This window comes from Saccoglossus kowalevskii, chromosome 5, assembly GCF_978046115.1.
Source record: "Saccoglossus kowalevskii chromosome 5, keSacKowa6.1, whole genome shotgun sequence".
NCBI lineage: Eukaryota > Metazoa > Hemichordata > Enteropneusta > Harrimaniidae > Saccoglossus > Saccoglossus kowalevskii.
The window spans coordinates 7,858,682-8,002,860 of NC_140645.1; the positions used below are offsets into that span (position 1 = coordinate 7,858,682).

The 144,179-nt window shown below is 34.5% G+C and overlaps 2 protein-coding genes and 1 non-coding gene across 3 annotated transcripts; 1 reads left to right on the forward strand and 2 right to left on the reverse strand.

Moving 5' to 3' along the window:
- The first annotated feature begins 4,423 nt into the window (after window positions 1-4,423).
- Window positions 4,424-105,722, forward strand: LOC102802603 (serine/threonine-protein kinase SIK3-like). Its single transcript, XM_085499110.1, has 14 exons — window positions 4,424-4,536; window positions 10,176-10,354; window positions 78,178-78,358; window positions 79,370-79,531; window positions 80,689-80,813; window positions 83,180-83,303; window positions 85,228-85,460; window positions 86,216-86,446; window positions 88,163-88,456; window positions 88,955-89,131; window positions 90,314-90,426; window positions 90,926-91,307; window positions 92,386-93,535; window positions 99,862-105,722. The coding sequence occupies exons 2-14, from the start codon at window positions 10,205-10,207 to the stop codon at window positions 100,467-100,469; spliced, it is 3,930 nt and encodes a 1,309-aa protein (XP_085355236.1). The 5' UTR covers window positions 4,424-4,536; window positions 10,176-10,204; the 3' UTR covers window positions 100,470-105,722.
- Window positions 105,723-113,009: 7,287 nt separating this feature from the next.
- LOC144344786 (large ribosomal subunit protein mL41-like) lies at window positions 113,010-124,985 on the reverse strand. Its single transcript, XM_085499511.1, has 4 exons — window positions 124,737-124,985; window positions 121,089-121,121; window positions 118,055-118,119; window positions 113,010-113,248 (listed from the first exon to the last, which is right to left on the reverse strand). Exons 1-4 carry the CDS (start codon window positions 124,831-124,833, stop codon window positions 113,090-113,092), a joined length of 354 nt encoding a protein of 117 aa, XP_085355637.1. The 5' UTR covers window positions 124,834-124,985; the 3' UTR covers window positions 113,010-113,089.
- Window positions 124,986-125,186: 201 nt separating this feature from the next.
- On the reverse strand, window positions 125,187-125,258 carry TRNAP-UGG (transfer RNA proline (anticodon UGG)). The gene has a single exon. It is a non-coding gene; the product is annotated as a tRNA-Pro (tRNA).
- Between the last annotated feature and the right edge of the window lie 18,921 nt (window positions 125,259-144,179).

The following is a 144,179-nucleotide window of genomic DNA, read 5'->3' on the forward strand; positions in this document are numbered from 1 at the left end:
CTCTTTAGGCCATTTCAATTTACCTAAATTTGCAGGCAATTAATGTTCGGTAATGTTCCTAAATTGATATCGTTTGCACTTGTATCTTTCGTAATTTGACCTATGACCTACATATGTTTTGGGAGACATTACCAGCTTTGCAATCACTTTGCGCAACTTTGCACGCTTAGAGCCGTTACGAGCCGACGGCAAAAAAAAAGTAGTATTTGGAAATACGTGGAAATTTAATTTTTTTTATAAACTATAAAATATTAAATAATTTCCACGTCGTTTTAAATATTTTATATCATGTTCAAAAATAATACGCAACAAATCGCTTAAGGTTTTTCCATGTGTGTGACAAAAAAGAAAACAAAATAGTTTCACCACTGGTTTGCTCAGGTTGTCTCCCATGCAAGCACTAGTCCCGGCCGATTGAGCTTAACTTTAGGCATTGATTGATCACCTAATCGCACTGGTGTTAAATCCATTTCAATTTACATGGATTTGCAGCTAATTAATGACCTATGACCTCTACATGTTTCGGAAGACATTACGATAAAACAACGACCATTTACGAGATATTTATTCACTTGTTCGAACTTTTATCTGTTGACAATGACAATATAACAACACAGAAGACTTTTCCAAGTTAATCTGCCAACTTTGCAATCACTTATAACAACTTTGTGAGCAGTTTGCTTATCATTTACGATTGGCTAGTGAGATATTCTGCTAATTTTAGAGGCTTTCTCTAGACTTTTAGTTAATTTTATTGTAAATTTAACCGCGGGATCGATTTGACACAAACTTAGGACAAATATACAAGCAAATCACTAACTTTTCAATCGATTTCACAAATTTGTACACTGTTTTTTAAAACATTTTACGGCTGGCTCATATGTCAATCTGCTAATATAGAGGCCTTCAACATGGCTTTTATTCATTTTTATATACAAGCAAGTCCACCAATTTTGCAATCGCTTTGCACAACTTCACACGCTGTCTCAACAGCTTAGAACTATTATTAGCCGGTCAACAAAACAATTAATATTTGGAGATACGAGGAAATTTTAAAATTTCGCATGAACATTAAAATTTTAAATAGTTTGCACGTCGGTTTACTGCAAAAAATGGTTAAGGGCTTCTCATGTGAGACTAAACAGAAACAAAAAATAGCTTCACCTGCTAGTTTGCTCAGGTTGTCTCCCATGCAAGTACTACTGGGCCCACGACCGATTGAGCTTAACTTTAGACATCGTTCACCTAACCGCACTGCAATGTAAGTGTATTTCAATTTACTCAGAATTGGCAATTAATGTTTGGAAGTGTTTCTAAATTGACATCGTTTGCACTTGTATTTTTAGTAAGTTGACTTACGACCTCTACATGCCACGGGAGATATTACGATAATTCAACGGCTATTTACGAGATATTTGTTCACTTTTTCGAATTTTTACCTGTCGATTGTGACAATATAACAACACAGGAGAATTTTCCAAGTAAATCTGCCAACTTTGCACTTTTAACAACTTTGTAAGCAGTTTGTTTATCATTTTACGGTTGGCTAGTGGGATAACCTCAGCTAATTTTGGGGGAATGACTTAGAACAAATATACATGAGTCCACCAACTTTTCAATCGATTTCACCGCGTTGCACGCTGTTTTTCTTAACATTTTACGGTCGGCTCATATGTCAATCTGCTAATACAGTGGGCGAAGGCCAATATGACAACAACTTAGGTCAAAGAGTCGTGGTTTCACATATTCGGATGCCATTTTGACGGCATACTACGTAGTCCCACATTCCTGTAGTTTCTCACATAATCGTGTTTTCACATATTCAGGGTGCCATTATCATGATGACATACTGCAAAGTACAATATTCCAGTTTCTCAACACTAGTAGTTTCGTGGATACATACACGTATTGTGAAGGGTTCAAACAAATGACAAAGATGCTTTTCTTAGAAGGGGCAAGGGGGTAGCTGGTACAGTTTTACGGGAAATAAAAAGGACTTTTTACAATTTACAAGGAAAAAAAGACGTTTTTACAGTTTACAGTGAAAATTGAATTTTGCCGTGAATTGTGTCATCTAGTCGTTTTACCGTGTAATTTCCCTGGATTATTGTTTACGACTTTTTTTATTTGGATGTAAATTCTTGTACGTACCGAGAAAAATGACACATTTTTACACTGTACGAAAAAATATCTGATTGATTACGTTGTACGTCTAGCCTGTGATTACAGAATTACGGAATTTATTTTTTCAATTTACGTTGTACGAACAAAAAAATATTGCAATTACGTTGAACGAAAATAACCTTTGCCCCCCCCCCCTCTTTTCTTGGCCTCCTTTCACCGATGTGAACTTAAATTTAAGGTCGCCCTCTACGCCACGATTAGTATTGAAATGGCCGTCACCAGGATTCGTATCATTCAGCCACGCTGGCCCCCGGCTCCCCCTGCGAATGGCAAATGGGAAGCAGGTAACTGGTAATCGCCAGATTGTCCACTGGGCCGGGATTCCGGCCAAAAGGCATGTGACTGAGTGACGTAATTTGAAAATATTCCAAGTTCCGTTCTGCGTAAATGTGTCTGTAATACTAGTACTGCAATAAAGCCATGTTCATTCATGATTCCACCTGCTTAGGTCTTCTATTTGAGATGGTTTTAACATGTCTCACTTTTTTTTTTGTAAAGTTTCCCGTAATTCGAAGTTTGGTCAACTGTTAATTAAAGATCGAGTTACTAATTGTGGATGTATATTGCCGGTAATTCAAAGTTTTGTTAACTGTTAATTGAACATCGATTTACAATTTGGACGTTGTTTTACAAAAATATGCGTGGTTTCAAAAATATGAGCGTGGTAATTTCTGTAACTCAATGTCCGTAACTCGAACAATTCAGCATCTCCTCAATAACACGATCTTTGTTTCCCTTGATGAACGACTACTTTACAAAACAATGTCGATACGTTGAACAGACTTCGACACTAGAGGGCGCGGTGTAAGGTAAAGGTGTATTTAAGGTCTCATGCCACTAACTACTGAACCAATGGCTGCTCAATTTAAATGCCTAGCAAGAACCAATGAAATTTTTTAAATATTTTTTTTCTCAGGTGCTCTCTGTTTGAGGGCGTAATCACCTGGGTCAGAGGTGAGACCAACATGTGGTCTTTTGTTTACTACTTAGCGGCTGTGTACCTGTGGGTTTATTCTGTGTGTATTTGGATGTTCTAATCTTGGTGTTTTTCCAGTGATTTCTCTTGGTGCAATCCAAATACAGTAGGTGTGTCTTGTTTACCTGAGATTTGCAAGAGTTTGAGCTGGCCAACATGTTAGTTTTTTTCATATGGTTGATTACTGGCATATTGATTTCCCATTTTTGAGCCATATTTTCAACTTTCTTCGTCATTTTCATATAGCAATCTCGTCATATGTTAACATTGTCGTCTATGGAAATTCAATTAGTGGTATGAGCCCTGAACTTCTAAGTGATACTATTTGCCTGAACATATTTTGCTTAATCATAGACCTTAGTTTACTGTTTTTTGTAAAATATTTTATTATTATTATTAATAATACTGAGCTAAATGAATTGTGTAGTGCCAAATAAACATGTCTATTGCCTTTTTCACGTAATATTACAACGTATTGTGTCACATTGCTTTGTTTGAGGTAATATTACAACGTAAAATTTAATATGTCACATGGGCTTGTTTGACGTAATATTACAACGTATTGTGTCACATTGCTTTGTTTAAGGTATTATTACAACGTAAAATGTAATATGTCACATGGACTTGTTTGACGTAATATTACGACAACGTATTGTATCACAAGGGTCTGCGTTTCGTAATATCTCGACAACGTCAAAGTGACTTGATACATAGGCCCATTTGATGTCTTGTTACAATGCAACAATATAACGAATCACAAGGACTTGTTTGACGTAATGTGACGTAAAGCTTGAAAACGGCGGAGATTTGAAGATAACTGCAATATATATACATGAAACACGTTTACCATAAATTTATTTTAAAAAAATAATTCATTCGTGACACAGTTTCATTTAAACTAGGACAGCGTTTCCGAATAGTATGCATACACAATGAAACACACTACGGGAACAACGACACTAGCAATTTTATAATCAAGACATCGGTAATAAATTTAAATGCTCAAATTGCAGTTATTTATCACGGCATTGATCAGCGCAAAAAAACATTGCCTTGGAATTTAGGGTGCGTGAGTAAGCAATGCATCTATCAGTCGCTTTAGCTATCGTAGTTATCAGCGAAGATATAATAGAACATACGACAGCACAGCAGACTGAGTGACATTAGAATCGCTCCCAGCAGACCACGTGGGACGAGTTAAGGAGGTGTATGACGTCATAATGACGTCATAGGCTATCCAAAGGGTTTCAAATGTGCGTAGTTATCGCTTTTTAATGGTGGGTGAATCATTAGACCCTGGATATGAGAAGACGGATCGGTATGTGCTTGTTTATCGACGTTTCTACGTACACGGCCCTCGACATATCCGTTGTCAGGTACACATTTTTTCGATACGAAATTATGCTTGATATTTATCATGCTTTTCAATAGAAGTTTATGGAAATAGTACTAATTTATATATTCCAATATAACGTGTTTTCACAATAACTCTGTTTAACAAATGTGAGGAGAACGTGTTCGCATTTTGTTTATGTATGTCAAAACGGTTCCTGTGACACCAAATGAATACAAGAAGAAATATTGAGGCTCGGTAAACACTTCGAAATACATGTAATTTCATTAAGCTCCCGACATGATTTGAACATGGGTCACGTGACCTTCTATATAAACGTAATTAATTTTGTTTGCAAATTTCTCCTGACGGCCGTATAGGAAACATAATCGGAGTCAGCATGACTTGAGGAAGCTGTGTACTAAACGCACCCGATGTTGGTGGATTTTTTTCAATTTACCGCTAAAACTGTGTTAATTTCATTTCTGGATAGTTTTCTCACGTGTGTGTGGTCACCACTGATCTATTTATGCATGCTTATTGTTTCTTTTAAACGCTGCGAATATTAAAGTACATAGTTACAATTGACTCCGCCTCGGCAAGAGATCGGTTTGAGCTATATTATTCGTTTGTGGCCGTGGAAGCAAATGATTGTTTGTTACGTTATTAGCAAATTAAAGAAAATGCCAGGCATAACGAAAAAGCACAGTAATCAATGGAAGCGAGGCAATTCACTTATTTGTGACCTTAACCGGAATACAAAATACGTGGAACGGTGGAACTGTCATAAAAACCGTAGATCTCTTCTGATGGTCTATAATGGTAAAACTCTTATGTCTCTTACACTGGGCAAACTTATTTCACAAATTTCAAATTCTTTCATAAAAAAAAAATCGAATTGTGATGGCTGGATTAGTAATTGTAAAGTAAATACAATCAATATCAATAATTAATTTTCAACATATTTAACATTATTGTAATGTATTTACGAACACCCGACTAAAAATGTCCTTTCGTACAGGTGTTCCCAACAAAATGTTTGCAATTTCAATTTCAAGAAAATACCGGGCGTCCCAATAGCTTTGAGAGTAAAGTTGGGGATTTCACAATTAAATTTTCTGTAAGACGCTCAAACAAACAGAGCATGCGCACAACCCTCTTTAATTATGCAAACAAATATGCCGTATAACGTGTCAAACATTCAATAAAATTGGGGTTAAATTGTTTGTTCTGCTGACCTGCTGTTGAACTTGGAAATATTGATATTCCATTATTAGTATTGATCTAGATTCTCTCATGATTCAAACTCATAGTTTGTGCCTGACTCTCATACTCTTTATAACACGATGTCCCGTGTAAGGCTCTCATCAATCATGGCCAGCTTACACCTCCGTGTTTCGTTCAAGGCTCGCAGATCATGGCCAGGCTGCACCACGGTGTTTCGTGCAAGGCTCATATCATATCATGACCGGCCTGTGAGTCTACTCTATGATACAGTTGCATGCACGACTCAGATCATGGCTACTGACGGTGTTTCACGCAAGGCTCCCAGATCATGACGCACCCAAACAAAAACGGTCTTTTCGGTTGAGCCGGTATACGTATCAGACAATTGAAACATTAGTTGCGACATTTTTTTTCCTTTTAATGTCTAAGATATTTCCCTACACCAGATATATTTGCTGCTCAACTCTGTGTATGCTTTTAAATCTGATTTTGAAGTGCAGTGGTCGTCGTGTCGCGTCCTGTTCAGTATGGGACTCATAGCGACGTACACAGCGTGTGAAAATTCAAATACGCGTTGCGCGATGACCACCGCTCTTTAATTAAAGGGCGATAGTCGTCACGCCACGTATGCGCGAGATTTATGGGTCTCATAATATAAACAAATATGGTGACTTTGGCTGTTGCGCAGATCAACGAGTACAAATTGAGATGTTACCAAGCTTTATTTAGGTATGTTTTAGGTGGTTGGAAGGTATCGAAGGAGTCACCGGCGGTAATTAGTGCAAGTCACATCCAGGTCAAAGCTCATAGTTGTGATTTCCATTAGAAGAGCGCATTGGATTGTGGGAAAATCAATGTTTATCAACACAAATGTCGCACATGCGTAGCGCGACGACCACCGCCCTTTAAATTGGTGTGTTTCAACGTCTTGTTGTTCATTTCGTGAAGTAAACAGATAAATAAAACTAAATTATTTCTGAGAAGAATAAGTTTAACGTTAATTTCCGAGAAAGCAATTCGACCCATATCGTATTCAGTTCGGATTTGCTCCTTTACATAACCATAATTTACACCCACGTAACAGAACACATGCGTAAACACAATACACCGGGGTTAGAGGATTTCAGATGTCGGAGTCAAACACTATTGCTAGGGGGTATCAGCGCCGGTACAACTATTACATAACACTTACGCCGCCATTAAAACATAATGTGTCTCACCATTACCATAAGTGTTCGGGCACTAAATTGCAACGTAGACTGGCAACGTAGACTGGCCCAGCCGTGGCAATTTTATAATTTTCTTTCTCAAATCGTGGTCCGACGCGAAATTACCACGTCTGGTCGATTCTACAGCATATTCACTGCTATTACTTATTCATGATATATCGTTATGGAACCCTGGAGTAGAACACTTCCAAACGGGGAAAGTATGCGTGCGCTTGCGTAAAAGATTCTACGCGTCGAGCCACGTGTGCGTTATAGTTGCATATATAATATAGAGGGGTGTAACGTAAACTTGCATGTGTGATATTGTGATTCTGAGTGTACCAATCGACGTCACAAAAATGAAATTCCCTTCTATCGACTATCCGCTGTACTGTCTTCGTGCATACTTTTTCAGTATCCTCGTAATAACCTCATATTACGTGAAAGACATAAATAAATGAAAATGTACAAAAAATACAGAAATACAAGGTGTAATGCAGAAATATGTGGTCAATCGAAACATTGTCTATAAGTGGTGGCTACTATATTTACGCTAGCATGCGGAACTTTTTCTATCAAGAAAATGGTACATGTTCATCGGTAAGATACTCTAAGGAATTTTCACCGCCCGGCAATCATCAAGGCGAAAAAAAAGGCCGAAAACTCTCAGAAAACGGTACTTTGGGATAGTTGTTGAGACTCTCCATAAACAGTGTAACAAGATCACCCCTACGTGTGTAACATATATAAATTTGGTTGCTCGGGATTACTTCAACGTTGAATTTGAGCTGTTGTCTGTTTTCACCTGCCCTTTCGATGGTGTTCCACGACAACTCGCACAGAACCCGTAGAACTACATTGGTACGCGCCTAGCAACGTAGAACGTTCTGTGACGTAGCCTCGCCCACGAGAATACCCATCTTCTCTGTTACACGCACATCCCACCATCAATCTTCTCACAATTCTCAGATTAATCTTTTGGGAATGATTTTTTTATAATCACTATATCGTTCGTGACGTAAGACATTTTAACGACCTTTACAGCGTTGATATGTTTTGTTCATCTGTGGGCGTGCGTCGACCAAAAATACTGTTTTAGAAATGTGCTATTATATTGTAAACGGGGGAGGGGGCTACTGTACATAACTGAGCAGAGTTGTCTGTTCATACTTCGCTTACATCCACTACATCACAGAGTTTTTCGTCACGAAATTGCGTCGTCGCGACATACAAAAAAGTGGTACTTAGAAATTCAACTGTAAGTACGTACCATGTTGGACTCAATTATATGCAAAAATGGCGCATATATTGAGCGTTCCCGGTTCCCGGTCCCGGTCTGTGTTATAAAAGCATCTGTATTCAATCCGAGCTTGAATTTCGTTTAGAAATGTGCAAAATAAAAGTAGGTTTTTGAATGCATGTTAGTGTTTATACCCCTACACAACGTTGAAAAGGTATATATCTAGTTGCCTCCATCGTGTTCACATCGTGTTCACTTCTCTTACTGATAGACGTATAACACTTTGCTGAAATACACAAAATACCTTAGAAATAAGTTATCGCCGATATCTCGTTGTAAGCATCACACCTACGAAACGTTTTTGCCACTCAAATACTGTTTCTTTCTCTTCCGTCATCGCGTTCCCCATTCTTCTGAATTATGTAACTATGGTATTTGAAACACGATATTTGATGGCGGGGCGAAATAGAGCAATATTTGTGAAGAAAAAGCAAGTCTCGTGGGTCTATGGCTCTCAACGAGATGTTGGCGGCCATTTTCTACCATTGCTTTATTGAGCCTACTGAACACACAAATTAGAACACACGTCACACTTTCATTACTATGGCAAAACTTTTATTGAGAGTACATAACCAGGCTTACAATGGAGGACAACTCAAAATGTATGACGATAATTCGGATTTCATTGGGATGGTACGGGAATGATGTTGTACCTATGTTATGATCCAATGCCTTCAATCTCCGACAAACTTGAAAACGACAAGTCGCTGCTACTGTGATTCGGGCACCAATATCTTAACAAGTCACTTCTAGTTCAACATTTAGTTAAACACACACAACAAAAACACATTTATTTGATTGGGCCAAGGTGAATAATTTTTAATATACTGTAAAAATACAATATCTGATGTGCTTTTTAATTGTCACATTTGATTCCCCTTTACTGTACATATCGATTTAAATATATATATATATATATATAACAATATGCAGATTAACTAATTAGTATGCATACCATGATATCTACGAAATCGGACTTGAACGCTCAATGGTAACGTAACAGTATGGCAATTCGACCGAGTTACCCGTAGAATTAACTGACGCATTGGTTTTGTGCCAACATATCTTGTGTTTATTTGATACGAGTATTTTGGGAGTATGATACCAGTCGTTATCTAATGTTGGCGGAATCATGTCGCTCGTTTGTCCTCCGCGCACGTGAGTTCCAATAAAGGACTAAAACCACACAGATGCTGTAAAAAAACACTGACACTCGACAATGGATATGAATAAACATGCCTCGTTGTATAGTTTGGGGGGGGGGGGCGAGGAGTCGGGAGGAGTGGTCGTATATTCTATTCAAAGTAACCGTTTGTTGGAGAAAGCTTGCCATTCACCTTTCTTTGAGTTATTTACTACAAGATCGTACTTGAGGTCGTTGACCTGGGGATTGTTGTGGTGCAGCGTTGATGTGCCATCAATCATGTTCACATCTGATTAGTTTTTAGTGCGAAAGGACACGATATGTCATAATATAATACATCGTGGCGAGGCCATCCATTGAACCGTACGTACTAGTAATTCCATCTGATGACGTAATGTCAATGTTTTTAATTTCCTGTGTGTTATGTTCACAGCTGTATGCGAGGTATATGCAATGGTTCGATCACAGTCCCTCGGACTGTGGTTCGATTCAGTACGACACGGCCCTTTAATTGATGAACTGGGAGCACGGTTACCGTGGAACTAGGCACATTCAATATAATCTTAGAAAGTGTCTCGAAGTTTATTGTCAATTATTCTGTCTCGTGAAAACTTAAGTTAGATTGGTGTCAAATTTCAACAAGCTGAGATAGTCATGAAGAATGGCATATGGTGCTCTTTTTTGTCCTCTTCCAAATTATTCACAGTAAATGTCCTTGTTTGGGGATGATTGCCCGGCCCTGACCTGAATTGACCGGAAGAGAAACAACAAAGTGACTAACTTATTTGCATATTTCCACGCAGACGCAGATCGCAAACAATCAACATTCAACATGGCGGACCAGAAAGCACGGCCGCTTAGTTCAGGAATTGGAGGCGGCTCTCAGCCGATACGGGTGGGGTGTTACGAAATCGAGAGAACGATAGGAAAAGGAAATTTCGCGGTTGTGAAACTAGCCACACATGACATCACTAAAACAAAGGTGAGTGAGCAATTTTGTCGAATGAACTGAGCCGTGTACCTTCACCTTGATTCGATCGCTTGTTTTCGAATCAGAAACGCATCTTTTCGGAGGTGTTGTAGCTCATGACAGTCGTCGCTATGACGGTGTCAACAGCCTGTCTGCTCGCTCAAACTCCAAAACCCCATCATTATCAAGCGACGATCTTCTGTGCATTGTATGCGCGTGTTGTTATTGCGCCAACAGCCGATTTCCACGGACAACGAGCTGCACTGTAAGTGAGTTGGATCAGCCCAAGAGGATGGTATACAGATTCGACGTCGATTATAATACTGTATATGGCGATGTGTGATAATAAAACAAGGCGCGAGTATAATCACTTACGTCAATTTTGATGACACGACAACGTGACAACAGTATGCCAATACACACAATGTCGTTTACACCAAGTGCAACCATATGAACTTATTATTTTCGCGAAATGTATTCTCACACACGCGTGTCAATCAACTGGAGTTGCGTTGTAAATACAAACCGTTTATTTACTCGCATAATAAACTCTTTACACTCAATTCTGACAATGCATATTTATACTATATTTTTTCCACATATATTTTGATGGAATAAATATATTTGTATATAATTTAATTCATGTTTATCATGAAAAAAAAAATGCATGCAACCTTACTTACCTTACCTTGACTGAATGCAATTACAAACTAAGTAATATACATGGCGGTAGGGCTAGTTAAAATATGGTTAAGTATTTTGCAGCTGTAATCTACTTTTGGATGGTCCTCTCATTTCATTAATACTTTTACTTTAGGGGTTGACCATTAGAAACTCTGTGGTGGGGCAATGGCAGAATTGAAAATAATCTGCACAGAAAAAAAATCACTAACAAAAAAAAATCTGCATGGCTAAATCTTTGAAAAAAAAATTCCACATACTATAGTGTAAAAAAATTCATCATGGAATAAGGAATTATCACAAAACTATGTGAAGAAAACACAAAATTTGCACAGTTTTTATGCTTTTGCCCCTTCCAGAGTTCTTTCTTAATTGTCCAGCCCTTAGGAAATTGAAAGTGACAGGCAGTGCTTTTTTTCTTCTGCTGCAACCTCTAACACTGAAGTATAAGTTTCTATCACCTCTGTTTGATTCTGTGACATTTAAACTTCGTATCGCCGATCTACTTAGTAAACAGTCAATACAGTATATGCGATATTTGTTTTAGCAAATCATCCAAGTGTTGTCATTTTTTTGTTGCTGGTATCAGTGGTGCAAAGGAGCGTAATCCGACGATGGTAAAGTTCAATTGAGTGGTGTGTAAATTGTCCACACAGCTGATGTTCGGCTTAACTGACACATCATGCTGTAATTATTCATGTGTGCTTCCATCATCATTAACATGTGCAATTGTACTTTAAATTACACCCTTGTCACCCAGGGTACTGTTTAAAGCTAGTGTGAGGTTGTGCACCCATTATTTACGCTGGAAATCACTATTGATGCAGAATCTGCATAAACATATGACGTGTTCCTCTGTAACTGATATCTTCTCAGAATTAAAATAATACATTGCTGATCTTGAAATTGTGTAGCTTAAAAAGAACTCTCATGTCCTGCTATTTAATTTTGTTGTCCACTTGTATTATTAACTGTTATTTGACCTTCTTAAGGCAATTTCTTTTTCCCAAATAAGTGATTTTTTGCATGCAACTACAAAGTGAGTTCTCAAGTTTAATTGTTTACTTATTGTGTTTAATTTTTATCACAATACGAATTCCTTGATTTATATCTTTTTATTTTTTATTTATGAATATTTGTTCACATTTTAATTCCTAAAGTGCTAGTTTGACCTGTGCTTTTAAAACTTGCATCCATCCATGCATGTATATGTCTTTAAGATTATCTTAAAAACGTAATTTTACTAAAATGGAACATTCTTGCGCTTCCTAAGAGGATATATTTCCACTGTAGTTCAATACTATTGATCGGCTCAGCTTCCGTTAATGACAAAAAGGTTACAATGGATCGGAACATTCGATTAGTAAATCTAATGAAATGCACCATTAATTTGGATAATTTGACAGCCTTTCTTTTCCCTCCCGGCTGTAATCCCCCCCCCCCAAACTACTGTATCTCATTGGATTGGACTATTTTTCTTGATTGCATAGTATAAACGAGATCATTAATTACTGCTTGTGACTTGTACATGTATGTCTTCCCTGAAAATTAAAACTTGTTTTTTTTTATTCGAAGTGGTGGTCTAGCAATCTTTTAAAGTAAATCTGGGTTTTCATTGAAATCTGAAATCACCAAAATGATGGACCAAGTGATTGGTTAATTAAATTATCTCAGAATCAGATTGTCAAGCTTAAAGGATACCACGATGTGCTGTGTACAGAAATAGGGAGATGTGGATTTATAATTTATAATGTCTACTACAGCCCTCGGTGATGATACAGTGGTTACAGTGTCTGCCTCTTACTAAAGATATTCAGGGATTGATTCGCGGAGTCTACTGTTTAATGAAAGTCCCTATCTAAAAAAATAATATTTTCTAGTCATTTGTTGATTATTTATCGAGGAAACACAAGTGAGTACCGGTAATAACTTAAAATTCATTATGTCATCAGTGCTATCCTGTTTATAATTGTAAATTGCAAAAATTGCTGTTTTTTTATCTCCATGCAAGCAGTGATATATGAACATGTATGTTTCTTACATGTAGATCCTTCATCAGAGATATTATTTTTATTTTGTTGTTAATTTTTGTTAAAACTGTTTCTATAAAAAAAACTTGTATATGTATATGGCAGTTTGTCAGCTTTTTTTGTTGTTGAGCCATTGGACATTTTTCTAGAACATTTTTAATGAACGCTGCAATAAATGTTGCCATTTCTTGGTAATTGACAAAAAGTAGTAATAAGATGGTAACAATGAATTTGTGATTTACTGCATAGTGTTAAACTGATATGACAATGATGAAAACACCGCATCAGCAAGGTTTTAGGTTTAATTTCTGTAGCCAACTGTTTACTCAGCTGTATAAAGCATGTGGTGTTTGGGCACTAGTGTGCACACATGCACTGAGAATCATCATCTAAGACAAAAAAGTCAGGAAAGACAGCAGTCATTTCAATAATCTGGAAATGTTTCCTGGAACAAAAAATATTAAAAAAAAACAAACAACTGGGCTAAATATTTAATTTATTTTACTTTATCATGTAAATTATCCATGTTCCATCCACATGAAGTACGGAGTAGTGATGTCCTCCATACATATGAAGTACTGAGTAGTGATGTCATCCATACACATGAAGTACTGAGTAGTGATGTCATCCATACACATGAAGTAGAGTAGTGATGTCATCCATACACATGAAGTACTGATTAGTGATGTCATCCATACACATGAAGTAGAGTAGTGATGTCATCCATACATATGAAGTACTGAGTAGTGATGTCATCCATACACATGAAGTACTGATTAGTGATGTCATCCATACACATGAAGTAGAGTAGTGATGTCATCCATACATATGAAGTACTGATTAGTGATGTCATCCATACACATGAAGTACTGATTAGTGATGTCATCCATACACATGAAGTACTGATTAGTGATGTCATCCATACATATGAAGTACTGAGTAGTGATGTCATCTTTACACATGAAGTACTGAGTAGTGATGTCATCCATACACATGAAGTACTGATTAGTGATGTCATCCATACACATGAAGTACTGATTAGTGATGTCCTCCATACATATGAAGTACTGAGTAGTGATGTCATTCATACACATGAAGTACTGAGTAGTGATGTCATCCATACATATGAAGTACTGAGTAGTGATGTCATCTTTACACATGAAGTACTGAGTAGTGATGTCATCCATACACATGAAGTACTGATTAGTGATGTCATCCATACATATGAATTACTGATTAGTGATGTCATCCTTACACATGAAGTACTGATTAGTGATGTCATCTTTACACATGAAGTATTGAGAAGTGATGTCATCCTTACATATGAAGTACTGTGTAGTGATGTCATCCATACACATGAAGTACTGAGTAGTGATGTCATCCATACATATGACGTACTGAGCAGTGATGTCATCCATACATATGAAGTACTGAGTAGTGATGTCATCCATACATATGAAGTACTGATTAGTGATGTCATCTTTACACATGAAGTACTGAGTAGTGATGTCATCCATACATATGAATTACTGATTAGTGATGTCATCCATACATATGAAGTACTGAGTAGTGATGTCATCTTTACACATGAAGTACTGATTAGTGATGTCATCCGTACACATGAAGTACTGATTAGTGATGTCATCCATACACATGAAGTACTGATTAGTGATGTCATCCATACACATGAAGTACTGATTAGTGATGTCATCCATGCACATGAAGTACTGAGTAGTGATGTCATCCATACATATGACGTACTGAGCAGTGATGTCATCCATACATATGAAGTACTGAGTAGTGATGTCATCCATACATATGAAGTACTGAGTAGTGATGTCATCTTTACACATGAAGTACTGAGTAGTGATGTCATCCATACATATGAAGTACTGAGTAGTGATGTCATCTTTACACATGAAGTACTGAGTAGTGATGTCATCCATACATATGAAGTACTGTGTAGTGATGTCATCCATACATATGAAGTACTGATTAGTGATGTCATCCATACATATGAAGTACTGAGTAGTGATGTCATCCATACACATGAAGTACTGAGTAGTGATGTCATCTTTACACATGAAGTACTGAGTAGTGATGTCATCCATACATATGAAGTACTGTGTAGTGATGTCATCTTTACACATGAAGTACTGAGTAGTGATGTCATCCATACATATGAAGTACTGTGTAGTGATGTCATCCATACATATGAAGTACTGATTAGTGATGTCATCCTTACATATGAAGTACTGTGTAGTGATGTCATCCATACACATGAAGTACTGAGTAGTGATGTCATCCATACATATGACGTACTGAGCAGTGATGTCATCCATACATATGAAGTACTGAGTAGTGATGTCCTCCATACATATGAAGGTATTGAGTAGTGATGTTATCCATACATATGAAGTATTGAGAAGTGATGTCATCCTTACATATGAAGTACTGTGTAGTGATGTCATCCATACACATGAAGTACTGAGTAGTGATGTCATCCATACATATGAAGTACTGAGTAGTGATGTCATCCATACATATGACGTACTGAGCAGTGATGTCATCCATACATATGAAGTACTGAGTAGTGATGTCATCCATACATATGAAGTACTGAGTAGTGATGTCATCCATACATATGAAGTACTGAGTAGTGATGTCATAAGATCTATATTTATGAAGTAATTAGTGATTCTTATCTGTACCACTGTTCTGTCTGTATCCCTGGTATCATTGTCACTCACACACATTCTCATTTTTTGTGAACAGTGTATTTAGGTTATACACACATTGTAATGTCATATAGCACCCTATTAAACATGCAGCCGTTGGATGTGGTGTTTTTGTGATTTGAACAACGATAACCCATTAATAAAATTATCAATCATTTGAACTTAATAATTTGAGCATCAACATTTTTTTTTAGGAATAATCAATTTTCTGTGAAACATTTATGTTTTAGTATTGTATCAAGAAACTTTCAATATATTCCAGTATTGCTGAAAGTTGCTGTCATCATTTAAATGAATAAATCATTTTGGGATGAATGTTATGAGTGACTATTGTCAATCAATCAAGTCATAGGAATTAACCTTATATGGTTAGAAAAAGGCTTGCTGAAAGTGAGGACAAATACACTGTAAACTAAATAATGTGTTTCCAGTAACATTCCTGATTTATTTAATTTTTATGCAAATAAGTCCAGAATGATTTATTTCTATGCAAATTAGTTATGGTCATTCAACCAATGTTGTAATTTTTGATTTAATTTACTTTCTTTTATGCTGTGATTGATACAAATATAGCATTCAGTTATATTAACCATTACAGCACCGTTTTTATGTACTTTTCTATAAATTTTTGATATTTTTTGGTCCGGATGTCAATAATAATTTTGTTCTTATCAAAATTAAAAAAATATATATGAAAAAGTTACTTGAGTTTAGAATTTGTGAACAGTGTCAAAAGTTGACTTTGATGCTCAAAGAAAATAATATCATAAAACCTAACTTATTTTTAACTTTGGTAGTTCAATTGTGATTATTTTCTAGTAATAACCTAAGAGTTACAACCTACAACTGATTAGGGAAAGAAAATCACATAAAAAAACATTCATCATCACAAAGTGTTCAGTAACTTTTAGAAGAAAGCTTGACCAGTGCCGTACATACATCAATATTTCACATTTTGAAAATGTTTTCTTCTTGGTAATTTCTTTTTTTAATTGTTGACTTAGAACTGCGTATTTGCACTAAGGTTGTTAGCTCATGTGTGCGATATGTTTACTTTAGCATGTAAGGTATGCTTAAAGCCATACTGAGATTACGTTTATGTTTTAACCATTTCCAGAAAATTTTTCTCCATTTAAGAAAAATAAGTATAGGGATGGTAACATTTTTAGACTTGAAATGATGTAATAATTACATAATTTGAATTAAGTTTTAAAATTTTCATTTGAAATTGTTAAAGAGTGTTTAACAAGTTTTTCATGATTCAGTATTTAAGATTTTCATTTGCAGTTTTTGATAATACAAGTCCATTTTTATCCAAAAATTCACATAATAGATGAATCTTGCACTTTACAGTTGCTAGGTAACCAAGCTTGCGAAATTGTTGACTTTTTCAGTGTTAAGGGACTGAGTGGTAGTTTTTTTTACATAGAGCCAAATTACAACAACAGTACAGTTGCATGTACATTTTTTCCAAGTTGAATACATTAGCCCCTGGGGCTTGTTTTCCCCTTGAGAAATGCTATTGAAAATATCTGGATACCATTACAGCTGCTACAGTTTTCTTTGACATTGCACGTAGGTATTGCATTGTCACTGAAGCACTGAAATTCTTGCGACTATAACAGCTGAATCGAATTCATTCTCCTATTTATGGCTTTCACTACTAATACTCCTAGCCAATTGGATAAAATGATTATGATCCGGACTGTTATTTATTGCTGCATGTGATTTCCCAAACCATAGTGGTGTATGGTTACTTGTTACTTTACTACCATTGAACAAACGTATTTTGCCGTTTTCAGACCTTTACTTTTAGGATGAGCGGAAATAAAGCTTGCATCATTTTTAGTCCCTGTTTAGATGCATTCTGAAAATGGGGACTTATAGATTAGCCTCTGTGTGTTTGTGCAATCGGATCTATTTCTTAGACATGCCTCTATCGATTACATTTAAACTTCACGCATACATCATACATGATATTATACATGTAGGCTAATATGCTCATTAATTTGTTTCACAATCTTATTCAAGATGGCTGAATGGCAGCCATTTTTGTGCTGAAAAATCATCAAAAACTGGATCTCAGTCTTTTATGGATGGATTTTCTTTTAAACTTGGTAAATACATAAGACATTATAAGATTTTACCAAATAAAATATTACTTGTGGCCAACATTCGTTAAACATTTAGCACAAAATTGTGACTTGTGTGCATGTTTTATTATTTTGTGACTTATTTTACATAATCTTATAATCTAATCATCTGTGAAATAGAGATTATCTCCAATCAAGGAAACATTCTCCCAATATTAAGTATCGATTACAGTGTTTTTTTTGACAAATCTGCATGTAGCAATAAATTTGCTTGGAGTACATCTCACAATCAGGAAACTTAAACTTTATTTTCTCCGTATGAAAACAAAATAAAGGTGATTTCTTTTATTAATATAGGTAACTCACCTAAAATAAGTTGGGTTGTCAAAAAATATCATCGTTTTTGGGCAAGTGTTTTCCAGTCTTGTGAATTCTTTCGATTTGAAAAAAATCTGTTTTTGGAGGAAAAGTGTCTTGCTGTCTCCGCCTCTGCTACTTGCTACATCGTGCGTTTGTCATATACATGTAAAGTCACCCGCAGACTGTGAATTGTACATGAATGACGTCAGTACCACTCTGCTTGGAACATGAGGAGAGGTAACCTTTATATAACAATAGAGTCGTACTGGAATTGAATGTTGAGAATCTTATTCTCCATGTGAAGACATCATGCAATATGTCACGTCATGTCACTAGACCAAACATTCATGTTGGGCGGAGGGCAAGGTATCGTTTTAAACGTTGCAATAATGTTGACCATCCTGTGCTATCGCATGAGTGGCAGTCAACTGTGTGTACTCATAAACGTCCATTCATGGCACAGCTTGTATCGTCTTGTTTCTTGCCGATTGTCCGGAGTATAACCTCTATTGAACTCTATCACTATCTAATGCCCTATGCTATGTGCTAATGCTCAACTATTTTTTAAGAGTTTGTATGATGACAAGTCAGTGTCCATCAAAATCCTCCAAAATACGAAATTGTGTAACCAGGGCTTGAAATTGTGTAACCAGGGCTTGAAATTGTGTAACCAGGGCTTGAAATTGTGTAACCAGGGCTTGAAATTGTGTAACCAAGGCTTGAAATTGAAGTACCGTAATGTGCACAGACTACCAAATCTTGTCCTGGGGCTACCAGTATCAACAGTTTACAAAATATAAATACGTTTTTCAAAGTAACCAATTGGTCTTTAAAACTACATGAATAGATATCCTGCACAAACTGCGCAAAATAAAGCTGCAAGTACCTACTAAACCTGATAGACTATCCAATATTACAATGTGACTTCCAGCTTTTAAAAACTTTCAGCCCAGTAGACTTCCGAGAAATGTTGTTCATTTCGAACCCTGGTAACGTTTAGTGAAATTGCTTTCTTCCGATGACTGACAGACTAAGCATGCATGCTCCATCTCTTATGAAGGTTTTAATTTGGAATAATTTTATAAATTAATAATTGTTTTTGTAATTTTGTTGCCTTGACATCATCATAGTGACTATGAAAATTACGACTGTTTACGACCCTTGTTTTTAAAAAAAAAAAAAGTACTTCTTAACCTTTTCACCACCAGTTCCTTGTTTTCATCACAAATTAAAAAAAATAGTCCTGATTCAGACAAAAAAAGACGAATTTTTTGAGTAAAAACTGATAATTGACTCAAATTTTGTCTGTTGGCTCCAAAATTAGGGTTCATTTCCAGAAATATTGAAAAATATAAAAACAAAGTGCAGAAATTGGGCGAGAACGTCTGGTGGTGAAAAGGTTGATCGTTATTTTCACCTTTGTGTGAAATAATTTGTTAAATTAGCTATACTGCTCTCATATCATTTCATTTTTTTCATACACTTAACTGTGATTTGTGAATATATAGACATTTTGTCTCATGTGGCTTTGAAATGCTGTATAAATACAATGTGATGGTTCTCATTAGGGTGGACCATTAATTGGGGGTTGGGGGTTGGAACTAATTTTTGTAGGAAAACATCTTGCAGGGATCATTCACCAATAACAACATTGCAATTTTGATAATTACAGTAACTTCAAGAAAAACAAATTTAGCACAAAACTGAGTGAAGGAAAAAATTCACAAAGTCTAATCTGCACTTTCGTTCAAAAGAATGAAACGAAAAGTGCCATATTTTTTTTTAAACCAAAAATTGACTCAAATTATCACTGTTGGTTCTGAAATTAACATTTATTTCTAGAAATATTAAAGAATTTAAGAAAAAAGTGCAGACAAATTTGGGCAAGAAAGTCTGGTGGTGAAAAGGGTTAAACACTTAAAAATAACTGAAAAATAACTGAAAAAAAGTGCAGACAAATTTGGGTAAGAAAGTCTGGTGGTGAAATGGGTTAAACACTTAAAAATAACTGAGCGTAGGATTACATTTTAATAACGTATTTTGCCTTATTCTGTTAAGGCATGTTTAGTTGATCCAACTGCAATTTTACTTGTTTCCGCCTGTAGGACTACCTTTATTATTCTTTATTTTTTATTATTTATTATTTATCTTTATTCTTTATTAGTCTTGGTTAAATATTTTGACATTTTCGATTTCTTTTAGTTTTTGTTTTTTGCATTCAGAACAAAATTCTCAAAGTAATTTGGAAATATTGTTTTTCTTTCTCTTTTGTCAGTTGACACGATGATGTTGAACACTATTTTCTAACATTCTGATTAGTTTTGAGATACTGTACAAAACTTTATTTTAGCTGGAATTATTTTTCGCTGAAAAAACTATTTGGATATTTTGTGTGGAATTTATTTTCACTGATTTTTGATGAGTTGAATGTGTAAAATATAGGAACAACGATTTATTTGTTGGATTGTATCTTCACTGAATCATTCTTTTAGCGAAAATTAATTCTAAGCGAAAATAAAGTATTCTACTTTATTATACATTACTATGAATAGTTCAAATTAAAATTTCAAGACTGCAAACTTTTGTGGCAATGTGTATGTGATTCTTGTTGTTGCTGAAGGCACTGTGACTGTCACAACATTTAGTCATCACAAATTCCCCTAATGAAATTTCATGGTTTAACATATTTACTGGTTGATAAAATTAATTAAATACAAAATTAATGTAATAAAAAATAAATCATTTTTGGAACTTTGTTATTATTTTTGTGGAAGACATCACTAATTTTAATGTCATTACAGGTATTACTGTTCTGAGCCAATCATGTAATAGCATTTGTACATAGTCTAAATATGAATCATTTATAACTTTATAAGGCATATGTAGTGCTGTGCATTTTATACAATTAAACAAACATTGGGGTTGGAGTTTCACAATTTGGATACATGTAATTAGATGCATTTTCTTCTCAGTGTTTACTCCCAGGTTGGTTTGAATATAGCGTGTTTGAACACTCAAATTAGAGTTTTGTCACATTTCACAAAACATATGCAGATTTTATATTTTTGGAACAAACAAGATCAAAAGCCAATGAAAAATTTGGTCAAAAATTTACAAAGAATTATAAAAATATATGTAAAAAAATTGTGTTCATGGACATGGCAGGACAGATTATGCTTTTCAAAGCAATAAGCAGCCTTTCTAAAATTTTCAAAAATGTTGAAACATTGTGGATTTTGTTGTATAAACAACACTTGCTGAAAAGTGTTTTTTTTTATCAAAAATGTTTCCCGGTAAAAAATTGACAGTAGTAATCAGAAAACCAATTTTATATTTCCCTGTGCTCATGAAAGTTCCATAGAATATGATTCCCTAAATCACCAGAACACCTGTGAAAATACTCATGAATATTTATTACTTTTGTGAAAAATGCAAGACTGACGTATTAATTACAGTTCTATACTCCAGGGGTGCATGGCCACCTGTGATGTATAATGCCTATAGTCATACCATTCAAACAGATGTGAATGCCCTAATACAGGTGCTAACAGGTTAATAAAGTTAACAATTTATAAAGTAGGCATTAATAATTAAATGCCCTCTTATTGTAATAACATAGGACTTTGAACTTCACGTATGCTTTGATGTCCTAAGAGTTTGCTTGGTGCTTTTAAAAACAAATACTGATATTCCACTATGCCATGTATGAGTCAAACTTGAAATTATATTTGTCTTACTCTCATTATGAGTTCATGCCATCATGGCATTTAAAAGAAAAAGAAATATGGTCACAAAACAATTTAGCGAGATATAAGAGTCAGAAATGTCATGAAAAAATGTGTGCACTGGTTTTTAAGGTTAGACTCTTTCTTTTAGATTTCAAAATTTTGCTCGATGACATAAGTTGAAAAGTTTTATTTTATTAGAACATTCAAATAAATACATTTTAATAGTTTTCTGGTTTATACAATGGGAAGTCTTCTCCCATAATGCATTGCATAAATGTGCAGTAACTATATGGTTACAAGAAAATTTCTAACTTGTATTTACATTGTATAATATCATGTACATGTATGTCAAATCTGAGAATGGAATATTATGAGTCTGATGGACTGAATATTTCCAGACCAGCAGATTCCTAGACATGTGAATAAGAATATTTGCTTTTTAGCATTCCATTGCAAATTAGATTTTTTTATATTGATAACATCAAAAAATATGTATACTGTCAATTTGTTTGTCAATGTCAGCAAAACTAATTGACTTACAGATGTCTGACATACATATTGTACATGTAATGAGTGGTGAATTATAGTGAAACTTATGACAGTAATGATGTAAGACTCGGGGTAGGCCACTTTTTGGAACCTCCTGTACAAGTGTAAAACTCTTTTTTCATCATCGTCGTCATCTTAAGATTTATTTGTTGGGTCAGTCTCTGAAAATAGAAGTAATTTCCAATTTTTTGTTTATTTTTTCAAGAATTCACTCAAATGGAAGTACTGTATTTGCTCTATTAGAAGTGCATCTTCTAATATAGCAAATATGCTGATTCATATACTACATATTACAGTTTTTAGAGAAAGTCAATCGCTGGTAAAATTTATCTTTGTTCCATTCTGTTCATATTGCTACTAGGTGTCTCACTGCAGAGTTTGAGTTTGGTTTCAAAAGATTACACTCATTATAAGACTTCTAACAACTGAATGCCTCTGAAAACAGTTTTCTATTTTCATTCCGTGTTCAGTTTAAACAGATTTCATTGTAAGACCTCTATATTGAATGTCTCTGAAAACCATACAATTTTCTTAAACCTATGCAAGTTCAGTTTAGAAAGGTTATACTGTTGACTTTTAAAAACTGTATGCCTTTGAAAAATGAAAGATTTTTTTTTTTCTCGTTCCGTTTAGACAGGTTCACTGTATTAAAGTCCTCTACATTGTATAAACTGAATGATTCTGATAACTGAACATTTTTTTTTCAATCTTTTTGGTGTTCAGTTTACATAGGTTTCATTGTAAGACCTTTATACTGAACGCCTGGAGCAAACTGAACAATTTTCTCTTTTCCTTTGGTGTTCAGTTTAGATAGGTTCACTGTAAGAACTCTATACTGAATGTCTCAGAAAATACTCAATATTCTCAAACCGTATTTTTGTAAAGATTAGCAGAACAGTAATCCCTGTTCATTTAAGGCTCACTATAGGGTATTAACAATGAGAAATGAGATTACAACTGTAATGATAATGTCTTGGCTGTAATATGCCCAGCTGTTGGCTGTAGGTAGAGTAATCACAATCGTGAGTGAACTAGCCTCTACAATTCAAATTTAGTTTTTCCAACAAATTTTATTTATTCAATGCAAATATTCACAGAAAATTAACAATGAATTTTGATACTTTTTCTGTTGCTTTTTGTCATGGGTTAGTACTACATTGTGATATACTCTGTGATATGGTGTATGTTGCAATACTGTGCGATATATTATGTTGAGATATTGTGTGATATATTATGTTGAGATATTGTGTGATATATTATGTTGAGATACTGTGCGATATATTATGTTGAGATACTGTGCGATATATTTATGTTGAGATATTGTGTGATATATTATGTTGAGATATTGTGTGATTTATTATGTTGAGATATTGTGTGATATATTATGTTGAGATATTGTGCGATATATTATGTTGAGATATTGTGCGATATACTATGTTGAAATATTGTGCGATATATTATGTTGAGATATTGTGCGATATATTATGTTGAGATATTGTGCGATATATTATGCTGAGATATTGTGCGATATATTATGTTGAGATATTGTGCGATGTAGTATGTTGCAATATTGTGCGATATATTATGTTGAGATATTGTGCAATATATTATGTTGAGATATTGTGCAATATATTATGTTGAGATACTGTGCGATATATTTATGTTGAGATATTGTGCGATATATTATGTTGAGATATTGTGTGATTTATTATGTTGAGATATTGTGCGATATATTATGTTGAGATATTGTGCGATATATTATGTTGAGATATTGTGCGATATATTATGTTGAGATATTGTGCGATATATTATGTTGAGATATTGTGCGATATATTATGTTGAGATATTGTGCGATGTAGTATGTTGCGATATTGTGCGATGTAGTATGTTGCGATATTGTGCAATATATTATGTTGAGATATTGTGCGATGTAGTATATTGCGATATTGTGCGATGTAGTATGTTGTGATATTGTGCAATGTAGTATGCTGTGATGCTATGTATGTTATGTTATACACTTTTTTTTTATTAATGTCTTTTACTGGTCAAATAATATTATAAAAATAATAATAGAAAGACACAAAGACGGACAGACAGAAAGACAAACAGAGAAAGAGATAGGTTTGTTGCACATATACAATGTATATATATACTCCAGCATAAATCAAATTTAATGTTCCTTATTTTCTTGGAACATTTTTTTTGATTGATTGCATCCTGGCCTCGAACTAATGCTTCTGATTTGATCATCAGCTAATCAGGTTGTTGAACTGTACACATAATGCCAGTATTTCTCATTTCCTTGTCTTTAACATCTACAACATTTCTACAGAAGGCTGGTCACATAGTCAGCATATCTCAGAAATATAATGTGACAAAAGACCCAGTAATCAACAAATCATATTTACGGGGGAGACTGTCCTAAACTTTTGGAATAGTATACAGATCCCGCAGAGTTCCACAGAGTTCCACATTCGTCATTCAAACCTCATTCAAGCCTCATTCTGCTTAATATTTTGGCATCAGTTCATCTTGAAACTACTAATACTATTAGTACCCATGGGGAACACTAGTATGCCCTTTAACTTGACTGTCAAAATGAAATGGAATCCCCAAATCGGCCTTCAAGAAAAAAAATTATACAAAAATGTATGTGACTGTTATAAATAACTTGAGGCACAATTCAAAATGTTGTTGCTCCAAATTTCCTTTGTTTGGCACTTTTTTTTGTTTATAAATGTGAGTTTGATTTTACCAAATTACAAACTCCATAACTATAGTAGTCCACTTTTTGAGATCAGTATATCAAAGTACAATTTTCTGTTGTATTAATGACACACAGTGAATTAATTAACATATAACTACTTGTGTCACATTGAATCTTAATATATCATCAGTTGTGTGTCATATCAGTTGTGTGTCATATCAGTTGAGAGAACACACTGGTTAATCTTTTCACCACCAGTTCCTACTTTTCATTACAAATTCACAAAATTCCAGTTTATAGTCATTTCCAGAAATATATTGAAGAATATGAGAAAAAGTGCAGAAAAATTTGGCCGAGAAAGTCTGGTGGTTAATATTTCCTGCTGAAAGCCTTATTTGAGATACTAAAATTAATAAGGGGAAAAAGGGCGTCAACAGTCAATGTGAATTTTATCTCTATTAGTCAATCTAAATTAACATTAAAATTATAGACAAATAGATTAAAATGTGCTAAATTTAGGCAGGGAAATTAGGGGGATTCAAAAGTTAAGACAGTGGACTGAACTGACCATCGTGAAATGTTCCTGCGAATGCCATCAGATTTTCATATCACGAAAATTGCTAACTAGAAAATTAACTGATCTGTAGATTGGAAAAAAAGGAATTTTTTGCTGATTTTTTTCATTCACAGTAAAAAATAAAAAAAATAATTGAAAATAAGCTTTGTACAGTATCTTGAGCTTCGTACCAATTCATGAAAAGATGTAATCCATTGATGGCATCGGATTGGGGCATTCTGCTGGTTCTAAATTTCTTTTTTCTGTTTTATTTGTCACAACGTTGATTATTTCCTCTTTGGAAATTGTCTCTGAACTGATGTTGTTGTCACTACTGATCCTTTCATCGATTTTGATGTCACCTGACATTTCCTCATATGTTCTGTGAACATATACAAAATGGATTAAAAATAACATGTTTTGTTTGTTTCAACGCCTTTCACTATTGTTTCTTAAGATATACTAGTATGTCAATATCAAAAAATTTTGGTTGGTGACATATGGTGAAAAATATTATATCCAGTTCTAGCATTGTATTCGTTCTCGTCTTGAAGTATTACATAATTTATATTATTTTCTTTCAATTACAAAATGTATTGTGATCTATGGAAATCGTTGCTGAATTGTCATTTTATGCGAATTATTTGACAGTTTTCTCACCAATTGACAGTGAATTAATAAAGTCCACCTTACTGTTGATTAATACTAAAACTCTTAATTATATTTTGTCACTAATTATTGTCACTGCTACATGTATATGTGATAATATATTCACACATGTCAAAAAAGAAAGGAAGCATATTCTACCATAATAGCCTTTTCGTTCCAGTTACTACGGTTAAATCTGTATTAGAAGCCGCATCCCTAATAAAAGTCGCACCCATTCTTTTTAAACAAATGAGAACCAAAAATTCACCATTTCTCATATGTGTAGATGCTCTAATAGAAACTATATTCCCTCTGTTGCATTGTAGCATTTTAATAGAAGCCCCTGTTTATAATACACATTGTACAGTACTGGCAGGATGTAATTACCCGTGTTGTTTGCACTTTGATGTTGTCTTTATGGCTATGGATTTTGAGACTTCAAAGTCGTTTAAAATCATGATTATTTTGCACAATTAAAACTTTGTTTAGGGAAGTGCGGACATAATCCAGACTTGAAAATTCCTTAGCTGAGCTTCAGCAATAATGCGAAACCATTTCTACGTTCTTGTTCTTTTAAAGTACATTTCCCATGTAATAGTTCTGTCAGCATGTATATGCATGTAATTGTGAAATCTTCTAATATCACCAAATACTCTGCATGTTAGCAATCTGACGGCATGCATCCTTTCCATATCATAGTAACCAGTAATTCCTTCAAATTGTGTACACTCTAAGTGACATTTTATATTATTTTTTGGATTTTTATTATCCTTATATGGAAACATTTTACAAGACAGCGTTGCATGTCTCACAAAACACAGGTATTTTTTAAGTATGTTTTTTAAGTATTTTTCAAGTACCAATACATTTTTATGTACATTTTAAGATACTTCTCCTGAAATTACAACATTCTTTCTCATTCATTTGAGTTGTCTTTGGATTTATAATAATCAAGACTATTGTGTGCAGATAGCTTATCTCTTACTTTGAGTGTGAGACATGCATAGTAGTCTGGCAAAATGTTTCCAAATAGGTAATTGCTTTATCAGTAGCATATACAGTGACTTATTTAAATTACAGATGTGTTCTATGGTCAAAATGATTTTATTTTAATAATTTGAGGTTATTGTGATGATACTGCAAAGTATACATGAAGACAGTAGATGCGACCACATACTGTCTGAGTGCATACTTTTCGGTATCCTCGTAATAACATTATTGTTATGCATCTTTTCCTCTCAGGAATACATCATGGAAATGTCGAAATTCAAAATGCTTAGAGCAGATTTAGCCAGTCAAACCCTGGTGGCAGCCATGTTTGTTTTTAATATTACAGACACTTATGCACTTAATCAGTCCATATTTGGAATTTGCATTTCCTAATATGCTGGATGAAAATACCCAGTGCAATACCGCAAAATTACGGCACGCTGTAACTTATGGCGTTACGGTGACAGATATATAATAATAGTATATAGTGCATATATGTGATTTTTTATTTGTATGCAATTCTGTAAATGTGCTTCTATAGCATAAATACAGTACAGTTCTCGCGGAAGCTTTGGCTTTTGTGGCATCATTGTCGCCTACGCATGGCTTCATTGTCGCCTCAGCATCGCATCATTGTGGCATCAGCTTCGCGTCATTGAAAATTGAAGCTGTGTTCGCCTCGCTATTTTGTGGCATCATCGTGGCCTCAGCTTCGCAGTCTCATGGCATCAACATGGCATCAGCTTCAACTTACTGTGACATGAGTATGACCTCATTATTTGCATGCAGAAGGGCAGTAGACAAAAACATGTACAGAAGTTCGATATGTAATCGATTTGAAATTCAAGGCGAATAAAATAATATGATCAAGAGTAAAATGACATTTTAAAAAGATATCTTGTTTAATTATTTTAGTGTTGCGAGTATTGGGCACCAAAAACTTTGCGAAGTACATTACAATCGGCAAGGTGACGAGTTTCATATTGACTGGAAGGAAAATCGTGATACTAGTAAATTCAAATCACCTCGTTCTGATACACAATTTGCTGTATACGAAGTGAAACTGTTCTTGTTATAAAATTACCCTTTTTTCGCTCATTTTATTTGCTGCTAGAAGAGCAGATTCAGATTCCTCATTTCGGTGGTATTTTTCTGTGTTTCGTTTAGTTTTAGCCGAGTCCGACCCCCATGCCCGGACTACTAAAACATGCAATACACATTGTCGCCATAATGAGGCCACAATGAAGCGAATCGATAATCGCCTAACTTGTTAATGTCGCGACATTGATGCGACGATGAAGCCATAACAATGCCATAACGATGCAATGCTGAAGCAAAGCTGACGCTGAAGTGAAGCCAAAGCTTCCGTGAGAACTGTACTGTATCGTATTGGCAAGAAATTCACTTGGACTTACCGATACGACTAGTAGTTGGCTATTAATTGGAATTTGTCGTATCAGTTATTTGATTTTTGTGAAGGCCAGTGTTTTGTCACGCAGTGTCTTTGATGTGTCCTACATATGCATGTGACGTATGTGAGTGAAATATATCATTTATTTATGAGGTACTAAAGTAACAGTCTTTCCTTTACATTCTTTCACTACCTTTGTCGACTTATATCAGCTCTGTTGTGTGTAACAAGCCAGACATTTATAAGGAGATTTCTAATTGGTTATACAATATGGTGTTTAAGTTTCATAGCCAATAAATGACAGTCTTATTAAACACATTGCTTGGATATATCACTTTCATCACATACTGTGTAATATGGAAATGTCAATTTATGACGTTGATCATAACACTGGGAATACATTAGGTTTCAGTTGTCGTAAACTTTGGCTTATATTTGCATATTTATTCCATTCGTGTTGGTTCGATTTGCGTCATCAAAGACAGCTGTATTCCCCAATGTGACACCGGCTTCCTGAAAACATAATAATGTTAAGTATATTTTCACATTCTTTGAATTTTTTTAAATTTGTAAGTTGAAGGGTTGAGTATTAGAAACTAGGGGAGGATGCATAGTAGATTTTGAAAGCAAAATCTGCACAGATGAAATAGGGAAAATTTTGTTGTAAAAGCAATTATTTTTGTCAACACAAGTACCTGGAAAATAATCATGAAGTGAAAAAAAAAAACAGTTTGCGGAGTTTTTCTAATTTTCAAACTGTCATAAAAGGGTGATGACTGATCTTGTTTTTGAAAAAAACTTGTGTTTATTAACAAAGTTTATCAATTATTATACTTTTTAAGGATCTGCCCTGAATTATTTCACAGTAACACATTGCCTGTTGCTATTCATATTGGCTCTCCTTAGATACTTTCAGCAGCCAATGTGTTGACACAACCTCCTATTTTCGGGATTGTTGCATACTGGACTCTCTCTTGTATTACTTGTATCTGAAGACTCTTCTGGCAAAGACCATATTATAGTGCATTGTGGGATTGTTAGTGCAGGCCCACTTTGTGATTGGTGGATTAGTGTTTGATCACGATCTGGCCACAATGCACTATAATGCACTACAATTTGCAATTGTGATATGGCTTATGTAGGATAGTATCCATCCAAAGGACACATAAAACTGTCAGTGTGCATGTGGCAATCATGTATATAATGATTGTAATTCACCATTGAATAATTCAAATCTCTGATGATGCATAACAATTTCTTATTGATCTTGTAAAAATACGACATTACTACATATATCTGTTTATCAACCAATTATTAAAAAAAAAAGATGAATTCCCCTTACAGTGTTGTGGTTGATATATTCTCGAGGGTAGAACTATGTCACATTATGTTCTACGTTGCTAAGACACACACCACTGTACCGTCTGTACCATATATTTCTATTGGCTCTGTGAGCTGCTGTGGAACGCCGGTCAAAGAGCTGGTGAAAACAGCTAAAGTCGAGGAAACACCACAAACTCAACTTTGAAGTAATCCTGAACAACCAAATTTATAATTGTTACACATGCAGGGGTAATCTTGTTGCACTGTTCGGGAGATTCAACTATCCCAAAGTACAGTCTTCTGAAAGTCTTTGGTTTTTGTTTTCACTGTGCCTAGATGTCTGTCCCCGAGAATAGATAGATTCTATACGAGTCTGTGTATGAAAGTCACTGGTGACTGTACTATTGAGAACATAATCCTATTGGAATCTTGTATTTATTTATAAGTTATTCATGACTCTATTTTAATAATTACTAAGCCCCCTATCCATCTATGTATTTTTTCTCTGATTTTCTTTCCAACTTGTGTGTAATGTGTATTAAAAGTACAATGTCCTAAATCAAATGTTTATTTTTTTTTACCATACATGTTTTTGATCTGTACTCGTAATTCATGTTTAATAGCTAATTGTTTTGAATTCAGGCATGTAGCAGTGAATGTTTCATTGGAATCTTTAGACAGTAAGTTACTATGGCAACTGTATTTTCTGTATTAGCAGCACATGAAATTACATGAATACAAGTTCTTCATGTATTAACCTTTTCATCACCAGACTTTCTAGCTTAAAATGTTCTGAATATTTCTTTTTATACTCTTCAATATTTCTGGAAATGAACCCTAATTTTGGAGCCAACAGACAACATTTTAGGTAATTTTTAGATTTCACTATCAAAAAATTTTGCTATTTTTGTTTTAATCTTCTGAAGGGAAGTGCAGACTATAAACGGGACTGTTTTGTGAATTTTTAATGAAAAGAGGGAACTGGTGGTGAAATAGATAAAAAAGCTGGTATATTTCTATTCAACAGTACTATACCATTTCCCACCTTCTAAAGTGTGATAATAATATCGACAATTCGTATTTATGGCATTATGTTTGTCTAATTCAGGATTCATGTGGGATTTAATGTAAGTGCTTTTTTCTATATACATGTTATGTATAAATTTGCGTCAATTATTTCACTTGTGTTGGTTGGATTTGCGTCATCCTGGACAGGTGTTTTCCCCAATGTGACACAGACTTCCTGAAAACATAATAATATACATTCACATAATATACATTCTTGATTTTTTGTGCTTATGTAATAAACAGATGTACATGTATGGTCCTATTTTTATGATCATCTAGTGCACACTATATATAATTTTATGTCCACTTCTATTGGTAACTGGGTACATTAAAGTCTGGGCGTAACTTAACTTCCAAGCTGGCTTTGCTTTTTCATAAAAATGTATAATAAAGTATCCTTGTCTTTAATAATCCCAGCTTTGTAGTATTTACCTAAGTTACTAATGTGAGACTATTTATAGGCAGATTACTCTACATAATACAGATATGTGTTATCTGTTTTGAAATCAAGCTAAGTTACTTACCCTTTTCATTACCAGTTCCCTCTTTTCATCAAAAATTCACAAAATACTCAGAAGAGTGGGACAAAAATAGCCAAATTCTTTGGTAAAAACTGAAAATTGACTCAAATTTTCTCTGTTGGCTCCAAAATTAGGGTTCGTTTTCAGAAATATTGAAGAATTCAAGAAAAAAGTGTAGACAAATTTTGGCGAGAAAAAGTCTGGTGGTGAAAATGTTAAACCCGCTTAATGTTAAAGTTATGCTTGAATAGTACTGTATTTTCTTGAACCTTTCTAATACTTCAAAAGATAACATATTTTTGTTTTGTTTTTTTTTGTTTTCAACTAAAATGATTTTACTACAGTAACGGAGCAGTCTATCGTCTACTCACTACTCACGCTAGAGAACAAGTATTTCGTTTTCAGTGAAAGGTCTTGTCATAATGTGTGATCGTTATACACACTGCTGTCAATTTTCTCATGCACATAGCAAGTTGTGGTTAAGATTTTTTTTTCAGTCCCAAAAATTATGAGTTCAATACGTTTTGTTGAGTAAATAAGTTGAAGTGATGGTGAGTTGAAACAAAAAATAGACAAATAAGTTGAAGTGATGGTCAGTTGAAACAAAAAATAGACAAATAAGTTGAAGTGATGGTGAGTTGAAACAAAAAATAGACAAATAAGTTGAAGTGATGGTGAGTTGAAACAAAAAATAGACAAATAAGTTGAAGTGATGGTGAGTTGAAACAAAAAATAGACAAATAAGTTGAAGTGATGGTGAGTTGAAACAAAAAATAGACAAATAAGTTGAAGTGATGGTGAGTTGAAACAAAAAATAGACAAATAAGTTGAAGTGATGGTGGGTTGAAACAAAAAATAGACAAATAAGTTGAAGTGATGGTCAGTTGAAACAAAAAATAGACAAATAAGTTGAAGTGATGGTGAGTTGAAACAAAAAATAGGCAAATAAGTTGAAGTGATGGTCAGTTGAAACAAAAAATAGACAAATAAGTTGAAGTGATGGTGAGTTGAAACAAAAAATAGACAAATAAGTTGAAGTGATGGTCAGTTGAAACAAAAAATAGACAAATAAGTTGAAGTGATGGTGGGTTGAAACAAAAAATAGACAAATAAGTTGAAGTGATGGTGAGTTGAAACAAAAAATAGACAAATAAGTTGAAGTGATGGTCAGTTAAAACAAAAAATAGACAAATAAGTTGAAGTGATGGTGGGTTGAAACAAAAAATAGACAAATAAGTTGAAGTGATGGTGGGTTGAAACAAAAAATAGACAAATAAGTTGAAGTGATGGTCAGTTGAAACAAAAAATAGACAAATAAGTTGAAGTGATGGTGGGTTGAAACAAAAAATAGACAAATAAGTTGAAGTGATGGTCAGTTGAAACAAAAAATAGACAAATAAGTTGAAGTGATGGTGAGTTGAAACAAAAAATAGACAAATAAGTTGAAGTGATGGTCAGTTGAAACAAAAAATAGACAAATAAGTTGAAGTGATGGTCAGTTGAAACAAAAAATAGACAAATAAGTTGAAGTGATGGTGAGTTGAAACAAAAAATAGACAAATAAGTTGAAGTGATGGTCAGTTGAAACAAAAAATAGACAAATAAGTTGAAGTGATGGTCAGTTGAAACAAAAAATAGACAAATAAGTTGAAGTGATGGTCAGTTGAAACAAAAAATAGACAAATAAGTTGAAGTGATGGTCAGTTGAAACAAAAAATAGACAAATAAGTTGAAGTGATGGTGAGTTGAAACAAAAAATAGACAAATAAGTTGAAGTGATGGTGGGTTGAAACAAAAAATAGACAAATAAGTTGAAGTGATGGTGAGTTGAAACAAAAAATAGACAAATAAGTTGAAGTGATGGTGAGTTGAAACAAAAAATAGACAAATAAGTTGAAGTGATGGTCAGTTGAAACAAAAAATAGACAAATAAGTTGAAGTGATGGTCAGTTGAAACAAAAAATAGACAAATAAGTTGAAGTGATGGTCAGTTGAAACAAAAAATAGACAAATAAGTTGAAGTGATGGTGAGTTGAAACAAAAAATAGACAAATAAGTTGAAGTGATGGTGGGTTGAAACAAAAAATAGACAAATAAGTTGAAGTGATGGTGAGTTGAAACAAAAAATAGACAAATAAGTTGAAGTGATGGTGAGTTGAAACAAAAAATAGACAAATAAGTTGAAGTGATGGCGAGTTGAAACAAAAAATAGACAAATAAGTTGAAGTGATGGTGAGTTGAAACAAAAAATAGACAAATAAGTTGAAGTGATGGTGAGTTGAAACAAAAAATAGACAAATAAGTTGAAGTGATGGTCAGTTGAAACAAAAAATAGACAAATAAGTTGAAGTGATGGTGAGTTGAAACAAAAAATAGACAAATAAGTTGAAGTGATGGTCAGTTGAAACAAAAAATAGACAAATAAGTTGAAGTGATGGTGAGTTGAAACAAAAAATAGACAAATAAGTTGAAGTGATGGCGAGTTGAAACAAAAAATAGACAAATAAGTTGAAGTGATGGTCAGTTGAAACAAAAAATAGACAAATAAGTTGAAGTGATGGTGAGTTGAAACAAAAAATAAGCAATGGTGATGAGGCTTGAAACAAAATATTTAAGGTAAGCCTAATCTCACAACAAATTTACTTTCTGGATTAAAATTACAATGGATAACAAAAGATAGATCAACATTGTAAACAACATAAACAATAGTGTCCCATGATTCTTTGGTGCAATCCTTGGGATTGAGCGATTGAGCGGTTCCCCTTTAAGTATATGATAAAAATCCAGTGGAAAATAAACATGGGCGGAGCAGATAAATCAAATTTTGTTCAAATATTGTGACAGAAAAAGTCACTAAATCCAGATAGAATGTCATCTTCTATTCTCTCATGTTATCTTCCATGATGGAAATGATACAGTACAGTTACTTGCTGTGTATGAACACTGTGTAGTCCAAGCATACATACCTATAAAGTCACTTGAGATTAAACAGTGAATGGATTTTAAGAGTAAATCTAAGATAAGATTAGATCAAATTCCTCTTAGTTACTTTGCTTATGTGTTTATGAATTGCATAACAGAACCCCTATACTGTAGGGTACTGTAAAACTGTTTAATTTTTGGCAATAGAAGTATTTCTAATTCACAAAAATAACCAACGCTCATACAAATTTTCATTCTTTCATTTACTTTTTGTTTTTATTATTCATGAAAAATCTTCAGAAATTGCAATAAATGATCTCTCACATAGTTACATTGCTCCAATGGATTTTTACCTTTCTGCTCATCCAGTAAAAATATCAAGAAAATCAGTGATAGATAAAATATTTTGCGGTATTTTGAGAGGGAAGTGAAATCAGCTGAACATACATTGTACTTTTGGGGTGGGAAAAAAATGTCAAATTTTACCTTACATTTGCATTATTATGCTTCTCTGTAGACTGGCAGTACATGTGAACACTTTCAAAGTAACCTTAATAATCAGGAGCATCTATCACAATTCTGTTCACGTCTATGTCTAAGACAAAGCTATATTATATGTAGCTCCTCTGTGGACTTTGTTGAACAGAGCTTATCATAAGAGTGCTTGTCCCTCGTCCACGTCAACCTTTTACTTTTTTGACTTCTTCTTGAAAACTCTTTTGTGGTTAAAAGTGATATTTTTGACTTTTTGTTAAAAACAGATGAGCAAGTCTAATCACTTTGATGTTTTATATATGTGTATAGGTACCTCAGGTGGACCTCTCTCAGATTTTTTCATTTTGTGATAATATCTATAATTCTCTTATTCAAATGTGCATTGCAAACAGCAAAGTTATTCTAACCGACAGGCTGCTTGCTTATATCTTCAAACTTATTCAAATAGTAGCTAATTTTTGAAACATATAGTGGCGTTCACATTAGAAATCTGGGCATGTGCTGAGAGTCGGGACCGAGTTGGGATGTGTCGAAACTTGTGTATGAATGGCCGGGACTGAGTCAGCACATGTGAAAAAAAATAATCAATCTCAGTTCTGATAGATGCTTGGGACCGAAACTCAGCACGAGCCGAAATCACGCCCTCGGTTGTAAATTAAATAGGATACATGTTTATTTATACTAGTATGACATAGCGATGCAGGGAAAATGCAGCCAGATATGTTCAGATACTGTATAATGAATTAAATGAATGCAATGCTATGTACAAAACTTTGAACACTGTCAAACATGGTGTGAAACCTTGAATTTGTTCTACTAGTGAATAAGCTATTAGATGGAACGTTGGTTTGAATAAAACAAGGTGATTAAATTTTTATCTTCATGTTTTCAATATAAGTTGTTTGTCGTCATCATCAACATGCCGAACAATTGGTTGTGTATCGAAGGCAAACAATTGAGCTATTCTGTCACTGAAGTATACAATTGTTTTCAAATAAATCAGTTACTTAAGAGAATCAGTGACCAGTGACGCCACATAGAAATTTATTTTAAGAGAAGAACCATTTGAACAACATACTTTGTAGGTATTTTTTCTGTATTTCTTCAAATTTACTGAATGATACCAATCAAGATTTAACAAAAAAAAAAAAAAAAAAATTATATTATTATAATTATTTTTCATTTCAAGAATAAATCAACACATAGAGCCACTTGGCAAATAACAAAAATGAACTAGTTTTAAAGGTTGTATTCAATTGCTGTATATATTCTCATAACTATTGACAAGTGATAATGTTTTACAGTGATGTAAGCGTAGTGTAACTTGATTTATGTCTAAAGATCAAAGGTCAAATTAAACCCCCCAAGGAATGGTACATCAGTTCTGTATGTACTTTTATCAAAGACGCTTGAAAAAAAAAGGGGGCAGACAACTGTTGTTGTTTTGTTTGATGTAATTTCTCTTGGGATTAAAATGTTCAAAATCCAAGAAAATATTAATTAATATATGTTTTGATGGATGAATCTTCAAACTAAAACATGACTACGTAACTCATTTTAAACAGTAAAACATAAACTAGCAGGTTTGGAACTAATTTGATTGATCATGTTTTTCCAAAAACAGGTTAGAAGTTAAAATATTTTTGGGACTTATTCATCGTAACTTGACGTAATACAAAATATTTCTTTGTCAATTTTCAAACAAAAAATGTTATTTGCACAGAAATACCCGTAAACGAGTTAGTCTGTTGTAAACGTATTGGAGCGTGTTTTAAAAGTCGGTTACATAAACTACTAGAAAAGTGTGATATGGTGATTATAGATTTGACGCACAGACCCAGATGCTTATGAAATGGAGCATAGCGCACCGAGAGACGATGCATTCTATTCCCTTTGATATTTACCGCAATCGTCTGTCCTTGTATTCTCTAGTGAGACACCTCTAGTCAAGAAAGAATTGTGAAACAAATGCATTCTGGGAATTTGTTGGCAGTTGTTAATCTGTGAATGAAAAAGTGCCTCACAGCAAATTTTTTTTTCTAATATTTCTGAAATTTCAGTATTTTATTTAATTTTGACTCATAGAAAAGTCAGTTGAGATATAATTATTTCTCTAATTTGTGTAATAACTTTGTTATTAGGGGAATTTCCGTCACAAGATTTATAGAACACTACACCATTAATTTTCTAGGTTCGTCGATAAAATCCATAAAATTCGCTTTGTGTCACTTTATTGCGTTGCGAGGTGTAACTTTTTTCACGCTTCGTAAATTGTACTAAATAGCATTCTACCTAAATGTAATACTGTGTTTGTTTCTTTGTGATTAAGCTCTCATCGGAAGATTGCTGCCCATTGACGTCTTGTTCCATGATTTTATCACTTTTATTGTACATTTCTCAAGAATCAAATAAAATGTATACTATTATCTAAGCTCTTAAATCATGGTATATCATGTTTTTTTTAATTTTTTTTATAATGCTGAAGATCTTTTCATGTGATTTTATCTCCTCACGCCAATGTGATCTTTGGACACCTTTTACAAAATAGACATTAGCTGGTGTCCCTGAAAGTTGTTATAAAGACTACCCAAAATGATAATAATGTCATTTACTTATTTTTAGCTCCGCTGTCGTCGAGCGGAGCTTATCATATGAGTGATTGTCCGATGTCCGTCGTCCGTCGTCCGTGTCAATGTTTTACTTTTTCGAATTCTTCTTGAAAACTACAAGCCTGAATGCTTGATACTTGGTGTATATTTACCTTGGGTAGACCTCTCTCAGATTTGTTCATTTCATGATGATATCTTCAATTCTCTAATTTTTGTGAATATTTTTGTCATTTTTGGTAAAAAGTGATATTTTCGACTTCTTGTTAAAAAACGCAAGTCCAATTGCTTTGATATTACATACATAGAATGATAGGTACTACATGTGGATCTCTCTCAGATTTGTTCATTTTGTAATGATATCTTCAATTCTCTGATTTTGGTAAATATTTTTGTCATTTTTAGTAAAAAGTGATATTTTCAACTTCTTGTTAAAAACCGCAAGTCCCATTGCTTTGATATTACATATATAGGTACAACATGTGGACCTCTCTCAGATTTGTTCATTTTGTAATGATATCTTTAATTCTCTAATTTTGGTGAATATTTTTGTCATTTTTGGTAAAAAGTGATATTTTCGACTTCTTGTAAAAACGACAAGTCTAATTGATTTGATATTACATATATAGATACTACATATGGACCACTCTCAAATATGTTCATCTCATGATGATATCTTCAATTCTCTAATTTTGATGAATATTTTTGTCATTTTTGGTAAAAGGTGATATTTTCTTGTTAAAAACCACAATCATTTATGGTCAAAAATGATATTTTTGAATTCTTGTTGAAAACAGCAAGTCCCATTGCATTGATACTATGCATATTATTCATTTTCTAATGATATCTTCTGTTCTTTAATTGAAATGTGCATTGCTAACAGCGGAGCTATCTCAGCCGATAGGCTGCTTGTTTACAAATGAGATAATCATGTTACAAGGATGAAAATGAATTAAAAAATAGGGTTACTGTAAGTTGCAGTTCAACTGAAATTTATGTATAAAACGGTGAAGATAGTTCAAAACGAGGACTTACGTTTTGGGTTCCATCCGTCATTGTGTCAGTCGTCTCCAATTTTTGCCAAATCACAAAATTCAAACTTGTCATTAATCGTTTCACAGACATACCTTGACCGATTTCATTCAAACTTGGCATTGACATCAGTCATGGTAGGTTACTGATGCACATCCTTTTTATTCGTGATTAGATTTAAAATGGCGCGAACTGGTGGCCATTTTGTTTTTTACGAGTGTTCTGCTCATTTTACAGAGATGATTGTACAGATTTGGGATAAATTTGATACAAAGGCGAAATGTATAGGGTTAAATGTTGTTGTTTTTTCAAAGTTGGTATATCACAAAACATGATGTGAATATCGCTTTGTTTTATTTTGTTGACCTCCAACTGACAGCCATTAATTGTCCCAAAAATCAACATTTGGACATGTCATTAACAGATTCTGGGGCATGCCTTGACTAGTTTCATTCAAACTTTAGTCTTTATACCTGTTTCATGGACATTTGTAGTAATATGCTAAATACTATCCTAATATTTGAACATAATCTGACTATGCTTTTCATTGTTTGACAAAGTGACTAAAAATATGACGGGGACTATGTCATTGAGTTGTTGTACATGTATTTTACTTCTTTTACATTTATGTTATTACCGGTAGCACAGCAGCATGTTCCATAGCTGTATGTCTAGGGTATTATGATCATCCAATCAAAATCTATTCACTGAGAGTCTGAATTATTATGCTTTAGATGTCTTCTCAGGTGAACGTGTTAGAGTCATGTGTCGATTTTGTACTTTTAATGTCAGGTGATACTGTTCTTACAACCAACCTTCATGAAAAGAGGAATTTTAAACCATGAACTTATCAAGTTTAAATAAAGTTCTAATCAAATCCCCGTTTTGAGATGTGCCCTTAATTTTTCCCAAATAACTGTGCATACCAGCTAGACATAAAATTGTTTTAAATTTTAAGATGTGCTTCTGAATTCCTACCAGCCAGATAGGAAATTGTTGTAAACTTTGAGATGTGCTCTTAAATTCTCTCACATAACTGTGCAAACCAGCAACCAGCTAGATACAAAATTCTTGTAAATATTGAAGTGAGCCCTAAATTCTCCCACATAACTGTGCCTACCAACTAGACTTAAAATTGTTGTAAATTCTCATGTGAAACCATTGCTGACCAACCAAATACAATAATAAACAGTATTTTGAGATGTGCCCTGATAGTTTAATTGCTTGTGTGTCCAGGGTGAGAGTGATATGTAAAAGATTCAACCCATGCTAGTTAGTTGTAAATCAATCCTGGATAATAGAAAAAACAAACAAACGACACAAAGCGAAGCCTATCTCATTGTATGAAATGTAATTAGCAAAGGAAAGACCTAGATGATCTCCCCATAGTTTTGGTTGGTGCATTGTTGCCAGGAACGCTGGTATTGTAGTAGAAATGCTGTGCTATGAGCTACACTGTAACTTCGCTTGTTCTTGTATTTTCATCGTACTTTTTGTATTCAAAGCGTTAACAACGTACATGTACATAAGGTTCCAACAATGCTGTCTCTCAAACAATGCAGAAAACATTTATAACAAGTTTTTACACTTTTACAAAGATATGTACATATAGTAATTTTTTTGTATTTACATTTGCAGTGGTCTTTTCAGGAAAATAGCACAGTGCCATAGCTAATTTGTATGACACTGGAATATGTTAAATACTATTTGTGTATTTATTGTTACATGTATACTCAATTAGCTCATTTATTAATCCAACCTCGGGGGGTCCCTACTTAGTAATGATAGAGCCCTGAAGTGAATATTTTCTTTATTTACATGACAGCATTCTATCAAAGCCCAGTACCTAGAGTCAAGTTTGGCTCTAATAAACGGTTGAACTTGGCTAGGATTGGGCCGCACATGGCCCTGATTGTGTAAACACATTAGGCCGAAATTACATCCTCTATTGCCTTCTTCAAATGGTGTCCCATTCAATCATGGCATATTGAAAGTATTGTTTGTAATTTCTGTGTGGAAATTGTAGATGAACAAATTACATTCTCTTGATCACGAAAATAAGCATTGTAAGCAATGTTAGATCCTGTCATAACAGAACATTCAAGAATTGCGATAGTCTATGAGTGACATCGATATCCAGAAGGTGTTGCCGTCTACTTTTAAAACACAAACATGGCATACTGTTCATTATGAACAGTTTTCAAAATGGTTTAATTGTATCTTTAATGATGGTCAGGCAGCCTGTAGTGGTGTTCCAATTTTAAAAGTAGGCTCTGATTGCTTGTATGAAAGCAAAATGGCTAACTGACTAGCAAATTTTCTTGCTACTATACTGTATGAGTGTTCAAACGCTGTATGTGACAGTAGCAAAGGGTAAAAGTCAGTTTTTTTTTGGTGATGCATTTCTTGTTCATGTCTTTTCATGGACGAAATCTCCACACATTTATTTATCATAATTGTCACCTAAAATGACTACTGTAATGTACAGTCACGTGAATCAAATTGGGGTGATGTAGACACCGACCTACGACTTAAATGAAAACAATTTAACCAGTACATGATTAGAGCTGCTTACAACAAGAACTGATTTCTGTTGTAAGTTCATTATACATATATAAACCTTATACAGACATTTAAAGATGAAGTGCTCGTATTTGTTGCTTTTCCTCCTCATGATAAGGTCACCTTATGCAGGGCTTGTACTTCAGACAGGCATTATTGCTTTGGTGCCCAGTGAGTTGGCTTTGGTGCCCTTAAATACTGTAAAATCTGTATTAGAAGCCGCGGCTTCTATTAAAATGGTACAATGCAACAGAGGGGATGCGGCTTCTATTAGAGCATCTACACATATGAGAAATGATGAATTTTTGGTTCTCAATTATTCAAATAGAATGGATGCGACTTCTATTAGGGATGCGGCTTCTAATACAGATTTTACGGTATTCCCTATATTATTCATAGAATTTTTTTTTCTAAGATCACCGATCACATGTTCAATAATATAAGACTAGTTTGACCCTTAAATTGTGTTCCCTCTGAAGTTCAAGTCCTGCTTGTACTTAACTTATTAACCTTTTCACCACCAGACTTTTTCGCCCAAATTTGTCTGCACTGTTTTGCTTATATTCTTCAATATTCTGGAAATTAACAGACAAAATTTTTGAAATTCGATTTTCAGTTTTTATTCAAAACAATCCCAATTTGTCCTAATCTTCTGTAGAAAAATGCAGACTATAATGAGACCATTTTGTAAATTAATGATGAAAAGAGGGAACGGTGGTGTATAGGTTGATATCTGTGTAAGTATGGAATCTAGAAGGATGTCCTTCTGCCTTCCTAGGTGTAAGTTACTGAGTTGAAAGCGAGGACATTCACTTGCTGAATATTGTTTTGATTTTCTGTCAATATAAAATGATTATAACAAATGATTACATAACCAAACTCTGTTTTCATGCATCTATCATTTTAACGACTCATTGTACTTCATTTTGATGTTACATCCTACATACTGTCAATATAAAGACATGTTGTCGATGAGAAAAAAGAAAATGTTTTCAATTTATTCTGTGGAGCTCACAATTACCAATGCTCTACATTGTTATTTTAAGCCAATATCTCCACGGTGTGTGATCTAGTAATTAATGTGCTGTGCCAGGCATAGCTACTCGACCTTTGACTCCATCCCTCTTTATAGACCAAAATGATGTAATTAGTGAAAACCAATGAAGCATTTGCTGCTATTTTCAGATTCTTGTGTCATGCTTTGATCCAGAAATGACCCAGGGTCAGAGTTGAAATAAAAATGACTCCTTTATCACTTAAAGTATGGATGTAGTGACATACTTAAGATACCTGAATACTCTATCACCGTATAATTTAGACACTGGGATACTGCACACACCAAAATACTATGGACACCAGAATTTTCTGAAATTTTGCTAAATTTATTTTCTGAACAAATCAAAAAAAAACTTTTCAAACAAATTTTGACAAGTCATTCACTACTGTACCATCAGTAAGTGCACACTCCCCCAACATGCTCATCAACTGACACTCCACCAACAGTAGCATGTGTAGCATGTAGCTCTGTGACTTGACTTGTTTGTATTATAATGCTGCATATAGTGGCGTTCAGATTAGGAATCTTGGCACGAACGTGTTTGTGAACGCTCAGGATCGAGTCGATACATGCCGAAAAAATCTTGATCCCGGTCCTGATACAGTAAAACCTGTCAAAACCGACCATGACTGGGACTGGGATCTATGGTCGGTTTTCAGAGGGAGTCGGTTTATTCAGGGTGGGCATAACTTCGATTGAAACAACAATTACATGTGCTGTAAACACGGGACAAATGAAAGACACCGGAGTTTGCCTCCGGTGATTATACATGTATTTACATTTATTGTATTGTTTCAATAAAATAATTTACCAAACAAGACAAGAATATTATGGTATGTACATGAAATCAATAAACATTAAAATAACTGTTGGAACAGACCGGGTAAGTATCGCGTATCGTAACTGAAGGCGTCCATTTTGAATGACATCACAACGTAAGTTCACGTGAGCTACATGTAATTATTATAATTTATGCAGACAGTTGATTTTGCTGTTAAGTCAATGAATCAAATTACGATGTAAAAAAATCATCAAGTTTTCACCGCTTTAAAGAACATCTTTTTTCAACGATTTTGTTCGTTCGAATTATGAAATTTTGGATATCTGTCAAGTAGCTGGAGTTTTGTAATCTTGTCAACATGTCTAGCACATCGCCTTGCGTCAAGTCACGGTCATCGTGGGGGTCAATAATTTGACTGTCGTTGTCATCGTTGTCTGTAGATTCATGGTTTTCTTTGTCTGCAATAAAATTCTCAACAATCTGTTGCTCCCACTCGCCGTCATACATTGCTTCTGTCGGTATACGTTCATCAAAGTGGAGGTATTCTACAACGCTACACTGTGTTTGTGGCTCTGCAACATGCTAAATAAGGTTTCCGAATTCTTTGTCATCGTCTGCTTCTTCGTCATCATAAATTTCAATCTTGAAGCCCCCTTTACGGAAACATTCGAAAGCACAAAATTGTCGATCAGAATCGTTATGGAAAGAAGAAAACTCAATGTTTTGATCGTTGAAGAAGTGATAATGCAGTGTGCTTCACCGCAATTGAAGTTGATGACCCCGATCATTTGTTTATACCCGGGGTCATTACACTGTCCAGACATCACGCGATGCGATGGCGTGTGGTGTGAAAAACTTAATCAGTTGCTATTGTTTTACACGGGACGTTACTTGTAGTGTGAGATTTGATATTGTTTCTGTGACGTTCACGGTAAATTCAACACAATGCACACTTTTTAGGTCGGGCAGACCGGATTACTAGACAGCGGACGTGGTGCAACTGGTCGGATGGTCGATGTATTCAGTGTGAATATTGGACTTGGGGCCGGTCAATGCGGTCGGTGTTCGGAGTAGACAGTGGTCGGATTTCACAGGTTGTTTTAACATAGGCGTCTATGGAGAAATTTCGGGACTACATAAATCGGTCGGTTCTGACAGTAGGTCGGTTTATCCAGGGGTCGGTTTTGACAGGTTTTACTGTATATGCTTGGGACCGAAACTCAACACCTGCCCTCAGTGGTGACTTTAAGAGAGCATATACTAATTAATACAATTGTGACATGACGGTCTGTTGTAGTAATGAATGAAATGAATGCAAACAGTTGTCAGCAACGTATATTTATGTACTTCTGCAACCGTTTTTTTTCTTACAATGCTACATCATTGTGAAAAAATAATTGTTTTTCAAATCTTCTTTGCCGTTCATGTGCACGATGACTTGTAATAAATACCACAATAGCAAATGGATATAATTTCAATATAGCAATTATTTTTATCATCATAAGCGTATCGTTATCCATGTTTGGGTCAAATAACAGATCAACAAGTGAAGGCGTGATTTCAGCACGAGCCGAGTGGGTCCCGACTAACGTGAACGCAACTGCTGTAATCCTTCAAAGGATTAAAAATCCAGCACGAGCTGAGATTCTGTAATGTGAACGTGGCAATTGTCTTTAAGTTTGCTGCTGTTATCAGTTTTATTAATTAGTTAATTTACATACTGATTACTGGTCAGTCTGTTTCAATATTGAATATTTCACTCAGAAGTAAACTTTACACATGTATAATTGAGAGTACGGTTGAATATCTGACACTATCTGCGCATATTAATGAACTATTTTCTGTTTTATTTTACATCATGACAACAGTTTGGTCAAATTGAGTCACAGTATATTAGGGTTTCAGTTTAATTAGCTTTACAACATTTTGTCATTAATGTAACTAGTGTCATTGGACATTTCTAATTGTTTGCCATATTTTGGATATAAAATGGTAAATTTGACCAAAAACATTTAGGCCCTTTGTCTGATATGATTAAACGAAATCAGGACATTTTGATAAACTATCAGCAAATTGTTAACGACCATGAGACATCGGAATCACCGGTTAGTTTAAATTTAGTTTTTGACTCCCGTGTGCGAAGCACAAAAGGGAGTCTTTGCAGTTACCCTGTCTGTATGTCTGTATGTCTGTATGTATGTATGTATGTATGTATGTATGTATGTATGTATGTATGTATGTCACTTTTTTTGTTCCACCGTTATCTCAAGAACCACTAATCAAATTTTGGTGAAACTTGGTACATAGATGCTCTGGGATGATGCGCAGAGTTGATTAGGTTTTGGTAAAAATCTATGAATATTAATTACCTAATTTGCATGATAATTAGCTGATTTTTAGCTGTTCCAAGACTGTTCCACTGATATCTGAAGAACCACTCATTGGATTTTGATGAAACTTGGCACATGGATGCTCTGAACCAATACGCAGATTTGATTAGTTTTGGGTAAAAATCTATGAATATTAACTACCTAATTTGAATGATAATTAACTGATTTCAAGCTGTTCCATGACTGTTCCACTGATATTTGAAGAACCACTCATTGGATTTCAATGAAACTTGGCACATGGATGCTCTGAACTAATGCGCAGATTTGATTATTTTTGGGTAAAAATCTGTTAATATTATTAATTACCTAATTTACATAATGATTAATCAAATTTCGGCTTTTCCACTGATATCTCAAGTACTAATCATAACATGTCAATAAAACTTGGGACATAGATGTCATATGACACTGCACAGACCTGATAGTTTTTAGGGTAATATCAGTACATATTAATTACCTAATTTGCATAATTAATTAATTTTCAGCTGTTGATATTTCAAGTAGTAATGATCATGTTTCAATGAAACTTGGTACATAGTTATTTGAGGACTGTGCAGAGACCTAATTAGTTTTTGGGTAAATATTTGTGCATATTAATCACCTTATTAGCATAATTAGTTAATTTTCAGCTTTTCACCTGATATCTCAAGTACTAATCATCACATTTCATTGAGACTTGTTACATAGATATTCTAGGACTGCAGAGACCTGATTAATTTTGGGATAAATAATTGTGCCTATTAATTACCTAATTTGCATAATTAGTTAATTTTTTGCTGTTCTATGGCTGTTGTACTGATGTCTAAAAGCCACTCATTGGATTTCAATGAAACTTTTAAAGAGTACCCATCACATTTCAATGAACATAGGACTATACACCATATTAGTTTTTGGTAAATATTTATGCTTCTTAATCACCTAATTAATATAATTAATTAATACTGATATCTCAAGTATTGATCATCACATTTGAATAAAACTTGGTACATAAGTGCTCTAGGACAATAGACAGCCTGATTAATTTTGGGTTAAAATCTGTTCATATTAATTCTCTAATTAGCATAATAATTAATATTATTTTGGTTCTAATCACATTTCAATGAAACTTGTTACATTGTGCAGACCTTATTAGTTTTACACTTAAATCTGTTCATATTAGTTACCTAATTTGCATAATTAGTTTTCTGCGTTTCTATCAACATCTCAAGTTCAAGTAATTGACTCCCGTGTGCGAAGCACAAAAGGGAGTCTTTGCAGTTACCCTGTCTGTATGTCTGTATGTATGTATGTATGTATGTATGTATGTATGTATGTTACTTTTTTTGTTCCACCGTTATCTCAAGAACCACTAATCAAATTTTGGTGAAACTTGGTACATAGATGCTCTGGGATAATGCTCAGAGTTGATTAGGTTTTGGTAAAAATCTATGAATATTAATTACCTAATTTGCATGATAATTAGCTGATTTTTAGCTGTTCTATGACTGTTCCACTGATTTTTGAAGAACCACTCATTGGATTTCAATGAAACTTGGCACATGGATGCTCTGAACTAATGCGCAGATTTGATTAGTTTTGGGTAAAAATCTGTTAATATTATTAATTACCTAATTTACATAATGATTAATCAATTTTCGGCTTTTCCACTGATATCTCAAGTACTAATCGTAACATTTCAATAAAACTTGGGACACTGCACATACCTGATAGTTTTTAGGGTAATATCAGTACATATTAATTACCTAATTTGCATAATTAATTAATTTTCAGCTTTTGATATTTCGAGTAGTAATGATCACATTTCAATGAAACTTGGTACATAGTTACTTGAGGACTGTGCAGAGACCTAATTAGTTTTTGGGTAAATAATTGTGCATATTAATCACCTTATTAACATAATTAGTTAATTTTCAGCTTTTCACCTGATATCTCAAGTACTAATCATCACATTTCAATGAGACTTGCGACATAGATATTCTAGGACTATGCAGAGACCTGATTAATTTTGGGATAAATAATTGTGCCTATTAATTACCTAATTTGCATAACTAGTTAATTTTTTGCTGTTCTATGATGTCTAAAAACTACTCATTGGATTTCAATGAAACTTTTAAAGAGTACCCATCACATTTCAATGAACCTAAGACTATGCACCATATTAGTTTTTGGTAAATATTTATGCTTCTTAATCACCTAATTAACATAATTAATAAATACTGATATCTCAAGTATTGATCATCACATTTGAATAAAACTTGGTACATAAATGCTCTAGGACAATAGACAGTCTGATTAATTTTGGGTTAAAATCTGTTCATATTAATTCTCTAATTAGTATAATAATTAATATTTTTTTGGTTCTAATCACATTTCAATGAAACTTGGTACATTGTGCAGACCTTATTAGTTTTACACTTAAATCTGTTCATATTAGTTACCTTATTTGCATAATTAGTTTTCGGCTATTCCATCAATATCTCAAGTATAAGTAATTTTGAATTAATTTTTAATGTGTCTCCAAAACTCTCAGCACACGGGAGTTCTTTCTAAGCTTTCTTTGATTTTGAATTAATTTTGAATGTGTCTCCAATACTCTCAGCACACGGGAGTTCTTTCTAAGCTTTCTTTGATTAAGATTTTTTTTATTCTATGACTATATCTTGCCTTATCAAAAGATTAGACCCTCCATCTGGTACCTGGCACCGGTACACAGCTGTGTTCAGTAACTACTGCATATCGACAAAATCAAATCAATATAAAGGTGGCAGTTCCGGTCACCGGGCAATGTTTTTTTTTTAATCAATTGCCCCTAACTGCATCTGACACATTATGTAAGGAATTTGTGTTCATATCTCATTTAATCAACGCCCAATCAGGAGACTTGTTATTGATTATTCATGTGCAAAATAACACAGTGTTATTTTCATAGTTTTTGGTTTTTAAAATGTGGGGAAAATAACATTGAATGTGATATTTGCCAATTATGCGGATATGTGTATTGAGTAACTATTATTACTTTAATTAGCTTCTAACGTAAATGTATGTAGGTTTAGTCAATGCAGAATTAAGTCAACTACCGTGAATTTTTTGCAATGATAGAACACTAGTTGTGGATACTTTAAATCCACTCAATTTTTGCTGCTTGTAATTTTTGTAGTTACCAGTAGATTATGTGTAGAGTGTTTCTCAATACAACACAGAAGAAAATCACTATGAATCTTCAGTTTTATTACTTTGACAGTTTTTTTTAGCTCCACTGTCGACTTTGTTATATGAGCTTATCATATGAGTGATTGTCCATCTTTCGTGTCAATGATTTACTTTTTCGGCTTCTTCTTGAAAACTACAAGCCTGTTTGCTTTGATACATGATGTATATGTACCTTCGGTAGACGTCTCTTAGATTTGTTCATTTCATGATGATATCTTCAATTCTCTAATTTTGGTCATTTTTGGTGAAAAGTGTTATTTTTGAATTGCTTTGATACTATGCATATTGTTCATTTTCTAATGATATCTTCTGTTCTTTAATTGTAATGTGCATTGCTAACAGTGGTGCTATCTCAGTCGATAGGCTACTTGTCTAGAATTCACAGCAACATTACTGTTTGCTCAACTTACCTATTTGCTGGAGTTCAGTCAGCGGTGAAGCGTGTCCATGTAAACAGCTGTAAGTGTCAGTGTTTGGTCATGTGTCGGGTGTCAGCTGGTGCTTATCGGACATATTGTGCATTCACAGATGCATTCACAGAAAGGCAGATACATGTATATGTAGAAGTCCTATTGGTTTAATATCACATGATTGAATGATTAATACTGATTACTGTAAACCTCAGAATTTTTGCTGCTAAGCATTTGAGTAACTTGATGGCATTCATGAAGACAAAATTCCATTATATCTCGTCGTGTTGTATGACACCAGAAAAGTTTTCATTGCCATTTTATTTTGCAATTACAACTGACTCATGAAATTTATGAAAATTTGTTTCACATGAAATTAAAACATTTTAAAATTCCCTCATTGGCGATGTGGGGATTGGGGGGATGTGTGTGTGTGTGTTGGTGGAACATTCATAGATCAGTGTTTCAGAGAATTAGTTTCTGATCACATCGCTTGTTACAGTCCTGTAATATACTGAACAGTCCTTGGATTTGAAACTAAAGTTTCAAAGGTAACAAGAATGTCTAGATTTACAGAATCAACATTTTCGATGAAAACGATGTGAAATTTCTGCTGACCCCCCTCCCAGAATGTACAAATGTATATGCAGTTGCTAAGCAACCAAAGATCCTTGGAACTACCCTACTATACATTGCTTTTAGATTTTTGATTCCACATACACTGTAATACTGTAAATGCAATAATTTTTCGCTGGTCTTCATTTTCGCTATCAAGTAAAATTTGCTAAATAAAATTCATGTGAACATGTAAAACAACAATAGACCTTGTTGTTTCCTTGACAAGTTTATGAATTTAAAATTTAGTGAAATTGCTTGAAACATCAAAATAGTGAAATTAAATAACGGTGAAAATAAATGCTTTTACAGTACAGTTGCCTTTGACAGTGCATTGCCCATGGTCTCAATAATGTGAGTCCATTGTGTCTGGACATGGGCTGCTCTTGATTGGTCAAAATAAAGATAGAATGATTTGATGATTGACGGTCAAACATTGTGCTAGACAAATAATATATAACTAAGAAGATAAATGCTTTTACAGTACAGTTGCCTTTGACAGTGCATTGCCCATGGTCTCAATAATGTGAGTCCATTGTGTCTGAACATGGGCTGCTCTTGATTGGTCAAAATAAAGATAGAATGATTTGATGATTGACGGTCAAACATTGTGCTAGACAAATAAATTAAAGACTGATATCGATTGGTCTTCTTTGTTTGAAGGAAACAGCTGATACTAATATGACCAAATAAAAAATATGTTTGGTTTTGATAACCCTACCCTATCTAAAATGAGTTGCCTACCCTAGGTATTTTTTGACCAGACATGAACTAATAGTGCAAAATCACACAAGATTTCAGTGAGACTTATAAATTTGAGCCCAATTGGAAAAACTTTACTGTAAACATCATATGCATATTGATAAGTGATCAGCAAGCTAGTTCAAAGTAAACAATGTGCAAAGAAGGAAAGTATAAATAAAAATCTGACTCACCTAACCTATTTTTAGTCCCCGTTCGGACGGAGTCCGAAAACGGGGACTTATGTTTTGCCCTGTGTGCGTCCGTGCGTCCGTGCGTCCGTGCGTCCGTGATCACCTGTATCTCGAACATGCATGGACCGATTATGTTCAAACTTCACTCATACATCACACATTATATGGGACATATGCACATGCATTTTTTTCATCATCCGATTAACGATAGCCGAATAGCGGCCATTTTAAGGCCGAAAATGCATCAAAATGGCACATTTTCACCATTCCGGACCCGGATCTCAGTTATGCATGGACGGATTTCGTTCAAATTTGGTACATACATTAAACATAATAGGACCTTGATGCACGTCATTTTTTTTTTCGGATCAAGTTCGAAGTGGCCGACTAGCGGCCATTTTGTTTTAAAGAATTCAGTTCTGGATCCGTATCAGAGACATGTCTGGATTGATCAAGTTCAAACTTCACACACACAAGGTACATCATGTCACAAATATGTATGTGCATTTGTTTCATGATCCCATTAACGATAGCCAAATGGCGGCCGCTTTAAGGCCGAAAATGCATTGAAATCGCACATTTTCACCATTCCGGACCCAGATCTCAGTTATGCATGGACGGATTTCATTCAAATTTGGTACATACATTAAACATAATAGGACCTTGATGCACGTCATTTTTTTTTTCAGATCAAGTTCGAAATGGCCGACTGGCGGCCATTTTGTTTTAAAGAATTCAGTTCTGGATCCGTATCCGAGACATGTCTGGATTGATCAAGTTCAAACTTCACACACACAAGGTACATCATGTCACAAATATGTATGTGCATTTGTTTCATGATCCCATTAACGATAGCCAAATGGCGGCCGCTTTAAGGCCGAAAATGCATTGAAATCGCACATTTTCACCATTCCGGACCCAGATCTCAGTTATGCATGGACGGATTTCATTCAAATTTGGTACATACATTAAACATAATAGGACCTTGATGCACGTCATTTTTTTTTTCAGATCAAGTTCGAAATGGCCGACTGGCGGCCATTTTGTTTTAAAGAATTCAGTTCTGGATTCGTATCCGAGACATGTCTGGATTGATCAAGTTCAAACTTCACACACACAAGGTACATCATGTCACAAATATGTATGTGCATTTGTTTCATGATCCCATTAACGATAGCCAAATGGCGGCCGCTTTAAGGCCAAAAATGCATTGAAATCGCACATTTTCACCATTCCGAACCCGGATCTCAGTTATGCATGGACGGATTTTGTTCAAATTCGGTACTTACATTAAACATAATAGGACCTTGATGCACGTCATTTTTTTTTCCGGATCAAGTTCGAAATGGCCGACTGGCGGCCATTTTCTTAAAGAATTCAGTTCTGGATCCGTATCCAAGACATGTCTGGATTGATCAAGTTCAAACTTCACACACACATGGTGCATCATGTCACAAATAGATATGTGCATTTGTTTCATGATCCGCTTAGCAATAGCGGAATGATGGCCATTTTAAGGCCGAAAATGCATTAAAATCACGTATTTTCACAATTCCAGAACCGGATCTCAGTCATGCATGCATGGATTTTGTTCAGATTTAGTACAATGTGTTGTACATATGCAGGTGCATTTCGGTCATGATCTGCTTTGAATGTATATGTCACTCAAATATGAACGGAACGGGGACGTGTCATTGACAATGACTTGTTGAAGTGCTTGTTATCAGAACTACATAATTTATTTTTTATTGGTCGACCAGAGGACTGATAATACCGGCTGAATGATGTCCACAAGTTTGACATTGTGATGTCTAAACATGCTTTTATTTGAGATAACATGTACTTGTTATGCCACGTTAAAAAAATATCAAAATGGTCTGTGCGAATCCTAAAGTTGCATTCCAACCAGACAATTTTGATCACCATGAAAAATGGTAGAAATCATTTAGTTTGGTGATAAATCCGATAAAAATATCTGGCACTGAAGCTGTACTGATGATTATGTTGTCTAATCACCAAATCAAACATCACTGTTGTAATCATTCAATGCTACTTTATTTTATTTTAGGAGGGACTTCTAAATTTGTGGATTCTGTTAAATTTCTCATGAACTGTATAGAATCAAAAGCCTTTATAATGCTTATAGAAATTACTTGTTTTTGCAAATTATAGAAAATGGGATTCTAGATTTACATATGCACAATTTCAAGAAAAAAAAAATATGTGGGTTTTATTTTTTTAAAGGTGACGACTGTTGACTTGGTTGTCAATAAATGAATATGTGCTTTACTTGTGAGCTACCACACCCACCCTCCACCCACTGATTCACCCCCCCCCCATACTGCCACAACTGACTCCCAAAAATTCACTCTCGGTGAGAATGAACTCTGCTAGTCCATTACCAAGCAAATTTCATCCAGGTTTGCTAAAAGAAAAGAAGAGATGGTTTGGGAGATGGGTTATGGTTTGGAATGCAATGAACGATCAAATTTGAGGTTCCATCCCTGTTTGTCAAATGCCTTCAGCATTGTCAAAAATGAGGGAAATATCTGGACAATGGTATCCAACATATAGTATACTGATGATAACGATGGTTACATCAATTAAAAAAAAAATAATCTAAATTTTGCTAGTTTGCTGATGTTTTCAGAGATCTGGGAAAAAAGGAGACGGCCTCATTTCCATGGAAATTGTATTGTTTTTTACCTTGCCCGTACCATCAAAGATGGAAGGGAAAGGTATATAAAGGGAAACATTTTGTCCGGCATTGTCATTGTTGTTGTCGTCGTCGCCGTCGTCGTTAATAATTGTTATTGTGTGTATAATAACTTTACTAATTCTATTCCAAACTTCATCAAACTTGGTCATCTTATTCATCAGTATAAAGTCTTCCCTGAGTTTGAACAACAGATGTCCTGTATGAAAATATCATGCAAAAAATGAGAAAATCTGATAAAATATTTTGACTGTTTCTACTTGACTCATCACTGGTGATACATATCAAAGGTCACTGATCTCAGTGGAAATATGCATTGTTGTATGTGTTCAATGAAACAAATCATTTATCTTGTAATAATATCTTTGGTAATGTATCCCCCAAATACAAGCCTGAATGCTTTGATACTTGGTGTATATGTACCTTGGGTAGACCTCTCTTAGATTTGTTCATTTCATGATATCTTTAATTCTCTAATTTTGGTGAACATTTTTGTCATTTTTGGTAAGAAGTGATATTTTCCAATATTGTTGAAAACCGCAAGTCTGATTGCTTTGATACGATACATATTGTTCATTTTCTAATGATATCTTCTGTTCTTTAATTGCAATGTGCATTGCTAACAGCGGAGCTATCTCAGCCAAGAGGCTGCTTGTTTACACAGTCTGATACACATTTGCAAACCTACCAATAAAATCTTTACAGAAAACAAGATGTCAGAAAATCAATATAAGCACTCCTATGTACTGGGTGCCAAACTTTGATCCAGATCTGAAGCTAATAGAAAATCTGTTTAGTTCAAAGTTATCAAATCAAAAACAATACATAAAAAATACGTAAAAAGCAAAATTTGCATCCACATTTTGAAAAGAAAATTGTACTAAAATATTTTGTATTTGACAAACAGTTCATTCGACAAATGAAAATTCACAGGAATATGCTTCAGCTATTAGAACAGAATGATAGAGTTTTTATAATACTAGTTTAAAAACGCACTTCAAAAACAAAGATTGCAGTGTTTGAAGATGTAGATTCTCAGGAGGCAACAGTACTGTTGACTTCTCCCTCCACTAGACACCAACTAACTATTTAAGTTGATTTGCATACAAAGCAGAGCTTGCAACATGATAGCTATTCATAAAGGGTGTTTTTTTACTTTTCATATAATACAGTAGTCACACAATGAGGCAGTTCATATTTGTCTCAGTGAATCATTAATTTTTGACAGACACCTGTACAAAATACTTGCACAAAAGCCACGTCTAAATGCAGCACCTTTTTTCTGCGATGAGGCATTTGTTTTTATACTAAAATATCTGAATTACTTTGAATAAAGCTGGAAATTATGTCCCTTAAAATAATTAAACAAATAAGGCACCAATGTTTTTGTAAGATATTTACCGTACTCGACCGCGTTAGCGCCCAGGGGCCTCAACTCAGAAAATCACGATTTTTTAGGGGTGGGCGCTTACCCGAGCACCCCCCTCGAAAAAGAGTGCAAATGAAAAATTTTATTCATCAAGTGACAGATTACGTCTTTGAGGGAAATCCAATTACGAAATTAGTTGAGTCGTCATTGATTTTCACAACGAAGAAACAGAAATGATCGATTACAAAAAATATGCACATTTTATTACAATATTAATTACGTACCACCAGAATTTACGAAATTAAAAACATTTGAGTCTGTTGGAACACAGTCGAAGTCAAAATTGTCATATTATCTCCACTGACGAAGGTGTTGGATTGTACGCAAACTCTCGAACAAAATTACTTTCCGCCATGATGCATTTGCAGATTTCACCTGCAGCGGCGTCCTTTGACCTAATGGGTCAAGTTGGTTATTAACCAATCACAATGCTGTGTTGTACTGACGCAATTCTTCGGAAATTCCCGAAGACTTTCCAGTAACGCAATGCGGAAGTGAAGTATCGATGTCGAAGTACGATCTGTTGGAATTGATTTCAGCGAATAAACGACATGGTTTTTCCAAAAAACTAGTAACTAGCCATTTTTGAGAGGTAAACTGAATATGGCATGAAATATTTACCGCATTTTACTTGTATTAACAGGTCATTGTCGAAGCGTAGTTTACGCACGGTTACCGCGTTCTACGCATTCACAACATGTTCACAGCGATCGATATCCACGCTGTATCATATAAAAACGATTAGCAAGATTCGTTACGCAAGACCAAGTTTTAAATTAGTTGAATTTTGAAGGGGTGGGCGCTTTGCCGAATGTGACCCCAAATATAAAAAATGCGCAAAAGTGGGGGGGTGGGCGCTTGCCCGGGCATGGGCGCTAACGCGGTCGAGTACGGTACATCTTTTAAGGACATTCGGTAGACTGATTCCCCACTGTTGGTTCAACCCCAAAACTTGTTTGTATTCAAAATTAATTATGACAATGCATATTTATATTGAAACAAACTATGATAAAGGGAATTATATTATATAACAAAGGGCAAGGTCACCAGTGTTCAACTATGTTTTTATTCAGCTGTCAATAGTAAACCCTAAACAATAATAACCATCTTGAGTCAATTTTTGGAACTCTTTTTTTTTTTTCTTGAAAAACTTTGAGATATTGAAAGCAAATTACAGAAGATTTGAGGTGTATTTCATACTCTGTTTCCAATGATTTTTTTCTTTGGTCACCATAGTAGCAAGAATATAAACTGATCTCTGGTAGAAGCTCGCGTAAACAAAAAAAGTTTAATTTGCGCTTGATTTTGAAAATATGATTAACCATATTAGCTTTATAGAGGTATTTCCATGGTTACAGTAAGTAGTTATTAGAGGCCATCTCCAATAGAAGCGCAAAAAACAAAAAGATTGTAATAGTTGTGTACTGAATCATTAAATATGTCTAGAAATACAAATGTAATGTTAAAGAGTACACATGTGTCTAATAGAACAAATTTATTATCTGTATTTTCTATTTAATTCTACTTGCAACTATCGCATTTTTTTGCTCCAAACTTAATAATGATCAAAATATATAGCAGAACACCCACCATCTTCCGCCCCCAAAAACAATCAGTCATGAAGAGAAAAGGTTAAATACTGCGATGTAATTAATCACATTTGCCTGAGATTGTAACAATAATTAAATGAAAATATATAGAAAGGGACATTTTAGGTTTCACTGCGTCTTGTCGATGGATGAAATGGTTAATGAGTATTTGAAATGTGATATGACTTTACCTGTGATTTGACCTACAACCTTAACCCAATCATTTTATGATTACTCATTGCAAAGGACCATGAACTGATGGCCTTTTTACTGTTTTTATAATTTCCACTGAACGGAACATAAATTGCCCTTTAAATTAGTTCTTGAGTGAAATCAGAAATTGTCCTTGCTTTAATTTATTGCTCATAAAATAACAAAAACTGGCTATGGATTTGTTATTTACCTGAAAGATTAATAAGGTGTATGATTTAATAATGAGCAGGCAAGAGATTTGTTATTCAACTAAAAGATTAATAAGGTTTATAATTCAATATTTAGCGGACTGCAGATTTGTCATTCAACTAAAAGATTAAGGTTAGTAATAATTAAACATTTAGCTGTCTGCAGGTGTGTTATTAAACTGAAAGATTAATAAGGTTTATAGTTTAACATTTAAATTTAAAGAATTGTTTTTTTACATGTTGTACTTAAGGATTAATAAAGTTTGTCATTTAATATTGATTAAATTTCTGTATTGAGTTGGAAGTTTAGAATTGTTTATTTTTTGTCTTATTTTATTTGCATTTAAGTGAATTTAAAACCAAGTTTTTTGATCTGTGATGTCATCATGTTTAACACTTCAAGCACCTTAAAGCGCGGTGGACGTTGCGCAGCGCGTGTTCAAATTTGATGTAAATAAACAAAGTATTGAGTCCCATATTGAACAGAACGCGGCACGGCGACTGTCATCCTTTAACATTTGGCCCACCAAAATTATGGTTGAATATTTCTCACCTTTTTATGTTTTTTTCTATAAATTTGTTAATTTTGAATTAATTGGACATTTTTTTCAATTCTTCACTTGTCTTAAGATATTGCCTGATGACATCGTTATATGTCATTTATATTGGCTATCTATGGAAGCTATCAGCAGTACAACTACTCATATGTTTCTGCACTTTTTTTTTGTATTCTTCAATATTTCCAGAAATAAACCCTAATTTTGAAGCCAACAGTCAAAATTTGAGTCAATTTTCAGTTTTACTCTAAAAATTTGGCTATTTTTGTTTCAATCTTCTGAAGGAGAGTGCAGACTACAAACAGGACTATTTTTTAAATTTGCGATGAAAGCGGACACTGGTGGTGAAAAGGTTTATCAAAATGTGGATACAATTAGGCAGGTATTAATGTTTTGGGAGAGGCAACAAATGTTGGTCAGGAGATGGTGTGAAGTGGAATGCAACTTTAATAGGTTTATTGATTAATTAGTTAATTTGATGTACTTGGGTCATTGTATGACTTCTTTTTAATTGGTTGTCAGTGAACTGAATGCTGCAATGGTTGATTACACTCAGAACTTAGAATTGAAAGAATTCCAGATCATTAAATTTGATCTCATCTATTTTCTTGTGTGTGCTCATCAAGATTGTGTTGACGTGATCCAAGATTGCGTTGACGTGATCCAAGATTGTGTTGACGTGATCCAAGATTGTGTTGACGTGATCCAAGATTGTGTTGACGTGATCCAACAGAGAAAAATATACATAGTATAGATGTGCAGTAGTTTGAACCAACTTTTTGTGTGGGACAAATTATAGCATTTACCTTATTTGAGTGAAAAATAAAAGGATTTCCTGTCAGCATAGAAGTACAGTAAAAAAATGTTTTAACCCCCCCCCCCCCCACATTAGTCAACTTTTGTCCCCTTTAGCAAGTTAATCATGCAAAATTTATTCATATTTGATAAACACAAATATGATGAAGGAAATTTGTTTATTTGGTATTGTAGAGAACATGAAAATGTTACACCAAAATGTTGATACAGGAGTCAGTTGTAATTCCCTTGAAGCCAAACGACTGAAGATATGAGCAAAATATTTGTGATTACCGATATATACCCAGATTGAACAAAAATTTATAAAAAGAAAATCACATTGTGCATGATATGAAAAAAATTATTTCATCCTAATTTAATAAAAATTGCACATATTTAGAAAATTCCTGCATATTTTTCTTTTCTGACAAGGACATATTGTTTTTTTCTCTCCAGGATTTAGCATCTCTTTTTTCCCCCCAAGCGTAATCGACTCTACAATTACTCCCTCATCAACCTTAAACAGGCTTATCCAATATTGTTTTCAGATCTTAAGCTAGTTGGTTACAAAGAATCATGTTTCATGTTGTTTTTTCCCTCTCGCTTTTGTTAACCCTCTGTGGGGCATACGAAAATGTCAAATGTTCACCAAAGTAGCTGAATTACCAAATACCTTGCAAATTTCCTTCAATTTGGCTGTCTCTACTCCACCAATACGATAGGTATTACAGCAAATGATACTGTGACCTTTTCGAAAGAGAAGCTGTAGCTTGGGGCTTTTTCACTCGGCTCCATTGGAATTCACGTATAAAACACATTAAACTAAAGCTCAAGTAACTAACTCAATGAAAAGTCAGCCTGATGGAAGATCCGTGACATTTTAAAAGTGGATTGATCATCTCGGTGGGAATAGGGGGTTACGAATGTTTGAGTAGACAATGAGTGTTCATTGGTCTTTTTTAATATTTTTAATACTTTATTTGTTATTTTATTTTTTTAATACTTTATTTTTTCCATCTTTTATATTTTGTTAATACTTTAGTTTTTCTGTTTATCATATTTTTAAATTTTATAATAGTTTGAAAAAGGAGATTTTGTTAATTGATTCATTTTTCAGGACATTTTTTTCAAGGGAACTTCTTGTTTCTAATGAATATCAGATTTGAACATTTTATGTTTTGTTAGAATGCATGGCAATATTATTTTTTAAGATTTTTTTATGAGGACATATATTATTTAAAATACACAGATTTTAATAATCAATTTCCAAATAATATTTCCAAAATTGATACACATATTAGATTTTTATTTTGAAATTGTCATAAAAATTGGTTTTTGAAATTGTCATAAAATTTGTAAAAAAAAAAAAAAAGAATTTTGTCATTGTCAGTAAGTATAAAGTTTTCCTGTAGTACATGTACATCAAATTTTGAAGGACAAATTTCTTGATTTTTTTTTCAAAAGGGAAATGTCAAATATATGTGATTATTTTTATTAAAATGTAGATACTTCTCAGAAACCATCGAGAAAGAAGTTTGATAAAATCTAGCCCACCTTGTTCGAAATCATGCAGTTAACAATGCTTCAGCATTTCCTTTTACGGTCATGTCTCTATTTCCTTCTCAGTTGTTGTGAGCTTTCACACTGCTTGTGGGAGACGGTTTCCATAGCAACATGCCATCAAGTGAGGTAGTCTTCTCCACAAGATTCCTCCTTTTAGCAAATGTTGCTTTAAACAATCTGTGCTGTGTCTGTCACCTAATTTCCTTTTAAATTTTTTTTACTTAGTTTTTATTGTGAAGCAGTCGAGGAAGTATAATTGTTTCCCTGTTGAAATAATATAGAGCTGCCTAAGGTGCATGAGTATGTGCCTAAGATTCATAATATATTGTAAGCTAGGGAGCATGTGTATTTGTTATGTGATAAAGAGCAAGTTAGGGAGTCTTGCAATGAGATTGAGAGTTGTTTAACTTTTTCCACAAGTAGATTTGAGTAGTATGGAATTTTGACAAATTGTTGAAAACTTCATATGATGCACTTTTGAACATCTGGATTCAATGCTTAGACCCATGCATACTGTAGTCAGTTTATTACCAAGCCATTGCCGGATATTGCACAATTTGCTAATTTTTCCCTTTATTAATCTTGCTTCCTTTGTTAAATTTGCTCATTTTACTGTCAATTCCACTGAAAGGAACATAAATTGCTCTTCTTATTAGATTAGTTCTTTATCCTTCTTATAGTTCTTGAGTGAAATTCAAAACTCTCTTTATTTTAATTTACTGCTCATAAAATAACGCAGCAATTATAAATAAAAAATGTTAATGTTATCGTGATATGTTGCCTTATGAAAGTATTTTGTGCTCTCTTGACAAAGTACACTTGAAAAACTGTTGCTAAGATTGTCTTAAATAAATTGGGTTTGGAAAAAAAAATTTCTTGCATGTTGTTATTCTGTTTAATGCCGAAGTCACCTTTTTTTTTACAAAATACTTTGAAACCATTTATTTTCACCATTTATTTTGATATTTGGAGTGCATTTACTGCATTTTAATTTCAGGAAGATGCCAGTGAAGCAATACATTCTATTTATTGTACCATAGTTGATTCTACATATCAGTGAATTAAAACACAGTGAAAGATTAATACATTTTCAGTATACATGTATAATGGTTTCTATATTTTTTTTTTCAAAAATATTAATTACATATAGTCAATGGAAATGTTCATTTGACCTAAAATAATATAGAAATATATAAAAATAATACATAAAACTGTAAAAATACTGTATATGAACAAAATTAATTGATTTTCGCTATTTTTGCTGAAGGAATGATTCAATGAAAATGAAATCCAGCGAATATAACTTTTTTTTCTATATTTTACATTCAACTCAAAATGTCTACTGTAAAGGGGTTAATTATTGACTAGGTTTTAATTTAGCTTATTTCGCTGACTGGAAAATGCGCTAAATTAAAACCCAGTGAATATGTAAAATTTAGCATAGGACACATTATCTAAATGACGAAACCGTGAATTTAAAACCCACTGAATATGCCTGAAATGGTAAATCAGTGAAATTTAAACCCAGTGAAAATTAGTCATTTTACAGTATTCAGTGAAAATTAATTCCAGCTAAAATAAATGATTTTACAGTATTTGGATAAATTTGCTGGAAGTATTGTTTAATGTGTATGTCAGTGTGTTAACATCAAATATTCTATGAAGAATGGGAAACAATTAGTATTTTTGTTATGGTCTATTACTTTCAGATCAAATTTACAGCATGTTGTAATACTTCCAACTTTTCAATCAATATCTGCGAAGAAAGAAGCTGATACTTCAGCGATCGATTTCAGAATTCTTCCTGGCATTATTGGCACCAATATTTGTCTGATCAGGAAGTCTACTCAACCTTTGACCTTTTCAAACCCCTCCTCCTTCCTGTGTCTGCTAATGTCTTGACGTCATTGGCTCACATTGATTTTAACCAGTTGCGTAGTAATTAATGGAAATCCCCGCTGAGTTGTTTGACCTGTAGGTGACTTAGGTTTGGGTTATCAGGCAATCCAGGTCTGTTTCGCCGCCGGCATGTGGGACAACTGCAGCTATTTGAAGTATACTTGTGACAAGAATGCCACCCTGCAGGGGCATGACATGCATTCTTTCAAATGATATCGTAATCAGTGTGGACATTATCTCATCCCGATGTCTCTCATAATGTCTTAGCCATGCGCTCTGTAATGAATGCCATGAATCTGTTCTCATTTTCCGGTAATTTGTTGGTTAATTTTAGGACCAGTTTCACGTTGACAGATCCTATTTGTGCTTGACCGGCATTCACCATTTGATTTAAAGTGTGAGAGTCGTTACCTGTGCACGCAGCAGACGGCCGTAGCATGTCCTCGTTTACAAATTAGTGTGTACAGGTGATAGCCCACTGCTTTGAATGTCAAATCAGCATCGTAGACTTTTGTTTCAGGAAAAATAGCATAATTAATTACTTCCACAATTTAGTTTCCAAAATTAAAATAAAAAAATGTTAGTTTTATCCAAAATTACAAGTTGATGCATAGAACTGAGGTGTTAAATGGGATGCAAGTTATATGATAATAGTGTGGATGTGCACTAACTGTGAGAAATATGCATTATTGTTCAATCTTCAACTTCCTGTTTGATTTGCTCATGAATCATTAGTAATCTATTGATCAATTGAGTGCAACTCTATTGTTTGTCCTACAAGTACAATTAACACACTTTTGAGACGAGCATTTCCTGAAACTTCAACGAATTATAAATATGACTGGCTGTTTTAAACCCAAAATTGAGAAAAAAAGAATTGGAGATGTCAAATTAGTTTTGAATTAAAAGTTCAGTTAAACACTATAGGAAAATTGCAAAGTCATTGTTTCCATGGAAACAAGAGCCCCTCCCCCCATTTGTATTCTCTTCTGTCATTTGCTTCTTTGCTCTTTCATTCAGCAAAATATCATGAATTAGTTGCAGTTTTAAATTTTTTCAGTTTTATTCAATTTTGTTTAGAAAGACTAGATAGAAAAACAAAACATGTGAAAACTGTGCAGAGAACACTTATCTTGAGTACTGTAAAATACTTTATTATCACTTGGAATACAGTTTTGCTATTTTTGCTGAAGGAATGATTCAGGGAATATACCTTTTTTTCCATATTTTACATTCAAATCGTCAAAAATCAGTAAAAAATAAATTCTATACAAAACACCCTAAAATGTCTTTTCAGTTTTCAGAAAATCTATCCCAGTTAAAATAAAGTATTTTACAGTAATTCTAGCAGAATTTATTTTTTTGCTGTACAGGTTTTAACATGTGCTGTTATTCTCACAATCAATTCATGTTGATAGCTTTATTGACCATGCTTTATAACCACTAATCGGAGACTAATGTGATCATAAAAACATGGAAATCTTCCATGATTCTCACGCCATATATTAACATGTGTATGTATGGACTTGTATCTGATCCTCTAGCAGTCAACACAACCACCTCAACATGGTCATACTTGAAAATCATGGTGACTGTTTATGCAAATTAATAAGTATTATGCAATTTAGGTATTCATTTGATAAGTTTTCAGATACTGTAAAATACTTTGTCGATTGGAATTAATTTTTACTGAAAGAATGATCCAGAGAATATACTTCCCCCCCCCCCCCCCGTATTTTACATTCAACTTGTAAAAAATCAGTGAAAATAAATTTCATACAAAACACCTTTTCTGTGAAAATAAAAAAAGTCTTTGCAGCAAAAATTAATTCTAGCTAAAATAAAGCATTTTACAGTGTTTAAACTTTCTCCGCAAATGCCAATTTTTGAAATGTTTTTCAACATTTTGCACATTTTCTTGTTTATTTTTCTTTAATATGTTTGTTACTTTAGCATTAGGTACAGTTCTTCTTGACCAATATTTAAAAAAAAAATTATGCTGATTCATTCTGTAAAAGGTAACATAAGTTAAGTTACAAATAACTAAGATGGTTAATCGAATTGATTTACGAATGTGAATATATAGTTTGTTATTGTATTATCACCCACAGGGGTTTTTCTAGAAAAACTGCAAGAAGGAGCACTGCAATTCAGCGGTGCCACCAAGTGGGGGAGATAGGGTTCTCCCTACCAGGGTGTGGAGTTTTTGATAATTCTAAGTTAAAATAGAGCATTCTATGGCTTCCTTGGGGCCAAAATTACTATCAGACAGGTCACAGTTGAAGACTGTCGCCACATATAATCCCCGGGCAATCAGAATTTTATTGTTGCAAAAGGATTTGCTTCCCAGGGAGAGGGGACGCATGGACATGGCATGAGGGCGCTGCGCCCCTGTTTCCTTGTTTAAAAAAATCCCTGACCCAGTTTGGTTCACTAACAATCCTGTTATCATGTCTGATTTATGAATTATTGTTGTATTCCTCATAATGGTGCATCAGGAAAAAAAGAATAAATTTATATTTAGATTAGATAACATCATTTCTACTATCTTAGTTTGAAAGTTAATGCTGTGTTATTACCATCAGACTTTTATCACAGTTATGAAAGTTGTCTGCCCTTATTTTTTCATCTATCTTTTTAGCTCCGCTGTCGACTTTGTCGAGCGGAGCTTATCATATGAGTGATTGTCTGGCATCGCCCGTCGTCGTCGTCCGTCACCGTCAACTACAAGCCTGAATGGTTTGATACTTCGTGTATATGTACCTTGGGTAGACCTCTCTCAGATTTGTTCATTTCATGATGATATCTTCAATTCTCTAATTTTGGTGAATATTTTTGGTAAAAGTGATATTTTCGACTTCTTGTTAAAAACCACAAGTCCAATTGCTTTGATATTACATATACAGGTACTACATGTGTACCTCTCTCAGATTTGTTCATTTTGTGATGATGTCTTCAATTCTCTAATTTTGGTAAATATTTTTGTAATTTTTTGTAAAAAGTGATATTTTCGACTTCTTGTTAAAAACTGTAAGTCTGATTGCTTTGATACTATACATATTGTTCATTTTCTAATGATGTCTTCAGTTCTTTAATTGAAATGTGCACTGCTAACAGCGGTGCTATCTCAGCCAATAGGCTGCTTGTTGGTAATATGTGTTACTATCAGACGGTAACTTCCTTGGAATACCACTTTTACTCAACACATCGTCCACTGATGCCGTACGTTAGATACAATATTGGCTATCCATTGAGACTTTTAGCAGACAATGTATTAATGGCTATTCATGAGCTGCGAAAAAGCTTTTTCTGACAATGTTGTTGCAAAAAATATCTGTGAAAATAAAATATGGAAAGCATCGTTGCAAAGGGTTAGAAATTGTTTTTCTCCTTTCCACAGAATTGTCCGCACATCATTCAAACACCTTTCTGGCCGATAGTATATCAGCGGGTCATACTGTGAAGGGGTTAATTATTCACTGGGTTTAAATTTGCTTATTTCGCTGACTGGAAAATGCACTAAATTAAAACCCAGTAAATATGTAAAATTTAACATAGAACATATTATCTAAATGATTAAAACCGTAAATTTAAAACACACCGAATATGCCTGAAATGATAATTCAGCAAAATTTAAACCCAGTGAAAGTTAGTCATTTTTCAGTATCAAAACACTGACAAGTGACATTTTTGCCTGATGTTGACCATTACCAGTGGTAATTATTTAATTTGCTTTTAATATGTGTGTCCTCTGTGAAATATACTGACAAAAAAAGCTGGTTGTCATTTTTAAATCATTCGAAAATCAAAAACTCTCTGTGAAACATATTTAGAAACAGACAACACTGTACATGTATGTGTAGATCAGTGTTTATTGTTAAACTCGCAACAGTATAAATTCTTGGAAAAAGGTGAAAGGTCAACTTTCACCAAGTACTTGTTATGTCCACATTATTATTTTCAAATATTTCCAAACATTTTCATCAATTTGGTCAAAGGCAATTATATAAAAATCCTGAAACAAATATTGCGTCAATAATTGAAAAAGTATATTATTCATAGGGCGAATAAATCAAATACCGAGTTACAGCTCTGACTGCCTCTCCCCAGCAATTCGTATTTGTTACCTTGGCAACATAGTAGACTGGGATTACTATGCATTTTTATGATTGTTTAATTTTACTCAGATTTTATTCTCTCGGTTATGTAACGTAATAATGTAATCAAATGATGTGACATTCCGGTGTTTTGAATAGTTTGTATATCTACTGGTAGATTTTATGTCGGCGGGAATCAATAGTGCCATCCTATCATATCTTTGGTTAATATTTAAATATGATTATTAAATGTCAGACAGATAAAGGCCATACTTAGTATTTATTGTGCCTAACAGATGCTGTCTGTTTGAAAAAATAAATTAGTGAAGTCTGTTTCTCACCCAAATGTTTTTGGCAATTTTTTCTTATATTCTTCCATATTTCTGGAGATAAGCCCTAATTTTAGAGCCAACAGACAAAATTTGAGTAAATTTTCAAAAAATTGGATATTTTTGTCCCAATCTTCTGAAAGAAAGTACAGACTAAGTATAAACGGGACTATTTTGTTAATTTGTGATAAAAAGAGGGATCTGGTGGTAAAAAGGATAAAGTAATATGCATTTTGAGTAACACAAAGTAGCAATAATTTAGTTGTGTAAGATTACAATGTGTTTCCTGTGAAATGACAATACACCTGACATTTATAACAAATCATGCATTTATCTTTGGATCAACTGAATGAGTAATAAATCTATGATGTCATTGGTGACATTTACGACCAATCAAGGACATACATCATGTGTTGTCTTTCTGTGCAGTGAAAAGAAATCACTATATAAAAGAAAACAAAGTTTGAGATCTAACCGTATGGAGGTCATTTTGGTTATAAATCAATATTGTTAAATTTTCACAATTTTTGGTAAAGATTTGGCTGAAAATACATACAGGTTTAAGATGTGCACAATTTTTTTCTGTGATTCAATCAAACTTATTGGGAGTTGAATGTTTATTCTTGTATAATTGTCGTCTGTGTTGTTAACTTTTCTGCTCTGACTGAGCTGTTGGTGTGGATGATTGTTATTTTTGATTTCTTGAAAACTTGTACTGATTCCAACTTGTACTAACTTTTCAACTTCTTCTTGAAAACTACATTTCTTATTGCTTTGATACTTGGAGTATATGTACCTTGGGCAGAGTCTTCTTAGATTGTTCATTTTGTTATGATATCTTCAATTCTCTAATTTGATGAATATTTTTTGTAAAAAATGGTATTTTTGATTTCTTGTTTAAAATCGCAAGTCCAATTGCTTTGATATTGTACATTTAGGTACTACAGGTGGACCTCTCTCAGATTTGTAAATTTTGTGATGATACATGTATCTTCAGTTCTTTAATTGAAATGTGCATTGCTAACAGCAGAGCTAGCTCAGTCGAGTGGCTGTTTGTTTATCTCAAATACCTCAAATCCTGACATGCAGTGTTTTGATCCTGCATTGGAATAACTGAACACAACAGGTCTAGGAAGTATGAAATGTTCCATCCTGGCTTTGATGCAGTAACAATGGATGAAATAAATAAATTTGTAAAAATTTAGAAAAAAAGGATAGGGCAATTTGAAAAAAGGCTGTTCATTAACAAATTCCCTTGTTTGTTATCAATTTTATGAGTAATTAGGTAGGCCGCATTAGGAGACATCAGTTTTGTGTGTAACTTGTTGATGCCCTAAGCTGCTAAAAATTCTATCACAGCCAAATCTACATAAATGCTTAGTAATATTCACTGTTTGCTAACAATTGTTGTCTAAGATATCTTATAAATACCCTAATTGTTGTAGTTCGTATATGTCACATACTTCTTCATACGCCAAACGTTTTTAATACAGCTTTAATACTTCCAAAACTACTGTTTCAGTGAATCAGTGGCCATGTTGGATTTAAGAAAACCATGAAGTGCTCTTTTTCTCATACTCAGTGATTTAATATTTTTACTGTAGCATTATTGATATTGTACGAATGAATTCAGCAATATAATCTATAGCATGTTATGTGACGTTTCACACCAAAATTATGTGACCAAAAATGACATGAAATGCCTTGAAATTTAGTTTGTATCATGTTCTTTTGCATTTCACTAGAGGGTTTTTTGTATTGAACTGTTCAACTTTTAACATTACTCTTTAAGTTACTGTACATTTTCATTATGGTTTATCACTTCCTTAGAGGGTCATTCACTTTGAACTGTTCAACTTTTAACATTACTCTTTAAGTAACTGTACATTTTCATTATGGTTTATCACTTCCTTAGAGGGTCATTCACTTTGAACTGTTCAACTTTTAACATTACTCTTTAAGTTACTGTACATTTTCATTATGGTTTATCACTTCCTTAGAGGGTCATTCACTTCGAACTGTTCAACTTTTAACATTACTCTTTAAGTTACTGTACATTTTCATTATGGTTTATCACTTCCTTAGAGGGTCATTCACTTTGAACTGTTCAACTTTTAACATTACTCTTTAAGTTACTGTACATTTTCATTATGGTTTATCACTTCCTTAGAGGGTCATTCACTTCGAACTGTTCAACTTTTAACATTACTCTTTAAGTTACTGTACATTTTCATTATGGTTTATCACTTCCTTAGAGGGTCATTCACTTTGAACTGTTCAACTTTTAACATTACTCTTTAAGTTACTGTACATTTTCATTATGGTTTATCACTTCCTTAGAGGGTCATTCACTTTGAACTGTTCAACTTTTAACATTACTCTTTAAGTTACTGTACATTTTCATTATGGTTTATCACTTCCTTAGAGGGTCATTCACTTTGAACTGTTCAACTTTTAACAGTGCTCCTTAACTTACCATACATACATGTATTATTATAATATTTTTAATTCCCGTGAGTTTTCTTTGTATGGAAATGTGTAACTTTCAGTAGTACTCCTTAAGTCACTGCTCAGTTTCATTATTATTATAATTTCCCTAGAGGCTCTTTGCATTTTGAACTGTATTCTTTAACAAGTGTTTTTGACGTGTTTTCTCCTTAACAAATGGCAGCCATGCAACTATGTTACAATGAGAGGGCCATATAGAGTATATCACCTACTCACCTGATATCCTGATCTTTGAGTGGTTAGTCAATAAGGTGTAATAGCAAAGATTGATGCAGACTCAAGTGCTGTTCTAGGCTTCTATGTTTTTGTCTGTCAAGACATATTATGGCTGGCATGTTTGATGTTTATTGGCATTTAACTAGAAAACTTTTTCATGCGATTGTTAGTTCCGTGTGGGCGATCTTTCGGTACTTTATGAAGCTTTAATCTTCTAAATTTTCCCCAGCTAATATTTTAGTGCCATATATTGAATGTTTTTCATTTATTTTTATATAATTTCTTGATTAATTTTTGACTAAATGTTATAATTTATCATTTCAATTAATTTTGAACAAAATGGTTTTGAAAGATGGCTGAAGTTGACTTTGTCGTACAAGGGGTTTTCAAGGTAGATTACAGGTATCAGTGTTCACCCCAGGAATTTAAACCACCAAGACGGTATAAATTTGCATGCTAATTTGCATAACATTTGCATAATTATTCAAAACAGAAGTTGTGGTTAACATACTCATTAAAAGTAGAGATGCAGTTTCGTGGGCACTTGGGAGTGAAATGTTTTTTTCTTTTCTTTTTATTATCCAAACAGTCTTGACTATAGACTGTTAACATTTTGTGGAATTGTGAAAAGTGGAACATACTCAAAAAACGATTTTAAAATATAGATAACAGGTGCAAATATTCTCTCTTTTGAATTAACAAGATTTAGCAAGTATGTACATAAATAGTAAAACAGAAACATGATGAAAAAAAGAAATGACGGGATCTCCATATTATGCACTATATTTAACTTTTAACAAAACAATAATACATTTAAATTTGGAACTGTTACAGCCATTTTAATTATGAGCATTAGCAAACTTCTTACTGAGTGAATTGTTATGCAAATTAGCAATTATCTCAGCTTCTTTTTAGTGCACATCCCAGACGCTTTGACCTTTTGTTTTGAAATTTTCACAAACGATTGACAATGTGTTTATCTTCAAAACGGACATTGTTTTTAGTTGAACAGTGTTACAACAATCGTATAGACAACTATCCTGGGTGTTAATTTATGCATAAACTTGAAGTAGTGAAATTTGAGCTGCTACCCTGCAAAATTGACAACTGGTAGACAGTTTTCAAGACGGCACTTTCTTCATAGTAAACAGATGTACCCATAAATCAATTTTGACAGGAAACAGAAGCATGGGTTAGAAGCTATTTTTTTTTAAATCGCTTTTGACCAAAAAAGCACATTTTTGTGCATATTTCAAAGTACAGTGTCCATAAAAAAAAATACTAACAAAACTTCAAAATTCATACAATAAGCTTTCCGAAAATATATAGTTTTGTGGACAAGGGAGGTCATCTTGGTTTCCTAATTAACTAATTAAAATACCTGTCAGGTAAACTGCATCTCTACCTTAAATACTCAATACATATAATTCACTTACTAAACTTTGTATAACTTATAGATGTTTTTTCAGTTTTCATTAAAATATCAAAGTCAGCAATGGCACAGTGGAAATAAGCCATTTACTAATAAATAAATGACTATGGCAGTGTCTGACAAGTTTGATGGCATTGTGGCAGTAATGCTATGCTGTTGGTATCCTGAAGAAAGAAAGGTGTTTTAAACAATACCCAAGTGTGCTTGTATGACCATGTATTTAATTGTCTTTAGCACTGATATCCTCTCACAGTGGTGTGTGATCAACCATTCTGTATAAGCTCCAATCTAACTTATTCACAACATAATGAAACAGTTTGTACATGAACACATCAAATGAACAAGGTTATTACTCTATTGAAAAACTATTCACTGTAGTACGTGCCATGTGAATACACAAAAAAAAATCGCCCAAAATGAAAACCAACTAGCTCTTTTACATATTTACTCATTTGTATTAGTATTTTCAGTAATGTTTTTTGTTATTTATTCGTATTCGTGCAACTTTCATCATATATCCCCATTTGCATATACCGGTATACCCTTATATATCCTTACTGTAAGATATCATTGACTGTATCGATATAACTTCTCAGTTTCTGAACAAAATTACATCTACTGTAAAACCATTTATTTTCACTAGGATTTAATTTCACTATTTCGACATATTGAGCATGTTCAATGAATTTGTGAGTAAAACAATGAGTTGTAATGTAATTTGACCTTTTCACCTGGATTTAATTTAGCAGAGTTTACTGAGCAAAAATGATGAAATTAAACAGTATACAAGGTTTCATGTACCATTTACTATGATAGTTTTGTAAACAATTATATATTATGTGAATTCCTGTATCTATAATTATATATTATGTGAATTCCTGTATCTATAATTATATATTATGTGAATTCCTGTATCTATAATTATATATTATGTGAATTCCTGTATCTATAATTGTTCGTGAGGGAAATTGAAATGTGGTAGTGTCAAAGTCACAATACAAATAACAGAAAGTGAAAACAAAAATAAAATCTGCTGTTTTTTGCTCCAATGTAAAAAAAAAATCAATTTCTGTTAAATTAGTCTGTGGGCAAGTCTTGTATTGCTTCGTGTAATTTTGATCCAAATTACGCAAAATTTCATATAAGATCTGGTGTGTTGTTGTGACATAGTGTAATATTGGCGTTAATAATAAGATAAAGTAGGAAATTAAAAAAAATTGTAGAAATTGCTTTTTGATTTTACTATAATTATAGAAACACTCATAGTGCTTAACAATTCTTTAGTCACATCTTTCTTATTTTTCACTCCTGTGTGCGAAGACACAATTAGACTCGTGTGTTTTTCACTTGAACTTAATACATAAAAGCAATTCTTCCCTTTGTAAAAAATCTTGAATCAAAATAGAATCCCTCAAAATCAAGTTCAGTAAGTTTGTTGACTGCTGGGGAGATCGGTCTTCAAGAAAAGAAATACAATTGTATGTGGCTGTATGGGTGGCTTGGGATACAAACACAAATATTGTGGCCCCAGCTTTCCTTCATTAACTTATTTTGTTCATAAAATGTGAATTTTTTTTCACCAAATTACAAATTCCATAACTAAAGTAAGATGTTTTTCAAGATCACGATATCAATTTGTAATTTTCTGTTACGTCAATGATGTGCCTGTGAATATACACAATTAGTTAATCTATTTAATCTATGTACGTCAGTGACAAGTTATATTGGCTTAGTCATACGGGCTTGGAGGACATGCTGGCGTTGGGAGATTAGCTGCTGATCTGCTTTGTTTGGAGGTGAAATCCATGCATATAATTATCAAGTTTTTAACCAAATTTATTTCTTTTTTATAATATATATATACATGTATAGTTTTTTTTTTTTTTATTTGTATTAACTTTCATACAGTTGATAAGAATTGCTTTCACAATGTGCATGTCAAAGGTCAGAGCTAAATAAGACAACATGCTTCTTATAATCGTATCGGCTAATCGTGTATTTTAAAGTATATTTCACCAGTATGCCATGCTTGTAAATGCCCGATTGGATGTGTGGTACTTTTAATTTATGCAAGCCGGTGAAATGTGAATACCATGCAATGAGATTAAGTCTTTTTTCCAAATGAAATAAACGTATATATTATTATAAATTATATTATTAAATATTATTTTGTGCACTGGAAATAATTCATAATAAAACAAAATTATGACCATCAGGTACTTTGAGTTCAAAAGAGGAGTATGAGAAAAATAATTTAAGGAATCAGGCACAAATATATTGTTGTTTACAGCTTGCTCGTGAACCAGGATGTTTTGTAGATGTTTGAAATACAATTAGGTGTACAATGCTAATTGACACAAAATTTAAGTCAATTGAGAAGATTTTACATGAATAAACATCACAATCCTGAAATACAGGAGTAATATTTTCATCACTGCTTGATATATCTATGTCTAATGCATGTATCTAGTACAGAGTACATAGTTTTTGATGCCTTACAGTTATTTCTGTGTCTCAAATCACTTTTAATATGAAGTTGGTATAATGTAATCGAAATAACCACCCCAAAGGCGAGGGTGGTTATTCCTTAATTAATTTCAAATCTTTCCTATTTCCATTTTATGCCCTCAGCAAAATGCCCTCAGTTCTTTCTAAGTTTTCATTGATTTATTTCATGTAATGTTAAGTTATTGAACTATTGCATTAAATGAAAAAAACAAGGAGCAAATTATGTTGTATTGGGACAGGGTTTTCATCACAAGACTACCGATAGGTGGCTACATTTTATTCCTGCACACACCATTCATAAAAGTAGTCAGCTAATCATTACATTGAAAGACTAATTAGTCGGCTACTGCTGGCTTCTAAGGAAACCCCTTGGTGCTGATACTTAAAAATTAAATTATTGTCTTAGCTACTCTTTTGAATTTTTGTTTGAATGTTAGTAAATTCAGTAATTGAAAACAGAAATCAAGAAATGGAAAATATTCCCCATATACATTATAATGGATTTGTTACTATTCTCAAGATTTTTAGTAATTTTAGAAAGAAATCTCAGTTCACTGCATTTACATATGACTGAGTAAGCATAAACTAAATGTAACCCTCAATTTGGTTATTTTATCTGTATACCCATGGTTTTTCTTATTTAGCACCACAATTGATACAATATTATATAAATTAGAAAAACAGAAACATAATTTTATTCCTATTCAATATAAAACTCTTTAACAAAGCTGATGCAGTCTACTTTGTACATACAAGAACTGAACAGACCATGTAACATTTATTTGTTTTTGAAAGGTGAAGAATGCTCACCTTCGATCTAGTTTTTGTCCCTGGATACTGTTGCCTAGCAACTATAATAGGTGACTGACGTACATTATAGCTGTGTTTTTAAATGGCTTCTTTGTTACTCAGAGCTTACCTGGATAAATGTAATAATTTAATGGTATCAATGCTCTGCAAATAAAAAAAAAATTATGAACGTAAAATGAAAGTGAATACACATGTCACATTTGATCTATATAACTTTTTCTGCCAATTTTTTGTTTTTAACCTTTTCACCACCAGTCCTCTTTTCATCACAAATTCACAAAATATTAGAACAAAATTAGCAAAATCTTTTGAGTAAAAACTGACTCAAATTTTGTCTGTTGGCTTCCAAATTTGAGCATATAAAGGTTAAGTAATTTCTTATAATTTTTTTTATTTTGTACGGAATGGACATTATTTTCCGTCAGCTGCGTCAACATTTTTGAAAAAAAAAAATGTAACATTTTATTTGGTACATGTACATGCATATGGTGACAAAGGTTAGATTGACACAGAAACACATTCTGGCTATCACGAGTATGCAGTATTTGAGTGACAAGCATACATTTGGGCTGACTGTCTTGTTTCACTAGGAGCTTGGGAGAGCCGAACTGATTGATTCAATTACTGGGTAATATCGATGAAAACATTGATTTCTGAATGATTTCTGAACAACTGTATCTGAGCTTTGCAACCAGTGAAACTAACATCTATTTTCACTATAAGAAATTGTTATAACGTTGTGATTTGTTACGACTTGGTTACATTCACGGTGAATAAATTTCTCGAAAATCATCCTAACTTTTCATGGAAAATAAAAGCAGTGAAAATAAGAGTATTCTATAACAGCTGCAGCAGCCATAGATGTCATTGACCTTTGTGCAGAATTGAGAAATATGGATAACATTATTTTGCCTGTTATTCTGACTGACTATTTGAAGACAGCAGCCAATTAAAAACTGTGTTAACCTCAAAGTCCTTGTGCAATTTGCTTATGTCAACAAATGAAACAAATTACATGTGTTATTGAATATGATCGAGGCATATATTTGCATCCAACATTAACTTTACATTTTCTACTTCTTCCTAAAAACAGCTATATGAGTTTCAAACTCTCTTCAAATGTATTTGGGTGGGGGTGGGGGGTTCTCTCAGATTTGTTCATTTTGTGATAATACCTTCAATTCTAAAATTTTAGTATATAATTTTGTTCTTGAAAATGGGTTGCCCAATAATATTTTATATCTAGGCACTTTGCCTGGATCTCTTTCATTTGTTGATTTCACTTCAATAACTTTAGTTCTCTTATTTTAGTGAATATTTTTAGTAAAAAGGACTAATTCTAATGTCTTTTTGAAGATCACAAGATTGTTTTGATATTTTATATGTTGGATTAACCAAGTTCTCAGATTAATTTGATTCATTTCCCTATCAGATTAATTTATTTAGTTTTAATAATTTTAATTTTCTCATTTTGATGAATAATCTTACTTGTTTCCTTGAAAATGGCTCGACTGATTGATTTGATATTCTTTTCTCAATACACATCAGAAACAGTGAAACTACGTTGTATATGTGTAACAGCTGAGAGACTGCTTGTTGAGAACATGTAAATAAGGTTGATGTAATAGTTCTCACATATTTTTCCTTATTGACACCTCCCTCCCCCCACATATAACATTGCTTCAGACGTTTGAGAGGATTATCGAAATGTGCAATATAATAATAATAATTTATTGAGATAACACCATATCAAGTTATACATCAGTATGATTACTAAATACAACTATCATGGAATAAAAAAAAATTCATACTAAAAATGGAATATAAATAGTTTCCAAAATCTATTATAAGGTTTATATCTGAAACATTTAATAAGTATATAAAGGGTGATAGTCGTCGCGCCATGCATGCGTGTGATATATGGGTCTCATACAAATGAAAATGGCGACTTTGACTGTTGCGGCGCAGATCAACGAGTACAAACTAAGACGTTGCCAAGCTTTAAATAGGTATCTTTAGGTGATTAGAAGATATCGAAGGAGTCTTCGGCGGTAAATAGTGCAAGTCGCACCCAGGTCAAACCTCATACTTGTGATTTCCATTAGAAGAGTGCATTGGATTGTGGGAAAATCAATGTTTATCAACACAAATGTCGCACTGATGCCTTTTAAGTTAAGGAAAGGGAAATCTGAAATCTTTGCACTTGAGCAATTCGTTATGTAATGGTCCTCATTGCCAATTTTATTTTTGTCAAACAACCTAAATATCCTCACATCATGAGGGATATGTTTTTAACATCGCTGGACGATTGGTATATGTATATAGGTCAGTTCAGGGTTGTTTACCAGTGGCCTACTTTGTAAAGTACAAGGTCATCTTTTGTCTCATTGTATAGCTGTGAAAAACTAAGCTCCTTCGATTCCAAGAATCTTACTGAGGAGAGTAATTTGCATATGTATGTGTAAGGGTGCCCTTTTTCTGAAGTAAACAAGTCTACATGGGTTCAGTTGAAAGTGAATTTTTAAAGGTCGTAAGATTGAGGTCGTGTGTTGTTTTGTCTGTCATAACATGTTTTTGATTATCTGCACTATCAACAAAGCCCATCAGGTGAATCATTCCATATTGATTTTTTGTCATCTGTCAACTTTTACAAATTTTAACTTATTCAGTACCTGGTTGGTTTGTTCTCAAAATATATTTTTTTGAACATCTTTTTAAAAACTGTCAACCTAGGCATGGTTTATTATCTTGTATCCTGATTTTCAAATTTTAGTAGCCAGTAATACTTTTTTGAAAATTTTTAAACTTTTCAATCATTATAGCTATCTAGTTTACAAACCATTTCAACACATTTGAATGAAATAATTGTTCCTGCTAAAGTTTTTATGCAAAATGTTTGCACAGATTATGAGGGTATTACGAGGATACCAAAAAGTGTGCATGAAGACAGTACAGTGGGAGTATGCAACGATGTACTGTCTAAATGCATACCTTGCAGTATCCTCATAATAACCTTATTATACATCTTTCCCTCCCAAGGATACATCATGGGAATACCGAAATCCAAAAAATTTAGAATTAACAGAATCAGCGAACTTCTTTGTGTGGAATCTGGTCAAACCATTGTGGCAGCCATGTTTGTTTTTATTATTAGAGGACGCTAACGTGTGTAATCGCTCCATATTTGGAATTCACATTTCCTAATATTTTAGGATGAAAATACTCAGCGCAATACCGCAAAATTACGGCACGTTGTAACTTATGGCGCTATGGTGACAGATGTATAGTATAATAATATATAATACTATTCATGTAATTTCTTTGTTAATTTTGGATTTATTTTTCCATTGCCTATCAGAAATCGTACTTGTTATATTGCAAAAGACTATGAGATCTGATCAAATTTGTTAAAATATTGGAAAAATAATGCTGTTTTATTTTGTGAAACCTATTACATAAAAGTTTAGTACTGTGTAGCAGTCAATAAGTTGAACAGACATTTTAAAACCGACATAAAACAGTTACCGCACTGTACATGTATTGAACCAAAATTCTTAAGTTATCCATAATACGACTTCAAGTGGAGTGTTTTCTTAACACCTGAATACACCTGTGTCTTTCCCACCATATTCCGTAAACTGTCTGCTTGGATTTTTCATGATTTTATCACATTTGTTAAATTTTGTGAAAGTCACTGACACTTGTGTCATTGGACACCAGACAAAATTTGTCCTGCAGCAAAATGTTATCATTTTCACTGATTTGCAAAAAAAAAGCATTTTGCAATATTCCCACTATGTCCTCATTTACTGAATACACAGCCCTGTTTTGTTTCCAAAAATCATTTGTTGTTTGAAAAACAATATCAGGTTTCAGGTTTTGTGCAACACAATATACAAACTGTACTGTACAGCCAAGTATTACAAATTTTGAGACTTGTACCTGCGTACTTGTACATAAGCATATCTGCTACTAATATCACAAGGTATCAATGGTCTGAGATGAACATGAACCAGGTCTTCCACAAACTTAGTAATTTGCATAAGTATTTCTAGATAAGTAGGTTTGTCTCAGAATTTGCATATCTTCTTCAATTTGCATATCTTCTTCAATTTGCATATCTTCTTCAATTTGTGTGTGATCTTCATTGCATATTCCACCCATGCGTACCAGTTCTTATAAATTTATGTTTTTTAAAGCGAGGGAGTCATCATCACATCTGCGTATGCGTCAGATAGCCATAGCGTTTCATTGTTTACAAACAAGCGTCTCCCCATGAGCCTTTGCATTTTTAGCGTGTGTTGTTATCGTCGCTTGGGGCTCAATTCCTGAGTGTTCGCAGGTTACGACTCTCTCACTTTAAGGTTAGGCAAATTTTGTCCAATGACTATTTTTACCTGTACTCTATTAATCCAATGAATATTTTTACCTGTACTCTATTAATCCAATGAATATTTTTACCTGTACTGTATTGATCCAATGACTATTTTTACCTGTACTCTATTAATCCAATGAATATTTTTACCTGCACTGTATTAATCTGATTTCTCTTGTATTCTTTTGCTTAGGTTGCAATTAAAATTATAGACAAAACACAATTAGATGAAGACAATTTAAAAAAGATTTTTAGAGAAATACAAATAATGAAGTTACTAAGGCATCCTCATATTATCCGACTCTACCAAGTGATGGAAACGGATCGCATGATTTACTTAGTTACAGAGTATGCCAGTGGGGGAGAAATATTTGGTAAGACTTGTTTATATTTTTCAGTCTGCAGGGCTTTATCTTGATATACTGCCCTCTAGTGTCTTTATGTGAAAATGTTTGTCTGTATAAAGTTCAAGACATTTGCAGTATGCTGTCCAACTATCATAAAATAAACTTGGAAACAAACTTTGAAGTTATTGAATTAGCAGGAATGCCGAGACTGAACTTTAAAGATGATTGAACACCCATTTCCAAGACAAAAATTGATAAATTTCCTTTTTTTATGTTAACAAAAAAAAAAGTCATGTTTCTAGTAAGCTTCGCTGGTTCCCGGCGTCCTTTGCGAATGGCAGGTGGGACGCAGGTAACTAATAATCGCCATATTGTTCCATTTGGGCCGGTTTTCAGGCCGGAAGGAATGCGACTGGGTGACGTAATTTGAAAACATTCCAAGTTCCGTTTTGCGTAAACGTGTCTGTAATACTACAATAAAGCCATGCTCATACATACTGCCTGCTTAGATTTACAGATTTGATATGTTCTGTGCAAATTTATAACAAAAGAAACAATTATTTTTATTCGCCCAACTTTCAAAAGCAAAAGGAAACCCCTGAACGGCCATGAGCGTAAGCGCTGACGTCAGGTAACTAAGGGAAATGGAACAAGCAACGAAAAAGTGATGTACCAATCAGAATGCCAGAACCGTTACTAGTTACCGGCCTCTTGTGGCTTGGTACGCCATGACACTTGAGGCGGGAACCAGCCAATCTGGTAAGCATGCTTACCACCAAAATAAATGCAGGCCGATCTTTTTTTTTTTTTTATTTATTTTGCCCCACTGCACGGTGTGATTCGTCAAATTAGCAAGGAAAAAGAAGAAGAAAATCTTCACTCTTGAAAATTTGACCAGAAACAAATTTTGAGATAATGTCACAAAAATCAACGAAAGGGGAATGTTGAGAAACACAACAGATTTAGTCATTTCAAGCTGAATGTTATTATTATAATTATTTATAAACTTTCAATAATTTCTGTTTTTTTTGTTTTTAGATCATTTAGTGTCACATGGAAAAATGACAGAGAAAGAAGCTCGTAAAAAATTTCGTCAAATAGTTGCAGCTGTTCATTACTGTCATCGTCGTTTCATAGTACACAGAGATCTTAAGGCCGAGAACTTACTTTTAGACGCTAATTTAAATATTAAAATTGCAGGTAAGTAAACACCCTGTGTTTCTTTAAAATACCTAAATTGCTTGTGAGTGTCTTTCCTGTTTTCTTGAAATATCTAAATGAACTCTCTAAGTCTGTTTAAATATCAAAATTACGGATGAGTATTGAATAAAAAATACAGTATCCCATAAAATTGTTACCATGTTTAATTACTGGTAATTACTGTAAAATACTTTATTTTAGCTGGAATTAATTTTGGCTGAAAATACTTGTTGGGTGTTTTGTATGGAATTTATTGTCACTGATTTCTGATGAGTTGAATGTAAAATATAGGAAAAACGGTATATTCACTGGATTTTATTTTCACTGAATCATTCTTTTAGCGAAAATAGCGAAAATTAATTCCAAGCGTAAATAAAGTATTTCACAGTAACTTTTAAAACTTGTCCAATAAGTGTTGATTGCCGCTTTAAAAAAATCCTACATTGAAATGAACATGAACTCTGAATATAGTAAAATTGATTGTCCTTTATGGGATTTTCAATTCAGTAGTTGTCTGAAATTGTTGGTATAACTCCACAGTATTCTGATTGGTTAATGGCCTAACCTATCAGGTGAAAGGACACTATGATAGGCTGAATCGTACTCATGAAAACAGATCTTGGCATTTGTATAGATTGGATCAACTATTCTAAAACAGTCTTTCACGATAAAACTAACTTCACACGTATTTGCAAAAGGATTGGAACAAATGAAAATGACTACACTTGTTTATTAAATCTGATACTACGAGTCACTCTTGAGATATCTTCCATATTGTTGTTGTCTAATGACGTGTTATAAGATTACTATCAGTGTTAAGATTTGGATCACAGTAAGTCATTCCTGATATAAATGATACCTCTAGTGACAAACTACGTCTGTGGCATAGGAACTATGACGTAGATGGGTGAAAACTGTGTTCTGCAAAGTAACAATTATACTGTTGTAAGGTAATGCTGCAGCTGGTGGCTCTAATGATAGCTAGATAGAAAACGTTTTACATATCACTGTCCTATTGTTAATGTCTTAGTAAAAATCTGGCCAGGGCAATAGGCTACAAATACACAATGTGAGTGCGCCCTCTACAGGGAAATTTTAGAATAGTGGCAATAACATTCAAGTATCTAATGCTTTCTATTTTTTCTTTTTTCTTCAAGATTTTGGTTTTAGTAATAAATTTACACCAGGTCAGCCAATGAGGACGTGGTGTGGTAGTCCGCCATATGCCGCACCCGAATTATTTGAAGGAAAAGAATACAATGGCCCAAAAGCAGATATATGGGTAAGAATAACACAGGGTGACATGCAGAGTAACACTGTACAGGCTGGTATATTCTCATAATAGGTCATTTGCCACTCAACTGGGAGATCTCGCGAGTTGAGTGAAATACGCACGCAGAATGTCTGCCAAAAAAAATCCAATGATTTGATTTTGAACTTGAATTTCTTTATTTCGTAGCTCACATCAAAAGACTGATCTTTAACATGTGGGTATTGCTTTGAATACCCCTTAACTTCATCAAAATTGACCATCTTCAAATGTGTACAGCACATATTACTAAGCATATCCTCCAAAATACTTTCAAATTTCATTTGTCAAATCCCACATAATGTTTGTTGCCACTATGACACTATGACCTTTGCTTGTCTTGTTTTTACGTTCAATTTCACAATTTCACACATAACGCAGGATCTTGCAGTGAATGGAAAAAGTCTATTCACCCAATTATATGCTCTCGCAGTATATTAGCCTGACAAGGTGCGTGAGTTGCGCCCTCTGTGGTGCTCCAAAAATTTTTTTGTAATTGTCTAACTGTAACTAGCTTTATCAGCCGACAAGAAGCTTGTTTCTACTTATACCAATAATTTAAAAGAATGACAACATTGACAATGAAATTACAATGAAAAACATTTTTTTCTGTGTGAACATGTGCAATCAGTAATTTGATTTATGTTTGTCATACACTGTAGCTCTTCACTTGTCATTTTCAAGTTTTTTTTGAAAACTGCATGTCTGCTTTGATATTTGATGTATCTTTGGTGGATCTCCCTCAGATTGGTTCATTTTGTATAGATATTTTAAAAACAGTAATTTTGATGAATATTTTTGGTAAAAAATTACAGCTATTTTCGACTTCTGCTTCAAAATGTCTATCCCAATTGCCTTCATATTTTATATGTAGACACCTTGGGTGAGCCTCGAACAATTTTGTTCATTCTTGACAATAAGTTTACTTTTCTAATTTTAGTGATTGTTTTCATCATTTACTGTACAGTAAAGCTTTATCAATTGTCAAGCAGCTTGTTTCTACTTGTAACAATAATTTGAAAGAGAGACAATGACAATGGAAAACTTTTGTGCTTTGCGAACATGTGCAATGAATAATGGGATTCATGTTTGTCATAAACTAAAGCTCTTCTGTGTCCAATGCTGGTGACGTAGTTTATACCATGTAAAGAAAAATCAAACATTCAAATACAGACTGAACGCAGAATACAGCTTTTGAGAGAATGGTGGATTGGTTGTTTTTTGTTCTAGATTAAAGCAGAAAAAAGTGATTTATTATGGATCCATTAGGAATGAAACCATGTAAAAACGATGTCTCTTTGACATTTTGCTGTTGTCCGAATCATTTACATCTTTAAATTCTCGGAAAAAATATTCTAATAGTAATGGGTCAAATGCAAAACAAAAAATTCAATATAAGTACACCCAAGATGTGAGTTCTTTATAGATCAAATATGGATACATCTTACAATGTGTCTGTAGATACCAAGATGTTTTAAATTTTATTTCATCTTGCTTCATGAACATTTGTAAACTTTCAAGCATAAGGTAGATGCCTACAGTCGTACATTACAAAACTGAAATTGGCAGTAGTTGCCTAACTGCATATTCTACACAAAGCAAAAAGTGCATTAATAAACTTTACCTTAATTCCGTACCTCCTTCAGTGGCATATACCACCCAGGGAAATTCAAACTATTGTCTACAAATGTCCTTAAATTTCTATGACTGTGGAATTTATTATGAAAAACAAAACATGCATAGACATAGCATATGAAATTCACGCTACTGTATATTCACTTGAAATTTATCTTTATTTCAGCAAAAATTTATTCCAGTTCAAATTATTATATTTCAGTGTACCAGAAACCCTCTGTTGATATCACATAACACAATAGGAGATTTTTCACTCGATGAGAGATCTTAATGATGCGTGAATAATGTGGTTTGAACGATTTCTAATACGAATTTCTATTTTTCATAGTTCAATATAAAAATTCAAACGATATTTCTCCTTCATTAAAATTGACCATCATCAAATGTGTACACTGTAAAATACTTTTATTTTTATTCGAGGAATGAATCAGTGAAAATAAAATTCAGTAAATATACCTTTTTTCCTATATTTTACATTCAACTTATACTCCATAAAAAACACTTGAAAAATATTTTCAGCGAAGATTAATTCCAGCTAAAATAGAGTGTTTTAATTAAGTATGGATATATTCAAATAAATAGTTCAACACCACTACAATGCTGTGACCTTTGTTTCTCCTGTTTTTACATTGAATTTCACACATAATGTCAGTTCTTGCACAGAAAATGGTTTATTGATATTTGATTTTATTTTTTCGTTACAGAGTCTAGGTGTTGTACTGTATGTATTAGTTGTTGGTTCGTTGCCCTTTGACGGCAGTACGTTACAAAGTCTTAGATTACGAGTATTAGAAGGAAGATATAGAATTCCTTTCTACATGTCAACAGGTGAGTCTGTCAGTAAGTCTGTCAGTGAGTCTGTCAGTGAGTCTGTCAGTGAGTCTGTCAGTGAGTCTGTCAGTAAGTCTGTCAGTAAGTCTGTCAGTAAGTCTGTCAGTGAGTCTGTCAGTGAGTCTGTCAGTGAGTCTGTCAGTGAGTCTGTCAGTGAGTCTGTCAGTGAGTCTGTCAGTGAGTCTGTCAGTGAGTCTGTCAGTGAGTCTGCCAGTGAGTCTGTCAGTGAGTCTGTCAGTAAGTCTGTCAGTGAGTCTGTCAGTGAGTCTGTCAGTGAGTCTGTCAGTAAGTCTGTCAGTGAGTCTGTCAGTAAGTCTGTCAGTGAGTCTGTCAGTAAGTCTGTCAGTGAGTCTGTCAGTGAGTCTGTCAGTGAGTCTGTCAGTGAGTCTGTCAGTGAGTCTGTCAGTGAGTCTGTCAGTGAGTCTGTCAGTTAGTCTGTCAGTAAGTCTGTCAGTGAGTCTGTCAGTAAGTCTGTCAGTGAGTCTGTCAGTAAGTCTGTCAGTAAGTCTGTCAGTGAGTCTGTCAGTAAGTCTGTCAGTGAGTCTGTCAGTAAGTCTGTCAGTGAGTCTGTCAGTAAGTCTGTCAGTGAGTCTGTCAGTGAGTCTGTCAGTAAGTCTGTCAGTAAGTCTGTCAGTAAGTCTGTCAGTGAGTCTGTCAGTAAGTCTGAGTCTGTCAGTGAGTCTGTCAGTGAGTCTGTCAGTAAGTCTGTCAGTAAGTCTGTCAGTGAGTCTGTCAGTGAGTCTGTCAGTAAGTCTGAGTCTGTCAGTGAGTCTGTCAGTGAGTCTGTCAGTGAGTCTGTCAGTGAGTCTGTCAGTGAGTCTGTCAGTGAGTCTGTCAGTGAGTCTGTCAGTGAGTCTGTCAGTGAGTCTGTCAGTGAGTCTGTCAGTGAGTCTGTCAGTGAGTCTGTCAGTAAGTCTGTCAGTGAGTCTGTCAGTGAGTCTGTCAGTGAGTCTGTCAGTGAGTCTGTCAGTGAGTCTGTCAGTGAGTCTGTCAGTGAGTCTGTCTGTCAGTGAGTGAGTCTGTCAGTGAGTCTGTCAGTAAGTCTGTCAGTGAGTCTGTCAGTGAATCTGTCAGTGAGTCTGTCAGTCAGTCTGTCAGTGAGTCTGTCAGTAAGTCTGTCAGTAAGTCTGTCAGTGAGTCTGTCAGTAAATCTGTCAGTGTTGTCGGTGTTCTCTTGCCATATCACAAATTCACAAAATTTATAGTCTGCACTTTCCTTCAGAAAATTGGGACATATATAGCCAAATTTTTTGAGTAAAAACTGAAAATTGATTCAAATTTTGTCTGTTTGCTCCAAAATTGGGGTTCCTTTCTAGAGATATTGAAGGATTTTATGAAAAATGTACAGAAACTTTTTGAGGTGAAAAGGTGAACATAGTTCGTAGTTATAACAAATAGTCATTTACTATGGCTTATAATTTGCCCCATCTCCACATATTTGGAATGGGCACTGATCATTTGTCTGTAATTTTGTCTGAAGTTCATTGATCATTTAATCCAAACCTGGCACATGATGAGTTCTCACCAAGAATTACCTAGGTGGGATGGAATTGTTCCATCAGTTTAGAAAAGAGACAATTACCCATCCATATGGAACTAGAGACAGAAATGACATTTTTTGTTCTTTGAATAGAGGAGACAGTGAACTCAATAAATTTCAAATTATATTAATTAATAATAATTGTTTGAACTGTTTAAAACAGTTTTATTCTATGCTAACAGTTTGCTCAAATTCGTTCTTATATTTGCATAGTTAGCAAGTAATTAACCAACAGAAGCACATTCAGTTCATCTTCCTTAATAAGGTGTTTTCCCAATCATTTAGGCTATCCATGGAGGATTTCAGCAGTGTGAATAGTAGCCTTGATGGAGTCCTTATTATTGTCATTCACATTGGTAATACATCCTTTTTTTTTTATAGAATGTGAACATTTAATAAAGAATATGCTAGTTTTAGATCCTAAAAAAAGGTTCACAATAGACCAGGTCGTGTCACACAAGTGGATGAACATGAATGAATCTGACCCGACCTTTGACCAACTCATATTGGACAGCAGTAATCAGAGTCATTTGGAACCAGTAGAGGATCCAATCAGCGAACTTGTTATAGAACACATGGTACATTTACGGTTTGACAAAGAAAGAATATTAAAGGTAAGCAGGAGAAGCAATAGTAGGGGACCTCAGTGATTGGTCTAATTGGGTCAGATAATCATATCTCGTGTCAGTGATTGGATGATAAAATTTAAGTGATCAATCAGAGCAGGCTGAAGTGTTTCTGATTATTAGTCCCCGTTCGGACGTAGTTCGAAAACAGGGACTTTTGTTTTGACCTCCGTGCATCTGTGCATCCATGTTTCCATGTGTCCGCGCGTGCGTCCTGACCTGTATCTTAGAAATGCCTGGACCAATCACAATCAAACTTCACGCATACATCATACATGATATTATACATAAGCACATCAATTTGTTTCACGATCTGATTCACGATGGCCGAATGGCGGTCATTTTTGTTCTAAAAATCATCAAAATCAAGCATTTCTCGGCTGTTTACAGATGGATTTTGTTCAAACTTGGCATATACGTTGGACATTATATTATAGGACCTTGATGCACATCATTTTGTTTTCAGATAAGATTCAAAATAGCCGACTGGCGACCATTTTGTTTTAATAAATGTGGTTCTAGTGCCAAGTCATATTTAAATGATACTGCATACAACAAATACAATTTAATAGATAATAGATAATATTTGGTAATTGTTGTTCTAAGTAACTATTAAAAATAGCTAAACGCTTTGAGCAATGGCTCGTTATTGATAGCATTGAAGAAATTGTGTGATGTGCTTCTGTTGTGTGATGCGTTTCTAATAAATCAAATATAATTTTTATATTTATTTTCTTCAACAGTCTTTAGACGTAAAAAGTTACGACCATCATAGTGCAGTTTATCATCTATTGCTGGACAAACTTAAAAGACATCAAAAATCGGCTATGTTGTCAACGGCAACCACTTCCACTGGACCAGCTGTTAATATTACAGACACTACTTTTCTTAATAGCTTGCCAAATCCTCAGTTACTGAGTAACACCATCCCACAAGTCAACTTTATCAATGAAAATAATGAGTTTGTTCACCAGGTGAGTATCAGAATCTGTACTGTAAAAATACTTTATTTTCTTTTCGATTTTATTTTTGCTGAAGTGATGATTCAGTGAAAATAAAATCGAGCGAAAATATTTTTTAGTCCCTGTTCAGACAAAGTCCGAAAACGGGGACTATTATGTTTGGGTTTGTTCCGTACGTACAAACGTAAGTCCGTACGTTCGAGGCTATATCTCAGACACCTATTGATGGATTTCATTCAGACTTTACATGAAGACAATACATAATGTCTTACATATGTCTTACTTATGATCAGAGAAAAAATGGCCCACTGGTGGTCATTTTGAATGTAAAATTTGCTATTTCTGATACCTAAACGTGTTCACAACAGTTTCTAGGAGATGACTGAGCCGGTTTGGATCAAAATTGGTATGATGATCATACATATTGAGTTGTAGGTGCACATAATTTTTTTTGTGATTCGAACAAGTATGGCCGACTGGTGGCCATTTTGTTTTTCATGGTACCCATGCTACTTTCCCATGAATGCAATGAACATTTCTGTTTAAATTTTGTACAAAAACAGTATACCAATAGATACATCAACATGAACATTATGTTTGTAATTTGATTCAATATGACTGCCCAATGTCCAATTCTCGCGTAAAAGCACTAAATCATAATTTTTTACGAATCCATCTAATCTCAATGACTTCATCAGCATCAAATGGACGGGGACTGTGTCATTAACAATGACTTGTTTTTTCTATTTTTTATATTCAACTCATCAAAAATCAGTGAAATTAAACTCCAATACAAAACAGCTATAAAGTCTTTTCATGGAAATTAATTGTAGTGGTGTTGAACTATTTATTTGGGTATTTCCATACTTAATTTGTTACTGTAAAATACTTTATTTTAGGCCAGACTTTTATTATGCCTTGTTTTGCGAACCCGCCGAATGAACTGGAGCCGAAAATGAAATAAAAATATAATTTTATTTCAGCGTAATTTCTCGCGCCGCCGACTTGTAAGCGCAAAAAAAATGCTAAAAAAATATTATTTTTATCTTCATTTTTTTACCGCCTGCCGCATAACAAATCCAAGTTGCATTTTCATGGGAGTATCATGATCAAAGTACCGAAGTCTCACGCAGATGAGAAACAAGGTTATACATGGAATAAAATTTTATTTCATTTCTTCTCTGTGATCAATGATCTCACTTACAATTCTTTGAGAATCAAACAAATCTAATGGAAAAAAAGAATTCATTTTTTTTTTACGCCCTCCTCAAAAAAATTGCCTTATAAAAACTCGCAGAACAAGGAATAAAAAAAGTCTGGCCTTAGCTGGAATTACTATACATGAAAGATGTATCGTTACACCATATGTTACAGCATACCATAATTTTGTGATATTGCATTGGGTATTTTCAGCCTACCATATTAGGAAATGTGAATTCCAAATATGGAATCATTACAAAATTAAGCATTCTCTAATAATAAAAACATGGCAGCCCTAGGGTTTGATATCTGATTAAAGTATGCAGTTTGCTGTCACATCAGCTGCACACTGTCTGATATTCCCGCTGTACTGTCTTTGTGCCTACTTTGCGGTATCCTCGTAATAACCTTACAGTATTTACAGTATTTAGTATATATTTAGTTTTATTGAAAACTTTTGCACCACATATGGAGACACACTTCCATAACATTTTTGATTTCAGAAAATTGTAATTTTGTTACTTACAGCCAATAGGATCACACACTGACTTGGAAGAGACGGATGATATCGAAGAACCATCTCCTGAAGCCTTGGCCCGCTACTTATCGATGAGACGTCACACACTAGGTGTGGCAGATCCGAGAACGGAGGTTCCGGAAGATCTTCAGTTGAAGCTGACTCCCCAGCTAGCAGTTAATAACTTTGGAGCCCCTCTTAACACATTTGCTCCGATATTTCCAAATACAAATTTGCCAAACTTGCCACAGAATCTCCCGTTTGCATCAATCCCATACGATCCTTCACAGCATTTAACTTACAGGGTAAGTATCTTCTACTTCACTTTTCATGATACAACTTTGCGTTAAAGCATTATTTTACAACCTTGACTGGTCTTCCTCTTGCAATGTTTACATCACCTTTTTAGAACTTCTTTGATGGGTATACCTGATCTTGTATAACTTGGGAGCATCTTTTTATCAACTCTGATGTGTCTGTATCTCCTTTCATGATATGATTTGAGTTTGGAGTATTTGAGTCATGTGACATGTTACACTTTTGAACAATCATGGAAGGGGAAAATCTATTAGAAATTCTTATAAATGGATCATTGCTTTTTGAAATTCATTTTCAAAAGCATCAGTTGTAATGTTTTTTCACCATTTCTCAGTATTCCAAACGCTCATCGTAATTTGCTCACAGTATAGTTTTTATCACATGTTTGTAAATATAGTAAGTTTATTTCACGCAAGGTCTATGCAGTCCAAACCATGAATAAATGATACTCCGCAGTTAAAGCAGGTTTATCATGAATTTTTTAGGAACAGAATTTACTCCGCCCTCCAGTACTTCAGATGACTTCGCAGCACAGCCACTTAAACCGCAGAGCATCTGACGGTGGTGCCAATATACACCTTCATTTACAGCAATTACAAAAACAGCTACTCTCTGGTCGGGGTAGTCAACCTGGTACGATTCAAACAGAAGCAACACAACAGGTAAGAAACAGGATAATTTAGCTAAAACTCAAAGCTTTAGTCTCTTCACTTAAGTGTTATTTTAAGTGTGACAACTGTGCTATAATTTGGAATTATTAAGGTTGCATAATTTGTAGCTCAGCTGTTGACAAATGAGTGATTGTCTGTCGTTCGCGGCAACTTTTTACTTTTTCGACTTCTTCTTGAAACCTACAAGCCTGATTGATTTCATACTTAGTGTATATGTACCTTGGGTAGACCTCATTTAAATTTGTTCATTTCATGATCATGTCCCTAATTCTCTAATTTTGATGAATATTTTTGTCAATTTTGGTAAAAAGTGATACTTTTTATATAAATAGGCACTACAGGTGAACCTCTTTCAGATTTGTTCATTTTGTGATAAGATCTTCAATTCTTTAATTGAAATGTGCATTGCTAACAGTGGAGCTATCTTTTCCAAGAGTTTGCTTGATTTTTAAAATTGGATTTATGTCAATTTGTTTAAAAATTTTTTAAGAAATTATAGAAATTAAATTTATATAATATTTTATTTAAATTTTGGCGGGAGAAATTATAGCGTTCATATTTTTCCATATTTCCATATCATTGTTTTTATGCCATATCAAATGATACATTTCAATCAGTTTAGCTGTGAAGTGAAGTTTTGGTCTCGTACACAGGCAAAAAAAGTTTGCCATAATTGGGGCTTAAAACATCAAAGGGGGAAAGTGATAGTGACATGTTGAGTGGAAAGCACCATGCTATCAAAGATTTATTAAATGGATTTTTTAAATGTGAATAAGCAGCTAATCTATTTTCAGGAAATATAGTCAGTGCATCTGTTAACTTTAACCTTTTCATCAACACTTCCCTCTTTTCATAAAAAAATCACAAAATATTTCTGGTTATAGTCTGCACATTCATTCAGAAGTTTGGTACAAAAATAGCCAAATCTTTTGAGTAAAAACTAGAAATTGACTGCACTTTTGTCTGTTGGCTCCATATAAGAAAAAAGTGCAGAAAAATTTGGGCAAGAAAATCTGGTGGGGAGAAGGTAAAAAACAGAATTCTCAATTTGACATTTCAATCGTAAATATAAGCTAAATTTTTTAAAACAAATTCAAAAATAATGTCACCATTAATTATGGAAGAGTCCAATATAAATACAGGTAGTTCAGCTATTATTTTGATGTATTTCAGATCTCTCCTGTTGGGTCAACAATACCTCAGAGAATGTCCGCAGTGGGTGTAACACCCGAGGAGAATGAAGAAAATGATTCAGATCAAGAACCAGATCCGTTAGAAGTGGCAAGGTAACAAAACAAGTACAAAACTTAGTAAACCAGGCTTAGAAATCAATAAAAATAAAAAGTAATGTTTTGTTGGCCTATTGAAGGCACTATCACTGGCTTTCTTTCACCCCTTTTCCATAATTTTAAATCAGTGTGAGATGGATTCAGGGCTTGCTGAGTAGTCTACTTTTCTGAAAGAAAAAATATGAAAAAATATATAATTCTCAGAGCTGATTAGTTTTGGGTTGAAATCTGTGTGTTACCCAATTTGCATGTTAATTACTCAGTTATACATGAAATCGAACAGAAAAACAAAACAAACTAAAGTTGACAAAGTATTTTTACGTTTAATAATGTGCTATATATTTTTGATAAGTCAATTTTGATGAAGGAAGGTATCTCAACAAAACATTCCTCTCTCAAATATTTGCATTACAACATAGAGCTATAAAGAATCTCCTATTATCATATCTACAATGTATAAAATGTTTGAGAGTATTTTCTGTTTCTTTTTTTCTAGGTATCTTAAAAACAGAGGACGAACTACAAGGCATACGCTTGGTACTGGAGAGTTGACAGCAGACTTGAGTGAAGAACTCCAACAGAAACTTGCACAACACCCGTTAGGCCGAGTGCGAGGACGCGGTACTTATCTTCCAATTGAGAAAGGTAGCAAAAACAGTTTACATCTTCCGAACGACCGGTTTCTCAGGAGAGCGTCTGATGGCTCACCTGCAAACATTCATGCATTCCGAGCGTATTTGGAAAGGTCACGGCAAAGTTCATTAAAACAACTGTACATGGAATGTCAACAAATACAGCATCAGATTGGTAATCCTCCTGACAAAGAACAGATGGAAATGCAACAACATTTACATAAACTAGACCATGACATAATGCAGGTCAGTATAACAAATCAATTACACATTTTTACATTTATTTATTTGAAAATCTTGAAGAGATCATCCACTGCTTAGTTCATATCTCGTTAATAATGAGATTGTGGATGGGGAATAACTCAATATATTTTAAAAACGCTGCTTCTTCGGATTGCACCCATGCATTATGGTTAATTCAGTTGAATGGCCCACCAAAATTTAGCAATGTATGAAAACATTGGTGGAGCTATTAATCTTGTATGCTAACATATTACATATTCTCGAGGGCGAAGCTACATTCCAAAACATTCTACATTTGTACGTTGCTTAGACGCACACAACTGTACTATTTATTTCCATGGTTTCTGCACAAGCCAGTGAAAACAGGTAAAATTGAAGAAACAGCAGAAACTCAACTTTGAAGTAATACTGAACAACCAAATATATATATGTTACACATGCAGGGGTAATTGTGTTACACTGTTCAGGAGAGTCTCAACAACTATCCCAAACTACAGTTTTCTGAGAGTTTTTGGCCTTTGTTTTTACCAAGATTGCCAAGCGTTAAATGCTAAGATGTATGCCCCCCAAGAATAACATTCTGGTCTGGTTTGAAATGACGTATTGTCACAAACATTTTGAATTACCCCTTGATAGTTGCTTTGAAGACTCATGGCTTTAAAACATGTAATCTTGTCAACTTTCATAAGAGAATTATACTGAAATCTTGTCCAGTGTAATATCAAAATCTTATTCTACTAATATTCATGATTGTTAGTAGACATGTATAAGCAGGAAAAAGATCTAAAACTCATGCATTCTGACTGTCAAAAGTAGCAATATATGTATAAAGTGACCACAGTTTAGTCAATTAAACTTTTGTATAAAGGCCGTAATGAAGGAAGGTGATTTTATGTTTCGTTACTTCACTGACTTTTTCAATTTAAGACAAACAAACATATTTATTTGTTATCCAACTTTGAATATCTGTAGACAAATTTATTGCAGGCAATCAAATATTATGTCCATTGAGCAAAAATTAACAAAATAAATACAAAAAATCAAAATTGTAACTGATTTCTTATGTATCTTCAACCCATAGCATCAAAAACTTCAACGTCAGGGAACGCCGCCATTACCATCACCGCCAAAATCTGCATCGCCAAGCCCTGAAGCTCAGCATCTGTACCAACACATCCAACGACTGAAACTGCACAGAGAAACAAACAGTCCACCAAGTTATGGTAGTCGTACAAGTCCTCCACCTGCAACCAACTTCCAAATGTTGCAGCGTCAAAATCAGCCGTCGCCTCCACCGCTGGTTAATCATCCTTTGCCAACCCAAACAGCAAGTATTGTGACCGGTCAAGCTATTCCAATGAGTCAAGCCAGTATTGTCACTGGTCAAGCCGCACCTGGTGGACACACAAATGTCATGATTGGACAAACTACCCCAAGCTGCCAGCCCAGTATTGTGACTGGACAAGTGCATGCCCAACCTGACTGTCAAATGACGAATCACATGAACTATGGAGGACAGTGTAATGAAAACGATAATAACACAATGAGACTTAATTTCACGAATGTACGACAACATTCCCAGTCAAGCCCTTCCCCACCAACTCATTCCATAAGCTTTCCGCAGATGCAATATTCCGACCCATTCCCACATTCGCAACCATTGCACCAACATCAACGGCAACAGATGTTCCAGCTTCATCAGCAGCATTCGGCCGATTCCCCGGTCTCCACCCCACCCACCAGCTTTCCTCAGGCAGCTCCAGTATATCCACAGTCCACACAGCCTGATGCATCACTTCTCAACCCATTCATCAGCATTCCATCTACGATTCACTCTGTGATTCCCAGTCCCGCTGTGACAATCCAGGCACACATTTTCCCAACAGCAGTTCAATCAGATCTCCATTCAGCCTGGATTCGACAGCATTCCCAGGAGAACTCATTTGATATACCTCTCCATCCACACCTTTCTGACAATCCATCCCTTGAAAGGCCTACGCTGGTTTTCCCTGATATTAACGAGCCATACATTGAAGACATCCCGCTTGAACAAATTCCATTAACGACTGTATCTCCTAATCAGCGCTACCCAACTGCAAACTTCCGAAGTTATGGACGACTGAACTTGGCAAGCATTCCATCAAATGAGGAACTGGACGGGAATGAAGAGCGGGAAATGATAAATGGTCCATTCACAAATACAACCACGAATACAGGTCTCCCAAATCAAGGTAGGAATTGCCAACAAGTGAGAAATTCAGAATGTGGATTTTCAGTAAAAGTCTATATGATGCATAACAGATGTCCAGAGAATTTTTCGTGATGCAACCAGTTATTTGCATTCCCTGGCATGACTTTCAATCGATAGAATCAATAAAATATGCAAGGACCTTGCAATTTGGTAATTTAAAAAAAAAATAATCACATTTTATAAACAATATACAAATATAAGTGTAAACACAAATGAAATCAGGAGCTGTCACATGTTAGTTTGTGTCTTCAAGTATTGCTAACTGCCACTTGTGCTTAGTTTGCATGGTGAACCACACCTGTCAGTATTTTTAGCATTGAGTCAGAAATTGGTTTTGATGTTTTGATGATTATATTGTTTGGGACTCTTATGCAGTTACAATGATAGTGATTTTTATCATCTAATATTACCTGTTATTACCATTTCACTGAGTATGAAACCATATGTACCATGTAGTATCAATCTTCCATTCCTCTCACCTTTAACAAGGACACTGTTCAGGTAAAATTACATGACTGACTATAGTTGAGCCAGACGACAATTATTGGTGTTGATGAAACATATTGCCTAAATGCCCCACCTGAATGCCTAGATGCCCCACCTGAATGCTTAGATGCCCCACCTGAATGCCCTCTGAATGCCTAGATACCCCACCTGAATGCTTAGATGCCCCACCTGAATGCCTAGATGCCCCACCTAAATGCCTAGATGCCCCACCTGAATGCATAGATGCCCCACCTGAATGCTTAGATGCCCCACCTGAATGCATAGATGCCCCACCTGAATGCTTAGATGCCCCACCTGAATGCTTAGATGCCCACCTGAATGCTTAGATGCCCCACCTGAATGCCCTCTGAATGCCTAGATGCCCCACTTGAATGCTTAGATGCCCCACCCGAATGCATGGATGCCCCACTGGAATGCTTTTTTAATAGATGCCCCACCTGTATGCTTAGATGCCCCCACCTGAATGCCTAGATGCCCCACCTGAATGCATAGATGCCCCCTCTGAATGCTCAGATGTCCCACCTGAATGCATAGATGCCCCCTCTGAATGCCTAGATGCCCCTTCTGAATGCCTAGATGCCCCCTCTGAATGCTTAGATGCCCCACCAGAATGCCTAGATGCCCTGCCTGAAAACTTTTATGCCCCACCTGAATGCTTTAATAGATGCCGCACCTGAATGCTTAGATGTCCCACCTGAATGCTTAGATGCCCCACCTGTATGCTTAGATGCCCCACCTGTATGCTTTGATGTTCCACGTGAATGCCTAGATGCCCCACCTGAATGCTTAGATGCCCCCACCAGAATGCCTAGATGTCCTGCCTGAAAACTTTTATGCCCCACTTGAATGCTTTAATAGATGCCGCACCTGAATGCTTAGATATCCCACCTGAATGCTTAGATGCCCCACCTGTATGCTTTGATGTTCCACGTGAATGCCTAGATGCCCCACCTGAATGCTTAGATGCCCCCACCAGAATGCCTAGATGTCCTGCCTGAAAACTTTTATGCCCCACTTGAATGCTTTAATAGATGCCGCACCTGAATGCTTAGATATCCCACCTGAATGCTTAGATGCCCCACCTGTATGCTTTGATGTTCCACGTGAATGCTTAGATGCCCCACCTGAATGCTTAGATGCCCCACTTGTTTGCCCAGATTTCCCACTTGAATGCTTATGTGCCCAACTTGAATGCTTTGGTGCCCTACCTGAATGCTTAGATGCCCACCTGAAAGCTTAGATGACTCATTTGAATGCTTAAATGCCTAACCTGAATGCCTAAATGCCTAATCTGATTGCTCTTCAATATAGGAAAATATTTGCTTCACAAATGTTGTCATCCTTAGATATTTTGGTTATTTTGAAATATACTACTTACATATGGTATTTATGGTTTTATACTTGATAATATCAGCTAATGTATCATTCAAGTATCAGATGATAATATAAGCCTTTAGTTGTTAATCATCAGTGTTTTGCTGCTTTTCTTTAAAAACTGTGATTCATAAATAATAATTTTTGTTTCCAATATTTCCAGAGTCACTGCTACAGTTCTGCTTATTAAAAGAAACACCAGTTAGCCATATTAAATTTGTTATATGTTGACTTATTTTTAGGTCTGACAACGGACGATACTTGTTCATACCTCCGGAACGATGTGAAAGTATTATGAACATTTTGAGGATAGGTACGGGGATGACAAGTTTCTTTGTTTTGTTTTTAAATTAGTATTCCAGTGAAGCAAACATTCATCTCACTCATGTTATTAGAGAACCAGGCCCTTTTTTTTAAGAAAAACAAAATAGAACAATACTCTATCTCCCTCTGAATTGTTAATTTAAAACCAAATTGTTGGGCAACCAGCCATTAGTATATACTGATAATATTGATCGGCCATGAAGACAATAGCATTTGTTGTTTGTTGTGAAAGCTTACTAAAAACAAAGGCTGAATCCATATGTATTTGTACTATTCTGAGAGTAAATCAACATCCTCCATGTATCTGCAGTCTTCTTCAGTACATTAACATTATGAATAGTTTAATAAAATACTAAAAGTTTTTAGTTATCCATGTTGCCACATTAATCAGACAACTATTACAAATTAAACTTTGTTTTAAACAATTTTTTGGGATCCAATCACTTAGTGCAATCAGGTAATCATTTTCTCTTTCAGTACCTCATTTTGCTTATTTATAAAATGTGTTTCTACTATTTGTTAAGTTTGGACCATATGTATGTACTGGCTACCAGTCTTGGTCAATTATTATTTTTTCTTTTAAACCAGGAAGAAAATTGTGCTTATTTGTTTTCCGGAAAAGTGACAAAAGTCAACTTTAGTGTTAACAAAGTTTACCTGAGATTAAAAAGATTAATACTACTTAAAACAAAAAATACCAAGAATTCACCCAAACTTAATTAATTGAAATATATTAAAAAAAAATTGAGGGTCACCGTGCTATTTTTTTGAAAGTGCTGGTTATAAATTCAGTTATAACGACCAATTTGTGAAGTTCATAATCTTATTGCTGTCATTTGTCAGTATGCAAATCCAGGAATTTGTTGATATTTAATAGTCACATGGTTCAATGTAGCGCCCTCTTGAGTTCCCCCTTCCCAACTAGAGTTAGGGTTGCTACATCAAATGAACATCTTTGATTGGTTGGTATTCAATACAGTGCAATTTTCAAATTAAATAAAATCTGTGATTGCTTCACTGGGTTACTTCTTATCTACTTTTTACGTCTAGTAAACCCATCCCTTCCTTTGCTGCTTCATTAGTTTTTTTTTTTTTGAGACATAACATACCGTAATCATAAAAATAACTTTCAGCATGTTCCGTTTCCAGTATAGGGCTGCAGCACTTGTTATTGTTGCTATATTAATAAAGCATGTTTTTATTTTTTTTAAATTTATTTCTGCATGTATTATATTTATTGATGCCGTTCATTGCCAACCTGGTTTTTGCTTCTGAAATACTATTTGAAGGTGAAATAAGTGCAATGCTGTGTTGAAACGTTATCAGTCGAACATGTGCCATATTATTCAAACCAATATGCAAATTATGTTATTGACATGCAAATCAGGATTATTTACTCTTTGAACGCCATCACTTTTGTCACTCATTTTTTACAATTTTCTATATTTGTCTCTTAATTTTGAACTGAACATTATTACCCTCTGGCTACAATTATTGTTCAAAATTGACAAAAAGGTTGACGAGTGACAAAAGTGACTTTGGCTTTCAAACGGCTAAATAAATATTTTGTCTGTTTATGAATAGGTTTTATAGTTTGCAGCATGAGCAGTAGATTTGTATTCTCATAGGGAGGGAGGGAGGGGTAGCTCTGTTACATAAATTTCAAATCAGATTATAAAATCTATGTAGCGTTCCACTCGATATATGCTGCTTGACTAACATCCAAGTACGCTAGAATGGAGGGGAAAAAGTCTATTGGCCAAAAATCAAACTTGAGAGGTTATTTGAAATATTTTTTAAGGTTTCTGACACAAAACCAATTAATTTGAATTAATTTTTGGAGTTTTTTATTAAAATTTATACCCATAATTCTGCACCAAAAATCATAAATTTAAGTCTTGGTAAAAAATTTATGATGGTGCAAGAAGAATAAGCTAGAGTTAACATCTGACTGCGCTGACCACCATCAATAGATGTTAGTTAAATGACATAGAACGAGAGGAATGCTACATAAATTACATATTATTTAACTTCTTCCATAGTGTGGGTGACATTTGCAGAAATCAGAATGAGATATGCAGCCTACATACCTCGTTGTTAGTGAATTAGCATATATTATCTGTGGGTGAATCAAACATGATAGAAAACCATGGTGATTCATCCTGTATTATGTTTTGTACACAATCTCTGAAGGGCACCCATCCTGGTATTAGAACCCATCTTTCTCATGTTTGTGGTTGAGGGCGCCATAGCCTTAAATTTGGTGCCCTCTATAAGTCTCTTCTGAAGTGGGTACCACAGATAAACTTAAATTTCTTTTCACAAACATCAACTTTTTTATTAAGACTTAAATTTATAACTTTCTGGCGCAGAATAACTAGTATAAATTTAGATAAAATATGATAAAAAGAAAAGGAAAATGTTTTTTGGGGTCAAAATCGTCCAACATTTCCAAAACGTAACATACTTGTCTGACTTAGTGCCAAGAATACTCAGCTCCAAAAATCAAACACATTACAGTATTTTGTACACAGAATTTACAATGTGAAATTTATTAGGTCTGTGGAAAAACAGCAAAGTCGAAATATTATTGTATTCATTCACAGCAATTGATATCCATGCTGTAATTAGTCCCCGTTCGGACGAAGTCCGAAAACGGGGACTTATAATTCGGTCTCCGTCCGTCCGTGCGTCCGTGCGTCTGTCCAGAGTCATATCTCAGAATCCCTTGGACCGATTCTGTTTATTCTTTGCATGTGCCTAGTACTTTATGTGGGACATATGCACATGCAGTGGTTTATCGATTCGATTCAAAATGGCCGACTGGCAGCCATCTTGTTTTTTGAAAATGTTGTATTTTGGACATGCTTTGTCAGTTTTCATTCAAACTTGGTACATAGATTATACATGTTAGGATACATGTCCATGATGATTTATTTCACAATTGGATCAAAGATGGTCAACTGGCAGCCATCTTATTTTTTGAAAATGTCGTATTTTGGACATGCTTTGTCAGTTTTCATTCAAATTTAGTACATAGATCATACATGTTAGGATACATGTCCCCGACCGTCCGTGAGTTCCTGAGTTTGTCTGTCCGACCGTCTGTGTGTCCGTCTGTCCGTGTGTCAGTCTATCCAACGTCATATTTCAGAATCCTGTGGACCGATTCCGTTCATTCTTTGCATGTGCCTAGTACCTTATGTGGGACATATGCACATGCAGTGGTTTAGCGATTCAATTCAAAATGGCCGACTGGCAGCCATCTTGTTTTTTGAAAATGTATTTTGGACATGCTTTGTCAGTTGTCATTCAAACTTGGTACATAGATTATACATGTTAGGATACATGTCCATGACGATTTATTTTGCAATTGGATCAAAGATGGTCAACTGGCAGGCATCTTGTTTTTGTTTTTTTATGCAGTATCTTGGACGTGCTCTGTCAGTTTTCATTCAAATTTGGCACATACATGTACTTTATACATGTTAGGATGCATGTCCATGACAATTCGTTTCAAAATCTGGTCAAGGATGGCCGATTGACAGCCATCTGACTTTTTGGCCTTACTACTATATTTCCACAATTTATGTACCATTTTCATTTGTATTTGGCACACACATCATACATATCAGTGTGTTTCATAATCAGATCAAAGATGGCTGAATAACGACTGTTTTTATTTTGGCCATATTACTATGACACGAAACACGTGTTTTGATGTAAATAAACAATCTGTTGTATACGCCACTTGGAACTCAAGTTTCAAGGACATGCTCGCGACAACCCCTCTGCTTTAATATGACGAGCACAAAGAGAACTTAACGGGGACTGTCATTTTCAATGACTTGTTTGATTCCTGGTATTCGGAAAAGTCAAACAATCTTCAAAGACCACGTTTTATGCCATGTTTTAGTGGGACTTAAACCCCCTCAAAAAAAATGCTAAAAATGTTGCGGTTGGCGCTTAGTCGGACAAGTATGTCATCAATTCAACCCCTCCCCCACATCATTACGTACTTGAACTTGTGTTAGTCATAAAGCTTAGTGGTGTTGTCATATTGCAAGAAATAAGATTTTTCTTTTGTTTTGATTTTCACAGGAAACCTTTTTAGTCTGGCCTTCAACAACCTTAGGAGTAGTGGTGGTAACAATGGCATTGCCCAGCCACATGGCCTTCAGCATCACCCAGTCATCCAGAACAATAACGACGCCCTGATACAGCTACAAGCCCAACTCCTGCAACACACAATACCTTACTACACGCACACTAATAACAATTACGAAGAGAGTGTCATGTTAGTTCAGACATCGGAGAGGTACCTCCAGAGTGAACCAGGAAAGACAGTTCCTCTCTGCATGCAAGGATTCTCGATGCAGAACACTCTGAAAGGCGGTGATACCAATTCGGAAAATAACTCTGAGCCTGTTACTTTGAAATATGCACGGTCGTTCAGTTTAATGACTGCAAAGGAGCTTCCAGAAGTAGTGCAGGAAATCAAAAGGACCTTGGATAATCAAGGTCCAGGACTTAAATATGAGAATCTAGCAAACAAGTTTTCATTGGAAAACCAGGGCGTGCGTATGGAGCTGGAGATATGCCAAGTTCCGGGATTGTCGGTGAACGGACTACGATTACGTAAAATAGCAGGGGATACGTGGCAGTATCGGAGACTATGTAACGAACTCCTAGCTGGAATGGATCTTTGAAAACCTTCTGGCTCATGTAATTCTAATGGTACAGTCTATGGTTGATGTCCAATGTTAGGATTGGGGGATACTAATACTAAATATAGGGGGTGACAAGTCTGTCTACAGATGTGGTAGTGTTGTAGGTGTACAGTACTATTTTTATCAACATTTTGTTAGATTTTTTAAAGTCTTATTTGATGATAAGAACAAAATGTAGAAATGCCATCTGATGCTCACTGTTGAGCTGGGACAGACGAAAATGTTGATTGTGATGCAATTTTAGTAACTTTGTATATGTGGCTGCAGTAAACTGGTGTTCTTGTGATATATCAGTACGCATCAAAGAGTGAAGAGTCTTTTTGACCAATTTTAGTGCAATCTCATAACTTTCATATATACGTTCATGCTTTTATTGATTGATTTTTCCAGACTAATCCATTGTCCAGCCAGGCATTTTCACTGACAACATTCCGCCCCTCAAGGTTCTAGTCATTCAACCCTACGCCTGTAATGTTATGTTCTGAAAGGTCAATTCCATTGAGCATCATTTGGTGGGGGGAGGGGGGTATTTTGAAAGGGCACTGCAGGCTTTGGTTTTATTTGTTTACTTAAAGTTTCTGCTGTAAAAAAAAGTACAATATATTTTTTTTTTGATTTTCTTATTCTGCCATCCTTCGTATTTTATATCTTGTGGTTTGTACATTGAAACTGAATAGAATATCACAAGTGATTGAACAGCTTGTCTGTCTTTTGATCTAATAGCATAATATGCTAATTACCTGATTTGTATATCAACTCTGGTTGGTCAGTTTTGTTTTATTTTGGAAATAGTGACCAATCATAGACAAGATTAGTATGTAATAATAAATTTAAATTAACTAAAGTGTAAATAAATTTGGATTGGCCAACCTGTTGACCTTATATGGACACAAACTTAGATTATGTTAATTACCTTTGCTGTAAATGAATTTGATTGGTTTCCATCTTGACCATATATGGTAAGTAGATTTATTCTAAGTCAATACTTGCGTATTGTGAGAATTGTTACAATAAACTTAAAGACAATATTTTTGTACAATTATTCTAACCAATATTTATATTCAAGTCAGTTTAAATAGTTGTATTTAGTTCTTTTGCAAGTATTTTTGTTATTTTATAGTGTGTTATATACCGCAAGGTTTAAAAGGTGACTTCCATGTTCACCCCAGTCATTGACCATGTACTTCCACTTTTCCATGATGCTTTATGTAAGTCGGGGTATGAGGTAAAAGCTACTTAAATGCCAATCTGATTAAAATCTGATGTAGTGTACGGGCTTTAATTATTTTGGCTATGAACTTATTTTAATTTTATTTTTTATTACTTTTGTTATTAATGCCCTTTTATCTCATTATTTTACTTTGATTTTGATTTTTTTTAATTCCGCCCTACCTACATCTGATCCGACGCCTATGTAAGTCCCGTTCAAATCTCGCGTAAGTAACAGCCAATCACAGCCCCCCTTTTATACAGGCTGTCGGTTGCTTACTTTTCAGTGTATACGGGCAATCTTTCTGTACATTATATTTTGCCCACTTGAATAAACCATTAATAGAAAATTGCTAGTATATTTTTATTTGCAAAAGAAATTCCACAGAATTTTACAATTTTTGTCATTACATTGAATATTTTTTTCACTTCCAACAAATGTGTACACTTCCAGATACATCTTCGCCAGCCAAGGTTCGTTCATTCAGTCATCGCTTCAATTTTACATCACTGAGCATAATTATCTAGAATGGAAGCAAAAAACTAAGTAAATCGTAATGATTAGAACACTGTAAACAGCTATAGTAAACAATGCAAATTGATTTTAAATTGTATAACGGTCACCGGCCCACGGCATCGACGCAGAAAATTGGAGCAAAACAATATTTCCTCAATTGCGATATGTTCCAAATAAAAAATATTTTATTCCAGTCCAAATCAGCTCAATTACTTTAATAAAGAGTTATTGTATAATGTACAAAATGTTGATACAATTTGATGAATATTTACAGCTTCAATACCGTAGACGATTTTGGCCCGATCGTCAACAAAACATCACCCGTCTCCAGGGCAGACGACTGGAAAAAGACACTGGTGTTCGGTCGAACCGGTGGAAACAAAATCAACACTCCCAGAATAACTATGCGGAATAACGATCTAAAACCATTCGAGTCACAATATTAACATAAAAATGACTTTCGTTGCATTTGACAATGATAAACTTACCGAAAAGCCGTGTTATTCACGGTCGCTAACGTCGCTAATCCGCCATTTTATTTGAGTGTGTTTGCCACCCGGTGACGTCATCATGTGCGCTATAGAAGGAGGTATGTGATTCGTTGACTAAAATCGTCGATAGTGGGTCTCGTTGAAATCTCGTTACATAGGCGTCGGATCAGATGTAGGTAGGGCGGAATTAAAAAAAAAAAAATCTCAAAATCAAAGTAAAATAATAAAATAAAAGGGCATCAATAACAAATATAAAAAAAAATAAAATTAAAATAAATTTATAGCCAAAATAATTAAAGCCCGTACACTACATCAGATTTTAATCAGATTGCTTAAATGCAAGACAGATGACAGGGTTTTATTTTACTGGCAGTGCTTACACTACTTAATTAATATAGGAATTATTCAGATTTGTTCATTTCCATGGCAACCTTTTACATTCTGTTGTCAGTTTTTCCTATCTTTATACTTGTTTTATATATGGAAATGTCTAGTTTTCAATCCCTGGAAGTTACAACAACCCCTTGAATATGTGGAAATTCAGAATATTCCCAACTGATTTTTTTTTTACTTCAATGATGCAATTTGTATGCGACATCAGTGAAGCTAACTGTGATGACAATCTTCTAGCATCACTATTAAGGTAAACAATGGTAGAAAAATGTTATTGTTATGCAAATTAACTGCCACAGCTACAATCAACCAACCAAACTATTCATTATTTTGAAAGTAAAAGTTAAAAAATGAATTTCTGAGAAAAACAAAAGACATATCACCATGCCATAACAGTAGCAACATAATTTAAAATCAAGTGAGTTAAAATGAAATATTCCAAATATCTCATTATTACTTATTTTTTTTGTTGGATCAGGGAGCTGTAATGAGAGCTCCCTGGTTGGATGTACATTGTAGAATGAATCTTTTATGCAATCGTGCCACATTTAATCTTATTCATAATTTGCATTTTCGAACTCCTTTTCTTTGAGAAAAAGCTCTATCCTTGTTCCTAATTTGCATATTTGACTACTTTGGGAAAAACTTAAATGTTCTTATTGATCCTCAATATTCTGAGGGGCGGGGCTACGTCACAGAACGTTCCACATTGCCATGTATTTCTATGGGCTCTGTGTGCGCTACTGTAGAACATCGTTTGAAGAGCCGATGAAAAACAAAGTCGAGAAAACTCCACAAACTCAACTTTGAAGTAATTCTGAGCAACTAAATGTATGTATGTTGCACAAGTAGGGGTAATCTTGTTACACTGTTCAGGAGAGTCTCAACAAATATCCCATATTACAGTTTTACTGAGAGTTTTTGGCCTTTGTTTTTACTGATGAAAAAACGCGGATGTTCGCCTGAGAATAGTTCATGTTTTTCTATATACCCAATTTTTTATCTGTGTACACCAAATTATGATATATACCATGTGTCCTATGCCAGTTTGTAGCTGGTTGCAACATTGTAAACTTCTTAAGTATTGCAAAAGAAAATTCTCTGGAATGTCTACAGTCTGAGAATATTGCACATAAAACAGTAAAACTTCATTGGGTTTCTGAAAGGGTGATGGTCATTGCGACACACTTATGTGAGGTATGTATTGATAAACAGTGATTTTCTTAGAACCTAATGAACTACAAAAGTTGAACTATAGTAATTTCTGAGACGATTGGATCACATCGAAGAACTCTAAGGAGTCAATATCGCTATTTAGTGCTCATGGCGACCAGGTCAAAACTGGCACTCATGCAAGCCACTGAGAGAATTGTGGATAAATAACATAATAAACATATTTGGAATTGTGCCAAATTAAGGACAGAATTTGGAAAAAATTATCGTGCTTAACAGGACAATGGATTAATATATAATTGTTTGATTTGAAGTACTGTAAGGAAACAATTTGTAGTTGCTTAAGGTGTATACTGTGTGAATGGACATGCTGTAAAAACAATTGCGAGTTGCTGATGTACTAATTCATTTCACTTAATAGTTGTCATACTGTCGCGTCATATTTTTTGTAACAAATTTAGCTTACAGCTTAGCACTAGTTTACAATTATCTGTTACAACATTGCTCATAAGTTGCTTTGTTACCAAGGAAACATACATGTATATTCAATAACGACAGTTGATAAACAACACCTTTATTTTTTCTTCAAATTTGAACATTAAGTTCTCACCGACCAATAAACAAAGTGTATTGACCTATACTGGCAATCGTCAAATGGTCTTTTTCCCCATGAGACCTTCTTATTCATTGACTTAAAAAATAAGTGATGTTTGATGCAAGTGTTATAATAATCTAATCTAAATTGTCCCCTAATTTGTGTAATTTCAGTCGGGGGCGATTGGTCACAAGTAAATGTTGAATATAGATGCATGGCTTAATATGGTCTTGAGATACTTTAACTTCTGTCATTTTTTCTGCTCCTAAATTATCTCATCAAAAGTGATAATTTCCCTCAGTAGCCATGCCAACCAGGTGGCTATGCTCCCTGTTCCAGTTCAAAGCACTTTTATCAATCTGGATGGATAAAGGACGCCCTCACTCAACAATAACCTGTTTCTTTCTACCTTTGTTTTTACACAGCCCTGCATCTTTTACTTGCGTACATTGCTTTCTGGTAATTTACACCCATAACGATATTGCTTGTTTTTTTTTATCTTCAATCAGAGTGAATGTACTTAGTGTATCTTAATGTAGTTCATTTTATATTTTGTTACTAAGTCAAGATCCTATTTCATTTGTGGTAACAAGTCTTTGTTGCATGGTTACCATGGATACTCATCAGTGTGTATGTGCAGATTTGTAAAAAATTAAGGTATTTTTTTTAAAAAGTCCAGACGTGAGAAAGATGTGTAATACAATAAAGTTGGTTCCGATCATTTCTGAGAATTTTTGCCAGTTGTGTTTTAACTTCCAACTTTGTACTTGCAGTTATTATTCTGTTTATGTTTAAATATTATTACTGTCAGTGTTTAAGTTACAGAGAAAATAAAAACATATTTGTATATATTACTAATGTGTGAACTTTTAATGTCATGCCTGTATATATGGAAGAATAAATTTGTTTGTCAAATTATATTTCGCCAACATTTCATCATATCTGATGTTGGTACAATATGTGCATACTAATTAGCTAATCTGCATAGTCTGCACTTTAATCCATTTGGTTTTCATGATTATCTTTATTTTCATGACTAGCAAAGTTTGTTGGCCAATTAAAACCCTGCAAAGCTAATTGGTCCCTGTGACAATCCAACTTGAACCATTCATGGTTTAATTCAAAATGGAAAAATAATGGCCATTTTAAAGCTAACAATTTATCAAAATCATGCCATTTTAGAAGTGTATCTTGTTTGTGCTTAGACAAATTTATTTCAAACTTTGTATATACATTGAGATCATTCATTAGGTACATTAGTATGAAGTTTTTAGCTCTGCAAAGTCGACACAGCGGAGCTGTTCATATTACTGATTGTCCGTCGTCGTCTGTTGTCGTCGGCGTCAATTTTACAATTTCAACTTATCGAAACCGCAAGTCAGAATGTTTTCACATTTGATATGCAAGTACCTTGGATGGTTCTTTCTCAGATTTGTTCATTTCATGTCAAAATCTCCAATTCTCTATTTTTGGTGAATATTTTTGTCTTTTTTGGTAAAAAGTTATATTTTCGACTACTTGTAAAAAACCACAAGTTCGATTGCTTTGATATTACATATATAGTTACTGCATGTGGACCTCTTTTAGATTTGTTCATTTTGTGATGATATCTTCAATTCTCTAATTTTGATGAATATTTTTGTCATTTTTGGTAAAAAGTGATATTTTCGACTTCTTGTTGAAAACCGCAAGTCCGATTGCTTTGATATTACAGATATAGGTACTATATGTGGACCTCTCTCAGATTTGTTCATTTCGTGATGATATCTTTAATTCTCTAATTTTGATGAATATTTCTGTCATTTTGGTAAAAAGTGATATTTTCGACTTCTTGTTAAAAACCGCAAGTCCGATTGCTTTGATATTACATATATAGGTACTATATGTGGACCTCTCTCAGATTTGTTCATTTCGTGATGATATCTTTAATTCTCTAATTTTGATGAATATTTCTGTCATTTTGGTAAAAAGTGATATTTTCGACTTGTTAAAAACCGCAAGTCCGATTGCTTTGATATTACATATATATGTACTACATGTGGACCTCTCTCAGATTTGTTCATTTCGTGATGATATCTTTAATTCTCTAATTTTGAAGAATATTTCTGTCATTTTGGTAACAAGCAGCTGTTAGCAATGCACATTACAATTAAAGAACTGAAGATATCATTAGAAAATGAACAATATATATAAAAAGGAACGGGACAAATCTGAAAGAAGTCCACACATAGTACGTATATATGTAATATAAAATCAATCGGACTTGCGGTTTTCAACAAGAAGTCAAAAATATCACTTTTCACCAAAAATGACAAAAATAATCATCAAAATTAAATAATTGAAAATTTCACAACAAAATTAACAAATCTGAAAGAGGTCCACATGTAGTACCTATATATGTGTTATAAAAGCAATCGAACTTGCGGTTTTCAACAAGAAGTCGAAAATATCACTTTTTACCAAAAATGACAATGAAGTTAAATTGTAAATAGCTCCCGTGAGATCAGAGCATGTATTATGAAGGTATAGGCTTTGCCTAATAAGTGAATGTAATTGCATGTAGGTCAATCCATCAATAAAATTGATCAAGATGTCTGAGAATCTATGACATACTGTATATGGAAACACATGATTTTGATATGGGCATTTTGAAAAACATGCAAGGACACTATACTTGTAAACAAAGGGCACTAATGAGGCACTCTATGAATGAGGTATTTTTAGAGGTCGGGGTTTGTCTCGTCTGCAGTTGAATAATTTTTGCTTTGATTTTCTTATGTTTTTTTTTCCCAATGCGACTTAATTTCACTTTATTTTTTTAATTCTTGGTAATTAGTGTCATTAGCGATGGAGTAGTAAAAACCGCAATTAACCTCAGTGCAGCAAATCAGGATAGATCTTCCTGACGCAATGGGCAAATTTCGCTATTTCGCTGACAAGTAAAATCTGCTAAATTAAACCTACGTGAACATGTAAAGTAACAACAGATTGTTTCCTTGACAGATTCTTGAAATTAAATCATCAAAATAGTACAACTAAAAAGTCTGTACAACATACCTAGAACAGATAAATAAAAACATCGTAGTTTAATGTTCGTCCGGACTTTGTGCCCTTGAAAGTAAGTGAACCAGCCCTTACATACGCCAACGATTGAAATTTGTTTAATTGCTATCAAATTATCGCTCAAAAAAAAATATTTCATTTGTGAGACGTGCTTTTGATACAAACCGAAGATCGCGATCGACCCTACACAAAACTACCGCCATCGGCAAAAACAAAAAACTTGCATATTTACTATTTGTTTAATGAGTGCATTTTTGTTTAAAAATATCAAACAAGAATAAATACTAAGTAAAATAGGAATCAACTGCTTCGTTTTATTTGAGTAAGATGGAAACCATGCGAAAACAATAGTAGTGAAACCCAACAGTAGTGATCACTGTGATTATTATATAAATGTCTTGCAAAGTCTGGAACGGATACTGAAAAAAAATCGTTGATTTCCTTCTATATTCATGCTTGAAAGTAGGCTGAATTATCCGCAGGTGAATACGAATATCCAGATAATAAGTTAGGATTGATCAGTTCACACGAATTGTTCACGAATTGTTCATTGCAAAACAATGACCTAGAAACGGCCCAGCTTGAGGGAAACAGTATCGTGGAAAGAAAGAACAGTATCGGACCCGATACTCTTAAAAGACCTGATGAGAACACTGCAGAATCGCCGGCGAAACGAAAGTTACGCGGCTATTGTCTAAGCGACGCAGACCCGAGGAGAACACTGTACATGTAACCAGCACATTTATGAATCAAGATTGGCAGAAAGTTGTATGGCATCTGTCTTTGATTTTGTCTATTGATGAATATGACGCACAAAGTGAAATTGAACTTGCGTTCATGAAAATCGAAAATGGTACTGCCTTTTCGGCAAACTGAAAAAATGGCCGCATCACTCTTGTAACTGCGCATGCGTACTCCCCATAATCGCATACATTTGATGTTTTTAGTCGCTGTATCTGTTCAAATAACATCAATCATGATATAATAAATCATTATATACTCAAATTCGCAAATTTGCAGACCTTCCAATGAAATAATACCAGGTTTTTTTTTCGACAGAATACGTTATTGCAATATGCAAATTAGGCTACTCACCCTAGTCAAATATTTGTTATAAAACTTTAAAGACTCTAAGTTATAAATTAACAAGCCATGCATGGCACAGTCCCTGTTAGATATCAAATTTAAGATAAATAGTTTTGTTTATAGTAATATGGCTGGAGTATAACCATGTCAGGAATATGATTTTTTAACATTAAAATTGACATTTGTATCTGATCGTCAAACAAGTACTTGTCCATATTGAGAGATATTGCTCTGGAACAGCATTCAAAATCAGCCATTTTGAATACATGTATATATAAAACGTGATGTATAACGAATATATAAAATTTGAATATAATCAGTCAAAGCATTTCAGAGATATGGCTCTAGAAGCCCAATCATTAAAACAAAATGACTGCCAGTCAGCCATTTTGAATCCAATCTGAAAAATAAAATGACGTGCATCAGGAACCCGTAATGTCTAATGTATGTACCAAGTTTGAACGAAATCCATCCATAAATGCCACAAATGCTTGATATTTGATGATTTGTTAGCATAAAAATGACCACCATTTGGCCATTTTGAATAGGATCGTCAAACCAATATATCTGTATATCTATGACATGATGTATAATGAATATTTAAAATTTGAATATAATCAGTCAAAACAAGTCTGAGATATGGAAGCCCAGAAGCCCATTCATTAAAACAAAATGGCCGCCAGACAGCCATTGTGAATCCGATCTGAAAAATAAATAATGTGCATTAGGAACCTGTAATGTCTAATATATGTACCAAGTTTGAACAAAATCCATCCATAAATGCTTGATATTTGATGATTTTTTAGCACAAAAATGGCCACCATTTGGCCATTTTGAATAGAATCATCAAACCAATATATCTGTCTATCTATGACATGATGTATAATGAATATTTAAAATTTAAACATAATCAGTGAAAGCAAGTCAGAGATATGGCACGAGAACCACATTCATTAAAACAAAATGGCCGCCAGTCGGCGATTTTGAATCTTATCTGAAAAACAAAATTATTTGCATCAAGGTCCCATAATGTCTAATGTATATACCGAGTTTGAACGAAATCCATCTGTAAATAGCCGAGAAATGCTTGATTTTTAGGATTTTTTAACACAAAAATGGCCGCCATTCGGCCATCTTGAATCAGATCGTAAAACAAAATTATTTGCATCAAGGTCCCATAATGCCTAATGTATATACCAAGTTTGAACAAAATTCATCTGTAAACAGCCGAGAAATGCTTGATTTTGATGATTTTTAGCACAAAAATGGCCGCCATTCGTCCATCTTGAATCAGATCGTGAAACAAATTGATGTGCATATGTATACTATCATGTATGATGTATGTGTGAAGTTTGATTGTGATTGGTCCAGGCATTTCTAAGATACAGATACTGCGTCTGAATGGGAACTAATTAATGCAATAATTGACTAATTAATATGCATGGAATTGCACCAAAATCTAATCAGCGCATCTACTCATCATATATTAGCTGTGTGCCAAATTTCATTTGAATTGAAATTGTAAATCTTGAGTTATCAGTGGAACAAATTTTAGTCACAGAGTCACAGACACCGGTACCACATAAGCTCCATTTCATGGGAGCTAAAAATATTCACCAAAATTAGAGAATTAAAGATATCACCACACAATGAACAAATCTGAGAGAGGTCCACATGTAGTACCTATATATGTAATATCAAAGCAATTGGACTTGCAGTTTTCAACAAAAAGTCAAAAATATCACTTTTCACCAAAAATGACAAAAGTAATCATCAAAATTAATAATTGAAGATTTCACAACAAAATTAACAAATCTGAAAGAGGTCCACATGTAGTACCTATATATGTAATATCAAAGCAATTGGACTTGCGGTTTTTAACAAGAAGTCGAAAATATCACTTACAGAAAATAAATCAAAGAAAGCTTAGAAAGAACTCCCGTGTGCTGAGAGTATTGAAGACACATTAAAAATTGATTCAAAATTACTTGTACATGAGATATTGATGGAAAAGCTAACTAATTATGTAAATCAGGTAACTAATATGAATAGAACAGAACCAAAAGATTATGAATTATTATGCTAATTAGAGAATTAATATGAACAAATTTTAACCCAAAATTATTCAGGCCTGTCTATTGTCCTAGAGCATTTGTGTACCAAATTTTATTCAAATGTGATGATCAGTAATTTAGATATCAGTGTTAATAAATTATATTAATTAGGTGATTAATAAGCAAAAAATATTTACCAAAAACTAATTGGGTCTCTGCATAGTTCTCTTTAAAAGTTTCAATAAAATCCAATTCGTGTTTCTTTATATACATCATATATGTATCAGTGGAACATTATGCAAATTAGATAATTAATATCCAATTAAAACTAATCAGGTCTCTGCATAGTCCTAGATCTATGTAGCAAGTCTCATTGAAATATGATGATTACTACTTGAGATAAGCTGATAATTAAGTAATTATGCTAATAAGGTAATTAATATGCACAAATATTTACCCCAAAACTAATCAGGGGTCTGCACAGTCCTTAAGTAACTATGTACCAAGTGTCATTGAAATGTGATGATTACTACTTGAAATATCAAAAGCTGAAAATTAATTAATTATGCAAATTAGGTAATTAATATATACTGATATTACCCTTAAAACTATCAGGTCTGTGCAGTGTCCTATGACATCTATGTACCAAGTATCATTGAAATGTGATGATCACAACTTGAAATATCAAAAGCTGAAAATTAATTAATTATGCAAATTAGGAAATTAATATGTACTGATATTACCCTAAAAACTATCAGGTCTGTGCAGTGTCCTATGACATCTATGTACCAAATTTTATTGAAATGTGATGATTAGTACTTGAGATATCAGTGGAAAAGCCAAAAATTGATGAATCATTATGCAAATTAGGTAATTAATATTGCACAGATTTTTACCCAAAACTAATCAAATCTGGGCATTAGTTCAGAGCATCTATGTGCCAAGTTTCATCAAAATCCAATGAGTGGTTCTTTAGATATCAGTGGAACAATCATGGAACAGCTAAAAATCAGCTAATTATCATGCAAATTAGGTAATTAATATGCATGGTTTTATACCAAAACCTAATCAAATCTGTGCATTGGCCCAGAGCATCTATGCACCAAGTTTCATAAAAAATCAATGTATGGTTCAGTGTGGTATGGAGATATCAGTGGAACAGACACACACACAGACACACTAACTGCAAAGACTCCCTTTTTGTGCTTCGCACACGGGAGTCAAAAATGCATTTTACATTTTTACAGGAAATAAAATGGAAAATTAAATTTACAGTAACAAATAGGTTGTTACACTTCACAAATAGAGCAAATTCCTAATTACATTTTTATAATATACTTGATAATTTGTGTTTAAGAATCAAAATTGGAAATTGCGCACAAATTACGACATTTAATGTGGAAAATGCTTTATACACTTACAAAAAATAGGGGCTTTGTACAAATTACGGACGAATAAAACAGCAAATTACATTTTACAATTTGCCCATGTTTTTATTTATTTAAATTACATTTTTACGAAAATAAAAACAATTGATTACAGCTTATGAAAATACCCCTTGCCGATTCTCTGTCAATTGTACACCCATTGAAGGGCAATTTGTATACCGGTAAAATGCTTTGGTTGCAATGAAGGACATATAATTGCCATCTGAACGAGAGATGGCCACAAAGCCCCCGTCATGTAGTCCCAAATATGAATATGACTTCTGTGGCAAAATGCCTTGTGTGTCAGCACTTGCAATTTGCAGATACAAAAAAGTCAGGAGAGACAACAGTGACATTCAATGTTCGAAACTGTCGCCTGGCACAAAAAAAAAAAAAACATTAAAAAAAAAAAAACGTGACAAAACTAAAATAAAAAAATTTGGTTATCCAGAGCAGTGTAGATGTAAATAAAACTCAATTCAACAAACAAACAAATCATGAAATGACAATATTTGGGATTAAAACTGTTCCTTTATTATGTCTTAAACTATTTGACAGAAAAACTTGAAATAATTGAAAGTAAAATCATTATCAGCTTTTCACCAAATCTTCCTGTGTTTGCAGACTATCATATTTGCCAGCTTTGTAATCTTCAATGACTTTTGGAGCCAAGCATTCATCAAATATATCCTTAGCTGTGATGGCTTCTTGTAAAATATCGGGAGATCGATACGACACGTATGGCTTTAGCTGTGAAGAGAACAACATATTTTTAGTAAAATTTCTCAAAAACTAATCAACATTAAAATATTGGATAAGAACAATGAAATCTCACAAATAATTCATCAAATAATGTTTCATGTACGGTATTAATTTCAATGTCTCCATAGAATAATATAACATGAATAATTGTATAAAACTTCCTAAAAAACAGTACAGCAAACATATTCTAAGCAAAATTTGAGAAAGAAAATACTAGCCAATGTGTTACCCAATTAATATTACATGTACTGTATTTATCTCAATGTCAGTTATAAAATAATATAGCATGGATTGTATAAATGTTTCCAAATAAATGGGCAACACTGCACTGTTTTGATTTATAATAATAATAATAATATTTATTAAGCCTTCGGAACGGCAACAAAATAAAAGAAGAAAAGAAAAAATCATACATATCTGAAACTGAATAAAAATAAAATTGACAATAGATCTCATGGTGAATTCATACTACTTTCATTCCTGTGTTTACAAAGACGTTTAAGAAATTTTCGTACCTCTTTAAAAACAATGTCCCCCAACTCATAATTCATATTCCGTGGAATGTCACCAAAAAGCAAATTAAACTTGAAATTCATCCCCCTGAGAGAAGGCAATTCGTTAGTGTTTGGTCGTCATCGATATTTGAGACTATTTTGATCAAATCAGAGTAAAATTTATTTCCTAAGTGGAATGTTGCATTGCATAGAAATAGGAAATGATATACATCTTCTATGCCACCATGACACAACTTACAAATGCCATTCCCTTTGTAATATACCCATTTTAGTTTATTTCCTTCAAAATCCAGTGAGCTAGACCTCAGACTAGTAATACAACAGACTCGCAATGCCTATTGTTTAAGGTGTTAATCGGCTTAATTGTATATGCTATGTGTGCCACGCTCTGTAGCATTGGCATAGACACAGTCGAAGTTTACCGAACACTGGATATTCTGCACACTTCGCGCTTCTTCAAAAATTGCGTAAACGGATCCGGACATTTAAAAAAACGAGAGATGCGTTCTGGACATTTTGACCTTTGCAGCTGTGTAAGAATAGACCAAAAATCAGGTGAGTTACAAGTAACTGAATGTCTTAGTATATACATCAAATAGTTTTTGAATATATAATGAGCAACTTTGAAATGATATTTTATGCTGTTACACATTTTGCGGAAGGTTTCCAATATTTTTTCGGAGAGAGCATATCGCTGCATTTCGAACGATCATACCTCTTTGTGTGTTACCCGTTTTGTTTTCATGTTCCGGGTTGTCGAAACATGGGATAGCTAGTGTCATGTACATGATATCTCTCAGCGTATCAGCATAATCCGGTAACAATAAAAAACTGGAGGTGTTATTTTTGTCGTGTTCGACTTCATCGTATGCGATTGTCAATATCTTCGTCTGAAAGTTCTCCTAAAATAGCTTCCCACTCGTAATTATCATCCTCAGATTTGCCAAATTTTTCCCGTGAATGCCATTTTCGAAGTTCACTGACAACTACTGTCGTCTATGCCACTTCCTGTCTTTATGCCTCGCGATGCATCACGATAGTTGATTGTAATATGAATAGATCTCACGTTATTTTGCGAGATCTAATGAAAATCTTGTTGCTCAGCAACGTTTACTCGGTACGATAAGAACTGATAACCTGAACAAAGTGGCACGCATTACTTCAAAAGAAAACGTCGCGTTGCGAGTCTGTTGTATTACTAGTCTGAGGTTAGACCCAACCTTAAACATTAATGATATGCCATAATGATCATAAGGGATCCTTAATATAATTTTCTTTTTTGTAATTTCTTTTGATCCAACAATAGTGTTCAAGAGATTTCATGTTATTTATTTTATCTGTAAAATGTTTCAATTCATTCTCTTCACTTATTTTATAAAAGCTTTTGATCCACTATTTATTAGTTTGTTTCAGTCCCATAAACACGATCTAGTCCATTAGAAACAAGTATTTTGGCCAATTTCGGATAAGCTTAAAGTTATTTTCCTGGGATTTATGTAACTCTATAAAAACAACTTTGGTCCACCTGCTATTGTCCATATGTTGTAATCTATTTAAGTACTGTATCCAAAATTTATCAAGAATATAGCCTAAATCTGCCCATTCTAAATCTTCTAATACAGCTGTGTCTGCATCATTTCTATTCACTTTGAAAAGAAATTTGCCAATTTGGTATTGTAGGCTCTTCAACTTTTTTATGTCTTCCTTACTTTCCAAAAACCATACACCACACCCATAGCTAATAGATGGCATTATTATATTGTGTCACAATACATCACCATATTCAAATCTATTATAACTATTATGTTGATTTATAATTGATTTACAATACGCTATTAGTTTCATCCCTTTTTTATAAATTTCAGTGAACTGTGCATGTGCATTTTAGAAATAATAACGCCTAAATATTTATATGTGTTTGTTTCTTCTAATAAAAAATTTCCTACTTTCCAAAATGTGCCTTTTTTATGCATTTTCTCACCGAAGTACATCATTTGAGATTTAGTTTGGTTAAAACTTAGTTTCCATTGTTTTGCAAATTTATCTGCTATATTCAGCCTGTTTTGTAATTCCACTGCATTGTTTGCGATGAGAACAACGTCATCTGCCCAGAAAAGTCCTGGGATAACTTGTTCTCCAACTTTCACCCCAAGGTCTGAATCATGCAGCATTTTCACAAATTCATTGATATATATTGAAAATAATAAGGGACTTAGTACACATCCTTGCTTAACCCCTTCAGTTGTTTCAAAGTAATCTGTTTCTATTTCATTAAAATTGACTTTGTTAAAAACATTATCATACATATCGTCAATGATGTCCCAAACTTTTCCCCTAATTCCTACATTCCATAATGCAACTCTCAACCCATATCTCCAAACTCTATCGAAAGCTTTCGAAAAATCAAGGAAGGCAACATAATTTGAATTCTTGATTGATTTACGGTGTGACACAATACCTTTAAGGGCAAAAATGTTGTCCTCACACCGATAATCCTTCTGGAAACCACCCTGAATCTCACCTAGTATATTATTATCTTTGACAAATTCTTCGAATTTTGTTTAAATTATTTTTGCATAATTTTGAGTAATGCCTCTATAGTTATTTAAATCTTATGTCACCTTTCTTATGAATTGGTTTTACAAACCCTTGTTTTCAATCGTTTGGAATTTTGTTATTATTCAGACATGAATGAAAAAGAATCGTTAAAGAATGAACAACTGATTCCCCGCCATTAATGATGAATTCATTGACGATGTCATCAGGCCCACACGCTTTACCAGTTTTACAGAATTTTATTGCATTTCGAACATCGTCTTGGTTTATTGTGACTGTATTAATTTCTGCAGTATTATTAGTGTCTTCTCCACAGTGGATTATATTTTTCCTTTTACCGTATTTACTTTTACAGTACTCGACCGCGTTAGCGACCATGCCCGGGCAAGCGCCCACCCCCCACTTTTGCGCTATTTTTATATTTGGGGTCACATTCGGCAAAGCGCCCACCCCTTCAAAATGCAACTAATTTAAAACTTGGTCTTGCATAACGAATCTTGGTAATCGTTTTTATATGATACAGCATGGATATCGATCGCTGTGAACATGTTGTGAATGCGTAGAACACGGTAACCGTGCGTAAACTACGCTTCGACAATGACCTGTTAATACAAGTAAAATGCGATAAATATTTCATGCCATATTCAGTTTACCTCTCAAAAATGGCTAGTTACTAGTTTTTTGGAAAAACCATGTCGTTTATTCGCTGAAATCAATTCCAACAGATCGTACTTCGACATTGATTAATCACTTCCGCACTGCGTTACCGGAAAGTCTTCAGGAATTTCCGAAGAATTGCGTCAGTACAACGCAGCATTCTGATTAGTTAATAATGAACTTGAACCATTAGGTCAAAGGACGCTGCTGTAGGTCAAATCTGCAATTGCATCATGGCGGAAAGTGATTTTCATCGAGAGTTTGCGTACGATCCAACAACTTCGTCAGTGGAAATAATATGACAATTTTGACTTCGACTGTGTTCCAACAGACTCAAATGTTTTTAATTTCGTAAATTATGGTGGTACGTAATTAATATTGTAATAAAATGTGTGTATTTTTTGTGATCATTTCTGTTTCTTCATTGTGAAAATCAATGACGACACAGCTAATTTAGTAATTTGATTTTCCCTCAAAGACGTAATCTGTCACTTGATGAATCAAAATTTTCATTTGCACTCTTTTTCAAGGGGGGTGCTCGGGTAAGCGCCCACCCCTACAAAATCGTGATTTTCTGAGTTGAGGCCCCTGGGCGCTAACGCGGTCGAGTACGGTAATCATTCTAATATTTTTTTATGGAAATCTGTTTCATTTTTGTCTTCAGCTAAAGCCTTGTCCATTTTTCCTAATGCGTCCAGTAATGTTTTAGATTATTTTGAATTTCTGTATGGTTTGTTGTTATCACATATCGATTTACTACACTTATCTAATGGACAACACAAAGAGCATATTACTAATATCTGATTAACAGTATAAATGTGCACTTATGTTTTGATTCTGTCGATATTCCCAAATTTAAAGACAATCAACATGGTACATGTATATACCTTGCCCTTTATTTATGATGATATAGACAAGGTAAAATTTAAGTGGGTTTAAAATTTGTGAATGGTGAAAAAATGGTTAGCTTAATTCAGATTTTTCTCACACTGGGACTTTTATAATTAATTAACAGATCACCACAGACTTGTTTTATGGAAATAGAAATGTTCCCTTGAATACTCACTTCAAAATCTTTTAAATCTGGTACAACTATTTCAGGGATTTTCTCTTTGATGATGATAAACTTGCCTATGAAATAAAATAAAAACAGAAAACTATTACAACATGCATCGAACATCAACATTTAGATGTCACCAAGATTCAACATTCAGACGACAACAATGATTCACATTCAGACGACACCAAGGATTCAACATTCAGACGACACCAAGGATTCAACATTCAGACGACACCAAGGATTCAACAATCTGACGACACCAAGGATTCAACAATCTGACGACACCAAGGATTCAACATTCAGATGACACTAAGGATTCAACAATCTGACGACACCAAGAATTCAACATTCAGGTGACACCACGGATTCAACAATCTGACGACACCACGGATTCAACATTCAGACGACACTAAGGATTCAACATTCAGATGCAACCAAGGATTCAACATTCTGATGCCACCAAGGATTCAACATTCTGATGCAACCAAGGATTCAACATTCAGATGACACTAAGGATTCAACATTCAGATGCAACCAAGGATTCAACAATCTGATGCAACCAAGGATTCAACATTCAGACGACACTAAGGATTCAACATTCAGGTGACACTAAGGATTCAATATTCAGATGCAACCAAGGATTCAACATTCTGATGACACTAAGGATTCAACAGTCTGACGACACCAAGGATTCAACATTCAGATGACACTAAGGATTCAACATTCAGATGCAACCAAGGATTCAACAATCTGATGCAACCAAGGATTCAACATTCAGACGACACCAAGGATTCAACATTCAGACGACACCATGGATTCAACATTCAGGTGACACTAAGGATTCAATATTCAGATGCAACCAAGGATTCAACATTCTGATGACACCAAGGATTCAACATTCAGACGACACCATGGATTCAACATTCAGGTGACACTAAGGATTCAATATTCAGATGCAACCAAGGATTCAACATTCTGATGACACCAAGGATTCAACAGTCTGACGACACCAAGGATTCAACATTCAGATGACACTAAGGATTCAACATTCAGATGCAACCAAGGATTCAACAATCTGATGACACCAAGGATTCAACATTCAGACGACACCAAGGATTCAACAATCTGATGCAACCAAGGATTCAACATTCTGATGCCACCAAGGATTCAACAATCTGATGCAACTAAGGATTCAACATTCTGATGCCACCAAGGATTCAACATTCAGATGACACTAAGGATTCAACATTCAGATGACACTAAGGATTCAACATTCTGATGACACTAAGGATTCAACATTCAGACGACACTAAGGATTCAACATTCAGACGACACCAAGGATTCAACATTCAGACGACACCATGGATTCAACATTCAGGTGACACTAAGGATTCAATATTCAGATGCAACCAAGCATTCAACATTCAGACGACACCAAGGATTCAACAGTCTGATGACACCAAGGATTCAACATTCAGATGACACTAAGGATTCAACATTCAGATGCAACCAAGGATTCAACAATCTGATGCAACCAAGGATTCAACATTCTGATGCCACCAAGGATTCAACAATCTGATGCAACTAAGGATTCAACATTCTGATGCAACCAAGGATTCAACATTCAGATGACACTAAGGATTCAACATTCAGATGCAACCAAGGATTCAACAATCTGATGCAACCAAGGATTCAACATTCTGATGCCACCAAGGATTCAACAATCTGATGCAACTAAGGATTCAACATTCTGATGCCACCAAGGATTCAACATTCAGATGACACCAAGAATTCAACATTCAGGTGACACCAAGGATTCAACAATCTGATGACACTAAGGATTCAACATTCAGATGCAACCAAGGATTCAACAATCTGATGCAACCAAGGATTCAACATTCTGATGCCACCAAGGATTCAACAATCTGATGCAACCAAGGATTCAACATTCTGATGCAACCAAGGATTCAACAATCTGATGCAACCAATGATTCAACATTCTGATGCCACCAAGGATTCAACATTCAGACGACACCAAGGATTCAACATTCTGATGCCACCAAGGATTCAACATTCAGACGACACCAAGGATTCAACATTCTGATGCCACCAAGGATTCAACATTCAGACGACACCAAGGATTCAACATTCAGACGACACCAAGGATTCAACATTCTGATGCCACCAAGGATTCAACATTCAGATGACACCAAGAATTCAACATTCAGGTGACACCAAGGATTCAACAATCTGATGACACTAAGGATTCAACATTCAGATGCAACCAAGGATTCAACAATCTGATGCAACCAAGGATTCAACATTCTGATGCCACCAAGGATTCAACAATCTGATGCAACCAAGGATTCAACATTCTGATGCAACCAAGGATTCAACAATCTGATGCAACCAATGATTCAACATTCTGATGCCACCAAGGATTCAACATTCTGATGCCACCAAGGATTCAACATTCAGACGACACCAAGGATTCAACATTCTGATGCCACCAAGGATTCAACATTCAGACGACACCAAGGATTCAACATTCAGATGACACCAAGGATTCAACATTCTGATGCCACCAAGGATTCAACATTCAGACGACACCAAGGATTCAACATTCAGATGACACCAAGGATTCAACATTCTGATGCCACCAAGGATTCAACATTCAGACGACACCAAGGATTCAACATTCAGATGACACTAAGGATTCAACATTCAGACGACACCAAGGATTCAACAATCTGATGCCACCAAGGATTCAACATTCTGATGCCACCAAGGATTCAACATTCAGACGACACCAAGGATTCAACATTCAGATGACACTAAGGATTCAATATTCAGATGTCGCCAAGAATTCAATAAATGCATGATACAAATTTGACAGCTTGAGTGAAAGCCACACCGTCAGCAATAAATTTGTATCAATATTTAAAAAGTTGACACATGTATATTTTATTTATTTTCACTGAATTATACCTTAGGCAAAAATAAATTCCAAACAAATTGTTGAAAAAAATACAATACTTACATCCTCGCCAAATACCAGCACTCTTGACTCGAGCTGTATAAAGGAAACGTATATAAAATTATTGTAAGATATTTTTCCCACCGAAAATGAGTGCAAATATTTTCACACTTTCGTAAAATTGTTACTATATTTCATTATTATTTGGTTCACAAGAACAGTTTCAGGTCAAAACACAAAATCACTTTGCAGAAGATGCCAAAAGTTGAGAATGGCAAATCAAAGTGTTAATTAATGAATACCATATAAACATTCATATTCACAAATAATCAATTTCACTATTTGGATATTTTATCAATACTCACTAGATTTTAATTTCACAGATTTGTATGAATTTAATTTAGCAGATTTCATTCATCACACAATGAATAATTAATTAATTAACAGTAAATTACATGTAAAGAGGTTAGATGTCAAGTTTGTACATATTTAAAAAAAAAACATTTCAGAATACTTGCCAGAAAGTAACTCAATTACTCACCAATGGTGAGGTGGGAGTGACAACAAAATTTGAATACATGTAAGTTATTTACTATTTTTCTTGAGCTATATTACAAAAACACTGACTGAAGATGTTGTGAAATTCAAAATACATGATACAAGTAGCAAAATACAAGAATTTATAGCAAGTTCATAGAAAATGTGCCACAAAAATAATGGATAAAATGAATACCCATGCAGGGAAATACTAAAATGTGTATTCAAACAACTCGCAAAAAAATAAATTCCTTCAAAGATTGCCCCATGTTCAATTTCCAAGACCCCCAATATTTGAGAGGGACCCCCTTATTTTGTACAATAACAGGTCCAATATGTAATAAAGATATACAGAATATACTTTATATATTCTTCTTCATTTTCTCATTGGTTTAAATGAAATGAGTCCTTGAACTAGCATATAGCGGTTATTAATATATCACGCTGTTGCACAAATTGACATGGTTGTATGTTGGCATTGCAAGGTTGAATAATTTGTGTAGCTTTTGTTAGCATCATTGTGTGTAAAATAGTTTCCATCAATCTATGGCGACACACTATATATTGTCAATATTTTTATCATTCATGTTTACATTACAGTACTATCTCAGACCATCATGTATGTGATATTACAATTAGGATTTTGTAGGAGCATTTTGAGTCATCTCTAATTTGTTTTGTTTGCCTGATACATAATAAACAACAACAGTAGTATATGTAGTAGTAATAGTAGTAAAAGCATCAAGAACTGCCAGTAAAAGCCAAAAATCTCATTTGAAGCAGGGTAATCAGTGAAAATAAATTCCATACAAAATACCCAAAAGGTCTTCAGCGAAAATTAATTCCAGCTAGTATTTTACTCGGGATTTCAGGGGAAAATTATACTTATACCATAGAGTACAATGCACTTTATTTGATGAAAATCAGGGTAACCGTTCTCAAGATAAGGTACTTTGTAGCTTAAATTAGCATCTCTTAATTTTGGACAAAGGATGACACAACAAAGCACTACTGAATAGTAAAGACAACAGCATCATTTTGGATAAATAAGCACTAATTATTTAATTGGAGCTGAACTTAAACTGCCATATCTTTCCCCTTTTTTATCGAATTTTCACCAAATTTTCAACAAATGAACTTTATATCAATGTATATGTAATGTCACGAGCGGGCAACATATAGACCATCTGTTACCATGGAAACAGGCCATATTCAAATTTCATTTTAAATCAACTGTCAGTGTCAATAAAGATAAACAATTTTACTTTCGTTTATGTTGCCTTCGTTTTTATTCCTATACAAATGCATTGAAAACACCCTCATCGACCGGCTATGCGTTCTACCAAGCTTTGCTTATTTTTATGCTATAATAATACTTATGAAACAAAAAGCATTGACACGAATAAACAAATCTAATATATAACATTATAGCATTATAACTGGGAGCTGCCGGGAAAATTTGCATGATCGATCCATTTTTATGCCAAAATAACAATTAAATCATCTCAATTCTACAGCTGTTAATGCTCTAACATGTACAACTTGTTTTACTGTGCATTTATGCTGCATTTTCGACATGCTAAAAACAAAATAATCTTGCCAAATATAAAAGTGAAGGAGTGAAAAATTCTCTTCGTACATGAAAATGGCGTCGATGTAAACAAAGTACCGGGATGGAGGTACCGGGTACCACTTTTAAAATGGGCTTGTCACACTCTCTAAATTGAAGTCACACTCACAAAACCTAGATTTTTGACTATTAAAATATATATTTTTTCAAATTATGAATGATAGATATGCCAGAAAGATGCAAGGCAATACGAAAATTGCCGTTAAACTTTTGTTTTTATTGCAGTTTCGCCAATTTTCGGCCGATTCTCACCTATCACCTCTCATTCTATAGCTGTCATCCCCTACTTGATTTCTGTGGCATTTTCAAAATTGTACGGCCCATTCCAATGTGGGGAAAACGCAGCAAAATTCTCTAGATTTAGAAAACCGGGTCAAATTTGGAGGTCACGCTCGCGTTCATGGCGCTTGCCAGATTTTCAAATGTTTCAATTTTTATTCTCCCGTATTGTCAAAATGGCTACTCGCAATGGGTTGCAATTTTCAGAAAATGAGATATGGAGCTAGAATTCCTGGTAATTTTTATTTTTTTTGCTTTTAGTTTTGCTCACGTATTTTGTAGTTTTTGAAAGGGTAGCTGCCCACACACACTTCTTCCGATGTCATAAATCAAGTGACTGAAATCCCTAATTTTACAGTACTTTTTTGATGAATAAACCTCAGTGACGTAATAATTTGATGAATAAACCTAAACATGAAGAAAATGACCAAAAAAAGAGTCCAAATTAGCAAACTACTGTAAAAGGGTTTATTATTCACTGGGTTTTAATTTTGCTTATTTCAATGACTGGAAAATGTGCTAATTTAAAACCAAGTGAATATGTAAAATTGAGCATAGAACACATTATCTAAATGATAAAACCGTGAATTTAAAACCCACTGAATATGCCTGAAATGGTAAAGCAGAGAAATTTAAACTCAGTGAAAAATAGTCATTTTACAGTAGTAAACACTGGATTACAGTGATTCATTATGGTTGCCCACTTGTATAAATAAACTATAACATCATTGTAAGTTACCTTTTTCATAATTTTGAATTATGTGTCTTTGCAGGTGTGGGGCATTGATATATCAAATGAAGGTTAAATTGTCAATACTCAGTGCTTTATAATATTTGAACAAACACCAGAACGAAGTAATTACCCAATGTTGTCGTAAGAGGGCAGAACACGTTTCAACGTATTTAACGCAATCGAAGACTATTTGTTGATGAAAGTCAGTTCGGTAATGCCATTTTCTTAACAAATAGTTGATATTGTACCATATTTGTGTCCTATACAAAGTTTTTTTTTTCAAGAAAGTATTTGGTATCTACTGATTTCATCGACAAGATCGTATTTTCCAGAGATTTAAGTACACACCACCGCCGCAATTTCCAGTACGTTGACTCACAGTCCCTCTGTGATAAAGGAACTGTGGTTAAGTATATTTGCTAATTTCAGTGGAATTCCTGGCCTAGACATATAAATAAATAATCGTTACGAAGCAAGTTAATGTACGCATCGTGATTAGACGCTTTCTTGAAAAAAAAAGCATGCAACTCACTCGTCATAAAATTCTTGTTGCCTCTCTTTCCAGTCAGTCGGAGATGCCTGTCAGCCCCACGCGTCAGTCCACGCAGTATATTCGATAATACAGGCATGGTTGCAGGCACATGCGAGTAATTGTGCTTCTCGGCAGCAAAACAAACCTTCAATATTGTTTAAAATTCGTAATTTCTCAAATATCACATGGCACAGTTGTCTAAATGGCTTCCATATTGCGTACGATTGTTTGTGTTCTGTTGTCTCAACTGTTGTTTTCGAGGTGGCGCTGTTTCACATGAGGGCAATTTTTCTGCACATACTAGTATTACACGGAAGGTATCGTAGTTGGACTACTATAGGACTACCTTCCATAGTAGAACAAAGTCGTAAATGCTAGTAAGACAGTCACAGTAAAGACAAATGAGCTTAGCAAATGAAAAGAATACCAAAAATACTTTTCTACAAAATCGGGCTCGTCCGGGAATTGAACCCGGGACCTCTCGCACCCAAAGCGAGAATCATGCCCCTAGACCAAAGAGCCTCAACGATATATCGTTATGAGGATAAGGCTACAGCTTTTAAAAGGTTGTCTGTATTTTAATTTTAATGTAACGTTCTCCGGAGAATTCTGTATTTTAATTTTAATGTAACGTTCTCCGGAGAATTCTGTCAAATTACTAGTCAAATTTGAGTAAGTTATATGTTTGACCATGGCCCGGGAAATTGTCCGTATAATTAAAACACACTTTTAGAAACCCTCCAGGTTGTACTATAATATATAAACACTATACATGTTTTTTTTTTATGTAAAACGGTTATACTTTTTGCCCTCTAATTGGCTGCTTAAATCGAGCTGTCAAATTAAGACAGGGCTATAATTGTTGTCAATTTGGCTTCAAACGGTTAAAGTGTTTCGCCACTCTGGTATTTTTTAGAATGTACATCTCGGCAGAGTTGTAATCCGTTATGTTATTTGTGGAGTGTATTTGTTTAGTTTACCAACGCCCTTACCCGACAAGCGCGAAAGTTGAATATTACTCTAGCTGAAGAGAGTTACATGTTTACCCACACTGGCGACATAAACTATATTACAATAGATGGGTCTTTTAAAACAAGAGTATATTATGATATTCATAAAGTATTCAACATTTTCAATTTGTTATACTCTCGAGTTTTAAATAAATTTTACGAAAGTCCGACTTGATTCGTTTGATTTATTTTATCCAGATTTGCGCAACAGAGCTGATCAAATGGAGGCCAAGTGTATTTTTATTCATATTAGTCTCACGTAATAATTGTATGAGGTTATTACGAGGATTCCGCAAAGTATGCACGAAGACAGTACAGTGTATCCGAGTCGACCAACGCGCAACAGAGGACTGCGTACATCTTTTTCTCCCAAGGATAGATCATGGTAATGCCGAAACCTAAACAGATTTGTCGAACTTCTTTGTGTGGGGTCCGGTCAAACACTGGAGGCTGCTATGTTTGTTTTTATTATTTGGAATTCGCATTTCCTAATATGGTAGGATGCAAATACCCAGTACAACACGGCAAAATTACGGCACGCTATAACTTATGGCGTTACTGTGACAGATCTAGATGTATAATAATTGTGTTTATTTCTATTTTTAAATGTTAAATAGCTGATAAAAAAACTTTGGTGTTGAAATTCTAAGATAGCAGACTGTTTGGATTGTGATCACAATGAAGCCATCGCGCGCCTGCTGGGGTGGGGTGGGGTGGGGATACTTAGTTTTTGACTGACATATTCAATGAATGGTACTGTTCAGTGGAATTTTTCATGGGAGAGCACTATCAAATTGATGTACACGACAAACATTTTTTTTATTGAATTTTAAAATCTATATTTAGGTATTACTTCCCAATACAATAATTATTGAGCATAGTACATGGAATCAATGGAATATTTCAGTTATCAGTGAAATGGTGGAGCATATGAATTGAATTTAAATACTCCTCCCAAATAGAAAATCCAAGCTATCGTGACACGTGCTATGACCCCCATGGTAGATTTCATTAGAATTTTTGCATTTTGTGACTTTACCTAGTAAACATTTGATCCGAATTTTCACGATGTCTAGTTTACATTAGATGCCATCAACATTTGTGGAATACCTAAGCAAAGAGTACACCGATAGTCAGTAACAAAAATTGTGTATGGGCTGTATCGAGTGACTAATCAAAGTGACCATATGTCAGTGGCCGCGCGGTGGCGCCCTCTAATAAACGAATTGACCTTCTTGTAGGTTGAATATTCAAAAATAGAACCTAAATATAAAAATCGTAAAGCTATGACTGCATGTTTTAAATAAACGTTTGACCTTCATTGCAATTTGCCAAGCGAATGTTCTTACAATTTACAATATTATAATGGCTGTACTATTTTGGCGTTTTTACGAATATTTAATCGCAAATCAATCGTTTCATTCGTCACTATTTATTTTGCTGCTCCACCGTGACAGTGGAAAATGGCGACCAAGAGTAATCTAGATAGATTGTAACAGTTTTCCGTGATTTTACTATATAAACTAACTATATACTGTTTTTGCAGTTTCAGAATTCGTGGAAGTTGCGTGTTCTATATACATTATGCCGATTACCGATTTATTTAATTCGCGCATGCCAACTTAAGCAGGAATATTTAACTTGAACATTCAGACGAAATGGGGTGACAAATCAAATGTGCCAATCAGTGTTAGGAAAGATGTATGAAGTACTGTAACGACTAAGCCACTAGCTCACTACGATAACCCACCATCCCCGCATCATATTCAACAAACGAAGCACTGGAAAGCAGATACAATACTCTTTAAAAGTTTGTATCCGTGGATCAATATCATCAGTACATAAGTTAAAGGAAGGCGTGTCCCAATGATCTGTACTGGGCCTAATCTTTTTCACTGTGTTCACATCACCACTTGGTGACGTAATCCGACATCACAACATTAACTTTCATCTCTATGCTGACCACACACAACTATATTTATGTTTCAAGACCAACGATATTGACATCAACATTCTCCATATGGAAAGTGCGATCAAGGATATTCATAATTGGTTGACATCAAATTCCTTAAAACTCAACTCGGACAAGACGGAACTGTTACTTTTTGGAATCTCGACCAAATCTCGTCAAGTTAAATTTACCATCTATACAGAATGAGGCTTGTACCATCGTGCCAACAACATCTGCTCGTAATCTTGGTGTCGAGTTTGACAAGCATATGACCATGGAAAATCGTGTGAATAGTATTTGTAAATCATCATATATTCATATCCGCAATATTAGTTCCATCAGGAAGAACCTAACTAATGCAACTACTAAACATTTAGTACATTCTTTTGTGACCATGGAAACAGTCTCCTCTACGGCATTGCCCAGACGAATATTCATAAACTTAAACTTGTTCAAAATACAGCGGCACGCCTCATCACAGAGACTAGGAAATTTGGACATATCACTGAAGTTCTATACAACCCACACTGGCTTCCTGTTCAACAACGCATTAATTTCAAGATCATGTTACTCGCGTTTCATGCAATTCACAACACCCCGCCATCCTACATTTGCGAACTTGTTTCATCGTACAAACCCATCCGCAGTCTACGCTCTACAAATAAACTTCTTCTTTCGGTCATCGAGCCATCTGCCATGCTGCTCGTGCCTTATGGAATGAACTACCCCCACATATCAAACTCTCAGACAATATTGACATTTTTAAGTAGAAACTTGAAACTCATCTTTTTAGACAGACTTTTGATACTCAGTAGTTTTTTATTTTATTTTATTTGTTTATAATTTTATCTCTTTATATTATTGAATATGAACATTTAATTTTGAATATTTGACGCTATAAAAATGCATACTTATTATTAATATTATTATTATTTAACATTATTCAGTTTCTATGTTTTTTAATGCGTCAATGATCACAGCAAACTGATAGGATTTGTTTCTTCTAAGATAAACGTATGGTGATATTTATGACGTCAATTTTAACGTCGAAGTAGTTCTGTTGATGCGCAAAAACAAAAACTCTCTTCCATTAGTGATATAGAGTTTTATGACCTTATATTTGTTATTCAAGTTATATTAACAAGTATATATTAAGAAGTATATATTAATAAGGACCAAGACGGTTCATATTTCTGTGAAAGATTGGGATTTTTTCACTGCTTTGTAGGAATCTGAAATTTGTGCTTCATAATGTTATTTTTGTTTTGGTTCGAGTTTCATTTATTTTTAAATCTGATGAGAGGTTGAGATACTAGTGAAAAAGTTAAAAATCCGCTAATTAATATGCAAATATTTTTTTTAATAAGCATACATTACACCTACACATCAATGTAGAAAGTTAAATCTGTTAAATGGTACTTGAAAAACAAGTAAAAACGCTAAGAATTGTCTATATTTAATATGCAAATTAATCTATACACCACGTTTCATTGTAATCTGACAGTTGGCTCCTGTGATAACAGTAGAGCAGACATACACAATAGCCTCCCGAATTAGTATGATAAAATAACTTACGTTTTTAATTGATAGATTGTTTAATATTTATTGAAATCCTGAGCGACGTAGAATAAAATTAGGCGACAAGACAAAAAAAGTATGAAACAACCCATGCAAAATTAAAATAGTATCATTCATAAACAAATCCCATGTTTCAAACATGAATGTTTAAATGTTCAAAGTCCTCTTTCTCGTAATCTAGAATGTCACCCATACCGGAGTGACGATGTTGCGAGTTACATGCTTAGAGATAGTGATAAAACAATAGTGATAGCCATTACTAGTATTATTGGATGAGCAAATAAATATACATTGATCACTGGTTTAAAATACATATCTAGATCTCTGAAATGCATAAATCCAGGATTGAAAAACAAACAAACATGATGTCCTACTACCACCTTCAAACAAATAAAATATACGAAGAAAACAATTAATTGTATTAACCATGCATTATACAAATTATTCTTAAACTTGAAATAATGATTTGTGTTATATCTAATTGTTATTGGAGATAACGGACAATGTGTTAAGGTACTTTGCTTACCAATTAAATTTACATTATTAGTCCGCTCTTCAATATTATAACCAATATCCTAATTTTGAAAAAAATATGAATATATATCAAGACTAACAAAGTCTTACTCATTTATATAACCAAAATTTTTATCACACAGTCTATCAAAGATTATTAAAAAAATGAATACAATGAATGCTAAACAATGTTTAATTAACCACTTCTAAAGCTAATTGCACATGAAATGACCTTCTGATATGCACAGTATACAACATATTTACAATCATAGCCATGAAATGACCTACTGATATGCACAGTATACAACATATTTACAATCAAATCCATGTAATTGCAGACACTTATCCCATGTTTTGCAGAAACATGATGTGTTAATTATGAAACATTCTTTTACTAGAAGATTCAGACTTTATTTTAAAAACAAAACAAGGCATTACGAGTTCATAGTTCAGTGGCGACAAGGTGCTTTCAAAGCAAATTAAATTAATTCCAGCACTTTTGGTTTAATAGGTTATCCACCCCGGACATCATCTTTCTTGACACGTTGACAGCAAGGTAACCAGAACATACACAAAATGCAGGCAGATTACATTGTACATCTAACAAAGACGTGACCGTCATGTTTTTGTCATATTACCTCAAACCCTGCAAATAGAAGTGTGCATGGAATCATGGGAAGAAACGGTGTGCATTGCCGTGTGGTAACTGTCATAAAGGTGATTGTCAGGTCATACCTGTTTTCAACTCTGGAAGGAAAGTTGGTGTGCTTGTGATCTACATAACAAAGTGTGTTACAACTTTTGAAGGACAATTGAAATCTACCAGGTGTGCTGTGATTTGAATAACAAAAGATGTTTATAATCTACTGAGTTGTCTACGTGACACAGCTGCTAGCAAGATCACATTCTGTTTGGCTCATGTTGAAACCCAGGGGGTGTCTCTGAATCTGGGCCATTTATGCCTATTAAGTGGACAGACTGTGGACAATTGGGATCCATTTCCATTTCAACTAAGTATCCTGTGTGTTGCTGCTGCAATATTGTGAAACAAGTGATACACAGTTCAATCATGATTCTGTGAGACTGTACTGCGATCTCCTGCTTTCAGCGGTGCCCTCCTGTATTTCCTCGTTGTTGTGTTGCAGAAGCAATTGACTGTCATCCATTTCTACATCCTGGAACTGTGAGTTATGACCAACGCACACTTCCCTAGGCAATCCCCTGTTTTAGTAACCTTATTCATTGTATTTATTCTGTTCTTTGTTTCGTGTAATTATTTTTAGAGATATTAAAGCTTTAACTTGAAATTTTGGGGTATGTGTTTTTTATTTTCAGTACTATTGTCCATTCCATACTAGTAGTGAAAGAACTCCCTGTCTGTGGGTTTCCCTCTCAAGTTCAATAAGCAGGCCTTACACCATGATATTTTGGTGTCAGAAGTAGGATGGTGATTCTGATTCGGATTGGAACTAAGATTTGAATTCAGTATTGATTCTGATTTTGATTGATTCACTATTGATTTGGATTCTATTGTCAATAATCCCTTGACTAAATTGACTGTTTCGTAACTGCTCAGGTCTAGAGAACACGGTGTTGTCAGACCAGCTTGTACTGCTAGGAAGACATTACATTGCTTTATTTAGTACTACTGGAACTTGATTAACACCTTTCCAGCATGGATATTGTTATTGAACTTAGAGTATGGTAGAAAATTGGGGTATGAGGGGGGGGGGGGTCTGACTCAATTTGTGAGGGCAGAGCTTGAGAACAGAGAGAAAAAAGAGGGAGAGCGCGAGGAGAAGGATGAGAGAGCAGCCAAATGTGAGGCTGAACGAGACAAAGAACGTGAGCCAATAAAGAAAAAGTAAGAAAAAGCAAGACAACATGAACTTGAAGTGTTGAGGTTGCGTGCGAAAGACAATAGTAAAAATATAGGTGTAGAACAGTTGGCTCAGTCCATTGTCAGTTCTAAGGGTCCAAAGCTACCATTATTTTAAGGTTCGAGCGATTTGCTGCAACCCGAAAATGGAACATGACTGTTGAGTTATGCATTATTGACAAGCATTGTATCTGTTTTCAGCATTGTCTGCAGCAGCTTTCTGGTGATAGTTTTTGCACTGGTGTTTTCTAGGCAATGGATTTCCCAGAAATTGAATGGAAATCCACTGTTATTAGTTCTGTCCGCAAGCTATCAGTTCCGTCATTCGGTAAATATGCCCTGTCAGTGTATCTGCAAGTTGAGTTTGTTTTGCTGCAGTCTCTGCAACAGTCTTTTCAACCCCTTCGGGGGTTACTAGTGGCTTATTTAAGATTGTTTCTAAGAGTTTGTGATTGTTCCTTAACAGACCTACCATATATTGTATATTGGTGGAAATGCAGAACACAACAGTTAGCAGCGCCTTCTCAATTAACGAGTAATGTAAAGAGTTTCTGTATCTATTTCTGTAACACTGATGCAATGTTTGCAGGATCTGGTTTCAGTCCTTCACATGAGGTGCACAATAAATAGGAGTTTGCCTCATTTTTATCTTGTTCTAATTTAATTTTAATTTGCACTCTCTGCATCATTTCATTAGAGCTCTTAACCTCTGATCATGGTCTGATATGACTCCTTCAACTGTGTCACCTTCTCCGTAGATCAATATGTCATCCACTATTTATTTAATGTTAAGCAGACCATCTATTGCGTGGTCTTTCCTCTTACTATTACTCTTTCAGCGCATTAAAGTTCTGATAAGTTCACAGGGGTCATTGTGTATTCTCATCTTTGCTATCTGTACTACCATCAGCATACTCGATACCCATGGCTATGGTTCTATTACAGGTGCTACTACTTTTCATTTTTTTACCTGTCCAGTTCTTCATGGAGTTGTCTTTTTATGGAAACTGGAAATTTCCTCGAGGAGTGGTCATACCATGTTCCAACTGCAAGTAATATTTTTTCAGTTAGTACTCCAGTGCCTTCAAATACTTCATTTTAGTCATTGACTAGCTGCTCAGCTGTGATTGGTTTCATCGTACAACCAATAACTAGCACTGCTGGCTTATGTCAAAGGTTCCTGATTAGCTATTATGATTTGATGATTGATCATGTTGAACTTTCACAAATCCCACCTGCTGTATCGGAGATTATGTTACATGGAGCCCCTGAGACCAGTTGAAACTTTGCATAATTCTTATCTGTGTACATTATCTATGTGGCATATACTTGTTTTGAAAATTCGTATTCTGTCACTTTTATAATTTGCTCTCCCACTGCTGTGAGTTACAGTTTGCATCTCTTCATACCCACATTCTTTTTATTTTCTATGCTTTGGATCTGTTTTTTTTGTTTTACCTTGTCTACAGCATGATGCAAAATGATATTTGCAGTTGTGGGACTTTTTCCAAATGCTGGGCATTATATTTGTTTCTTTGGTGCTGTCTTCCACAGTATTTATATACAGGGAATGCCCAGTCGAAGTTTCTTTTGCCTCACTGCGATTATGTCTCGATTGCTTTTATCTGCTCTTTGGACAGCTAAGATGCTCTGCATATTTGTGTACACTTCTCTAAAAAAAGGTCTATCTCTGAGCCTTGAGTCATTCATCCCACAAACTATTCTGTCTCTTATGATTGAATCTTTCAACGTCAAAAAATTGCAAATTGTGTCCAGGATCTTCAAATCTGTGCCGTGTAGAAAAGCTCATTGAATTCCTGGTTTTGTGTGTCCATCAAACTGTATGGTTTCAATTATTTCTCGTCCCTTCCTGCTAACAACTCGCATTCCTTATTTTCATCTTTATCGGACATTACTAAGTCAACATACTGTTTATAATTACATCAGGTATCATGTAACTATAAACAACATGAAACGTACAACCACATTCACCAATCGCTAGAGTCCTTAATTAAATTCTGTTCTGTTATTATATTATATAAAATACACATCCATGTTTTCCTACAGTGCTGGTTGAAATATATTCTGCTGTCAACTGTATACTGGTTTGCACATTGCAATGTACCATGTCCAGTGCTAGGAGGTATACATAAAATACACATTCTCCTGTATACATACAATAGCACACGTTTTTCTGGTTCTGGATTCAGGCCAAAAGCTAAATTGACAAGTAGTAGAATGCAATCCACCATTTCTGCTATACCCCTCTATAAAATAGTTTCATGTCTCTTTCATAGAAATAGTCTGAAACCCAATCAAGTGTTTGTGACATACAGATAGTAGTAATGCATTCTGATGTACCATGTTTACATGTTGTGTGAAAATTATCCCTATTGAATGTAGTAGAAAATGTTCGATCTGATGTTCATGTGACACATCCATGTCATAGAATGAGCGCAACATTTGGCATCAATCACAGTCAGAAGCTCCTCCTACAAGCAGCCTGTGCCAAGCACATAATCTACCTGAACCTGTGACTGTCATCCTATAATATTCAAAATACATTTGTATAATATTATGTAAGATGTATGTATGAATTTTGAATGTAATCAGTCAGAGTTTGTCTAAGATTACAGGTCCAGACGGACGCACCGACGAACGGATGCATGAACAGAGATCAATCTATAACCGCCCGTTTTCGAACGGGGACTAAAAAATGATCTGCATACATACTGGATGATAAACGTTGCTACACCCATCAGGGTTATTTTACCTTTTAACCAAGGATACAGTGTCGACATTATACAGCTATATGTGGGACGAGGTCACACTCATTCGGAATACAAATGGATTGTTTATAAATATCTCCAACAAGCAGATTATCCCATCACTATTGAGCACTACTTTTGTTGATTGTTCAATATGAACCCATGTAAAAAACAAATCGTACGCACTGTGTTCCTAATGCAACCGTGTAAAAAATAAAATATTTGAAATGTAACGCTTCGTCACTGGTGAGGAATATAAAATGATATGCATATATACTATAAGTAAGACACATCCCGATATTTTGTCTTGTTTTCTATTTCAAACACCCACATTTTCTGATATCTCCTATTTCTATTCTAACCAACGCCCAGTGAAACGCGCCTGAAAATTCAAATTGGATTATTCAAATTAGCAGAATGCGGTCGTGGCAGCAGTCGCCGTCGCTCAGTAACAAGATAAGACAGGGCGATCCATCAAATTTTGACAGGGGCCTGTGGTTGGCTATTATTTTTAAAAGCACTCACTACGTCACATGTGCAAAATGCGTGCGATTATGTAAATTATATTTACGTTCAGACTCCTCCCTACTTCCTTTTCTGTCTCTTTCGAAATTCAAACCAGGATCACGTGGGGATGCTTTGACGTAATGTTGTTTGTGTCAGTTGTCCAATTAGACCACCCGTATTACATACTCGCACCGATTTCTGTGCTAGATCCAGCTCGTTTCACTGGGCGGTGATTACAGGCAGCTATGCAAAGTATCACAGCCGAGTCTCTGGGCTAGATATCTCCCGGTATTTCCAACAAAAAATAGGTATTAAAGAGAAGTGACCCAAACTACTACCGCCCTTAGACACAGTCTACCTGACAACTGAAGACGAAGCACTCTCCACAGTCAGATCCAGATTGACTCGTAAGTTACTTATTTCAAAAAATCGCACCATTTTTCAGATCTATATTTCTTAACTTCTGAATGAATGAATTGATATTTATCAACATTACATCATGTACAATTAGATCGCTGCCTCTTATTTTGATGAAAAATATGCTTATTTGGGGGTAAACCAGACACAAAATGGCATCAAGTGATATTTACTTCGATGCATCCCACACTACTCCACACCTTCAAGGACTGTAGATCACGGTCCGGGGCGAGTTCCTCCGATAAATATTTGAAATCTAGATCCCCTGAGACGCTATTTTGCTGACACAAAGAGTTCAGTCTGATTTAACCTAACAACTGAAGACAAAGCACTCTCCACAGTCAGATCCAGATTGACTCGTAAGTTACTTATTTAAAAAAATCGCACCATGAAAAATATATTTAAAAGTGTAAATACTACATTGTCGTTGCAATTGCCCAGTATGTATCCGTTTTTGACTTGTTAAAATTGGGAATAACCAATATATGAGGAGCAAAATGATACCTGCTGTAATGACTTATATGTGGGTCTTCACCCTGTTTTTTGGGTTTAAAAAACACTATTTTAGTTCAAAAATAAGAAAATCGAAAATGTTAAAATATATATATATTAACATTTCCAACTGCGCGAGGACAATACAATCTATAATTAATCCCTTGATCGCTCTTCATAGTTTCTCTAGTGACAAAATATTTCCCAAAAGATAGATTAATTAGGGTAACAAAGTCCGATTTTGGTCACAAAATGTATACATTTTGAGTCAAAACTGCTGATTTCATATATTTTGAACTGCTGTAATGTTTTATCTTGCAGGCAAAACGAACAAACCAGTTTTGAGAGTTTATTATTTAAATTGACATTCATGTAGTATCCATATTCAAAAGTATTATTCTGTAAACTGTGACATCTAAACAACATCGCAATTCTTTCTTCCGTTTTTTATGTACAGGGTAAGTGTTATCTAATTGTATTTCATAAATTAGGTTATCTACACTACTGGGTGTTTATTTTGCTAATCAATGGAATCAACAGTTCTCAAAATCCTTGTCAGTACAATATATATAAACACATACACTTTGATTGTACATTTTCTCATTATACTTTTTTACAGGCACGTACTACTCTCACTTAATATGGATGCCGAAAGTCCTTTAAAACTGAAACCTGCTAAGGTACCACGATTGACAACAAACTGGAATAAATGTCTCAAGTGTCAGAGAGATACCCCAGAAACATTAAGTAAAGCATCAGCACATGGTCAAATTGAATTTATAAGAGCTACACAGCACATGCAAGACGAAGTGGCTTTAAGAGTGCTGACAGATGTGGACAGCACTACAGGAATTTTCCCAGATGACATATGTGTGATGTGGCATAGACAGTGCTATTCCAGCTACTGCAGTAAACACAACTTGCGCCATGCCCATGGAAAGATGCCTTCAACTCCAATAAACCTGCAAGTTCCTATGGTTGAAAAATGTGAAGAATTGCCATTGCGAAGTAGAGTAATGGGTGGTAGTACAAACTGGAAGCTATGTATATTTTGCCAAAGTATCAAATACAAGGGAAACAAAAAAACTGTCCAAATGTCTAACTAAGAATGCTGACCAGAAGTTGAAATCAAGTGCTAAAAGTAGAGGGGATGAAGACTTACTTCGCAGAGTAGAAGGTGTAGATCTGATTGCTGCTGACACTGTTTATCATCCAGGCTGTTATCAAAACTATACAAGTGCTAGAAATATAAAGCTTACTACTTCCAGCAGTATCAAGCAGTCTTCTTGGAGGAGTGAGTATGATACAGCATTTGTGAAATTAGTGGATGAAATAGAAGAAGATGTGTTTGTCAAATTCAAAGCCTTTGACATGTCAACTCTGCTATACAGATACAAAACACTAATCGGAGATGATGTACCAGATATGTCAAGCTACAGATCTGAAAAATTGAAGAAGCGTCTTCTTACTTACTATGGTAACAGAATTTAAATACAAAACCAGGCTGATAAGACAAGATCTGATCTTGTATATAGTAGTCAAATATCAAAAGAGGATCTGATAGATGCCATTAAACAATCAAAGCAATGCTACCAGCCAACCACATTCAGTCAATCAGGTGACGACAATGGGGCTGAGAATACAACATCAACCCTATATCATGCTGCAGAGATATTACGATCTGAATTAGCAGGATGCACTGGTATACAAACCAATCCATTAGACACAAGGGACATATCTTTGGACATGGCTTCAAAAATAGTTCCAGACAAAATTTACATGTTTCTATATTGGATGTTACAAGTCGGACACGATACAACTGAACAAATCACTTTAGATAGATTAGATGTTAATGATCCTGCTTTACATAGACAGATACTAGCTATTGGACAGGATCTCATTCATGCACAGTCCCACGGTAGGACAAAAACACCAAAGCATATAGGACTAGGCATGGTCATGCGTCATATTACTGGATCAAAGGATGTTATTACAATGTTAAATCGCCAGGGACATACTGGTAGTTATGATGAGATTGAACGATTGATCACTGGACTAGCTGAAAACCAGTTATCACAGTTGAATGAACAAGGTGTTGTCTTGCCATCAAACATATATTCAGGGTATTTTATACAAGCAGCTGCTGATAACCTAGACTTCAATGAAGAGACACTTGATGGGAAGGAGACAACCCACTCAACAACAGTAGTGTTATACCAAAACCAACCTGAAGATGTCTTCCTCCATGGCAAATACGGACCCATTACTCAACCATTGGCTAAATCCAGAAACAAATCATTAGCCCAACAACGTGCCATATATAGCATGTCAGATTATCCAGCACATTGTAAACGTCCAAACTCTTTGCTCAAAGGTTTGATTCAGAAGAAGTGGTATCTTGAACCATCACAAGATCTCATAGATGAGGCATATAGTTTGGATCATGCTTGGATGATGTTAAGACTTGCACCTACCAAATTATTTCAGATTGATCTTGACTCTGATGTGGACGTTGAAAGAACCAGTCAAGTTATACCAAGTTGGAGTGGTTTTCATTCCTTATTGTCAAGCAAGAAATCATTTGTTACTGCAATTGGTTATTGTCCAATGATCCCGGAGCCAGCAACTGAGTATAATACAGTATATACTGTATAATGAAAATGATGAACAGTCTTGATCAAACGTATTCAGTGGTAACTTTTGATGAAGGGATATATTGTAAAGCAAAGGAGATACAGTGGCGCAAACCAGATGAATTCAAGAACACTTATAACCGTGGGATACGTGCCCATAAATTAGTTATGGAAAGTCTAATGAGGCTGCAGTGGGTTGCTTATAGTCAATCAGTTGATGATCCAATCGATGCTGATGAAGAGAAGCATGTTCTAGATTGTATGGAAAAATGTTATTCAGCAGCAAAAGAGCATGATAAGGAGCAGCTTGTCAATAACAAACCAGCAGTGTCTAACTACAAGGAATATTGTGAGAATAAATGTCAGCAGTCATCTACATACAGGTTTTGGAATGAATACATAATGATGGTCGAAATAATGCTCCGCTTCATCTATGCAGAACGACAGGGAAACTGGGACCTTCATCTCTCTGCGCTTACTGAAATGATACCATACTTTTTTGCATATGATCGGTTGAATTATGCAAGATGGTCTACTGTTTATATGGCAGATATGCGACTTCTTCCACAAACAGCTCCAGAGGTACATGATAACTTTGTAGCATGGTACTTCCCAGTTAACCGTTCCAGGAATGCCACATTCAACCAAGTTTGGACAGATTTGGCCTTAGAGCAATCCCAGAACTGTGATAGTAAATCTATTGGAATGACTAAGAATACAGCTGCATTAGATCGTTGGTATATTACTGCACATACACGTGCTGCCATCACCACATCAATGAAGATGATGTGTTCCATGGATGATGCATCAGATCTTCATAAAGAGGCCAAACCAGGCAGAATCAAGCGTGATGAAAGTGATGTACACAATATTATCACTACCGTGAAGGAAATTATGTTTAACCCATTTCAAATTGATGCTGCTGGAGGAGAAACTTGTTAATATAGCAACAGGGGTTGTGGCAACAAATGAAGTCTCTAAAAGCTTGTTATTAGCACATTCACATGGGGTTAAAGCTATGGAGACATTTGTTCAAAACCAACTCAATACACACAATGAACAGTTTTTCCAACCAAGAAAAAGAATGAATCTCAAGACATTTACTTCAATGAACAAATCATCTAAGATTGTCACCACATCAAAGGAGAAAACAGTCAACTTGAATGCAGATCGGGAACTAATCAGTAGGCTTCTGGTGGTAGCAAAAACTAGGGACATTGATCTGCAGTTCCTCTTTCATTAGCCCATTCTGATGGTACCATGCGAAAGTCGGATAAAAGCAAACTGATGCAAGTACTAGTGAACATAATTCAACCTGAGTTCAACAAACCACAGTCAGACAACTTGACAGCTTATATTTTTGATGGCATGGCACTTATTCAAATGATTACCCCGAGGAATGTCACATGCTTTGGAGACTATGCACTGCAGCTATATGGTCACATAGTTCGACCATTTGATAATCCATCATGCACAAGGATTGATGTCGTATTTGACAGGTATGATCAGACACAATCGATAAAATCCATGACAAGAGACTTGCGCGGATCATGTCAAACTTCTACTAGCTTACCAGAAATCCGAATTCAGAGCTCACAGACACCAATACCAAGACAGTGGAGGAAATATATCTGCAACTCTTTAAACAAGAGCAACTTAGCAGAGTTCTTATCCCAGTAAGACTCCAATTAGGCCAAGTTCTTTATGTGGGAGGTGGTTTCCAAAGTAGACTGACAACATGTGCTGCTTACCAAGGTATCGAGAAAGACATTCCAGAACTTAGCTGTAACCACGAGGAGGCAGATACGAGGATACTTTTCCATGCTGAACATGCAGGCAGAGACCATCCATGTTTAATCATAAGGTCACCTGACACTGACGTATTTGTACTCTGTACGCACTTCTATACTGTTCTGGAGTGTGCAGAACTTTGGTTCCATACAGGAGTTGGTGATAAGCGACGATACATACCGATCCACAGTTTATCTCAAAGTGTTGGATCTAGAATTACAAATTTATTACCAGGTTTCCATGCACTTACAGGCTGTGATAGTACAAGCAGCTTCTCTGGAATAGGCAAAGTATCTGCATGGAAACTCTTACTCAAGGACCCAGAGAAGTTTTCAAAACTTGAAAAGCTCGGTCAATCAATATATCAAGCTCCAGATATTTACAGAAGCGCTGAAATATTTGTTGCATCACTGTATGATGCAACGTCATCCTTTCTAAGTGTAAATGAGCTGCGATATAGAATGTTTTGTCAGAAAAGATCCAGGAACGAAGCATTACCACATACAAATGATAGTTTACACCAACACATATTGAGAGCAAACTACCAGACCTTTGTTTGGAAGCATTCATTAGATGGAAAGCCAGATATTCCATCACCATTGAATCATGGTTGGAAAACTGAAGATGGAAGTGGTTTAGTGCCTGTGTATATGACCATAGATGCAGCACCCCGAGCCCTATTACAGTTGGTATCTTGTGGATGTATAAAGTCATCTTGTAAGAGGAATTGCCAATGCTCCAAGGAAAGTCTTGCATGTACTGAAGCATGTAAATGCATGGGGGGGGGGGATGAATGTCAAAATAAATACAAGCAGTTGTTGTACGACACATCAGATGACGACGAGTGAGATATGAGGCACATGAAGATTAAACATTTGTTATGTATTTTCTTGTGATATTGTTCATTAAGATATATCTTGTGATTTATCCCATTATCCTTGTTAGTTCTAACAGTGCGAATTAATATTTGTTAGGTTTCAATTTATTTGTTATAGTGTTGTGAGAATTAAGCCACAATATTACATGGGTTACTTTAAATCTATATACCGGGTTAAGATATGATGTTATTCTAGATTTAATATTATTTTAGTTAATCATTAATACAAATTAATACCTAACAAGTATGTATTTTATCCACAAATGTGTTATATTAAGTCAAAAACATAATCTGGAGATGGGAGAAGATGTCTAATGGGATAATGTGTTATCAAATGGTTATATTGGCTATGTAGAATTGTCACTGCGATATATGTAATTATTAGTTTTTTTGTATTTTAAAATGTTTGTTATACTTTAAGTAAAATGAAAAATGGTTTTGTGACCAGAAGAATATAAAAGCTGGAAAGATTGGCTTCAATTTAATATATCATGTTTATGTTATTCATTAATACTCGTAAGTTTAATAAATAACTGAAACATGTGAAATGTGACATTTTCATTATTATTTTTGTTTTTTTTGAACAAAAACTCAATTTTTAACCCAAAAACATATCTCTTTTATTTTTATGGGATAAGAGACTAAATACAGATATATTACAAGATTATCAACACTTTTCACTGGCTTGGGCCCTTTTACATTTTTAGAATACATTTTGCAAATGTTTACTTATTTAAATATTTTTGTACCAAAATACCTATTTTTAAACCCAAAAATCAGGGTCAAGACCCGCATGAAAGTTATTACAGCAGGGCTTATTTTGTTCCCCAGATATTGCAGATTCAGAAAAACATTGCCAACAAAAGTTGTCTGGAGGGTGTAACGAACTCGAAAAATAAGCTCCTTTTGGGTTTTGGCCCCTAGACTATCTGGTGTTACGTCTGAGCCACTGTTCCTAATGCATGTCTATCATATAACTGTTTTGTATGTGTTCTTGTACAGCAACTAGGAAGTGTTCTTATGCTGTAAATGCACTATCATTTGTTTCTCTTCCCTAATTATGTGAATCTGATTTGAAACGTAATGTGGAACATATTTTAATGCAATCTGTATACCATCGAATAAAGATATACTATCCCTTAAAAAGCTGAACGACTATCAAATAATCGTGTGCAGACAGAGCTAAAAGATATATTCATATATACAACATATAACAAACCCAAATCACTGTATCTATGTGTACAGTGTTTAATTGGTAGTAAATGTGTATCTATTATAAAATCTATTGTAATACGATGCTAATATATAATTACTGAACTGACTGGTCTTGCTGATAGTTTATCTTCAGTGAATAAATAAACAATTTGCAATGTATGTATTTAATTGTCTCTGCTTCAAAATTACCCAAAATTTGAAGTTCATATTGCAATAGTGAAACAACGTTCCTATAAATACTAGAGCAACATTTCTATAAATATGCATTACCCTATTTTAAAAACATTTCCAATAAGTGATAACCAGATAACAACTTTTAATATCTTGCTTCGAAAATAAAGTTAACATATGCTAGCATGTGATGATACTACCCCAAACTGCTAGAAGGCGTGGACTTTGCGAATTTGCAGTATAGATGTTGCCAATGTCACATATACCATTGTGTCAGGCGTTATTGGGGTCTGATGACGTTCTGTCGGCGAGGATGCCACTCAAGCCTACTGATGGGGTCCCCTGTTTACATGTAGTGGGAATGCTGTTCGCCATGGTCTGTACAGAGGGGTATAGCAGGAATGGTGGATTGCATTCTACTACTTGTCAATTTAGCTTTTGGCCTGAATCCAGAGCAAGAAAAACGTGTACTATTGTGTGTATACAGCATGGAAAGCATAGAAAATAAACAAGATTGTGGGTATGAAGAGATACAAACTGTAATGAAATTCAGTACACTATACGTTTTTTTTGTCAAAACAGGGGAAACACAAACAGTGGAAACACAGTCGACTGTCCCCGTTGTGCATTTAGTTGAAATGGACGATGGTGTACCTTGTATACATATTGTGGAAGAAAAAACTATTAACCCTTTATTACGGTGATGACAAAATTGCATTTTGGTGTTCCCCATGACAAATCCTCATCACAGAATGAATGAATTTAATGTGGAATGGATCACAGCAAGATGCCTGTCCTGCAAACCTGCCAACCCTGTGACTATCTTTCACAGTCATGCAAACACAGCATACCCGAATTACCCGATCACATGATCACTTTTTTCCGACTGCCCTAATGGACTGTGTGGACATCTACTCATGTCCGGTGCTCGAAAACCTAAGCTACACATAAAACAACAATGACTCAGGGTAAACAAATGCTAAATTAATACTCTATACTAATATCAGGGACCATGCAACCATTTAAACATACACACACATATCAATATTATCAAGTTATCCCAAGATAAAACAATAAAATGATATGCATACTTACCGGATGCTGAAAGTTGTTGGACACATCCGGGTATTTTGTCTTGTTATCTATTGTAAACACCCCTGATATTTTCAAAAAATATAGGAATTATAAAGTCGTGACTCAATTTAACAACGACGACAAAGAGCTGGCCTGACGAAAAGCACTTACTACAAATAAATCCATATTGAGTTGTAAATTACGCGTTTCAACACCATTATTTTCATCAATGTGCTTCAACTACTCAGAATGAATGACTGTGAAAAAAAAATTGTAGGGACTGTGTCCCTTATGCAACCATGGAAAAAATAAAATATTTCAAATGTAACACCTCGATTCTGGCGAGGAATATAAAATTATATGCATACATACTATAAATAAGACACGTCCGGGTATTTTGTCTTGTCTGCTATTTCAAACACCCACGTTTTCAGATATCTCCCGGTATTTACAACAGAAATAAATAATTAAACATAGGTGACCCAAACTACTACCGCCCTTAGACAGTGTCTACCTGACAACTGAAGACGAAGCACTCTCCACAGTCAGATCCATATTGACTTGTAA

What these genes read in the sequence shown, in the direction of transcription:
- LOC144344786 (XM_085499511.1), bottom strand. Translation starts at nt 124,833, where the DNA reads ATGCCTGTATTATCGAATATACTGCGTGGACTGACGCGTGGGGCTGAC. An exon ending in CAACAAGAATTTTATGACGA is followed by an intron (nt 121,122 to 124,736) that starts GTGAGTTGCATG and finishes TCCTTTATACAG; the next exon opens with CTCGAGTCAAGAGTGCTGGT. An exon ending in CAGATTTAAAAGATTTTGAA is followed by an intron (nt 113,249 to 118,054) that starts GTGAGTATTCAA and finishes TTCTCTTCACAG; the next exon opens with CTAAAGCCATACGTGTCGTA.
- LOC102802603 (XM_085499110.1), top strand. Translation starts at nt 10,205, where the DNA reads ATGGCGGACCAGAAAGCACGGCCGCTTAGTTCAGGAATTGGAGGCGGC. An exon ending in CAGTGGGGGAGAAATATTTG is followed by an intron (nt 78,359 to 79,369) that starts GTAAGACTTGTT and finishes TTTTGTTTTTAG; the next exon opens with ATCATTTAGTGTCACATGGA. An exon ending in AAACAGAAGCAACACAACAG is followed by an intron (nt 89,132 to 90,313) that starts GTAAGAAACAGG and finishes GATGTATTTCAG; the next exon opens with ATCTCTCCTGTTGGGTCAAC.